The sequence below is a fragment of the Marmota monax genome, unplaced genomic scaffold (genome assembly GCF_021218885.2).
Source record: "Marmota monax isolate L192 unplaced genomic scaffold, Marmota_monax_Labrador192_F-V1.1 WCK01_AAM20220418_F8-fsc00003, whole genome shotgun sequence".
NCBI lineage: Eukaryota > Metazoa > Chordata > Mammalia > Rodentia > Sciuridae > Marmota > Marmota monax.
The window spans coordinates 30,275,238-30,418,528 of NW_026694084.1; the positions used below are offsets into that span (position 1 = coordinate 30,275,238).

General features: G+C 49.1%; 3 long non-coding RNA genes across 3 annotated transcripts; all 3 read left to right on the forward strand.

Annotated features, from left to right (window-relative positions):
- Positions 1-13,807: 13,807 nt before the first annotated feature.
- Positions 13,808-15,030, forward strand: LOC124106791 (uncharacterized). The gene is made up of 2 exons (XR_006856161.2): positions 13,808-13,990; positions 14,656-15,030. It is a non-coding gene; the product is annotated as an uncharacterized LOC124106791 (long non-coding RNA).
- A 9,355-nt stretch (positions 15,031-24,385) lies between these two features.
- LOC131424970 (uncharacterized) lies at positions 24,386-29,448 on the forward strand. The gene is made up of 3 exons (XR_009228684.1): positions 24,386-24,654; positions 25,980-26,336; positions 26,683-29,448. It is a non-coding gene; the product is annotated as an uncharacterized LOC131424970 (long non-coding RNA).
- Positions 29,449-37,215: 7,767 nt separating this feature from the next.
- On the forward strand, positions 37,216-94,878 carry LOC131424971 (uncharacterized). The gene is made up of 3 exons (XR_009228685.1): positions 37,216-37,705; positions 89,608-91,273; positions 91,405-94,878. It is a non-coding gene; the product is annotated as an uncharacterized LOC131424971 (long non-coding RNA).
- Positions 94,879-143,291: the final 48,413 nt, after the last annotated feature.

Consider the following 143,291-nt stretch of genomic DNA (forward strand, 5'->3'; position numbering starts at 1 on the left):
CATCTCCCATGCCTGCCGGGAACTTTCAAAGGCGAATCCCATGAGGATCCTCACACCTGCCAGGTGGAGACCTATTATCAAGGTCACTTGGGCATGTGAGGAAACAGGACGCAAGACTTGGAGGAACAGGCTCAGGTGTGGAGTGGAGATCCAAACATGGTTCCATCAGAACCCCGAGTCCATCTCACTCTCTTCTGCTTGGGGACCTGGGTTGGAGTCGTAGCTCAGTGGCTTGCAGGCTTTGTGAGCTGGTCAAGTTCTTCAACCCTTCTTTAAGAAGATGGCCCAGACTGTGTGGCCCAGACCTATCTTCTGTCTTCCTGGGCACAGATATCCCTGCCCAATGGGGAAGGGAGGAGAATGGGTGGTGGGTGGGATGAAGGGTGGGAAGTGAAATACGCTCTGATGGACCCCAAGGACATGGAAGTGGATTTGGACCCTAGGTACTGCCAGAATCTTTCTTCTCTGAGCTTGCCAAGTAGATGACTCTGTCCCCACAGTGTGGTGATATCCAGGTCAGGCTGCCTGTCACTTCCTACTCTGTTGGCAATGACAGCAGGATCAGGTTGTAGGAGGAGTGATATCTGAGAGTCCAGAGGTTCCAGGGGACTTGGGTGGTGAGAGAATACCTACCATGGCACCAGGCCCTTGATGGACACTGGAGATATCCAACCTCACCGACCCCTCCCCAGACTGTGAAGAGTGGGGTAGCATCCTCTACCTTCTCCTTTCAGACTGACCAAGCTGAGGTTGAGAGAGTGGAGGCAGGTCAGCACACCAGTGGTGGGCTGGATTCAATTCTATGTCCACCCACCAGATTCTTTTCTAGCTTTTGGCTTCCATGTGGACTGACAGGTGGGGAGGGCCAGCGCTTCCCCTCTTTGGAACTCAACTCCACCATCTGTAAAATGAGGATCTGGTGACCTTCAGGAAGCCTCCCCGCTCTGCCGTGCCCTGAGCTGCTATCCTGGATATTCTGGTCCCATGAGTGCTCGGAGGAGCTGTGGGCTTGCTTCTCTTTCCTGTGCTGTGGAGCTGGGACGGCCCGAATGGCAGCAGCTTGGGTCACTCTTGCTGGGATAAAGGTGTAGCTTCCTCGGTGGTCTCTGGATCTGAGAATGTCCCTCGGAATCTTCACTCCACCAAAGGACATAGAATCACAGCCCTCACCCTCGAGAGAGAGCTTGTGGCAGAGTTTTGTTTATTTTTGGTTCTCTCTCTCTCTCTCTCGATTGTACCATTTTAAACAAATTTTAAACATATAATAATTTAGTGGCCTTAAGTACGTTCACATCGTTGTGCACCCATCACCACCATCCATCTCTAGAACTTTAAAAAGATCATTCCAAACTCTTTCCCCATTAAAAAATGACAACCTGTTCCCCTCTCCCCAGAGCTCCAGGTTGTGGGGCTCTTACACCAAGACTGCGTGACACTGAAGATTCAATGCCACCCTTTCTTCTCTCCCAGTTTCATGCGAAGGAAAGGGTGACTTGACAATGGGACTGATTTCCAGAGTCAGGGACATTCCTAAGCCCAGGGTGAGGACGGCGAGCACTGGGTCCTTTGGCTCCAGGAGCACAGACAACCTCGTGGCCTCATGATACCTCTGCCCCAAAGTGTCTCAGTGACTACAATTGCACTGTTGGTCTTCATTTATTACCCTTTCTCTGGAGTGCTCTCTTTTAAAGTCTCTCCCTTCCGTTAGCTCTTGGGAGCAGATACGGAGCTGGTGTTATGGAACACTGGGTCACCCTGGGGCAGGAAATCCGCTTTCCAATTCTGGCACTGCCTCTGACTGCGTGATCTTAAGTAAGCACCATGACCTCTGTGATCCTCAGAAAGCCAAATGAGGCTCAGAACACACGCATCCGTCCAGCGCAGTGAGGACACCCGCTCTCAGGGTACCGAGCATCAAGTGAGCTGCTTCCAGAGACGGTGCCCGGTGGAGATGCCGGAGAAGGGAGAACACAGCCTCCTGCCGTGGCTGGTCCCTCCTCCTTCCTCATGTCAGGACGGTGCTCTGAGGGTTTGGATGTGGCCTGTGACCCCTGTGGCTATGGAAGGCTCCACAGCCACAGGTTCTGGAGATGACTCATGGGGTTTCCTAAAGGTCAGCCTCTTTCACTCACCTTTCCCAGGGGTTTATGAGTGTGCTAAAAAACGGTTTTCTTATCTCCTCTTGGGCCCTGATGCTTGGTGAGGGGTGCTGAGCTCCTATTACTTACAACATTCTGGACACAAAATGTGTGGGTTTTCTTTTCACACTAACCAATTCTCCAACTCTCTGAACACCAACAGGGTGTCTTACAAGGGAATTCAATTCAGAGGTCAGGGGCTTGTGGGCTCAGCCCACAAAACTGTACTTACCTCAGATGCCACTCACACCTTCCTGGCTTAGCTCCAAAATCTGGAGGATTCCTATAGCCTTTTCAGGTTTGACAATTTGTTAGAACAGCTCAAAAACTCCAGAAAATGCTTTATTTTTCCTTGCTGACTTATTATAAAGGATATGAATAAACAACAAGACCAAGAGGCACAGAGGCCAAAGTCAGGAAGGCTTCTGACTCCATGGAGCTGAGGTGGGCGGCCCTCAAGGCATGCGGGTGTGTCTGCCAACCTGGAGGATCTCCAAACCCAGCTGTTTAGGGTCCTAGTGGGAGTTCCATTATGTAGCCTTGATGAATGAAATCATGGGTCTGCACTCTCTCTCTTCCTTGGAGACTTGAGAGTTAGGCTGAACCTAAGCTTCTACTCTAGTGACTGCTCCCATCCTGAAACCATTTAGATGCCTAACAAGAGCCAAGTTGGCTTCATAAGAACAAAAGAGCTTCCTATCACCATTATCACTCAGGAAATCCCAAGGGATTTAGGAGCTCTGTGTCAGGAACTGGGGACAAAGATCAAATACCTCTACGGGACTACCTGGAGTGAGAAGAGCCCTCCTCTGCCCAACAAAAGGCTCAGCAGACTGGTTTGGGGTACTGTCTTCTGTAGTGCTTCTTAGTGAAACCACCATTTATCAAGGGTGCACACTGCAGGGAGGCAGTTATCATTCACCTTCCTCACATGTAAAGAAGGGGTGTATTAGTTATCTGCTGCTGCAGAACAAATATCCTCAAACTTAGAGTTGGACACACAAGGCACATTTACCATCTCACAGGTTCTGTGGGCCAGGGATCTAGCTGCAGTCAGCTGAGTCGGACTCTAGATCTCTCACGGCTGCAGTCAAGATGTCAGCTGCAGTCTTTATTTTGGGAAGGGATTTGCTTGTAAGCTCACTCTGAGGCTGTTGGAAGGATTCAGCTTCTTTCAGGTGGTGGATGGAGACCCTCTGTTCTGCACTGGTTCTTGGTCAGAGGCCTCCCTCAGTTCCTGCAGTATGGGCCCCTCCACAGGGTCGCTCACAATATGGCGGCTGGTTTTACTGGAGTTCGCAAGTTCAAGGGCAGGCAAAGAAGTGTGAGAAAGAAGAAAGTCATAATCATTTATAACCTAATTTCACAAGTGGCAGCCTACAATTTTGGCCATGTTCAACATGTTAGGGGTAAGTTACTAGAGCTGCCTTTAAGGGGAAGGAATTATACAAGGCCATGGACACTATGATGGGGGATCACTGGAGAACATCTAAGAGACAACAACAAGGAATGATAGTAATATCTACCCTGAGGATGGTTGTGGGGACAAAAAATGTGACAATATTTACAAAAATGATTGCTTTGGATATGCCAAAGCATTATGCAAATGTTAGTTATTTTTGTATTATGAATCATCTATTATGCCCAATAATAATGATACAAGTCAGTATTTCACTAATAACCATAGCTGTAGAGAAGAAAAATTATACACCATTAGAACTACGAAGAGCATCAGAAACCAACAATTACAACCCATTGTAATAGATTTAATATAGTATTACAATACCATTTTGCAAATGGTGAAAGAGTGCATTCAAAGCTATTCATAAAGAGCCTCCTTCAGCCCCTGGAGCTGAAGGAAGGAGTTCTTAAGATTCTCTCGATGCTGTACCTGTGTGGTGGGGTAGGTAGGTAGAGGCTGCCTGTTAAATCAGTGAATAGTGCCTGGGGCTGGGATGGTCCAAATTGGCGAGGGCAGGATAGTCTAGTGCTGTCCACCCTCACTGCGCGTCAGAACACCCTGGGAAGCCTCAGCGATGCCATTTGATTGGTGCAGGTTGCAGCCCGGGCACTGGGAGCTCTCGAAGTTCCTCAGGGAGCTCCAGTGTGCAGCTCATTGGAGGAGCCGAGGTAGCATCTCTACTCAGGTGAGGGGGCCCACTGAATGTGCAGTCAAGTCTGGATGCAGAGCAGAGCAGGTGAACCTGGTCCACGGCTTGTTTCTGTGAACCAAGGTTTGCTGTAACACCGATATGCACATTTGGAACTAATGTTCACGCTGCTTTTGTGCTACATGGCAGAGTAGAGCGGCTGTGACCGAGACCACACAGCCCACAAATCCTACAAATGTACCATTTGGTTCTTCACAGGAAAAAATGTTGCCCTGCTCTGAGGGCAACGAAGGGAGAGTGGGCCGTGTACGGGGTGCAGGGGAATGTCTCGGGAATCGTTTCCATGGAAGTGAGAGCAGGGGCCAAGCCAAGCCTTGAAAGGCGACTTGAAAGGAGTCACGGAGAGTGGGAGGGGGCACAGGCACATGCCAGCCTTTTGGGGCCGGATGCGAGGAAGGTCAGAGGAGAGGAACAGCGACGGTTAAGGTGAGTGTGGAGAAGGCGAGGTAGTGGAGGGACAGAGGTCAGAGAGGGGCAGACAAACCTAGAGAGGGTGGTGCCCTGCAGCCCAGGGAAGGGAGGACTGGGGAGGTTGTGGTGGGAGATGGGTGCTCCACAGGACCCGGGGTGGCAGAGGCCAAGGAGGCAGGAGCCTGGGCAGAGGCTGCTGGCTTGGCTATTGGCTGGTGCTCGTTGTACCTTAGGTATATGGTAAAAAATTAAGAAGAGAGAGTGAGAGAGCAGGAGGAAAACAATGATTAAAATATGAAAAAAAAAATAGAGGCGATCCTCTAACATTCCTACTGTATGTGTTTAGTAGGGATGGATATTTCTTTGTTGCTGTTGTCTGTTTTGAACTTTAGTTTTACTGGTGCGTTATAATCATACATGATGGTAGCTTCACTGTGCTGTATTCATACGTGTGCCTGGCAGTGCCGTCAACCTCGCTCCCCAGCCCCTCCCCCCTCTTCCTCCCTCAGATCAGCTTACCCTGCTGATCTGCTTTCCCTCCTCCCCCTCCTCCCCCTCCTCCTCCTCCTCCTCCCCCTCCTCCTCCTCCTCCTCCTCCTCCTCCCCCTCCTCCCCCCCCCCCCCCTCCTCCTCCCCCTCCTCCTTCTCCTCCTCCTCCTCCCCCCCCTCCTCCTCCTCCTCCCCCTCCTCCCCCTCCTCCTCCTCCCCCTATTACATATTTAAGTGGGATTCATATGCACATGGACATAGTATTTTTGGTAGATTTTGTCCCCCCCTCCCCCATCTCCTTTCTCTATTCTGTTGGTTTCCTTCTATTTTGGTGAAACAATTGACAGCTTCAAAAAGGAGAAAAATGTATCTATTTGACTACATAAAAGTTCGATGAGAGACAACTTAATTTTAGAATACTGCTCTGCCATTTTCATGGCATCATTTTGTGGGGAGGGGTATTGTATTCTATTTTCGGATGCCATCAACCACATCAAAATTCTGTTCTCTTCTTGTTCTTCCTTTCTTTTCTTTTTTTTTGGGGGGGAGGGTAGGGGGTACCAGGGATTGAACTCAGGGGCACTCGACCACTGAGCCACATCCCCAGGCCTATTTTATATTTTATTTAGAGACAGGGTCTCACCAAGATGCTTAGCACCTCCCTTTTGCTGAGGCTGGCTTTGAACTCGTGATCCTCCTGCCTCTCGAGCCGCTGGGATTACAGGTGTGCACCACCGTGTCCGGCTCTTGCTCTTCCTTCCTGTCTCCTGTCTACGTCTTCCTCTGGGGCCACAGATACACATATGCACCTAATTGTACCTATCAATCTGTAACTTTCAAAGAGTGATCTCACATCATCAGTTGTCTCTCCTGGAGACAGGTCTTGGTGTGACTAATCTATTTCTTCCGAAACACTTGCTATGGAGCCAACTGACGGCACACAGGTTGGTTCAGGTGCTGTCTCGCGATTGCCCTCATCTCCTCCTGTCCTTGCCCCATAACTTCAGCCCTTGTGCTCAGGCTGACTTGTGAGTGACCTTGGACACTTGTCTGCTGGACATGCAAACGTGGCAGAGGATGAGACGTGGTGGACTAAGCATTGCCTTTGGGGTCCAGCAGATCTGGCCCCCAACTTGCTCTTTGTACAACCACATCTGTAGGAAACATACCTACTCTCCTTCAGCCTGTTTCCTCAACTCTAAAATGAAGGAAAAGCATCCGATTTCAATGAATTGTTATCTGAACTAAAAAGATGTGGCACCTCGGAGTGAATAGGTTTCTCCCAAAGAACACAATCTAGGTGGGAAGACGCGTTTTACCTGTTACAACACAAATGCTTTGGGCTTATTATCCTCAGTACTGTTCTTAACATTCATGGAATGTCACTGCACATACAGTAGGGTGTCTCTGTCATTGTACCAGAAAGCTCCATATCTTTCCTGCCTCATTTTCCCCAGCTGACAAATAAGCATAACAGGAGCACCTGCCTCCCTTTGTGTTGAGGATGCTATGACCTAGTGCATGAAAAGTGTCCATGGTTTCACCTGCTGCGGGGTCACTGCTTAAAGCACTGCTGGATGCATGGAGCCAGGAGCATTTACATTTGCACATCTGACATGTGCACGGCAGGTTGTCTTCTTTCTTTCCTTACATCCTTCCCCTGCCACTGCAGCGTCTGTGAGGTCTGCATCTCATAACAGATGAAGAAACTGAGGCTCAGGGAGGATAAACAAGAGTTGGTCAGGGTTGTGCAGTAGGTGATGGAGCCCGCTTTCCAGGCAAGGCAGCTGGGATAGGAGGCAGGGGAGCTGCAGGGAGGGGGCTTCCTGTGGGGGAAAGGCCGAACTTGAGCAGACGTAGCGTCTGCTCTTCATTGTGAAGATGATGGCTTGCTGGGCCTATAATTCCCTTCATTCCATTCTAAGTCTTTATAAGGGTCTGTTTCTCGGGGAAGTCTTAGATTTGGTGTCCACTGTATCTCTTGAGTTAAAATAGTAGCAACACAGGTGGAAGAGCAAGAGGTCAACAAGAAAACTGCTCTGGGAGAGGGGGCTGACGGCAGAGTCCTCCTCACAGGGATGGCGCTACACTGGGGACAGCAGCTACCTTCCTGCAGCTGCTCAGGTGGTGACCAGAAGGCACAAAGACGCGGGATATTGGGCTCAATGAGAGCTAGGTGAGGCCAGAATGTGAACACCTGGGTAGGGAGAGCGTCTCCCCCCAGGCCGGGCTGCCCTGGGGGGCCATGACATAGCTTTTCCTCCTTTCCTTTTCATTGTCCTCAAGCAAGGAAGACCGTGATTGTTTGGGAAGCTGTGATGGGTAGAAAAATGCCTGGTTTCTGCAAGATGTCCATGTTCTAATCCCCCAAGTGTGTTTATCACCTGACCCAGCAAGAGCCCAGGAGACCATCCTGGATTGTCCAGGAGGCCCCATGTCACCACCGGGGCTTTATAAGAGGGAAGCACACGTTGGAGATGAAGGCGGAGTGGGGGGAGCATGGGCCAGGCAAGGCAGGCAGCCCTGGAACCCCAAAGGGCAGCTCATGGGTTTCCCCAAGACCCCAGCAGGAATGCAGCCTTGCCCAAACCTGGAGTTTAGACGTTTTGACCTCCAGAACTGGAAGATAGTTTGTAGTAGTATAAGCCACTATATTTGTGGTAACACTAGGAAAACAGTGTTACAGCAGCACTAGGAAAACAGTGTTACAGTAGCACTAGGAAAACAGTGTTACAGCAGCACTAGGAAAACAGTGCAGAAGTAGGAAAACAGTGCAGAAGTAGGAAAACAGTGCAGAAGTAGGAAAACAGTGCAGAAGTCGGTACCTGCCCGCCCTCTCCCTTCCTTCCTCTCTTCTTCCCTCCCTTCCTTCCTTCTCTCTTTCTTCTCTCAAAAGAAGGGAACAGACGGGGCTGGGGTTGTAGCTCAGTGGCTGAGTGCTTGCCTCACACACTTGAGGAACTGGGTTCGATCCTCATAAAATAAAATAAATAAATAAAACAGATTAAAAAAAAAAAAAAGAAAAGGGAACAGACAGGATTCAGCTTTGAAAATTTTCCCACTAGCCCTGACTTTGCTCTTTTCAATGAGAAATTCACCCTCAGGGGCTTTCCGACTCACCAAGTCCCATTTCTCTTTCTTCCTCATCTCTGGGCTGTGTCTTGGAAGCTTTGATCTCCAACCTCACAATGAGATCAGAAGAGCCCCCTCAATTACAGATCATGTGTTAGCCCACCCCCCTCTGTTTTCAGCCCCGGGCCCAGGGGTTCCTGCATTAGAATGTTCCCTCCAAGTTCTTGATGGATCCAGTTGCTCAATTCTAACTCAATTCTCTCCTTCTATCTTTTTCCAGGGCTCCACTTGTTGTCTTTCCCCTCTTTGCAGATTCAATGTGGTCATATCAATTTCCCTAACTCTACAGTGAGTTTTCTTGGCCCACTGGTGAAGCCCAGATGCCTCTCAAGTTGTGCAGGGACCTGCTGATGAGCCCTACAGTGCGTTTTGGGATCATGTTCTACGTGTCAATTTCTTTTCTGCTTCTTTTTTTTTTCTATTATCTTTTTTTTTAAATTGATTTTATTGTTTTTTTTTCTGCTTCTTGAAAATACCCGTGTTCTCAGGATTCACTGTCTTTTCAACTGCAGTGTGATGCTTTTTGCCCATTTACTACAAAACCTTGCTCCCTGTATGAAACTATGGAGCTGCTCCGTGTTGGAATGCCGTTGTTGTGTGTGGAAACTTTTTCTACCTTGTGAAGATGGTGGAAGACAGGGCCCTCTCCTACTGCGGCATCTGGAAAGGCCAGCAGTTCACAAAACCAGCCTCCTCTGCGAATGCTGGACACTAGACACATTTCCTACCGTTAGATGAATTTCCCCCGGGCTATGAACTTGAAGTTACTGCTACAAAGATGAAGTATCCTCTTTGGTCGTGGTGCCAAGATCCATTTCTTCCATGGTGACAGGGACAGTGGGACCCATAATGGTGGTTGGGGTCCAGGCTGGTATCTTCTCCCAAACCAAAGGGTTTAGGCTGCAGGTAATTGCATGGCTTGAGTTTGGCTTTGGTTCTGGCTACATGATCTGTGCGTTCCCTTCTCTTTTCTGTGCCCAGTTCTTTAGCTTTCTAAGCCATCGATTGGGCTTCCCAATATCCTTGTGAGGTACCTTTCTTCTTAAAGCGGAGTGAATTTAATTTGCTTGTCCCAAGTTTTTCAACTCATAGAGCAACACATTCAAATTCTACCCCATTTTTTCCTCTTTGGCTTTCCTTAGGACAAGTCCTCTGTTCCTGTCTTTGTGTCCCTGCGTGCATTATTTCTATATTCAGCTGTAGTTGAAGTTGAAGTTGAAGTATGAAGTTGCTGATGTTTTAAGTCAAAAGCAGCAGAATTGTTGCAACTTCCGAGAATTTACATGAGCATTTTCATCATTTCACTTCCTAGTAGAGTTGCTTTGACTTATGTCTGTTTTCTAAAAGACTTTGAGTTCATAAAGGGCAGGACCTCATAGGACGCTGGGGTTGGTAGACTTTGAATAAATAGGGGAGAGGATGCATTTGGGAGAGCAAGAAAGGAAACGGTTGTCCATCAAGGGCCTTCCCTGTGCTTGGTGCTGGCCGGGTGCTTTCACACAAAATCTTCAATCCCTCCTCAGCACTCTGAGGTAGGTATGAATGTCTTCACTGTGTAAGAGGAAAAAAAAACAAAACTGGAATTCCAGGAGTTCAAGTGACTCCACATCTTACAAAATTCGGATGTAAAACCAGACTGTCTAACTCAAAGAGTCTCCATTAAATGAAGATTTTGTATGACAAAACCATGTATGACAGTCGGGAGGATGTCTATTTATCCATCCATATGTTCAATCAACAATCACGGACTAGAATTCTTCCTGTATAGGGCACTGATCTGGGGTGGGGGGGTAGTTCACCTTCCTCGCCTTCCTCTAAGAAGTTGTGAATGGCATCACTTCATCCATCACCCATTACCCACCCAGTATCGGTCTGTTTGTCCTCCGTGTCCACAGACTCATTCAGTGGCCTCTCACAGCTAGCTATTCATTCTTTCCCCGTGGTCAGTCATGTAGTCAATTCATTGTCGTGTTACTTTTCTGTTTGCTTATTCATTCAGTCACTTAGATGTTTATTCTTGCCCGGCCTCATTTATTCATTCATTCTGATTCACTCCATTGATCCACTGAATCACAGGCTTGCATTTGGTCATTTTCTTCTATTATTTAGTCACCCTCTGCGAGCTGGTTCTATGTTCCAGGGGACCCAGGTGCGTTTACCCAGGAATTGCACAGGAAGAAGAGTCTCCCCGCGGTGGGAGCCCCTGAGGGGCTGTGCAGGTGAGGCAACCCATCTTCCCACAGGATGTCACCTGTTGCCACCTCCCAAGAAGCGAGCAGCTGGGGGAAGCTGCCAGCTTTCAGCTTTCTGTGTCTTTCCTCCCTCCCCCTCAGAGGAGACTCCCCTGAAGCTATTGGCGGGTGCTGGCTCTGAGCAGGGGCTGAGCCTGGCGCACTGGGTGGAGTCAGCACCCAGGGAGATATGGAGCCTGTTCCGTGGGACTTATCTCAGGCCTATGAGGCAACTGAAGCTTGGCGATCTCATCGGCAACTGTTGTTTTTGTACTTATCTGAGGATGGGGGTGGGGGTGGGGAGGTGGGAATGGGCTTGAGTTGCAGCTAAAGGAATTTAGATTTGACACCTGGAAGCACTTCCCCACATTCAATGCTAAACCGAAGGAAGGAAGCGGAGTTGCTTTTTATCCTGAATCTATGATAGAATGCTGGTTATGTGTAAGTGTTCAGTAAATGCACCAGGAGGGTGGATCAAAGGCCATTTTCTGTCATTCATTGACATCAGGGCCATTACTTTTCTTTATTTCAGAGACCTACAGAGTCTCAAGTCCTTATCAGACTTGTAGGTTAGTGATGAGGATTAAGTGAGATGATGTATCAGAGAGACTAGTCCAGTCCGTGCCTAGCCACAGTATGTGCTGGAGGAGTATCTGTGACATCTGGATTCTCCATGACAGTGCAATAGAAATATAGCCAATAAGTCATTAACATGATTGAATTGATAGAGGCACAGGATGTGTGTTCAGGTAGGTCAGGCAGCTGCAGGTGGGGTTGTTTTTTCTTTTTTTTTTTTTGGTTCTGGGGATTGAACCCAGGGGCACTTAACCACTGAGCCACATCCCAGCCATTTTTAATATTTTGTTTAGAGACAGGGTCTTGTCAAATTGCTTAGGGCCTCACTAAATTGCTAAGGCTGACTTTGAACTTGCTGTCCTCCTGTCACATAGGTTTTGGAGAGCGGCAGACCTGGGCCATTTTCAGAGCTGGGTGTCAGGAAGGGAGAATGGGCTGACAGAGCCTGGGAAGTCAGGAGGACCCCAGACTATCTCCCAGCCCAGTGGTAGGAGTGGTAGGAGGTGGGCAAAGTAGCCATGGCAGGATTTTAAGCAGGGGATCACGTGATCAGGTTTCACTCTTTGGAAAGAGCATGTGTCTGCTAAGGGAAAGTCAGAAGCAGGTGCACGGAGGTCAGCCTGGGGGCACTTGCAAAGGTCCAGGTAAGATGGCTGAAGGTGCGCTCAATGTGAGCCGGGTCTTGGTGGCTTCTGCTTTTTGTTGAAGGCAAGTAGAGGAGGTATTAGCAAGATCAGCAGAAATTGTCCTAGGCACTCACCTACAACGCTATAACCAGAATGAGCTCTGGACTCCTTTGGGGGAGAAGTTGAATCCTATCTATCCAAGGCCTTACCTGTCTCTACTCTCCTTGTTCTGGTAATTTCACTCAAAATGAGTTCAAGGAAATTGTCTAAGCTATGGAAAAGTGGTCAGTGAGGAATTCTTTACTGCGCCTTTCCCATGTGCTAGGACTTGAGGGTACATCGGGGAACATTAGAGGAGAGATTTTGAAGGGCTACTGAGGTCATCCATCCAATCATTCAATCAAAAAACATTTATTGAGCACACATTATGTATCTGGCATCCTTCAAAGTTCTGAGTTTCCAACAAGGACCAAGACAGGTGAGTTATCGTCCTTCTTGGGGCTCAGATGGTGGACACGTTGGGGTGAGTAGACCAGCAAAGATGCATGTTGGTGCTTGCATGACAGTCTCCCCTGAGCCCCCGTTCTGTTTGTTCTCTCATATGCTCTTCCCTGTCTCCAGACTTATGTGACTGGGGAGCTCAACTTCCCAAATTCCACTGAAAGTCACCCCACACGGACCTCATGGAGCAAACTCTCCTGAGGTTTAGGGAGATGGAGGAAGTAATAGAATGTAAATACATTGATTTTGAATTAACTAGTCCTAATCATTCTTCAGGCTTCTCTGGCTTCCTGAATCCCCTTCCTCAGCAGAGAAGAAGTTCCAGGCAGTTTTGTAAAAAGCCCTTGCCTTCCTGGTTATGATTAAAATCACCAGTATAGTCATTATCTCAGCTATATAGAAAGCTCTTTGAAGCACCAAGCTCAGAGCCTCACCCATAATGAACATTTTGAAAATAGTTATTCAGAAAACAGGCAAACAGATGAATGAGACCTTTGAGTCACTACCATGGCAAAGAAATCACATTACCTGCATCTTTGAGAGAGGGGTCGCACAAGTTAAGTTCATTTTTTTTAACCACATGCACCTCTGATAAAGCATTGATCTCTAAAATATATAAAGAACTAAAAAAACTTAATACAAAAAAATACCCCAATCAATAAATGGGCTATGGAACTGAACAGACACTTCACAAAAGAAGAAGTACAATTGATCAACAAATATATGAAAAAGTGCTCAACATCTCTAGCAATTAGAGAAATGCAAATCAAAACTACACTAAGATTTCATCTCACTCCTGTCAGAATGGCAATCATCAAGAATACAGGCAACAATAAATGTTTGTGAGGATGTGGTGAAAAAGGCACACTCCTACATTGCTGGTGGGACTGCAAATTGGTGCAACCAGTATGGAAAGCAGTATGGAGATTCCTCAGAAAACTGGGAATGGAACTACCATTTGACCCAGTTATCCCACTCCTTCGTTTATACCCAAAGAAATTAAAATTAACATACAAAGTGACGCAGCCACATCAATGTTTATAGCAGCTCAATTCACAATAGCTAGACTATGGAACCAACCTAGGTGTCCCTCAATAGACGAATGGATAAAGAAAATGTGGTATGTGGTATATATACTCAATGGAATATTACTCAGCTTTAAAGAAGAGTGAAATTATGGCATTTGCCAGTAAGTGGTTGCAGTTGGAGAATATCATGCCAAACAAAATAAGCCAATCCCACAAAACCAAAGGCCAAATGTTTTCTCTAACATGTGGATGCTAATTCACAATAAGGTGGGGGACACTAGGGAAGAATAGTGTTACCTTAGATTAGGAAGAAGGAAGTGATGGGAGGGGAGGGAAGGGGATGTGGGGGTAGAAAAGATGGTAGAATGCAACAGACACTATTACTGTATGTATATATGTGACTGCATGACCAATATGATTCTGCAGCATGTACACTCAGAAAAATGAAATTATATCCCATCTATGTATGATATATCCAAGTGCATAAATGCATTCTACTGTCATGTATAGCTAATTAAAACAAATAAAAAAATAAAAAAAGATATCTAAATATCTGGATTGACATTTGCCCATTTGTTTTTCCTGCACAGTTTGGCAAGACTGTGACCAACATGGGCTTTAGACGCAGATGCACAGCTTTCAACCTTGGCCCTTGCATTGGATCTTTGGGCAAGGCATCTATCTCTTGTAAGTTTTAATTCCCTTTTCTGTATAATGGGCTCATTACTAGCACTTACAGTCCAGTGGGTAAGTGTGGGTTCTAGAACTAGACTTCTGAATTCATTTTTTTTGGGGGGGGGTACTGGAGATTTAATCCAGGGATATTTTACCACTGAGCCTCATCCCCCATCTGTTTTTATTTTTTTATTTGAGATAGAATCTCACTAAGTTGCTGAGGCTGACCTTGAACTTGCAATTGAACTTGGAATCCTCCTGTCTCAGCCTCCAGAGGTGCTAGGATTATAGGCATGCACCAGCATGCCTGGCTTGGATTTCTGAATCCATGTATCAATTTTGCAATTCGCAGTGGTAATCTTGTGCTGGTAACTTATTATCATCATTCTGATCTACTAAGCAGGAATAACAATGTAATTTATCTTAGGGTCTGTTGGGAGAATTAAATGAGTTAGGGCATTTAAACAGTGTCTGGTGCACAGTAAGCATGATTTAAGTTTGGCTGATATTATTACTTACCTCAAGGGGAGATGGGATAAGGCAGCACAGTAAGGTATGTTTTAGCACAGTTCCTGGGATACTCAATACTTGCTGGTTATCATAATTATCCCATAATTTATTGAGTTTAATACAGATTCTTTTTCTTTTGTCATGTCTGAAAATGTGACTGCATCTAGCAGTCACTCGAAGGACTCATGATATGCATCATTCTGCACACCAGTCTTGCAGAATGATGCTAGCACCTTGGAAGAAGACCCCAAGACCCTGGGGGTATCTCTGAAGAAGAGCGACATCCTTCTAATGGTCATCTCTGGAGTCCAGATGGCTAAGAGTGGGGCACTGGGTGGGGACACTGTGCATGTAGGCAGTTCTGAGTGAAAAAGTGATTCAGAGGAGTTGGATTCTGAATATATCCAAGTTTCAAGAAATCCTTAAGCAATGCCTCACTTACATCTTCCTTTTTATGCACGCATGAGACTGATATTTGTAAAAGCCCCTCTCAACCAATCTGAAAAGCCTTCAGTAAATAGAAAACATGCATTCTAAAGTAATCAAGATCTATTGTGTCATAATTTAGTAGGTCACAGAAAATAATGGTGCATTTTACAATTGCTGGCATCTTAGATGGTTGGTTGTGGACTTGTATGTATCCATCTGTCTACTGGTGTCTAAGTGTATATCCACCGATCAGCTGGTGTCTGAGCTGGTGTCTATAAGATGGAGATTCCAGCCTGGAACTGTCACAGTCTTCCTGCAGAAGGGCCCTGGCCTGGGATGGTCAGGCCTCCCGGGTTCTCACCTCATTATCCTGGTACCGAAGTGACCTGCTTTGGGCTTCCCTGGCTTGCCTTCAGATTGCTTCACCTGAGCAAGTTGCAACTGTCTGGGACGAGCCTCGCCCTTGACTTACAAGGACAGGCCTGGATCAGGCAGGCAAGTAGGTCTGGTGATAAGGAGGATGGGGCAATTTCTGGCCAGCACCACCTGGTAGAGAATCTGGGTTTGCACTCCATGGCTCAGAGCATGGGCAGGGAGCAGAAGGGTGGGGACTTTTACTCAGTGAAAGTGATAGGTGACCATGATTATCACTGAGTCTCAAAACTAGACGTGCTTACCTGTTTCCTTGGGCCCAGGGTTTGTAAGAAATCAGCAGTGGCACCTGTCCCCCACTTCCTAACATAAGATTCTCTGAACAGCAGGTGATGTTCAGTTAGTGTGGTGACCTTGGGTACAGGTGGCGACATGTGGATGTCAGGGAGGGAAGGGCGCAGAATGGGGTAAGAAGAGGAAGGAGGTGGCTGACGGTAGCCAATGTTCACACTTCATGTGGGGACACTTAGGAACACCCACTCCTTTCTGGAAACTCCTCCCAAGGTGTGTATACCCAAGTCCAAGTTCTCTGGCTAAGAAATGAAAAGTTGAATGCATCACATGCTGTGAATTCACTCCTCAGAACAAAGATAGTTGATTTGCTCTGGCCATTTTTAGTTTGAAAAAAAATATATATATATATATATATATATATATATATGTATATATGAGAAAGAAATAAAATAATGAAAGAAAATCCTCAAAGGCAATTCCTTTCTGTCTTATCTCATTGCCATCATTTATATATTTTTTAATTGGTTTTGATTTATTGATGCATTGTGCAAACATGGGTTGAATGCTGCATCTAGAGCTATGCTAGGAATGAGGGGCATGTAGCAAGGGGACAGAGGGTTCCTGCTGCAGGAACCTCCGGGCTTCCTGCAGGAAGATGGGGCAATTTCTGGCCAGCACCAGCTGGTAGAGAATCTGGGTTTGCACTCCATGACTCAGAGCATGGGCAAGGAGCAGAAGGGTCAATTATCAGAAGGGTAAATTACTTCAAGGGAGTAAATTAGCAAATGCCTGTGATATGAAGCGAGGGCTTGAGTCACTTTTTCTTCTGAGCCTCCCTTTGAAGTGAGCTTTGTTATCTACTTTACAGATAATGAAACTAGTCTCCAAGAGGTGAAGGAACAAGGGCGGATCAGGGGCTGTGGAAGTTCAGGGTGGACAGCAATGATTTCCATCCTGGAGTCCAGAGCCTGGACATTCTTTGGAGGAGGTGGCCTTTGAGTATGGAGGCGATGGCAGGTGAACAGCAGGTTCAGCCAAGCTGGTCCATGGGACACGGCCGGTTGATGGTGAGGGGACGTTGAGCAGCTGGTGAGGCTGTTGGCTCAGAATGAGCCCCTGAGCCTTTCCAGTGGGCTCCGTACCATGAGAACCAGTCAACCCCCAAGGAGTAGTCCCTGCAAGGCTGCGCCATCTTGACTTGCCCATCCCCAGAGGGTTGAGCGGCAGCTAGTGGGGGGCCAGCTCAGCACAGGCATAGGAACGTCAGCATAGGAACGTCTCCTCTGCCTTGTGTTTATCTTTCCTGAGCAAATCAACTCAGCCACAGGGATTCAGGTTTATGTAACCTGAGTGACCGCTACAGGTGGCCAACTTATGGCAGGGAGCTCAACAGAGGCAGTGTCCTCTTTTGCTCACTCATTTGTTTCTCAGATATTTACTATTTACTATGTGTCACAGGCTGTGACCACAGATAGTTAAGTCACAAATGGTCGAGTGCAGGTTGGACCAGAAAGTCAGAGAACAGTCAATTCCTGTGAGCATAAAAATCAATACCTCATGTGCACTTGGCATTGTTCTGAGTGCCCTTCACCACTGCGATGAAGGTTGCCTACACTGTTACTCTTATTTTGCAGAGGGAGAGACAGGAGCACAGAGAGATTAAGCAACTTGCTCAAGGTCACAGAGCATGGGGAAAGCAGAGTCAATATTTAAACCTAGATTGGCTCTAGAGCCCAAGCTGCCCATCAGGGGGCACACAGCCCCTCACTCACACAACCAGATCATTTCTCTAACATGGCAGGACTGGGGAATGCTAAAGAGCACAAAAAGGGGTCCCCAATCCAGCTGGGGGGACAGTGGGCAGGAAGAACTCCTGAGGAACCAAGACCATGGGAGGCTTGAAGGGTGAGCGGCAGTCCCCTGTCTGAGCACGGAGTGGTGGGAGGAGGGCCGTGGGCAGTAGAACCAGAAAGAGCGATGGCGACAGAGGCCACAGATGTCTTTAGAAACGGCCAGGAACCCAGCCTGGTTGGAGGGGACGTGGAGGAAGAGTCCCGGGCAGAGGAGGAGGCAGGCAGGTGTCACGGTTGAGGAGGTGGCTCCCTCTGGAAACACAGCCTGGTGTTACCCAGGTTCCCCTCAACTCCAGGGCCTGTAAACAGGCCAGTCACGCCAGGGCCCACTCAGAGGCAGGTTGCCCTTGTGTAAACAAACAACCCTTGCACAAATCTGCACTGTGAGATACCTGCTAAGGCCGTTCCCTTAGGGCGACTTGGGAAACCCCAGGTGCAGAGAGAGCCTTCGCAAAGGTCAGTTCTGTCATCTGTGAAATGTCGTTCTGTAATCAGCCTTTGAGCATCGCGATGGTGGATCCTCATTAGTTGTGTTTGGGGACTCAGATGCCCGAGTCTCGTGACTGGCAGATTTCCATAACAGAGGACCTTGACTACGAAAGTGAGGAGCTTTGTGGGAGATTTTAAAGCATTAAGTTCAAATGAGGTTTTCAAAAGCCTTTGGCTATGCAGGAAAATATTAATACAAACATGACAATTTCTATCATGTCACCATCCTCTCCTAGGATTAGCAGCCAATTATCATCAGCGTGGCATGCCTGAGAATTTAGAGTTCAGGCCACAGCTTTGCAGCCATCTGAGCAGGTAATGCTAATGGAACACCGTCTTGCATGCTCAGCGTCTTCAGATTCCCCTGGCTCCTTCCATACTGAGCCATTTTTAATAGCCACCAAAGGCCAATGCACAGCACACTATGTCTAGAGACACTGTGGAGTAAGATCGAGCATTCCTGCTTGCTCCACCAACTGACGGATGGAAGCAGTGGGGAATGGCTGGAGGCCGCGGCAGCACCCTGGCAAAGACCTCAGGCACTCGCTCATGTGTTGGCTATGCAGGTGCAGAGGGAGGAAAATCACACTGCATCCTTCTTAAGAAAACGAATGGATAAAGAAAATGTGATGTATATATACACAACGGACACTTAGCCATAAAGAATGGATTTCTTGCATTTGCAGGTAAATGGATGAAACTGGAGACTACCATGCTAAGTGAAATAAGCCAGTCCCCGAAAGACAAAGGTCGAATGTTTTCTCTAATATGTGGAAGCTAATCCAAAATAAGTAGGGATTGGAGGGATGAAAAGAAAGGAATAGAAGAAAGTTCAGAGGAGTAGACAAAGGGGAATGAAGGGAAGAGAAGGGGGGTGGGGAAAGGAAAGACAGTGGAAGGAATCTGACCTAACTTTCTTGTGTACATATATAAATATTCCACAGTGAATCTCACCATCATTAGTGTCCAGACACTAAGTAAAAATAAACAAAATTATAAATAAATAGCAGAAAGATCAGTAGAGTAGAGGGAAGGAAATGGGAGGTGGAAGGAAGAGAGGGGAAGGGAAAATATTGGGGACTGAATTAAAAGAAATTATATTCCATGCTTCTATAATTATGCTGTAGAATACTCTATAGTCATGCATAACTAAAACGAACCAATTAAAAAATAAAAAAAGAAAATAATGTATGCCATATTCCTCCGTATTCCTGAAAATATTTGCCTGTTGCTTCATTAATGTCTTATTTCATGTATGTCCACAGCCATGTAGGTGTATGTATGTGTGTGTGTCTGTACACATATAGAAAATCTCAAAATTTGTATTTTTCTTAAAAAAATATTCATTTTTGAGTTTTAGGTGGACACAATATCTTTATTTCATTTTTATGTGGTGCTGAGGCTCGAACCCAGTGCCTCAGCAGGCTATGTGAGCACTCTACCACTGAGCCACAACCCCAGCCCTCAAAATTTGTATTTTTATGCCATGTTTTAACATGTCAGTTTAATTTTGTAACTAAGAGTCCAATCCTTAGTAGTAAGTGCTACTGCTGAATTATTTTCTGAAAGGAAAGGAAAAGGGCTAGCTACCCTTCCAAGATCTTTTTTTCTTCCACGACTTTTGGGGGGTACTCATTTGAAAGGATGATTTCTCAATGACAAAACCATCAGTGATCATTTTTTGGTGTGAGACTTCTACTTTGCCCTAAATAGTTTTGAAATGGTAATCATTTTTACTCAGATGATAAATAATGAAGAGAGAGAAAGTGGTGAATAGAGAAAATTTCTTTTTGAAGCCCTCTGAGAGAATTCCTGAGATACTTGTTATGTGATGCAGATGAGATCAATGCAAATTTGGAAATTAAACTCAGTATCCCGCTTGATTTACCAGATACTCGCTCTTTAAAGAATGATTTCATGCGGTTTCCTGGGTCTCATAACCTTAGCAGGGCATGACACCCAAATGGATGCGACACAGGCGGACAGCCAGAGAATGGTGTCAGCAAACAGCACGGCTTCCTGCATGCTGCATCTCTGCTCTGCACAGAAGTATTCTGAAAAAGTTGTCAGTCTTTTCTCCCATGTGTGAGTTGATAGTATTGAAAGTTGTTGGAGTCCTTTTATTTCTGTTTGCTCACAGACCCAAACTTACTACTAACTCCCAACCTGGAGACACCTGCGTGGATCTGGAAAGCTTAGCTCTCTTTAGTGCTGTGGCAATCCATTCGACTTCCGGCTTCTGTAAGCAATGCCAAGATAGGCCTGGGCAGCGATTTCATTAAAGTGGATTCCTTGCTGCAGATCTACGTTTGCAACCCTGGGCCAGCTGATCCCAGTGTTCCCTCAACCTTGATGAGACCTTTCGGCCTCTGTTTGTACGGGGCATTGAGGTCTTCCTGGATTTCTTCTGACAAATGTTCTTTCACTACACCCTCAGTTGGCTCGCCACAGATTATTGACTAAGCTGAGGAAACACTGATCTCATTCTCAATGCCCTGAAACATTTCATTCTTCATTGTTCTTTTAAAGATTTCACTTTCAAAATATGTCTACTTTCATCACAACCATGGGGAGAGGCCTCAGGCAGCGAAGGTTCTATGAGGGCAGGGAGGTTTTTTTTTTTAAACAATTCATCAGTCGATTAATTATTATTATTCTTATTTTTGCATGGCTAGAACAGTGCCTGGCATGCAGAAGTCCTCTTTAAATATTTGTAAAAGGAATAGTTTTCTTTTCTTTCATGCATCACTCTGATTTCAGAGCTACTCCTAAATACTGTTTAGCTTTCCAGAATCCGAAGATTCCTGGGTTAAGCCAGGGACTGGAAAAATTTTCTGGAAAGTGCCAGAGAGCAAGTATTTTAGGCTTTGTGGGCCGTGAAGTCCTTTCAGTGGGCACTCACCTCTGCACTGCCGTGCAAAAGCCCAGAGACACTGTGTAAAAGAATGAGCACAGCCGTGTGACAATAGAGCTTTATTGCCCCGAACAGGTACCTCGCCAGACCTGATCTGTGGGTTATAATTTGTTGACTCCGGTTTTATTTACTTTTTATTTTGTTCATATTTTTGGTGCATTATTTTTGTTCAAAATGTTATGATTCATTGTTGCCTATTTGTAAATGCACATAACATAACAATATGATGTGGCCAATTTCACCCCCCAGCCCTCCCCCCTTCCTCCCCAACTTTCTACCCCTGGGTCCCTTTCCTCTACTGATCTCTCTCTGATTTTCATGAGATCCCACCCCCACCTTACTTTTCTTCTCTAGCTTGCACATATGAGAGAAAACATGTGATCCTTCACCTCTGCGTTTGGCTTATTCTGCTTAACATAATGGTCTCAAGTTCCGTCCATTTTTCTGCAAATGACATATTTCATTTTTCTTTATGGCTGAACTCCATTGTGTATCTACACCACAGCTTCTTCATCTATTCATCCACTGGTGGGCACCTAGGCGGCTTCCATAGTTTGGCTATTGTGAATTGTGCTGCTATGGGTACATATAAGACGACTTTAATTCTTCAGGATAAATACTGAGAAGTGGGAGGGCTGGGTCATATGGTTCCATGCCTAGTGTTTTGAGGAAACTCATCCACAGTGGTTGTACTTAATCACAATCCCACCAACAGTGTAAAAGAGTTCATTTTTCTCTGCATTCTCGCCAGCATTTATTATTATTTGTATTCTCTACGACTGCATTCTGGCTCGAGTGAGATGAACTTTCAGGGTAGTTTTTTTATTTTATTTATTTTTTGGTTATTTTTAAAAATTTCATTTATTTTTTTTTCAGGGTAGTTTTGATTTACGTTTCACTAATTGCTAATGATGTTGAACATGTTTTTCACATATTTGTTGGCCATTTGTATTTATTTTGAGAAGTGTCTGTTTGGTCCATTTTCCCATTTATTTTTGTGTTCTTTATATATTCTGTATATTAATCCTCTGTCAGAAGAGTAGCTAGCAAAGATTCTCTGCCATTCTGTGGGTTTCCTCCTCACATTCTAATCATTTCCTTTGCTGTGCAGAAGCATTTTAATTCGATGCCATCCCATTTACTAACTTTTGGAATTATTTCCTGAGCTTTAGGGGTCCTATTGAGAAAGTCGTTGCCTGTGCCTATGTGCTGGAGTGCTGACCCTATGTTTTCTTCTAGGAGTTGCATAGTTTCTGTGGACTGTGGCTTTAATGTTCTAATGTGTAAAAACAAACAAAGAAAACTTAATTCTCTTTCTTTCAGAGTATTTTGGCTGAGCAGGTGATATTTTTCCCTTAATAGTCTCACTATGTCATTGGATATTTCATATTTTCTGAAGTTTTTCAGATTTTTTTTCCCTTCTCATAGAAATAGAAGGTCCTCTTTCCTATTGCTAAACTTTCCTGGCAGCATAATCAATCCGAGGAACAGAATGCTATTGAACTCGGGCCTTCAAAGCCTGTTATCCAGGATCTCTATCCTTGGTAATTTGCCTTGAACTTTCTGTACTTTGAAGGCACAGTTTGGCTGATACAGTACTGTAGCTATTTCTTATGTTACCACTTTGAAATCCTGTGCAGGATCTCAGCTGGAGATAGCATCTGTCCTGCCTCTGTATTGGTTCCAGATGTCCACTGAGGCATTACCTAGGGTGATGAAATTTCCGTCATTCAATGCCATCACTATCTGCCCTACTGTTTGGCTTGCCCTGTAGGCTCTTAGCAAGTTTTGTGAAGGATGATCACAAAGCCCTTGAAATAATTCCAGGGATCAAAAAAGAAACCATGATTGATGCTGGCATATCAATAGCCTAGAGGGAAGAAGTTATTTACTTTTAAAAAAATCTTACTGAAAGATGCAAATGCTGCTGACAAAAAAAATGTGATGGAGAGGTGGGCAGAGGAGCATCTGGGCCTGTAGAAATGTCACTGCTGGTTGATTTATGTCAATAGGAGCATAGTTTTTATGTGCTAGATTAATATTGTCCTGCATTAAACTGTGATGTGCACTTTACAGTTTGGAACGGGTCCTATACAATAACAATATGTTTGTATTTGCTGATGCTCCGCTGTGGGCCAGGAGCTGAACTAGACTCTCACGTGGGTCACCTCATGCAACCCTGACCACGTCCCTACCCAGGGCCCCTCTCCCGCTCCTCTGTGCTCTAGACACCTGGTAACTAGGCCAAGACCACAGAGTGGCCTGTGTGGAGCCGGCCACTGTGTGCAGTGTTGATGAACGTGCGCTTTTCTTTCCTTTGAAAAACATGATTGTGGGACGGAATTGGGTGGGAAAGAGCTGATTTAGAAAGTCAGGGAGCTGAGGACTCATCAGTCAAGCCCTCCTGGTGTTTAGGAGTGCCGTGCCCTGGGAGGCCCTAGCGAGGCCAGCGCTTCCCTAACAAAATTCAGTACTGAGCGGGAGAGACGGATGCACGTAAACACACGGTGATTTAAGAATTATTCCATTCATTTAGTCAGCGGTTGGCACTACCTAGCATGTGCCAGGCACTGTGCTGAGTCTCCAAGATACAGAAATGAGTCAAATACGGTGAAAAATACCAGAGTGGAGGCTGAGTGAGCTGCTGGGATTGGAATGTGGGCTTCACCACTTGCAAACGGTGTGACCTGAACAAGTTACTTAACCTCTCTGCATCTCAGGTTCCTCATCTATAAAATGGGGAATTCTGACAGTGCTGTCCTCAGAGGGTTGTTGAGAATGTAAGTGAGCAAATTGCACATATTTTTTCATCATTTTGTGCTGGTACATTCTAGTTGTGCACACTGATGGGTAGCCAATCTCAAATTAAACGAGCTGAGTTGAGAAGATGTTTAAAACAGTGTCACGTGCTTGTGTGTGTGTGTGTGTGTGTGTGTGTAGTTTGCTATGTAAGTTATTTCCTCAGAGGAAGTAAAAGTCTGCTAGCAGAGAAACACTCTCTCTCTCTCTCTCTCACACACACACACACACCCCACGTACCCATGAATTTATTTAACAGGTAGTTAATCACATCTAGCATGTCCCAGGCTGTGTGTGGCACCAGGGATACAGGAAGGTGAGGTGTCTGTTTGCTCCTCCCCGGAGCACACAGGGCTGTGGGTGTCTATGGGAGCCCAGAGGATCTTGTTAAGATAAAGCCATCATTTGAAAGTATGTCATTACTACTGCTCTGTATCATGCTCCAGATAATGAGGTGGGGGGAGCAGTTGGGAGCGGGGGGCGGTGACAAGGTCCTGGGAGAGCTGAAGCCAAGTGCCACCCCCTGGTCTGGGAGGGGGGGTGTGGAGGGGGGGAGAGTCGCCCCTTCTCCTCAGGGACCTTGCCGTTGTGAGGAGCAGACACAGCCCTTGGGCCTCTGGCAGCGCCAATGGCAAGATGGAGCAAACAGAGCCCCATATTTGGCCGGGAGAAGTTCACTCAGCGACACGCCCTCTGACTCACCCTCCCGCCTGGCAGCCAGGGGTTGAGCTCACAGGCTGTGACTCAGGCCTGCGCGGTGTCCTCACCGAGGGGGGAGGCTGTCCTGCAGCCACTCAGCTCCTCATGAGCTCCGGCTCCTGGCTGAGCTAGCTGGGCGCTGTCTTTGGTGCCTCCCCCACTGCCTCAGGGACCCTCTGCCACAGAGGACTGCCACTCACCCTCGTCTGACATTACCAAGTGGAGTGTCACCCTGGCCTCACCTCCCAAGGTGAGCCAGGAGGATGTGATCCTGATGGGTGGTGACATTGCCTGGCGGGGAAGAAACAGCAATTCAGGTGTTTGTTTTTGTTTTTTTGTGCCAGGGATTGAACCCAGGGGCAATTTACCACTGAGCCACATCCCCAGCCCTTTTTTATTTATATTTTTTATTTTGAGACAGGTTCTTGCTAAATTGCTGAGTCTGGCCTGGAATGTGGGATCCTCCTGCATCAGCCCCCTGAGCTGTTGGGATTACAGGCGTGCACCACGAGGTGTTCTTTTTGACTCCGTGTGACTCGCTGTCCCTCTCTGGGCCTGGGCTGCTCGATGTGTTGCTGTCTCTGAGGAGACAGGAGCTGCCCAGGCCAGCCCGCTGGCTGGGAAGAGCACATACTAATGAGCACTGTCTTATGGCCCTTTGCCTCTTCATGTGCTGTCCCTGGGAATGTGGCATCCCCCCAGAGCTGGCTAGAAATGCAGAACCTCGGGCCCCAACTTGACCCACGGACTCAGATCTGCCTTCTGAGCAGCTCTGACGACTCACGGCGTGCGGGGGTTTTGAGAAACCCCAAATCTTGGCTACACCTTGGAATCTGGGGACTTTTGCATCATTCTGATGTCTGAGACCCACTTGCAGAGATTCTGATCTCACTGGGCTGAGGCGCACTCCAGAGCCGTCCAAGTGCCCAGGTGACTCACGGGGCAGGAAAGGTGGGGAGCCTCCCTCTATTGAGCCAGGGGGATGCTGATAAGCCAGGCCACACGCTCCAGTGCACACAATGGTCAGGCACAGAATGAGTCAAACAGCTGGGGTCAGGCACAGGAGCCCCAGGGGGCGAGGGCTGCAGAGGACCCAGGATGATCATTGCCAGGACAGCAGGACCCAGCGGCTACTGGGCGAGCAGCGCTAGAGTGGACTGTTGCCTGGCCATCCCTGAGTGCCCGCACCCCAAGGGGGCAGGAGCGCCTGAATTTTTAAGAAATGCCAAAAATAGAGTTTTTTTTTTTTTTTTTTTTTTTTTTAATGCTGCCTCCTGATTTTTGAATGTTAGTGTGACCTTATTTCAAAGTATTGTGGTTCCAAACTGGATGTGGCCTGAGGCCTGCGGGTGTCCCCATGGAGGGTGACCTGGGGCTCCCGTTTGCTGAGACTCTCCTGGGTTTCGCACCTGGAGCCTCGCAGGCTGATAGCCTCATCGCGGGTCTTGCTAGTGTGTAGCTTTTTGGTCCAGAGGTGCTGATTGGGAGCCACCTCTCCTAGGTTGGCACTTGGCTTTGTCGCTTTTTTGCTGGGTGATCCTGGTTGCTTCACTCTCTATGCTTTACTTCCTTTACTGGTAAACGGGGGACGATGAGTGTACCCACTTCTCAGGCTTGTGGTGAGCAACAAATAAATTCACAGGCATCAAGAGCTCAGAAGAGCGTCCGGCCTGCAGCCTGCGCTCACTGAGTGAGCGTGAGCCGTTCTGCTGTACCATCAGCTGGAGGAGAGATGGAACGCTCCATGGAAATCCCTCTAATTCCACCCACATGCAGTGAAGAGACGAAGGTGAGTCTGGAGGCAGAAGACCAGGCCCCAGAGCACAGCTCTGATACCATGGCTGTGTGATCTTAGGCAGGCCTCTTAACTTCTCTGTGTTTCAGCGGCATCCATTGTAAGTTGGAGTAGGCACACCCACCTTCAGCACTGCTGCGAGGACAAATGAGATGACGTGCCTGAACGGGAGACCCCCTGGGAGGGCTGAGCCCCTGGTGGTAGGTGGGTGCTGCTTCTTCATGCCTTAGGAGGGTCCAAAAAGAAAGGTTCAGGCTGATTTTTAAGAAATGGCTTTGTTTTGAAGATATATAAATAACTTGGGAAGTTCAATCATTCCCTGTGCATGTGACATCACCTTGTGAGGAAATCACAGGGATTATGCCAGGGGGCGCTTTGGCTGCTCTTGGTATCATGGAGGGTCTGTTGTCTTCTCCAGAAGCCAGCCCTCAATGCCCATATACTTTCCTCTAAAAGGAAATAAGGCTTTTTGTAAGTAGTTGGTGACGATTTTGCTGCAGGATCTTTGCTTTTTTTTTTTTTAAATTTGAAAAATCCCAACTTTGTTTAGGAACCACATGGCTGATAAAGCTTGAAACCGTCACCTACCCTTGAACCAGTTATCTGCCCAGCGAATCCTTCAAAATCCTGCCATTCCAGAGACAATACCTGTGAAAGGTTTTGTAGATATCATTTCAGTTTCTTTTTAAATGCATATTATAGCAAAGGCTATATGTGATTTTCTTTTTGTAGGACTTAATTTATGCAATAGTTACTTAATGCACTGAGAGGTGCATACTGGTGAACTAAACAGCAAAGCCCTTGCTCACTAAAATGAGATTATGTGATAAATAGAAAAAGGACTTAGTGTAACTTAGACATCAGCCCCTGGGAGCATCAACATCATTACTGAATGCTTAGTTTGTGACACATACTTGGATAAGGACTTCGTGTACATTATTTTATTCTAGCACTGGGACCCTATGAGGAAGGTGCTATCCTTATTCTCATTTTTTAGGGTTTTATGCCCAAGAGTCAATTAAGCAGAGAAAAGTTGAGGAACAAGACAGAGATAAGAAGTGGTGGAGCCAGGATCTGGACCAGACCCAGTATTTGGCTCCAGAGCCCACACTCCTGTGCACTTTGCCAAACTGACTCTGGATTCAGATAGGCTCCCCTTTCCTTTATTATGGCTGTGTAGTATTTCATTATGCAGATGTTTTAAAAACATTTATTCAAGGTGTGTGATTGTTAATACAGCTGTCCACCTCTCCATATTGTCGCAATATGTCACTTAATGTCTTTTGTTTTTTATGTCTGAAAAACTCTTCCCGTGCCTCTTTTGAAATTAACTTCTATTCATCCCTGAGAACCTACTGCAGGTAGAACTTCCTCCAGAAAGCAAGCCTTCTTTGATCTATCGTCTAGGTTAGGTACCCTTGTCTGTAGTCCCAGTTTCCAGGGTTTCCCTCAATCATGGCCCTGGATTTTTCCTGTAGTAAACATTTGTTTGACTGATTATCCCATTTGGTAGGAACTTCTGGAAGGCAGGTATCTGACTTATTTTCCTTTGTGGATATATGTAATGTCAGCACCTCTTGGGCACAAAACCCTCATTCAGTGTCAACTGAATGATTAACAAGTGGACTTTGTATCCATGGTGCAGGCTCCATTAAAATTAATGAATGGAACAAATTTATAGGTGAATAAACCTGAGAATTATTATTATCATTGTTTTTTTGTACCAGAGATTGAGCCCAGGGATGCTTCACCACTGAGCCATATCATAAGCCTTTTAAATTTTTTTTTAAATGCTGAGACAGGGTCTTGCTAAGTTGCGTAGGACCTTGCTAAGTTGCTGAGGCTGACTTTGAACTTGCAATCTTCCTGCCAAGCTGCTGAGGTTATAGGCATGCACCACGGCACCGGACTGAAAATTAATTAAAAAAAATTTTTTTTTTTTAGTTACAGATGAACACCATACCTTTATTTTATTTGTTTATTTTGTATGTGGTGCCGGGATTGGACCCAGTGCCTCACGCATGTTAGGCAAGCACTCTACCACTGAGCCACAGCCCTGGCCCATGAAAATTAATTTTTCATTAAGGAAATAACACATGCACATGGTAAAAATTCAAAAGCAATGTTGTACCATGAAAAGTCACGTTTCCTGTTTGAGTCTCCTAATTCTACTTTCCAGAGGTAATTACCTTCTAAGGCACATGGATCACAACACCGACCCTCCCAGTTTTCTGCTGTGGCCTGGCCTCTGCCTGGAATGGTGGTCTTACCTTCTACTCCAGGGGAGATCCTGCCCATATTTCCAGCCTTACTGTCAGAAAATGTCACCTCTTGGGCTGGGGATATAGCTCAGTTGGTAGAGTGCTTGCCTCACATGCACAAGGCCCTGGGTTCAATCCCTAGCACCAAAAAAAAAAAAAAAAAAAAAGAAAAAGAAAAAGAAAAAAAATGTCGCCTCTTAAACTGTCACCTTCAAAAGCCTTCCTGTATTCTTGCTCAGAGTCCTTCATGCGTAACTTTGGGGCTGGCATGTGGCTTAGTGGTAGAATGCTTGCCTGGCAGGCATAAAACTCTGGGTTTGATCCTCGGCATAGCAAAACAAAGCAACAAGAATCATCATAATAATAAACAAAACAGAACAAAAACGCTCAAAAATCTCAAAATATGAGTTTGTCTTATTAACCCACCTCCCTGGTTACTACCGGAGACCCTCCTGCCACCGTGGACTTTGCCTGCATCCTGTGCTGTGGCCCTGTGGCACAGACTGTGGTTAAGACCCTGGACGCTGGGCTCCAGGACTGAGATCTCTCAGTTCAAAGCAGATCCCCTGGGCAGAGAGCACTAGGATGTGGGTCCCCACCCATGTGGCCGTGGCTTTTGAGGACTTCTGTGGATCTCTTGGGTCCTAAAAAGTAGTTTGCAGACAACTGACCAATTTTGACTCCTTTACTTATATATGGGAGAATTTGTGGCCTTTCGAGGGAGAATTTGTGGCCTTTCGAGGTTAGACGACCTCCCCAAGGTCACACAATGAGGGTCCCACTAGGACCGTACATCCTGGCTGTCCTCGTTCCCAGTGGGATATTAATTCCTGTGCTTCATAATCTACCCTGGAGCAAAGTGGGGAGCCACAGTGCTCTAAACTGTCCTCTGCTGGACAGAGCAGAGTGTGCTTGGTCAGCCGTCCATGCATTCACTAGCCAAACACACGGTGAACAGCTCCCGGGTCCCTGGCTCAGGGCTAGACACCGGGGACACACGGTGGCAATACAGAGATGGTCCCTGCTTACAGTCTAGTGCGGGGACAGAAAATGAATCATCCACAAATAACTGTTTACAGGTGGAAATAAGTCTTCCAAGGACGGAGGGCGAGGACCTCCTGTCATCCTACTGGCCTTCCTGCTTATGGGGGATGCCGTGTTCTGGATGGTCCTGGGGGTCACAGGGGACGGGAGGGCAGGGGAAGGTCCCTTAACGGCTGCCAGGACTCTGAGCAGCAGGCCTGAGAAGGGCAGGGAGAGGCCACCGGCTCCTGCGGCTCTCCTTCCAGGGTCTCAGTGGAACCAGACGTGACATACAAAACAGGTAAGGCCACCACACCAACGTGGGGCCCTATTGCCAGAAAGCTGTTTTTAAGGTCCAAATTAGGAATTTGATGAGCCCTGGAGTGACCGTGGTTTCATGACTGTAGTTCACTATCCCACGTGTGGGGCAGGAAGCCGGCCGGGGAGGGCGCGGGCACAGCCGGGGAGTGGGGCTGGAGAAGGAAGCTGACCCTGGAGAGGGGGCCCTGCTCATGAATTAAACACTGACTAAGGCTCAGCTAGGTACCAGGCTCTGGGTCAGCCGCTGTCTACACAAAGAGCAATGCAAGAGAGCGCCTGCCCTCCAGGACCCCCTCTGCAGTGGTCTATGCCGTGAAGACATCTGGCTGGGGAGTGGAAGACCCCAGATATGGGACCTACAGCTCCTTTCTGATCTCAGCCACTGCTGGGTTCAGAGACAGGCGCCCGTTTCCTTCTCTTCTGAGCGGCTAGCCTGACCTTAAAGCTGACAGTGAAGTTCATCCTGTTCATCCACGAGTCCATCAGTTTTGAGGCAGGGGAATACAGAGACATTGTCTTTGAGAAAGTTCCTACTAGGTGCGGGACCAAGCGCACCGACATTGTCTGTTGGGAAGTCGGCTGGGAAGAAGTGGCAAGTGCTGAGCACGGAGTGGCTTGGAGAGGCTGGTCTAGGACCCAGACTCTTGAGTTAGCCGCCCTGAAGGGTACCGTGGGTCTGGGAGTGCATCTCAGTAATGTCATTTAAAATTGTCAGTTCACCCCACAGTAGACAACTTAGGGTAACTAAATTCTTAGTTTTGTTTGTTGTGGTGGTTTGGCTGGAATTAAATCATCGATGCAGGAGTTCGATGCCTGTCAGAAGAGGGAATTGGTTGTTGGTAGCCTCACGAATGTGGCCGGCTTAGGGACAGCAGGTCAAAACCATGGTGGTTAAGGTGCCCAAAGTGAGCAGGTCTGTGTTTTGTCGTGTATAGGCACACAGGCGCGCCCACGCGTGCTCAACCTTGATGAATAAGACGTGGGGAAATGTATTTGTTATTGCTCAATAAGCGCAGTTTGTTTGTGACACACGATCTTTCAAAACATGAGGTCCAAAGGGAGAAATTATGAAAGGGCCTGGAAGGTGCAGTGTGGGAATCGCTGCTCCGGCCAGCCCCCTGGGGGGGCCTCGGTTCCCATCGCCTCTACCACGCTGTCAGTCCCTGCCCGCCCTCTTCCAGTGCCAGGTGCTCAGCTCCCTGATGCAGGGGGATGCCTCTCCTGGTTAGGGCCCTCTGGAGTTTACCCGCCCTTCCTTTCTCTTCTGTTTTGTTTCTGTGAGGCCCGATTCTCTTCCCTCTCTGTTACTAAATGACCCTGTGCTGGGGGCAACTAAGTTCCATGCTTTGATTCTCAAAATCATTGTCTTCCAGATGCAGGATTGGACCATGATGAGACCTTGCAGAGAATGCTAAAGTTCACCAACGTCCCACTGTCCTTTCCCCTCTGGGCACTGAATAATCCACATTTTCCAGTCTCCTTTGTACCTCAGTGGGGCCATGTGACTGGCCTTGCCCAGCAGCGTGGGTAGAAGAGATCTATGACATTTCCAGGCCTGGACATTCATACCATGAAATACTCTGCGGTGTGAACTTTTAGGCCTTCCACATCTCATGGCTGCACATTCCAGGCTGACTTTGAAGTCAGACAGTGGTGAAGACACAATATAAAGCAAACTGGGTCTTTGAGTTGCCCTTTTACAGCAGAACTTCGTGACCAGGAAAACCATCAGTAGATTTTATCAAATAGAAAATAAAACGGCTTATTGGTTTATTATGGTGCTGGGGATTGAACCCAGGGCCTTGCACATGCTGGGCAAGTTGTTCTACCCCTGAGCTACACTCCAAGCTCTCTAAAGCAAACCTTATGTAGAGTTAAGACATGGAGATTCGTTTTATTTTGTTTTATTTTATTGATACTGGGGATTGAACCTAGGGGTGCTCTACCACTGAGCTACATCCCCAGTCCTTTTTATTTTTGAATTTGAGACAAGGTCTTGCTAAGTTGCTGAGGCTCACCTCAGGCTTGGGATCCTCCTGTCCCAGCCTCCTGAGCAGCTGAGTTTATGGGTGTGTGCCACTGTGCCTGACCTAGCGGTGGTTTTAATAGCTGTCAGCAATAGTTATTCTGAGAGGCCCCAAATAACACTCATCGCTCTCTTCCTGCATTCAGAACCAACAGAGATATGGATTCTTTTTTCTACTGACAAAAGTTGGGTTGGATAATGTGGCAGAAATGTGAGACCATAACCAAGGGTTTAGCGAGCCTAGTCCCAATTTAGGCAAACTCCATCCATGGCAACTCGAGGCATCTCCAGAGTTCTCCCTCAGGGACATGATCCTGCTGACATATCCTAAGGCAGTGCCTAAAAAGAGGACCCAGAAGGGCTTGGCTGTTTCTTCTCCTGAACACACTGATGAGATAAGTGTCTACACCTCTCAATGAGGCAGGAGGTGTTACTTTTCATAAGATCCTTCCACATGGAAACATGAGTCCAGGAAACCAAGGTTCCCATCCCAAACTCCTCCCAGACATAAAAGTTGGGGAGTCCCTGTGTGAATAACTCTCTGGAGGACAGGAGCCACATCTTCTCCTTCCTGTGCTCCCCGCAGGGCCTAGCACACCACCAGACGCAGAGATGGTGGTGAGGCAAAGTGTGCCAACAGACTGGTGACACGTGGTGCGCGTGTCTGACATTTGCCCCACTGGGTCACTTCCAAAGGAGAAATTGCTATGTTTTGACCCCTCACACTGCTACCTTGCCTAACCCAAGTCCAGGCCGATGACCCAATCCTTCCTTGGGGAGATACCAGCGCTCTTCTTCTGCCCACCGAGACCAGACTGGGTAAGACACTTAACCCTGTTGACTTCCCGGCTGCCCATGGCTGCTCTCCACATTGGGAACCCCTGAACCCCACAGTTGGTTGTAAGTTTCTGGAATTAGGGACCAGATCTTATTGATGGTATCAATTGAGAAGTCCCTTCGGCAAGTGGTGGTTGAAAGAAGATAGGGGTTTCTTCTCTCTGCTAAAAGTTGTGTGGGCATTGCCTGGGAAGCAGGAAGCAGCTGCCCATCACTTAGCACGTGCACAGGTAAATCAGTGACTTCAGGGAATGCACCATCAGTGAAAGAATGGATCAACAAGACTTGCTACATCCACACAACAGAATATTATTCAGCTATTAAAAGGAAAAAATAATTCAGACACAGGCTACAGTACAGATGAGACCCGAGGGCACATTATGCTCAGTGAAATAAGGCAGATACAAAAGGGCAACACTGCATGATGTCACTTCTTGGAGGAACCTGTGCAGTTCAATTCTTAGAAATGGAAAGTCAGGGGTTGCCCGGCGCTAGGGGGAGAGGCATAGTTAGTGTTTAATGGGCTTAGAGCCTCCGTTTGGATGATGAAGTCCTGGAGCTGGATGGTGGGGACGTTACACAGCAGGTGATAGACCTGGTGCCCTGAATGGCTTCAAAGGGGGCAAAACAGTGAATAAATTCAACCAATAGAGCCAACATCATCATGATCCCAACTTTTAGTTTTGCTCACTAAAGGTATTGAATCAAACTGCAATCTGTTATAACTATTATGTAATCCAAAGAAATGACATTTCTTAGCCAGGTGTGGTGGCACAGGCCTGTAATCCCAGTGGCTCTGGAGGCTGAGGCAGGAGGATCGCAAATTCAAAGCCAGCCTCAGCAATGACGAGGCACTAAGCAACTCAGTGAGACCCTGTCTCTAAGTAAAATACAAAATTGGGCTGGGGATGTGGCTCAGTGGTTGAGTGCCCCTGAGTTCAATCCCCAGTCCCCCCAAAAGAAATGACATTTCTAACCTCAAGAAAGTTAGAAAGATGTGGTCTCAGGGCACGGGATAATCCCTTGAATGGAACATTTTCAGTTCCATAGAAAAGCTAAATAATTAAATACGTGACTAGTTTCTTTCACATGCCCTACTGGACTGGTGCGATCAGCGTCTGAGATGCCCAAGGATGGCTGGCTAACGACCTTTTCTTGGAAAGGGTGGAGAGGGACCTGGGGAGGATTACCTCCAAGCCTCTTCTGACAGATGTGCTGTTGGGGGCTGTGGGGGTGGGACACTGCCGCTGGCTGGGAAGTGCTGGACTACAGTGACCACAGGGGACCGTACTGTTTGTACTTGCTGCTCACCGTGATTACTGGGCGTGTCCCCCTGTCAGAGCCCTGCTTGTTTGGGCGCCGACTGTTGTGGCCACCCTGGCTGCCCTTTCTGGGCAGGAGAGGCAGCTGGGCTGGACATCTCTGCCAGGGCAGTTTGCTCAGTGAGGCTGCGTGATCCTCTTTTAAAAAGGGCCTTCCCAGGACTTGGCCAGTGGCAGATTCTTGATTTGTGGCAGTTATTTTTATCCAGGCTGTCTAGAAAAAGCATAAGCTTCCGAGTCCCCAGAGTTTGGATTGAATCCCTGTTTACTAGGGTTTTGACCTCCAGCGGGTTCCTTAAAAGCCTTGAGCCTCAGTTTCTAATTTGCAAAGTAGGGTCACTGAAATATCCCTCACAGCCTGGTTCAGAAGTGAAAAGAAACACAACAGTTTCCATCCTGCCCTCCCCCTCCCTCCCTCCTTCTCTCCCTCCCTCCCTCCCTCCCTTCCCTGTCTTCTAGATAGGTGGCCTCCTAATCCCAGCTGCGTAGGTGCCTCCCCAGCCCAGCCAGAAGGATCTTTCTTAGCTGGCAAGGTGACACTCTGCCTTTCCTGCTGTCAGTGGCTGGAGTCCTGCGCTAGGTCTATGGGTGTCATGGCCGAGAGGTTAGGTATGAGGCTGGGAGGGAGAGGGGTGGCTGCTGTTACAGAAAGGTCTGTGTTGAGGGCTTCCTTCCCTGTTGGAACATCTGCTCAATACTGAAATGGTCCTGGATTTTTTTCCACTGGCACTTTCTTGGAGGGCCAAAGCTCTCTTCCTTCACAATTGTCCTGTTGAGTAATTCTAGATTCTTCCTGAATTTTCTGGGGCCTTCTAAATGGGATCATCTTCCTCATGCCCAGCTGCTCACTGCTTGAGAAAAAAATTGCTTCAGGGAGCCTCATGCAAACTGTGGGGTGCTCTTGGGGCTCCCAGTGGCTCCTTAGGGTTCTGTAAATGTCTCTTGGTTGCTTCAGGAAAAGGATGAACTAAGTTCCTAGGTTAAGAGAGGATGTGGAATCAGGGGTCCGTTGAAAATGGTTCTTGCAGAGAATTGAACCGCAGGCCGGGGCTGGCGGGCGGGGTGGGAAGGACCTGCTGGGATCCCCCAAGCCCACTCTCTCCACCCAGGAGGCCCTCCACCATCGCCAGCTGATCAGGGCTCCCCGTTCAAGGCCAGGTTCATGATTCAGTCCTGCTGAACCCCCCTGGGTCGTCTAGACAGGCCTCTCCTTCCTCCCTCGGGCTCCCGGAGCGGCTGCACCTTGCAGCATCCACCCTATTGTACTGTGATTACTTGAGGGCCGCAGACAAGGTCCTCGAGGGCAGAGGCTGCCTCTTGCACCTCTTTCCTCAGCTTGAGTGGGATGCCTGAGTGCAGCAGGGACTCCCACACCCCGAGTGCATGGGAACACCAGTCAGCTCATCACTGCCAGTGGCTTTGGCAGTGGTCAGGGAGGTCCCCAGGAATCAGGGGCTGGCTGTATATCAGGGGCCACTGAATCTCAGGCTCCACAGCTGCAATCTGCTTGGCAAAAACTCCATTCCCCGTTTCCCAGAGATTGTTCTCGTAACACCCTGGCAGCGTGCCCAAGCCAGGCTCTGACTAGTTCCTAAAACAAGTTAAATCTTTCCCTTTGGGACCATTCCATCAGCAGGGGTAGATGAGCATGCTTCTCTGCTGACCTTGGCTGTCACAGTCCTGGCGGTTGGGCTGTTTCCCACTTGGTTCCTCAAGGCCCTGAGCAGAAGCCCTGTTTGGCTTGGCCGGCCTTCTGGCTGGTAAGGAGATGAGCTCTCTCTTCCCAGATCTCGGGGTGGAAGAGAGCTACATCCACACCCCCACCCACAGCTGCCTGAGCTTGGCTGTGGTGGAAACTGGCTTCTCATCCAACAGATCTCAGTTGGAGATTGGAAAGTGCTCGTCGGAGGAGGCAGTTGTGTCATTGTGGGGACGTGGCTGGAAGCCAGGCTGCAAATGAGCCTGCAATCTTCCCGTCGTCCTGGCTTTGCACTCGGATAGGAGAGTCATGCCAGCTGCGGAGAGCCCGGGCGCCATCTGCCATGAATGGAGTGTTCCATCAGATGCACACGGGATGGTGGACACTGGGGTGGCAAGGTGGGAAGGACTCACAGCCCCAGCTGCAGCACAAAGGCTTTGACGCTTCAGATCCTACTTAACACACCTGGGGTGTGAGCCTGGTTTCTGGCACATGCATTTGTAAGTTCACCTCAACCTGAGTCATCTCGGCAGTCTCCACCCTGCGTGTGATTCAGGGCAGCCTGACATTTGAACCTCAGGGATTCTTGCCTGCTGGATCCTAGGGGATGTGCAAGGGCCTTCTGTGACATACAGGTCCTGAGGGGAGCATGCAGGTGACTTAGCTCTCACTGGAAGCAGAAGGGCAGATTTCACTGAGAAGCAGGATAGAAAGGTGCGGAAAGAGCGCTGAATCCAACCTGACGGTGTCTCGTCCTCAGGTCCCGTTCCCCGTGGTCTCTCATCTCTGCCGTCTAGTCGGAGGTTTTCTGCAGTCTGACAGCTGGATTCCAAGAGGCAGGAAAAGAAAGCTTCCCAAACTCTTGGAGCCAGGCTCAGAAGTGCCAGGGCATTATCTCTACCACATTCATTTGGGCAAAGTAAATTACGAGGCCTGATCACATTTGAGGGGAGGGAAAACAGACTCTGCATGAGTGGAGGAGCGATGTGTAGAGGTGGGAGAAATTGTTGGTGGTGGTCATGTTGGAGACTGTACCACAAAGGTGGAAAAGGAGTGGTGGCAGGAACCCCAAATTGTCCTCATGCAAATGAGTGGCTGTTGAGGGTTAGGCTGTGGTTTCCCTGCCAAAGCTGTTAGCCTTCTTCTCAGGTGTTGGCCACCATGGTGTTAAAACTGCCCCTCTGTCCTGGGAGCTCCCACTAGGGCCCTGGAAACGTCCAGGTGGCACTTCCTCATTTTTTCAGGTGATGGCGCTCAGGCATGGGGCAAGTGGCCTGAGGACAGCCTTCTGTAAGTGGCTGGATGGGGTTGCCGTTGCCACCTGGTGAAGAGCCTGGATGTTGGGTTTCAAATGTTGGTTTTCCACCAAAAAGATGGGATGATTCCTGCCCTCTTGCTGGGCCTCCATCTCTTTGTTTCTCTAATGTGGACAGTGATGGCTACCTTAGAGGGAAAACGGGGCCAGACTGCTTGAGTTTATATGATACGTTTATCACCCGCGTTGCCTGGTGACAAGTACTTAATTGCTCCATGCCTCAGTTTTCCCTCTTGTCAAACGGATATAATAATAATAATAATAATAATAATAAATACTTATCATATAGAGTTGTATGGATCGGATGAATTTAAACATATAGAAGCATCTAGACCAATGCTTGACACATGAGTCCCAATTATTGTATGTGATCCTTAATTATTACAGTGTTTTGATGAAAATGAAAATGAGCTAATGTTGGCAAAAGCCTAGCCCCTGCCTTGACCGTGGTAAGTCTTGGCTAGTGTTGTTGGGGAAACAGGTCTTTGTCCTCGCCCCCACACCATGCTTATACTCGGACACTGGGGCCAGTAGTCTCAATGGTTCCTTTACTTGTGCTCCTGGAAGCAGGGAGGCCTCCCCCTCTTCCTCCCCTGCTGAGGTGGCTCCCTTCCTGCCTCCTCCTGGGACACCCACTTCCTCTCCCTGTTTGTCCCAGGCTCACCTCTGAGGAGGCAGATGAATTCAGATCCTCGTGGGATGGAATCTCTGCTTTGACGGTTACTGCTTTGCCTTGGCTCTGGCTTCGTGTCCTCACCTAGTGATGCAGGTAACGACACTGCCTGCCTGACAGAGTTATTAAATGAGGTGATATTTATGAGAAGGACCTAAAGGGTGCCTGGCACAGAACAAGCGGTCAGTCATTGTTGGTGCCTTCCGGTGGCTGTTATTGTTATGTGTGGCCAAAGTTCCCTCCTCCGGGGGGGGTCTGCCCAAGCTGTTGCCAGTGGAGGTCAGCGAACCTCTTCTGGGCCTTCTTCTCTCCCTCTTCCCACAGCATGCTTTTCTTCCAACACTGAGTCAGAGTACTGAGAGAGTGAGTCTTTTCCCTCGTGGTGAGCTCAGAGCTGGGTTTGTGCTGGAGTCAGTCCTCGTTCTTCACTGGTGTAGCTCGGGTCTGGGCACAGCAGGGAGAGTAGCCATTATTATATCATTTGCAACTGCCAATCCAGCCCCATGCCTAGAGGCACTCTTTTGTGACTCCTTTATCCCTGAAGGCTGGTTGGGTGTTTCTTTAGTTTGACTTGGCTGGCAGTCAGCTTTGGGGGTCGGAAAGCGAGCTGAGACTCTCTGGGGGCAGGAGAAAGACTTAGGCCAACAACCAACAACGTTTATCCCTGCAGCTTGCGGTCCTCAGTGTCCTGAGCTGTATTTCCTTAATGAAATGCAGGTTCCTCGCCCTCCTTGTGGTTGGGATTCATCAGGATCATTGGTGTCAAAATGCCCTGCCGACAGCAGGCCTTCCCAAATACAATGGCTATCCTCTGGCTATGCAGCCTTGTGGTCCTGAAATTTCCTACAAAGGTGGCAGGTGCTTAACAGGAGGTGCTGGAGATGCACCTGAGCTTTTGTCCTTTGGTGAGGAGGTTGCTGGGGACATCCAGGTCTAGGCAGGAGAAGGCCAGCTCCCCTGGGAAGGGCAGGTGCAGAGCAGGAAGCCCTCCTTCTCTCCAGGGAAGCATATTCAAAAGCATGTCCCTCTCTGGAGATTCAAAAGCAAGAATGTGTTCCTTACAGTGGCTACAGGGCAGGGAGAGAGGGATTTGTGAGTGTTGGAAAATAGGTCTCCCTTCGGTGTTGCTGATGTCCTCTTGTACCCTGGGAAATAGCCTGAGTAGGAGAAAAGGAATTAGGAGAATGCCACTCTCAGAGCTCAACATGGGGCGCCTGGCTGTGGGTCAGGAATGCGGTTTTGGAATTTGTATGAATCCAAGAAATTTTGTAGGTGTAAGCTTCAACAGTGACACTGTGTGGCAGTGGGAATCCATGACAGAGAGAATCATGGCAGGAGGATCTGTGGCAGCTGGAAACTCGAGAGATGCCAGTTCCTCTGAGCCTGGCCTCTGGAGAGAACTCATTCTTGTTTTGCACTTGGCCTTCCATGGGGCTTTGGGAAAATTTGTCGGGAAGGGAGGAAAATCCTTGAGGAGATGCTGAATGTCCTGCTTTAAGGCAGGCAGGTGCTAAGAGATTAGGTGGGAAAATAAGTGAAATGTGTCTGCTGCTGTGCTCCGAGTTTAGAGCACTCTTCATACCAGTGCACGGTCATCTCAAGGGCAGTGTGACACCCTGAGATTCTGTCCTCATTAGCCTTTGTCTGGAGGATTATGGGATGGATAGTTAGTTCTTTGTGGGGAGGGGGCGGGGTGCTTCCTGGGCACGGAGGTGGTGAGGACCAGGCCTGTCTGGAACCCAGCTGGCCTGGGCCCTCAGTCTGTCAAGGGGGCAGTGGGAAACCAGGACTGTGGGGCCTTTGGAGCAGTGTTAGCTGCCTCAGGAGAGTGGGTCTCTCTGGCTGTAACTGCAGGGGTGGGGGGCTGAAAACCCTTGTCTTCCAAGGGCTGGACGGTCTCCAAGGTGGCCACCCACCTTGGTGTCCCAGCGCTATCAGCCCTCAAACTCCTTATCCATAGTCCGTTCTCAAAAAACAGCCAACGCGGCAGCTCCGGGTGGCCAGGATTGCGACACCAAATGTGTTTGTTCCCCGTGTTTGTGAAATACCTCAGAGGCACCGTTCCAGTGCCACCTGACTAGTTTTCTGATTGCCACATGGCCCTGGCTCCATCTGCCAATACTCAACCGGGGCTGACTGGTCAGAGATTTTAAGATGTTTGTGGGTTTAGAACCAAGAGACCTCATTTTGCCTGCAGGGGCGAGCAGACTTCTACCCTTCCGTTCTGAATGTCTCTTGTTGGGCTTGGAGGCAGCTTTGGAGGCCTGGAGTGCACATTATGGCCCCAGGCCAGTTACCCGACCTCTCTGAGCTTCAATTCCTTTCACAGGATGATGAGGATAATAATTCCTACCTTGCAGGACTGTGATCACAAGTACACCACCCCTCCTATGACTTACCAGGCTTCCTGCCCCCCGGGTCACCAAAAGCAAAGCTGACCTCAGATTTTCAAGTCGTTAAAATTCAATCTTGCATTTAATTTTTGCAAATGAATGACTGCCAACCTTTGACTGAGAGAAGGAAGATGAAGCATGGCTAATGTATAACATAATGGGAATTCAGAAGCCCCTGGGAAGTGGCTCAAGAATCTGCCAAGGGTGCTGTCTTATTCAGTGGCACTTGTTCAGCCCCAGGGAAGGGGCTGCGGTGAGAGGCCTGTGTCTGTCCGCAGCATTTCCTTCTTCAGTTTCCTTCCTCCCTAGGGAAAAACCTGAAGTTGACAGCTACTGGGCTTCTCTCATGTGCATGCCCAGAGAGGGTAGTTCTGCATAGATTGTTCACTTTGTACCTTCTCAACCCCAAGTAGTCAGCAGCATTTTCCCCAAATAACAATTACTTAGCAAATACTTCTTGAGCAATTAGTATGTGCGAGGCACTCTTGTAGAAATTTGAACATGGGGGAAAAACTGAGGCCAGAGTGCTGACATCATTTGCTCACATAACAACGGGTACATGGTCCATCAGGAGGTGATTCCATCTCTCCTGAGACTTACTCCAGGGTTGTGTTTATTCCAGGATGCTGCACTGACACAGATGCACACACATGTACACACGTGAACATGCATAAACACAGCCGCACGCCCAAGCACCCAAACATGCACACTCACACAATGCTCCCACACTACGCTTGAACACAAATGCACACAGGTGCACACACGCCCTTCTAATACACCTGCACAATACGCCAGCACGGGCACACACTCATACACAGCCAGCCATTTATTGGAGAAGGAATGTCTGGACCCTTCAGACCAGCAGTCTTACAGACACCATCTCAAAAGTTTTCATTCTCTCCGTCTCTGCCTCACCTCCCCTTTCCCTCTTTGCCCCCCCTCTTCCTTCCTTCCTCGTCCTTTCCTCTGCCCTCTATTTGCTTCCTTTCTCCCTCCTTCTTTCCCTTTCCCTTCCTGTTGGGTGGCCAGATCATTCTGCATACCTTTTCCTAGCCATGGAGCTTTAGGACATTTTGGGGACAACTAGACTCAGGTTGGAACGTGGGACCAGACAGTGAGACTCTCTAGGACTCCAAGAGCTGAATTTGCGGGCCACCTTCTGCCTTGGGGGGGCTTCCCCCCCCCCATGCAGCTGTGCCAATGCCCAGGAGCCCCTCCCACCGGCCCTCTGCCCCTCTGCCCTCAGGCACGGTGTGCTCCTGTTCAAGTCAAGCCCCAGCACCCCCTCCCCTGCTGTCCTAAACGCATGCCAAGGGCCTGTGAAGGCTTCTTCCAAGTGTTTCGTCACGCCTCGGGTGGGGATGCTTCTATTCCTGCATTTCAACACTTTGCTTCCACCTGGCATTTCATGTGCCAGCCAAGAGATGAAGCAACTCGTGTCAGTGCTGGTGGCACCGAAGCCGTGCTTCAAGGGGACCCGTGCTGCGGGGGTATGGCAAGTCCACCCGTAGACCGTAGTGGCCGCAGGGAGGTAATCTGGGCGCTGGGCTTCAGCTCGGCTCGTCAGTGTAGGCAGCTCCCACTCTTCAGAAGTTTTCGTCACCCCAGCAGCTCCGGGTGGGGGTGGTGGAATTTGAGAAACTTCGGCAACTCCCGTGTCTCTGTTGCTGAGACACAAGAGTCACCTTTCCCAATGCACCTATTTTCCTATGGTATCAGGCCATCTCTCTCGGTACGCGTCGAAAACACCTTTGCCTTTACCATTAAAGACTCCTGAAAGTGGGCTTAGATGCTCATGGGGACTCTTGGACTCCAGGGTCCGGCATTTACTCGGCCGATTGGCCACATTGCCCAATCGGATGAGTTTGCTAGAGGCAGGCTGTGGAGCTGAAGCCTCGCCATCCATTCCCAGGCTGTGGGGACGGCATATTCTGCAGATAGCGCAGGATGGTTTCAGCAACATGTACTTTGTCTGGGGCGAGCTTACTGTAAAACACACACACACACACACACACACACACACACTCCTGGAGAAGATTCAATAAGAAGCTTCGGAGAGGATGGTGCTGTGGAAGAGAATGCTTCCCAGTGAGAGAAGGGAACTGAGCCCCACGCGCTTCATGGGGGTTGAATAAAAAGAAATGGAATTCTGGAGGTGGGGTTCTCTGGGGCACTTGGCTGGCTGCTAGGCTTCTATGGGGATGACTTATGATTCAGCTTTGTGGTGTAACTAAACCATAAACCTTAGCAGGTGGTGTTCAGGGTTTAGGTACCATTTCCCTTTCCTGAACCACCCAACTCGGGGCCTCCTGCATAGGTAGAGTTCAATAAAGACATAAAAGGACAGGAGCTCGGGCCACATTTGTATGACACTATGTCATGTTCCAAACCTTTCCCTGTGAGTCGATTCCTTTGGTTGCTGAGCTCACTTTCAGGCATGTGACCCCCTCCCTCCCCTATCTGTCACTCATTTCTATGTATGATAGCGTCACTGAGCTTTTTTTCTAGAGGGAGATGGGGTCTACAGTAGCAGAGCAGAGGGTTTAGTGATGTCCTTTGACATGTCCATCCTGCACTTCATGAAGAGGCGCATTCACTCTGTGTTATGGACACCCGGGGGTCCTTCTTGGAGCAAGCGGGACTAAGAGGGGCCTTGTCTGTGAGAAGGGAGCAGGCTGTCCAGGAAAGAGTGGTGGTGTGGCCAAGGTGCAGGACAGGGCCTATGCATGCGTCTGTCTGCTCTTTCTGTGTACTCACTCATCCATCCATTGCAGAGCCCTGCTCTGAGGCCTGGTTCCAGGCCTTGGGGACAGAACTGTGGGCAAGTCCAGTGGATGAAGTCATGTGGAAGCTGGGTAATGAACAAATGTCATCAGTGACAAAAGCAGGAACTGGAGAAGAACTGGGCATCTTGGAGCATTAGCAGGCCTGACCCCTCCAACACTGAAATGTAAGGCGGACAGGTCAGATGGGGAATGGCAAGAGGGTTCTAGGCATGGAGCTCCTGAGCAGTCCTGAAGTCCTGTGTGGTGGGGCCTGGGAAGTCCAGTGAGGAAGGTGGGGAGAAGGGAAAGTAAGTAGACAAGATGGTGTGGGGAGGCGATGAGCCGGGGTGGCCCAGGCCAGGCAAGGTCTCACAGAACCCTCTGGGCCATCTGTAGCAGTGTAAGAAGGAGTTGCGATTGACTTGGATTTGGGGGCAAGCAGTGTAGCAGGAGACTCAGCAAGAGGTGAAATATTTAGGACAGGAACCTCAAGGGTGGGAAGCAAAGAGAAGAGGCAACCCTGAGGGAGACTCCAGGCTTCTTGCTGAAGTGACTGGGAAGAGGGGGCTTCTACTGACGGAGGTTGGGAATGCAGGAGCAGGCAGGTCTGGGATCACAGGTAGGGGGATGTCCTAGTTTCACAAACGTGGGTCTGAGTGGTCCAAGCTCTGTATGTGGGGTGTTGGAGATTCCCCAGGCAGGGGCACAGCAAAGGTGTGGGCTCAGCTGGAGACCAGCCTCGGCCAGATCCCAGGGGCCTGAGCATCCCATGCAGCTGGTGCCTCCTGAGGCAAGGAGGCTGCATTTTCTTCCTCTGGTTATTCAGTCACTGAACAGGGGACAGTGACTCTGTGAGAGTGTTTCTGACTATTCACAGCGTAATTCCCTGGAGAGGGGTGCATCGTGAGCAGTCGGTACCCAATGCCCTCAGCAGCTAAGGAGGAACATGCTGGCTCGGTCCCCAAGTGGGTCTTGGGCGAGGTCCCAATACCTTGGTGCTAGCACATTCTTAACACTACCTAATTTCTTTTTAACAAAGGGAGGGCAAGTGTGAAGCAAGGGAATCTGGCCTTAATGGAATTAACATGGCAGGTGTTTTAATTGCTTATGTTTTCTGTGTCAATTAATATTGCATTTCCACTTGATAAGTGATACACAGTTGAATATGAACATATTTACATTAAAAACTGGGTTTATTTGAAAATGAATACTAAGCAAATAATGGTTCAGGTGGTCGGTGGGCAAGGCAAGTAACATGCAGGGCTCCCCTGAACACGGAGGTTTGAGGGAGATGACATTTGGTGTGGAAAAGGTCCAAGATGCTGGGTGGGAGCAGGGATCTCGTGTGTCTTCAGCAACCCTTGATGACTCGTGCACCAGAAGGGCACCATAGCAAGAGGACCTGCCATGTGTTCTCAGAAAATCACTCCTGTGCTGCGTTGTGATCAGCCCATGTGGGAATAAAGCATTTGGATCAAGATGAATCAGGACTGTTTTGGTTCCAAGTGTCAGAAACACAAATAAGCTTACTCATGAAAGGGAGCTTGTGACTGTGGAGTTCAGGGATGTGGTGGCTTCAGTTCTGACTGGATTCAGGGAATTCAAGTGTTCTCCTTCCCTAGTGTCCTCCCATGACCTCTCATCTCCATAGTATCTTTCTATGACTTCCTCCATTTTTAGACGGGTTTTCTCCACAGAGTGTCCCCAGAAGCCCTGGGCTTGTTAGCCTTTTAGCTCATAGATACAGGAAAAAGGACTTATTTTTCCTAAGAGTTTAGACTAGTGGAAGTTTCTGACTGGTCAGGCCTTAGTCATGTGGCCACAGGTAGATGGAAGGTTCTGTTGGCCAAGGCTTTGTCATGTGGCCAGAGGTGGATGGAAAGTTCTGATTGGCCAGGTCTTGGCCATGTGGCTATAGGTCGATGGAAAGTTCTCATTGGCCAGGCTTTGGTCATGTGGCCACAGGTGAATGGAAGGTTTTGATTGGCCAGGCCTTGGTCATGTGGCCACAGGTGTATGGAAGGTTCTGATTGGCCAGGCCTTGGTCATATGCCCCAAAGTAGCCATGGTGTGTGTGAGCTGAAGGATGGGAGAGCAGATGGGGTCATTCTCTCCAAATCCTGTGGATTGGAATTGTGTGGGAGGAGGGTGATGCTCCTCCATGGAGAACTACGCCCTTATCAGGAAAGGATGGGTGGTGAAGCAAGAGGTGTCCTACTCACCAGAAAAAAATTTTAAGGTGGTTTCCAGCTCTGCCCTTTGTGACTGCACCCTGGCGACCCCAGGTGCTTGTGGAGGAGGCCAAGGCTCTCTCTAGGAGCCCCCTGCTTCCTCCAGCTCTGCATTCTGCATTCTCCCTTTGCCTGCCTTAGCCTTCTCCAAGTGCCTCTGACCTCGTCCTGTCCCCCACCCCACCTCAGTTACTCCAACCATTTACCTGAGGAGCCCACTGCTCATCCCCTCTGCCTGAATCCTCACAGATAAAACCCTTCTTTTGGCACTAAGAGCCTGGCCCCTCTGAGCTCGCCTCCATCTTACCAGCTGGGCACCTGGGGCTCCAGCTCTTGGAGACTTTGCGTGTAATAAGAGGGTAAGGACAGTGCTGCCTCCTGGGGCTGTCTGGGGTCTGCCTGTTACTGCAAGGAACCACGAGGTATCTCTCGCTCTCCTCAGCCCTCATTTCTATCCCTCTTCTCAATGCCCCACCTCCCTGGCCATATTGGACCCCTTCTCAGGTCCATTTTACGTAATGAAACAACGTTGAAAATACAGCCCTGTGTGGGTGGCACACAGAGTCTCTCTTCCCTCCACATCTACTCCCTGTTGACCCTTCCTGCTCTAGGCACCCTATGGCTAGGTCACATCTTGCTCCCTCTGGAAGACCTTTCCCAGCCGACATAGTCTCCTGACTCTAATGCTGAGGAATGATCTCCTTCCTATGGAGTTGTCCCAGCATTGGGGGGGGGGTCCCTTTTATTATACACATTTGTGTATCTCTGTGGTTGTGGGGGGGCAATTTCCACTCATAGGTGTGGGTTCCTGAGGATGGCACATGTGTTATTCATCTCAAGGCTCTGCATTCTCATCACGTAGTAAAATGCTAGTTGGGTGAAGGACTGAATGCATGACCTGTGCACTTATCTGCTAACTATTCTTTGTTTTCTCCACGTCGGGTACCTATGGTATTGCATTACAGTCTTGTAGCATTTCATTGATGGGGAGACAAGGCAGATGGTGTCTAGGGAAGGCAGGAGGGACCAAGGAGAAGGGGAGTTTGGATAATGGAACTGGGGGGCCAAGATGTGGTTCCAAGCTCCATAGGAGGATTTGGAGCTGGGGAGTCGCTTAGCTGCCGTGTGGGAAGAAAGAGACTTCACCCAGCCTGAAGAGGAGTGTTAACAGCTTAGAAGGATTTGTACTGTACTTTGCAGTCTTATCTGTTATTAATAAAAATGAAATTACATTAAAAATACAACCCTGTGTGGGTTGCAGGATGAGCTAACGATTCCTCATGTAGTCAGAAGGGTGACCCTTTAATTGAGGCGAGTAATGACGCTGCTAATAACACCCTGGGTCTGTTTGTGGCTTCTTTCTTCTGAGGAGCTCAAAGCACTTTCTCTTCTTATCTCATCTCTCTCCCTGACTTCCCAGGGAAGTGGGTCTTATCACCCCATTTCTCAGGGGTCTATGTGCTGTGACTCACTTGGTGGCACTGGAGTGCACCCCCTTGTCCCCTGGCCTGGGTGGGGCCCACATGCCTCTCTCCTCCCAGAGCTCAGAATGGAACTGGTTGATGAAGAAAGCCTGCTGGGAAGGGTGTTCTGAAGAGCAGGGTGTTGGGAGCTGGTGCCACCTCAGGAAGCAGAGGAGCAGGGGAGGTGACCTGGGGGAAGGAGGAAGATGGCGGCCCAGGAGGGTCAGAACACTAGTGCATCTTGGGGGTGGGGCCGTGCCTTCTTTACCTTCCTACCCCTGGCACTGGGCACAGCTCATAGCACAGTGTGGGGACGCCAGCAAAATATATGGACGGCCAGGTGAGTGATGGAAATGTCAGGTTGTCATTCAAGACCCAGTTCAAAGGTCACCTCTCGTGAGATGCATTCCTTGGTCCTTCTCCAGTGCCCACCGTCTCTCACAGTGCCCGGAGCCTCAGTTTCCTCGTCTCCTCTGCAGTGTGTGCTGGTGCTAACTGCCCACTCGACAGCCCTCTCCTTCCAGCTGCAGGTGCACAGGACAGGCAGGGCTTTGACATCAGAAAGACTGGATTCGAGCCCGAGTTCTGCCTCCTTCCAGCTGGGTGGCTCAGGAAGCCCCTCCACCTCTGTGGGCACACCCCACCCCACTTCCTCTTCTCAAAATGGAGCTGAGAAAGCCCACTCTGCTGCTCGTGGCGTGGTTAACCACAGTGACGCTGCTTGGCACCTAGTAGGTGCTGGTGTATTCATTTCCTATGATTAATTTTAGATGTGGTGGTTCCCAGCCCTGGCTCCACACCAGAACCGCCCTTCTCAGGAATAGGCTTGCTCGGAACCCCCCTGGGAAATTCTGGCCTGTGGGTCTGGGGTGGAGCCACAGCACCTGCCAGTTACAAGGTCTCCTCTAGTTACTCTGATGTCAGACGCTCTTGATGTTTGTCAAATCACACAGGATTGAATATAAAGTGGTAAAAAGTCATTGTTGTCTCTGGTTTCCGGGCTCCAGTAAAGGGATAGTAAAGGGTGCTGGATAAATTACCAGTGGCATCTTGTGGAGGGCACTTGGGTCCACACTGCAGCCTGGTGACCCGTGGAGGCAGATGCAATGGAGGAAGGCCACCCGACATTCCTCACACCAGCCCTGTGACCTGAGTAAGCAGTCACTTCTGAATGCCACCTGGCTGCTTTCTTCGGCTTGGGGTCCTGAGGGCAGGTGTCTTCAGCAAGCATTCTCCGTGTTTTGTATTGGAAGCCCAGATCTTGTGGGTAGAAGAGCCGGGTAGACTCTATGGGCCTCACTCAAGGGGACCCTGAGGCTCTCCTTGTTCTTTATTATAATTTCTCTCAAGTTTATGAATAATTAAAAGTGGAAGTATAAGTTCACGATCACAGACAGCTGCAGCTAGCATCTGAGAGACCCTTGGGGAACTTTGTGTAGACTGGGTGCCGGCAAAGGCTTCTTTTCTGAGTCAGGGCTTGAAGTCCCCAGCCCTTGAAGGGGGTGCTCCACAGAGTCCTGGGGTTCAGCAATGCAGAGGATGCTCAGGCCGTGGGGGCTGGTCCCGGCGGGACCCTGCCAGACACCTGATTTATTTATCTATTTATTTACCTATTTTTATGTGATGCTGAGGATCTAACCCAGTGCCTCACGCGTGCGAGGCAAGTGCTCAACCCCTGAGCTACAGCCCCAGCCCAGACACTTGTTATGTGACTTCGTAGGGACTAGAGTCAGACATGAACCAACAGTGCGAGATTCTTTCTTTGTCGCTTATGATCCTGAAAAGGAATTTGGAGAAAGGAGTTTGTCCTGGGCACAAGAGCAGTAAGTGGCCAGGAGTGGAATCTGGAAAGACCCAGGACCACAGCGCTCAGGGCACTGTGGAGGCTGAGCCTGCGTGTGCGGCCTGTGCGGGGCTGTGGGACCCCACGTGTACCTGAGGTGGCCCCAGCAAGTGGGGAGGGGTGCTTTCTTTAGGTTCGCAGGATGCTGACAGACCTTGCAGGGTCAGGACTCAGCATTCGTAACACGTGGCTACTTACAGAGGAGACAGCGGGGCTCAGAGGGATGGAGGTCCCCACCTCACACAGCCACCTGGTGGTGACAGAACTGACCTCGCAGGCACCTGACTCCACCTGCCCCCTCCCGTTACACTGAACAGAAGTTGGGGTTTCTCACATTCTCTGATGTTTTCCCCAGAGGAGGCCAGGCAGTGGGGCATGTCACTCTCGGTGTTTGGGCAGGGAGGAGGAGTGACCAGAGGAGGGATAAAGACCATTGGGGAGCTGGTCGCTGTCTCTGCAGACATCCCCCCCCCCACACCGCTCAAGGGGGTGGCCCTAAACAGATGATGGTTACTGCTGTGAATCAGGCAGCGTGGATGGGTCTCCAAGTCTACATAAGGCACAGATTTCCAGACCTGGTATCACCCAGGAGATCCCAACCGCAAGATTGTGCAAGGGTGACCTTGACTTGGGTCCAGAAAACAAGAAAGCCAGCTTCTTTTCTGTGTACCCCGAGTGAATCGCTTTCCAAGGAGTCATGCAGTTCCCTGGTCGGCTTGGGAACGAAGCCAGGCTGCATGGAGCACCGACGTAGGACGGGGCAGCAGCGTGCTCCCACCTCTCCTTCTCCACAGGGCACACAGCTGAGCGCCTTAGGCTGGGGATGGCCCTTCACACCTGCCTGACCTCCCCATGTGGTCACGGCTGGGTGCTGAGTGTGGCCTGGGGAAGAGAGCCAAGTCTATGGTGTGTGCATGCATGTGCATGTGTGTGTGTGTGTGTGTGTGTGTGTGAAGGTCACAGAAACCGTGGTTCAGTGTGAGGGGCCGAGGGAGGCGTTCTGGTCCCCAATCCCATCTTTCCTGCCAGGTGCAGTTGGGGTTCAAAGTCAGAGGTCTGGTTTGGATCCCGGCTCTCTGCACATCGGCCCTCCCCGCCCCCCAGGCCCCGAATCTCACACTTACAAAGCAAAGCTGGCGGCTCACTCTCACTTGCCAAGTGTTAATCTTCTCTTCTACACAATGGGGACACGTGACCTGGCTCTCAGGCCTGTGACTTGTCAAAGAGATGCCTTAGAGGAGGACGAGGGCCTGTCACAGACCAGGCTCCATTGTTACTGCTCTGGGAACCCTGGCTCCTTGAAGCTTTGGGGTCTTCAGCCATAAAATACCGCTCCCGCGTGGAGATGTTCAAGAAGCAGATACACGAAGGCTCCTGGCACAAGTCAGGTGCTGAGCCTAAGGGCTGGTTGCCTTCTCCTTTCGGGCTCATTTCCTCCTGAGGTCAAATTACCCCAGCGACTGCCTGGCTCCTGGTTCATACTCTGTGACAGGAGGGCCCGGCCTCTCCAGGTGGTGTGGGGTCCAGCTGATCTGAGCGCCATGCTGGCGCAGCACCCGGACCCTGGGGAGTGTCCCACAGTCTCAGCCTCATGGTCGGCTAGAAGCACTCCTCCTTTCTGCTGGCTCTGTGGCCCGGGCTGATGTCTTGATCGAGTGGCCAAAGCCGAGCTGACCATCTGGAGGGACAGGCAGGAGTAGCTTGGGGCCTCGCCTGTGACAAAAGTTGCCTTTGACCTTGGCCAGACCCAGAGAAGGTGGGAGAGAGGGGTGTCCGTGACCACTAGGCCACAGGGAAATGGGATGCTGCCACATTTTGCCACGGTTAAGGACTCCGATGAGGACAGTGACAGGAAATGCTGTGGTCCTGGAGGGGATGCCAACTAGCTAGGAGGCCACAGCTGGGTGGCACCTGGAGAGACACCCCTCCTTCGTGTGGGGCAACAGGACTAGGAGGCTCCTGGCCAGTCGGACAAGATGGGCTCCTTCTCAGGAACTAGAGGCGTGGGCGAGGCTCCCGGCTTAGGGTCCTTTCCATAACACTGTGTCTGCCCGGCCATGGACCCCTGCCCGGGGAGCGTGCCCATCAGTGCTGGGCAGAGAGCCCACTGGGTGCTCGGGAGCACGGAGGAAGGGGAGAGGTCCAGAGAAAGTGTGTGGAGGAGGTGACATGTGAGCCGGGCTTTTAGGTGGAGACGAGGAGAAAGCGGTCGTCCACTTCCCCATCTGCCCTCACTTTCCACCCCCGACGGCAGAGTGGAACTGCTCCCGCTGAGGTCATGCTTGACCTTAGTGTGGCAAGTGCGGTGGGTGAGCGTGGGGGTCACACTCGACACCGCCACGCGCTTCTCCTTGGCTGCTGCTTCCCTTCCTGTCTCCCAGCCGCGCCTCCTCGGCTTCCCAGTGACTTCACCGTCTCTGTGACTTCATCTGTCCCTTTCTCTCTGCTAAGCGTCTGCCCGTCCATCCATCCATCCATCCTTCCATCCTCCCATTCTGCCCCCGACCCAGAGGACCCAGGTCCCAGAGGACCCTTCCCACTCCATCTAGGTGGGGGCACCTAGCTGGCTCTCTCTGCCCAGACTTCTCCTCTGAGCACCACCCACCCTCCTGTCTACTTACTGGACACCTCTGCTTGTCCCCCAGCTGTCCCCAACTCAGCCCTTCCCTGGTGGGATTCATGGCCTCCCTCAAACTGTCCGCCTCCTGCAGTTCCCACTGTGTGACTCACACCTCCCCTGACGGGGCATTCAGGTCAGGGCTGGGACTCCCTCCTGACTCTACCACTGAGCGCTGCCGAGCCTCAGCCTGAGATGTGACGGGCGCATCTCCCTCTCCCAGCCCCGCCCCATGCCTCGGTCTGTCCGTCTCGCCTCTCCCTGGATTACTACAGTTGCTTCCTAACTCACCTCCCAGTCCCATCTCGCATCCTCGCGGCAGGGACCATTACTTGTCTCTTCAAGTCCGATCTCTTTCCCTTCCTTAGTTACAGAATCCCAAGCTTTTGTCAGTTACATGGCCCAGGATCTAAAAACATTCGCCAGCTTCTCTGGTGGTGAGGAATGCCATATAATTGAGTTCTGTAAGAAGATAGGAGCAGAAGTCTTCTTAAGATGGAAAAGCTGCACTCAGCTTCCCCCTTACTCTATTTTGCTGACTGGAGGAGCGTAGATATGGGGGCTGGAGCTCTAGCAACTATCTTGGACTATGTGGGCAATGGTCTTTCACAACTGAAAGAATGGCCTCTAGGGAGTGTGTCAGTCCTACTACTGTGTATGGACCTCTTCAGTGCCAAAGGGAGATGAATGTCTAACTTTGAGCCATCACGTCTAAGTTATTTGTAGCAGGACATAATTCTAACCGAGTGTCTTATACTGAGGGACATTGCTGCCCATGTCTGCCGTGGGCGCCCACTATTTCAGCACAGCTGAGGCCAATCTCAACCGTGCTGGGGTTGTTTCAAGCAGGTAGGGCTTGTTCAAAGCCACAGAAGGCCTCTCAGGCCCTGCCCAGACACAGTCTGGAAGGGAAGTGGGTGTAGGAGAGTGAATGTCTCCTGGGAACAATTATCAAGCTGGGGGGATCGAAGTTGGTGACAACATGAGGCTCATTAGTGGTTCCTCAGAGGGTCCCAGCAGGCCCGGGTCCTCAGTGCCCATAAAGTTAGCTGGCTCAGCCGCACAACCTTACTCCTTCTGCCTTCCCTGGCTGGGCTGGTTCTTTCCACCATCGCGGCTGCTTCCAAGGTGACCCCTCGAATAAACCCCTTCCACCGACACTCTTGTCTCGGCAGTTGGTTGAACCCTCAGGGCGCTTCCTAAAACGTAGCTCCATTCCTGCCCTTCCCCACCCGGATGTCCTCCTCTGCAGTCCACTCACTCCTGGAGGGTGGTCCAGGTCCCCGGCCTGGCCACAGCTCCGGGCACCTCCTCCCCTGCTGCCCCTCCCTCCCCTCAGCCCTGTGCCCTGTGCCCTGTGCTCCAGCCAGGCCAAGCCCCGTGGGTGTCCCCTGAAGCCTGCAGGCTTGTCACGGGCTGGACTGTACTTTCTTTACTGCCCCCAAGGTAAAGGCTTCAGTGCCCTCCCTCAACTTGTTCCCTGACCCTCAGGAAAGCCCACCCACCCCGTGATCAGCGGGAGCTCACTTTTGTCTGGGGTCTCGTTCCTCTCTCACATCCTCATATTGTATGCTTAGCTCGCTCGCTCTCTCTCTCTCTCTCTCTCTCTCTCTCTCTCTCTCTCTCGCTTCTTTTTAGGACAAACACTACCTACACCTGACACAGCCGTGGTCCGGGGGTCCTCACATGAGCCACGACAGAGTGGAGCTCAGCGACGGCTGAGTGGGAAGGGGTGGGTGCAGGACCAGGATGAGTAGGGCCAGATGGGGGCACGAGCACAGTTGCCTGGTGCGTTCCCAGGTTGAGAAGTGGTCCACATGAACCCTCCCTCCGTCAGCATCCAGTCCAGCATCCCAGGTCCTTCGGGCTCAGTTCCCACAGCCTACCCCCGCCTCCGCTATCCACCCTCATCCTCCTGCCCCCAGTGGGCCCTGGGCTCTGAGGCCGCGTCTCGCTGCTCTGTTCTCCCTGTGTGGATTCCTCTTCCTCAACCTCCCCACCTCCCTGGGGGTTCTCCCCACCCTCAGGGCCTCGGTCAAACCTCTCAGAATCCACAGCTTTTCTTTGCTAGCACCTGTGCTTTGGGTTTCGCGGGCTCTTAGGAAAGCTCGTTGCCTTGTGTCTGTGTGTCGTAGGGTGGGGGCATGTATGTCACTTGTCTAACAAAATACGTTTGCATCCACAGCTTGATACGCTGCAGACAGTGTTCTACATGCTTCCACACATCGACTCGTTGCACACACCTAACCATCCTAAAAGGAAGGTGTTATTACCGTCCCTGAATTATAGATTGCAAAACTACGGCACAGGGAGGTTACACAGAGAGAAAGTTCTAGAGATAGGATTTGAGCCCAGGCAATGTGACCATGCTACTTATCGGGACCGCGTGCAAGTGCAGATGGGCTGCTCTCCCCAGGCCCCCAGGGAGGCTCTCAGCAGAGCGGGGGTGTATGTGGGAGGCTCCTTTGTCAATGCTGTGGGACAGAGAAAGTCAATTGCTGCAGGCTTGTCACGGGCTGGAGTGTACTTTCCTTACTGCTGGGCACATCTGGCCATGGAGGCGGTTCCAGAGGCCTGGCCTCTACCCTGACAGCCAACCCTGGGGCCGGCCACGTGACATCAGTGTTCTCACGTGCAACTGACAAGGGTGACACCTTTAAGGTTGCCCTGGGCATGTGGCAGGTGACTCTCTGGAGTGCCCTCAACAGTGCCTGGCGTGTGGTGGTCCTTGAGGAATAGCTGCGGCTCTGCCCAGAGCTCTTGCCCGCTCTCCTGGGCCTGAAACGATGTCGTCAGCCCTTTCCGTAGACGCAGTGGGGAGTGAGGTCAGGGCAGAGAATCCATCGTCACCAACTGGAACTGAAAACCGAGAGGTGCAGAACCTCCTGGAAATGGGAGGAGAACTTGCCCGAAAGCATTTGGCCCAGGGTTCTGGGAGGCCTGGCTCTGAGTAGGGCACCCTCTGAGGCCCCACTGGTTTGTGACGTGTGCCTCAGCAAAGGAACTGAAAAGGGGACCTGAAAGATGTGTCTTCGCAGTAGCAGGCCAGGGAGCTCCGGGGTGGAGGAGCGTCTCAGGCCCCAATCGCAGAACGGCGGCCTCTCAGGGATGGCGGCCTCTTGGGTGGACAGTCAGGCCCCAGTGGTGCTGTGGGCTGGGATCTGAATGGCAGATCCCCTCGGTTTAACTGTATGGTGTTCGATAAGATGAAAAGATGCCAACAATGACCATGTGTTTGCTACTGGAGATTTCTTTCCAAAAATTTCCAGATCTCCAGCCACTGGTGGGCACCGTGGTGGGCCTTCCTGCCCAGCGGCTCTCAGCAGGACAGAAGCGGCTGGTGCACGCGTGGTGGGTACACTCAGCTCCTTTCCGCTCCCACCCCAACCCCCCAGGCATTTGCAGGTGTGTTATGACAGGCAGGTGGGCCCAACACTCTGCTTTGACAGAAAGGGAGCCAAGGCCCTGCCTGGCACGGTGGGCCCCATGACTTTACACCAGCACGTGGTGGAGCTCCGAGGAGACCCCAGGTCACCTGGCAGGTACTGTCACACCTCTGGATCTCTTCCTTTGCCTTGGTGTCCTGGTGGGAAGGGCAGAAGAGCAAGGGGACATGGTCGTCTTTTAGCTTTAGTTGATAATGATGGAGAGAAATAGCCAAATATCTACAAATATCAGACTTCACTGTCCGGGGATTCCTTTGGACAAACATGCTTGGAGGGTAGCCAGGGCCCCCTGGGTTGGCCCTTCCTGTGGTGATGGTCATTCCTGTTATAATTGCTGTCCCTCTACTCCAGGTGCTGCATGATGGAAAACAGCCTCTTTAACCACAACCGGGCTAAAGATTTGCCCTCATGGTGGCCCAGGCTGTGCCCATACCTTTTCTGTAATGCTGTCCCTCTCACTTTCACCTGCTGACATCTTAAATGTGGCAATGTCGGGGGGGGGGTCAGGCTTTAAGAAGCCACCCAAACGGATAGCCCAACATGAGAACCTCGGCCCCCACCTGGACTGTCTTTGAGGACCAGAACTGGATATCTCCATCCTCCTGGCCCACGTCTGGCAGTGGCAAGCATTCCAAGTGAGTTTTGTGGAATGAAAAGTGTCGAGGTTCCAAGACGATGCTCTTGCTCACCTTTGCGACCCCGAGGCACTGACTTGCAGGGTGGAGGGAAGAGCAGCAGGGAGCAGCCTGTGTGGGCAGCCAGGAGTGACAGCCCTGAAAATGTGGGAGCATTTCCAGGGAGAGATGGCGCCCCCAGGGAAGGGACTGGAGGCCCCAGTGGGCCGTGGAGGGGAGGCGACTGAGTGTCACAGAAGGCAGGGGGAGGACGCTCTGGTGTGAGAGGCCCCACGCCCTCCTTCAATCTGAAAACAAGGGCTGGGCCTCGGCAAACTCCTGCCAAAGACACCCAGGTCTGTGTGGCATCCCCCGTCCTGTCCTGGGGGCCGGGGGAAGCGAAAGTTAACCAGAGACAAATAGCTGTTGGTCCTTAACTGCAAAGGTTTCAGTCTGACTCCCCTCGTCACTGGCGATGATCTCGGATGGGTGTGTTTTCTTGGCACAGTCTTGTCTTGTTTCAAGGAGAAGTGGCCGGGCACAGACAGCCGGGGTAGGCAGTGAGGTTTCACTTGACCTTGCCTCGGTCAGCTGTGGCTGCTGTGACGAATACCCAGACAGTGGGACTCAGCCAACAGACATTTATGACCCTGAAGTCCAAGATCAGGGTGCTGGCAGGCCTGGGTCCTGGTGAGGGCTCTCTTCCTGGCCCATAGGCGGCCGCCTTCTTGCATGTCCTCAGGTGGTAGAAAGAGAGGCCGCTCGTTTTTTCTCTTCTTTAGAGAAGGTAGCCTCCCACGGGTGGAGACTCAGGACCTCGTCTGAACCTAGGACTCCCCACAGGCCCCACCTGCTAGTTCCATTATGTTGGGGGTGGGCGTCAACCTGTGAGTGTGTAGGGGCCACGCATCAGCCCATAGCAAGGTCATTGGGCTCAGTCTCCCTTAAATCAATGCACAAATCCCGAGGTCCACTTAGGGGACAGTGTGCCCTGTGCTCCCTCCAGTCACAGAAAGCCCACTGCCTCTAGGCCCTGTCTCACTTGAGTCTCTACCTGGCCCCCCCCCGGCTTAAAAGTCCTGGGGTGGCCCCTCACCCCTTCTCCTTTGACCTCAGCGTGAATCCCAGCTCTGCCGGGGTGCACAGGAGCCTGCGGCACTCACCCCCTGCTGTGCATCTTCTAGCCCTCTTCCCACCTGCCCCCCAGCTGTCTCCTTTCCTGACAGGCTCTAAGCACCCCTGGGACTTGGCACCTGTGTCCCCCCTTCCCCTGCCTGGTCACTGGGCTGACTCTGACCTCTAGGCCACGCATGCCTCAGTTCAGGTGTCATTACCCTGATCCGGCCACCATCCCACCCTCTTCTGAATTAGATGCAGCTTTGTCCTCCCACAGTGAACGGGGCCTGCACCTGCCACCTGTCACCTGAGTGCTCTAGAAACTGCCCGCTGAGGCTCCAGCTGCTGTCCCAACGGTGAGCTCTAGCCAGGAAGGGCCATGCCTGCTTTGTTAATGATGGTGTGTTCAGTGTCTGGCTCCAGGCAGAGGGGGCACTTGGTGACACTTATGGGAACGAGTCAAAAGGTGAATTAAGAATGTCATCCAAATGCCGAATGTTTTCTCTGATATAAGGTGATTGACTCATAATGGGGTAGGGAGGGGGAGCATGGGACAAATAGAGGAACTCTAGATAGGGCAGAGGGGTGGGAGAGGAAGGGACGGGGCAGGGGGTTAGCAATGATGGTGGAATGTGATGGTCATCATTATCCAAAGTACAGGTGTGAAGACACAAATTGGTGTCAACCTACTTTATATACAACCAGAGATATGAAAAATTATTCTGTATGTGTAATAAGAATTGCAGTGCATTCCACTGTCATGTATTTAAAAAATAAAATCAATAATAAAAAAGAAAGTCATCCTCAGGTCCATAACCTGGTCTCGCTGGTTCTGACAGTCTTGATGATGCTTCCTAAGTGGAATATATATATTTTTTAAAGTTGAATGTTGAAAATGGCTAACTGCTCACAGGAAGATGTTCATCTACTGTTCTAAAAAGGGATCGAAATACACAAATGGCTTTGTATTCTTCTGTTGCTACAGTATAAATGGACTTTCCCACCATCTGGATGGATTTTCAGGTTCAGCACTCAGTGACAGAAGTGACTCTGGGAAAAATCACCTAATTTTTCTGTGTCTCAGTTTCCTCTTCTCTAAGATGGAGATACTAATAAAACTCATCTGGGTTGTTGTGACAATCAGTCTACATTTTTAAAAAAGTGCTTGGAGTAGCCCCACACAAATAGAAGCATGAAATACAAATTGTTAAATGAAGTAAATAAAATGCAGATTTCACCCACAGCATGGTGGTCTCCTAGAGGTTGACTCCCTCCTGGGGCAAAGCTTTGGCATTGTCCCAGCACAAGGCAAGTTCAAGACAGAGGTGTGTTCATTTTCAGTGTGTCCGTCCTCTGTTCTTTCCCTCTTTTCACCTTCTGTGGTGTTTTGTCCTTCAAAGTCTCACCTTTTTTCCTTCTTCACCATCTAGCAACAATTTCTTTCCTTTCTGTTGAAGGTCAGTTCATACTTGAGTGTAAATGACTGATAGGGTTCCACGTGACTCCAAAATCAATGCCTTAACATGAAGTGTCCTGAGTAGCCTGGAGTCCAGGAGGGTAGGGACCACACACTGTCCACGCTGATGTTCTCCTTGGCTCTGCTTAGCCCGCGCCGGCCTGATTCACCATGTTTATAGGAGAGGAGGCGGGGGAAGGGCCAGACCAACCAAGTCAAACATGGAGAAATCCTGGAGAATCACTGGGTGGAGAGGGGACGATGTGCCACCGGCATTGAAAAACAGTGATGAGTTTAGAATAAAAAAGTCAAGATCCTGGCCAGCTCACACTGCCACTCTAAGGCTATGGAGCCTCAGATGCCACATGATCCGACCTCAAAGGAGAACTGTGGTTTAAGAGTCCGGGTGGCAGTGGCCAAAGATTTAGACAGCAGAGCTCAGCGGGGGACCCTTGGCAGGAGGCCGCTTGGAGCCTGAAATGACACCACTGTTTGAAGTTACATGCAATCAAAGAAAAATGCAGAGCGAGGGGGAGAAAAACCACTTAAAATTCAGGGTTAGCATCCCTTGCCAAACTTTTTTTTTTTTTTTTTTTTAAGGAGGGAGGACCCAATCCAAAGCCCATGAAGCAAACAGGAAAGTGGCGTCTGAGCCGAGCTGCTCTGTGGGCAGATGGCGGCCTCTTGGGTTTCAGAATGAGTTGGTTGTTGCATAAACAAGGTGGCCTCTGGGCGGGCGCAGCCCACTCTTCAGAGCTACCCCATGCCTGGCGCTCGGGTCCCTTCCTGTCCACGTGCTTCAAGGTCATGCCCTGCCCTTCGGGCCCTTCAATCTGGGCACTGCCTGGTCACTTGCAACCTGCTGCTCAACAGTGTCTCAGTCAGAACTCATGATCCCAAGTGGTGCTACAGGTGGTCAGATGTCTTTTACAAAAGGTAAACCCGGAGTTTCATCTGGGTGGGCTTCCTGCACAAGGTCAGCTGGGTGGGTTGCCTGCACAAGGTCAGGTGCAGAGGAAACGGCCCAGGTAAGAGCAGGACACAGGGTCCGGTCCTGTTTGGTCATTTGGCAGGAGAGTCAGACAGCAGGAAAGAGGAAGGCATGGCTGACCTTTGAGGGGTGGTGTGAAAACCCTACCCGAAACGTCCCCTGTGGCTGCTGTGTGCCTCTGAGTGACAGCCAGCGCCATGCGCATGAACACAGCCGGCTCCACATCCTGCCAGCAGCAGGGCTTGGGGCCAGTCTCTGAGCATCACTGAGCTGCGGCTTCCTCGCCTGCAAAGTGCAGATGGTAGTCGGTCTGCCCCTCAGTGTGGGGGAGAGCTAACGCCTGTGAAGTGTTCTGAGCGGTTCCCAGTGACAAGAGTGTCACAGTGTCAGCACTTTCATAGTCACGTTGTGAGGGACTTATTTATTTTTATTCCCATTTTACAGATGATGAAGCAAGACACAGAGAGGCCATTTGTCCCAAATCCAGTGAAGAAGGAGAACTGGGGTTTGACCTGGGGCTTCTGATGCCTAATCTGTGTTACTCGAGGCCATGTGCATTTGTCCTTGTGCCACGGGGCTGGGACCTGCCTGCCTCTGCCGACACCGAGTGGTTATACATTGTGCCAGGACCAGCACTGGCAGGAACCCCGCCGGGTAGTCAGGGCCGCCGGGCTTCCTCTCGACGTTTCCCTACTGGTGGAGCCTCCAGCCTCCCCTCCACCTGCCCTGTTCGCTCTAACTGAACTGTTCCCAGCGCCTGGGGAATAGGGACCGCCCCTGAGCACAGCCACAGCCCGGCCACTGGAACCCCACCCAGGCCCCCGAGCATGGGAGAGATCAGTTTGTAGACCTCCTTTGGGTTCCCCAGGTCTTTCCTTTTGCTAGGTGGCTCTGAGGTCAACATCATGGTGAGTCCCAGCAGGTACACCCCCGAGTCCTAAGACTGGAGTCTGAGAGGGAAGATCGTGGTAACCAGAGTCATTGTGATGAATGCACGGTTACAAATGGAGGTAAGGTATCTGAGGGAATGAAAGAGTTTTGGGAGAGTGAGGAGTGAAGAAAACTTGACTTGGGAGTCAGGAAGCCTCCTCAAGAAGGTGATGCTTGAGCTGTGATCTGAGAGGCAGTGGGAGTCAGCTAGTGGCAGGAGGAAGACAGAGCTCCCAGGCACACTGAAGGGCAAGTGCAAAGGCCCTGGGGAAGAGACATTTTGGTTAGGTGAGAATACAGAGGGACAGGGACGTGTGAGTTGAGGCTAGGGACAGGCAGGCGCTGGTGTCAAGAGTCCCAATGTTACTTTAGTAAAGGCCCATTTAAAAGGAAATGGGGAGCCACTAGAAAGCTCTAATTTGGGAGGTGACAATGAGGAGTTCATACAATTGGGTTTATATTTTTAAAGGATTCCCAAGGCTGTTGACTGGATGGGAAGGGTCTTAGTTTCAAGAGATAAGTCAGAGGCTATGGACTTGGGAGAGGTGAGGGTGCACCATGCTTGAGACCAAGGTGGAGGGGGGGGTGATGGAGATGGATCTGTGAGCTCTTCCTAGGTAAACCCCGTCCCAGGTTTATGATAGACACTGGCAATACAGACGTGGGTACAGCGTGAAACCCTCTTCCAAGGGAAGAAAGAGGGAGCTACACCATGACAGAGGCGTGTGACAAACTCAGCTGGCTGTATTGGAGGAGGGGAAGTGGCCGCAGCTTTGGCCTGTACCATACCCACAGCCTGGCGATGGGACTTCCTGCTCTTCCCATCAAGAGACCAAGGCCACGTCCCTACCCTTCCCATCTGGGCTGGTCTCTTTTGTCAGTAAACCTGGAGAAGTGATGGCGCGTCAGTGTTGAGCCTGGGCCTTCTGTGCTTCCACCATTTCTAGGAGAACAAACCCAGGCCAACCTCCCTAACAACAAGACAGATGGCCCAATTACCTCTGTCACACTGGCTGATGGAAGGACAACTACCAGATATGCAACCAAACATCTTAGAACAGCGACCCCCAGGTATGTGGCCAGAGGAGCTCAGGAGCCCGAGCCAGTTCAACCAAGATCAGCCGAGCCTGCCCCAGAGGAGCAGAGCGGTTCATCCAGCAATAGCCAACACTTACTGCTTAAAGCAAGCATTGGCCAACAGCGGCCTGTTGGCCGCCTGTTTTTATTTTACCTAAAGTTTTATTAAAATGCAGCCGTAACATTGATTGGTGTATCATCTACAGCTTCTTCAGAGTTACCGAGTCAGAGCTTGTATTGCAACAGAGACCACATGATATGCAGAGCCTTGAATGTTACTATGTGGCCCTTGAAGAAAGTGCTTGCTGACCCCTGGGTTCCATCTATTGAGTCTGGGGTGGTTTGTTACACAGCGCTTGCTAACTGATATAAAGGGGCCCGGGAGGCACAAAGGAAGGGTGAGTTGGCTTTCCACGGACCACGACATGGAGTGGCGGAGACAGGCTGAGTGGAGGAAGTGACGCTCACTGTGTCTTGAGCTGTGAGTCAACCGGGCTCAGAGGGAAATGATGAGGAAATTGAGGGTCAGGAGTGATTGTGATCAGGCCCAGGTCATGTGGCAGGTTTCCTGGTTCCTGTTCAGTGACACTTTTCCCCTTTTTCTGGTAGGCAGTTTAACCTTTTGAGGAAGAGAGAGGGCCCTGGGACCAGAGAGAGCTAGCTGTGCATTCCAGCCTTACCACCCCTGAGCTGTGTCACGTGGGGCAAGTTGCTTAGTCTCTCTGTTCTCTAGTTTCCTCATCCAAAAAGTGTGGGAAATGACAGTCTCATGGAATTGTTATGAAGTGACGTAGTGGGCACAGGTTCTGGGTGTTGCTTTATAGCTATGAGCAAAGCTGTAGAGTTAAAGCAGCTCAGAGAAGCTAGGTAGGTTTATTTAACCAGGGTGGGTTCTCAGCTCAACGGAAGTTGCTCTACTGCTGGGATTTCTAGCAGGAGGGGTGGCGCGGGCATCAGACCACATCACCATGTGTGCCCCGGAGCCCTGCCTCATGTGCAGGCCACCAGTCTCACCTTGGGGACTCCCACCAGAGCAGTCTCCTGTGCTCTCTGTCTACTGCCTACTTGGCCACCTGTGAGTCCACCCAGTTCTGTGGCCGAGGGATTCAGTCCCTTGGTACTCACTTCCAAGTCCTGTTTCTCTGGGTTGGAACGGAGCACGTCCACCTGCCCATTTAGATGACGAGGACAACTGCAGGCTGGGGAGCCGGATCTGAGAAAGTTCTCCTCTTAAGCACCTACCACCTGCCAGGCCCTGCACTGGGCGGTGGGAGTGGGGGATGGACCAGTAATTTTCCCAGAATGGAGTCTCCTGTGGGAGGGGGGCTGGCACCCAGAGGCCTTCGACCTAAGAGTGTGGCTGAGGAGGCAGAGGGAGCAGGGGCTCTAGGGGGCACAGTGCTGCCTGGGCCCGGGAGACCCCCAGGCTGAGGGTGAGCTGAGCCTTCTATAATAAGCAGGAACTCGCAGACACAGGGGGAGAGGAGCAGCCTCTGGGGAGAGGATGAGTGTGAGAGAGGTGGGGGCGAGGCAGGTCAGCCTGAGTGGGGGACGAGGCGCTCAGTGCTGGGCAGGGGTCAGGGGCCGGGGCAGGCGACGTCAGGCCTCGTCGACAGGACGGAGTGCAGGGGGCCTGGTGAACGGTCGCTCTGCAGATGGAGGACGGAGGGATGGGTTTCTGCTTTCTCAGGCCCCAGGGAGGATGGGGTACGATGGGCCCATTCCGTCCCGAAGCCCACTGAGGTTTCATCATCTGGTCACCATCCATTTCTTACCAAACCCAACTGGAGATTTTATCATGTTGCTTCGTAACGTCTGGTGGGACAGGGAGCGGCTGATAAGCCACCCGGAGTGTGGGGTAGGGGGCGGGGAAGAGGAAGAGGAGGTGGAGAGGTCCCATCCATGGCTCCAAGACAGGAGAGTCGGGGTGCAGGGACGAGTCCAGTCCCAGGGCTCAGCGGCCATGTCTGGTGAGCATCTGGAAACCCGCTCTGTTCTTCCAGATGAATGAAGAAGTGAATCCAAACCTGGAAGTGGATATCAAAAAAAAAAAAATTCCCATCATCACTTTGGGAGCCGTAATGTCCAAGTGTCACAAAAGAGAATTTCTCAATGAGGAACTGGCCGGCGAGGGGGAAAAGTACCCTTCAAGAAGACTTCCTGCTAGAAGTCAAGTGGAAGGCCAGCAAAAGTTGCACCACGGAGGCTGAGATCTTTCTGGGTTCATTTTCCGAGTTTGGAGCAGTGGGTTTCTCCAGAGCCCACGCTCTGCAGCCCTCCCCAGGTCCCCACACTCGGGCTGTAGAGTTGAAGCCTCAGCCGGTCAGTCTGTGCAGGGGCCCTGCTGGGCTTGGTGGCTCCTGGGTGATGGGTCTGCAGGGAATGAGGGGGCTGAGGACCTCCCTAGGTGAGCACTCTGAGGTGCGCAGTGCTTGCCTCTGCTCTCCGCACACTCGTGGGAGCCATCTCCAAACTGTCATTTTGGACAGGGGACAGCTGACCTTCAGGTCTGAGCTCTTAATCTTCTCCCCACACAAGGACCTCAGGAGGGTTGGCTCTGGCCAGCAGTGGTCAGCTCTGGCCTCTCAGTGCCTGGCAGGCCCCGTGATGGGTGCATGGTGGTGGGGTGTGGCCTGGGGGGTAGGTGCCCCTGCGGGGACCCTGGCTCCCCACCTCCTGATTTTGTCACCTCAGGAAGCTCTTAACATTCCTCAGCCTGAGTTTTCTCATTTCTGAGGAAGGGGGACCCCGGTGCTCCCCTCACAGGGAGTGAGCCATCCACGGAGGTAAAGGGTACAGATGTGCTCAGCCACCGCGAGGGTCAAGGGGACGCTGCCATGCTGTGCTCACTACCCGCTGTGCACGCGGGACCGTGCCAGCCTGCTTCCATGCAGCTTTCTTGCAGTCTTGGGAGCGGGAGACCCGGCAAAGGTGTGGGGTCACATCTAAGAGGTTCCCAACTCCCTTCCAGGGGGTGGGGACGTGTCTGTGAGGCTGTGCCTGTGTGTGTGCGTGTGTGTGTGTGAAAATGTGAGGAAGAGTGTTGGTTGTGGGAGATGGGGTCCTGTGCATGTGTGAGGTGTGTGCTGGGTGTGAGCAGGTGAAGCAGAAGCGACAGGAGTGTGTGTGGGGTGGGGGCGTGCCTGGGGCCGGGTGCCTGGGAACACAAATGAGGATGTGCATGGCTTGCAGGGGACACCGGGTGTGGGGGTGGGGGACAGCAAGCAATCATCTTCAAGTCATTCAACAAACACGTGCCGTGGGTCTGGCCCAAGTGTGGAGTTTGGCCTGAGCAGCGGGGGACCCCCTGAGTGGTCACTAAACACTAGCCTTCACCTCTGGATCGTCCGCAGGGCCCACCAGGCTCTGAGCCTTGGAGGCAGGCCCTGCCAACAGCATGCCCAGTCCTTTGTCACTTGTTGTCTGGTGGAACAGGGAGGTCCCAGCAGACCAGAGGGCAGGAGAAAGAGCGACATCTTGGCTGGCAGCTGTGCCCTGCCCAAGCGTGGCTCCACAGGGTCCCCTTCCAAGTGTCCAGGGTGGCCACCTCCTCCTGCTCCCTCAGCCGACGGTGGGCACGGCCCCCACTGTGGTGGTCCTGGCAGCAGCCCGTCTCCCCCTGTGGTCTCGCCCTTCACTACCATTCCTCATGGGCACCATCTGGGGCTAATTCTGCTATTTGCCAGCACCTCCTGGGGTACCCGCAGGTTCTGGCTACCGTCAGCTGAGACTGAGGCTCCAACCCTGCAAACCCCAGGTCCGTCGTCCCCTCTCTTGCCAGCTCGGGTGGTGCCGGGTCCCTGACCCCCGCTGGCAGGGGAAGGGGATGGTGAGAATCTGCACCCAGCTGTGCCCTGCCAGGGCCCGCGGCTCCAGCGCCTGCAGTTCCTCCTCCAGCTTGGCCCTGCCTTCCCCTCAGCTGGCTGCTTCTGCATCCTCTCTCCTCGGCCAGGACACCCGGGGGGCCTCAGAGCTCATTCTGTGCAAATGTGCACAGAGCACCTACTGTGTGCTGGCCCTGCTCCAAGCAAGAAGAGCCCAGCAGTTAGACAATAGCCCTGCCACCTGGACCTGTGCCCCTCGGGCATAGAGAGATGATGCTCAGGGAAGCACCGTCCTGATCCCTCGAGGGCTGTGTGTGTTTTGATGAGAAAGGAAAGAGAATAAGGAGATAAAGAGCAGCGGGTGGTCATGGAGGGCATGTGGAGAAGGTGACATTTGCACAGGCTGGGAACAAGTGAGGGAGGGTCCCCCAGATGTACAGTAAGGATGTGAAGGGGGGATGGCAGCAGGTGCTAAGGCCCTGAGGTGGCAGCCTGTGGGCATGTTCCAGAAAACAAGAGGTCAGAGGATGGGGAGCGTGGGGCAGGTGTGAGACCAGGAAGGGGCAGACCAGTCTGGCAAGGTGGCCATGGGACGGCTTGGGAACTTATTCTCAGTGAAATGGGAGGCTTTGCCGAGGCCGAGAAGTGATAAAGGGTGAAGGGTCAATCACTCTGGCTGTCGTGGAGAACACGAGGGGTCAAGAGTGGAATGGAACAGAGAGGGGCCTGTCCAGGGACAGCGAGGGTCCCACTTTTGCTACCAGCAGCGCATCAGATGGAGTGCAGGGGCATGAGGCTCCCGGGGTTACCACCTGCAGCCATGTGAGGCTGTGCAAGGGGTTCATTTTTGCCTGAGCTTCAGTTTCTACAGCCATAAACTGGGGGTAATAATATCTACCTTGGGGTGCTGTGAGCATGCATGTCGCTCAGGTATTTTTTTTAATCTTCACAGAAAACGAGAGACAACTGTTGGTCCCACATTAGGGATGAGCACACTGAGGTCCGGTTTCTGAGGCGGTAATTTGCCGGCCTGACTCTAGACATTCGCAGACACACCTCAGCTCTCACGGTGTGTTCCCGGGGCGTGGACCCACCCCGAGTCCTGTTTCTCCCACAGGGCTTCCAGGCTCCGACCCCTGTGACCAATGGGAGCCCAGGTCCCTATTCCTTGACAACCTCAAGTTGATGATTCTTTCTCTTTGGCTCTGAAATCAGTCCCCATCCCATCAGGAGGGCCCTGCACACCTCCCCTGGGCCCCGTTCCTCTCTCGGCTGCAGGCGGATGGGAAGAGTCTTCAGCAGCGACACGGTCTGGTTCCCATTTCCCGGAGTTGGGCACTGTGCAGTGTTGTGTGCGTGTGTCTCATTTAAACCCACAGCAGCCCTGGGAGGCTCTTATTATCCCCATCTGCACGTTACAGATGAGGAAACGGAGGCTGAGAGAGGTGAGGCAGTGTGCCCCAGGTTGTATCGCTAAGAAGGTTAGGAGTAAGGGCTGGAACCGGGGACTCCATGACTAGTGTTCTCTGCTGACCATCCCGTGGAGCACCCAGCCTGGTCAGAATATTCATGCACGGGCTAACTGGTTGATTAATTTGTTCAACTGAATGAATAAATCGTACTGACTTGGAACCGCAGGCAGAGTGTAGCATAAGGCAGGGAAAAAGGGTTGATTGGTATCCAATAGGGTCTGGAGGAACCTGGGGCTGCCGGGCTTGCTGGCCACGTGGGCCCAGGCAAAGGACGAAGGCCCATTATGAATGTCCACTCTGGGACCCGTGAGTATGTTATGCAGCAAAAAATGACTTCACAGGTGAGGTTCATGTGATGGTGTTGAGACGAGGTTATCCTGACAGGTTACCCATCTGATCACATGATCCCTGAGAGCAGGGACCTTTCCTGGCTGTGGTCAGAGGGTGAGATGCCTCCAAGGAAGACGGGTCCGAGAGACGCCACGTGACTCATCTGCCCATTGCTGGCTTTGAAAATGGAGGGGGAGGTCTGGGGCCAGGGGACGCAGGTGACTTTGCACTCTGGACAGAGATTGGAAACAGATTCTGTCTGAGAGCCTCCAGAGAACCCGGCTCTGGGACACCGTGAACTTAGGCCAGACTTCCAATCCACAGCACTCTGAGGGGATAACTGCACAGTGTGGAGGCTGCTCCATGTGTGGTGATTTCTTTTGGTGACAATAGAAATCGAATGCAGCAAAGTGTTTCAGGCCCTGAGGCCTCTGCCCTCCCTCTCAGGCACAAAATGCAGACCATGAGCCCTGTGGCCTTGGATGGCTGTGGGAAATGCAGAGACTGGTGGCCCAAGTTACCCGAACCAGTGCCCGGCACATAGTAGGTGCACAGGGGCTGCTGGCTGAACTGGAGTTTGGTGATGAACTGTTGAGACAGTCTCTTCTAGAGTCAGGCTGTGATTGGCAGCTGTCCATCAGGGTGTAGAGAGCAAGCCTTAGAGGTGTTCAGAGGAGTGGACGAGGCTTTCACTGAGGCACTAGAGGTACCAGTTGCAGGGACGTCAGCAGAGAGTTGTCCTGTGGGCTGTATCTGCAATCCAGACATCGGAGTTGCCATCCACACACCAGGTGAATGGCCCCAGGTCAAGGTGGGGTTCGCTGGAGCAGGGGTTTGGAGTCAGGATCTCTGACTTGGGGTCCTTGCTGTACTGCTGCTGGACATTGCCATAGCTCTCTGTAGAGCTGCTGTCCCTGGGAGCCTGCACTCTGGGAAGGGTCCCCCATGTCCTCTGCATCAATGAGGGCAGGTGGCTCTTGCTCTTGACCTCTCACTTGCCACGTGACATGGAGGAATGGTGTTTCTTTCTGGGTCCTGTTTCCTTGTCCGCAAAATGAAGATGTTGCTCCAGGCAACCTTCAGGTGCCCTTTAGCTCTAAGATTCTGGGTATCTATGTTTCCAAGTGGGGAGGGGATCCCCAAAGGAAAAACCAAAGCAAAAGGTTTGGAAGAATAAAGGCTAACCTATGCTGGCTAGAAGTCAGACACCGTTCAGTTAATAGTTTATTCAATCCTCTAAAAGTAAGTACTGTTCTTAGTTCCAGGCACAGAGGAGGTAGGTTTCTGGCTTCAGGTCACACAGCATCAATGTGGCTTCACCCTCAGCAGTCATTCTGTGCTGGCCTTGCTAATTACCAAGAACTTTGGTCCCTTTTCATTTTCTGTCATCCATTGTTTGAGAGTTCTCTTGGGTACCCCTCAGCAGTTATCCACCACCATCTTCCCTTGGCTTCAGCTGTATTTTGCTGATGTCAACAGGCTATATTTTAATGTTTCCCAAAATTGGGGGCTGAGCTGCAGAATGTTCTGGGATGTTCGTGCCCACATCTCCATGTTTTGGAGGATGTGAGTCCTAGGTCCTAAAGATTGCAGTCGTGGTGCCTCTGTGGTGCCCTCACTGTACAAAGGCTCCATTCCAGGAACGTGAAGCCTGCTAACCTTCTGTCCTCACCCACCCTGCTTGATGAGGCAGGTCTTCTTGTGGCCCACACTTGGCAGACAAGGAAATGGAAACACATGACATGGCTAGGGTAACATGCCCATCTGGCACAGGCTGTGAGGCATTGCTGGGATTCAAACCCAGGCCCTTTGCCCACCATCTTCACTTTAGGGGCTTTCTCAAGATGATACCCTCCACTGGGAAATAATTCTGTGGAATGCTCTTAGAAATTGGGTAACCAAAGTGTCCTATGGTCAAATATGCTTGAGACAGTGGGTTTAAATAACACCAAACAGGTTGCTTTATGTCTGGGTCTTTGAATAAACCAAATAGATCTTCAAAAGCAGGACACAGCAGGCACATTTGTTAAACTCATTTGACCGTGAGGGCTCTTTACTTTTGGTGAATCATCTTGAGGTACACACTGTGACAATCAGCTCTAGAAGCATCACAGATGGGAAGGATGTTTTGGGGAAGAACTATAACTCCAGATTCTCTCTAGTCCTCCCTCCTCCATTCCAATTTCCTCCCAAACATCCCTCAAATAACCCACACCACTGATCCTGCTGTATACCCAGTGTGAGTTCAGGGAAAAACGAGCTTATGTACTGAGCTTCTAGAAAGTAAACTGCACTTTCCAAATTGGTAATTTGCCCTTGAGAGAATCTTTTCTGAAGTAGGATTTCTGGTAAAGCAAATCGCTATGAGCAGATTGGAGAATCCACAATTTTGTTAAGTAGGCTTTAAAGAGAGACATATTTGGACTTTTCCTTTAAGGGTGGGAGGAGAAAGTTGGATGGGAGGGAAGGGGAGACAGACCAGGGCATGGAAGCCATTAGATAGAAGCCATTAGATAGAACTCCCCAGAGTTGCATAAAATAATAATATGACTTCTGCTTTTCATCTCCTCTGGGGGGCAATCCAGGAGCTTGTCTGAGAGGACAGAGCCGGGCCTGTGGCAGGCGGTGCCGTCCAGTGTTGAATTGTAGGGTGTCTAGGCCATCCGCCCTGCTGGCCTGCTCCGCTCACGGTGCCTGCAGACATCTTGCATCCTTTAACTCTGGTTGGCGAGATTTTTCCTTGCTGGGTGTCATTTGGTCTATTCATGTTTAGTCCCACTCTATGGGATCACCAGGCAGCTATGTTGGACCTGCTACGAGCTGGGCACTGTGGCTTCAGTGATAATCCACACATACATGTGTGAAGTCACTCATTGCTCGTGCATTCATTCATTCCCAGGGCCCAGAGGCACAGAGATGCCTGACGTGGGTTCTCTGCTGGGGAGGAGAGCTCCCTGGCTCAGCAAGGAATAGGCCACATTCGCAGCTGATCAGAGCTTCTGGCAGAAGTTAGGGGTCAACAGGGACAGGCAAGGGCAAGACGTTCAGAAATCCTAACGGAAGCTGGGACAGGGTCGTTGCAGGTGTTTTTGGTAGAAGGGCCAAATGAGCTGGGCTTTGAGGGATGTGGGCTGTGGCCCCACAGAAAAGACCTTCTGGGACACGGAGCTGCCCCAGCAAGGAGATGAGCCCGAGAAAGTCCAGAGGGTGTGACTGGCTTGTCAGCAGAAGTGACACTAGATTTAAGTTTTTGCCATTTCTGTGACTACTGTGACTCTTCTTATGCTAGATGTGTCCCTAACATCTGTCACTGATGGAAATCTTTCTAGGTGGAGAGTTTCTAAAAAGCCCACTTGAATTATTTAACTTGATAGCTCATTTTATTTTATTTACCAGCAGAATGGGAACAAATATCTACCTAAGTTACGGACGATGAGTGAATGAGGTATGTAAAGTCTGGCGCTCTGGGGATACCTAATAAATACTCAGGAAATGTAGTCATCACCATCATCATCACCAAATGCTGGAAGAAACCAGCATTCGTCAGATAGCTTGGCCATGAGATCTCAAAGGCAGACACTCTGAACTATCTCGAATCTTCGGCACCTGACAATTTCTGGGCTGGTCTCTCTCAGTAAATGACTTGCAGGTGATTTCAATGGTTGAAAAAGCAAATATCCCTTCTCTCTAGAAAGCCTGATTCCCCGATTTCCTCTTTTCCTTGAGAATGCAGTCAGCAGCCCTGGGCTGGGTGGGAAGACCCTGCACCTCGGGACCCACACTGCATCTTCTTGTGCATCCTCTGAGAGTCCCTTTTGGATGAGGAACATTTGACCCCTGTTTAGAAAGATCGCCTTTCACAATCCGCCAGTTCCCTAGATGCAACTTGCTGAGCTCACAGAATGTGCGGAGAAGAACTAACTATTTTTAGCACGAACTGGAAGAATTAGAACTTTGCTCTCTTCTCAAATATCAACCCTGCAGTGTGTAGGAAGGCACAAGGCCATCATCGCTGGACAGCGGGGTGTAGGGAGACGGTTGTCACACTCGTGTGGCTGCAGTCCCACCTGAAACAGCGGGGACCCCCCAGGATGGAGCTCCTGCTCGGGTCGGATGTGATGGCAGGTGCTTGACCCCACAGTGTCATTTCAGTCTTCAGTCACTTCAGGCTGTTGGTTTAATCCTCCCTAATTTGCAGATAGGAAAAGTGAGGCCGAGAGGAGAGAAACTCGACCAAAGCCACCGGAGAGATGAGAGTGGAGCTGGATTCCAACCCTGGTCTGTCTGCTTCACGACTCAAGGCGTCTCTGAGGATAAAAGTCATGTGACAGTCAGAACAGAAAGGACTGGACAGCCCAGCCTCCTGGCTGGAGGGTGGAATCGTCACATGGCTCATGGGGCACTTTGTTTTGCTGGTGGGCACAGTGGTGGCTTCGTGGATGGGACCTCGGGGATTCTGTCCTGAGGAGCCCCTGGGGGAGGCTGAGGACCTTTTTATTTTGCATCTGCCCATGGCCTCCACTGTCCTCTTGAAATACCTTCCTCCCCACAGCGGGACTCTAGGAGGCGTGCCCTGGGCAGGGCTGGGCACTTGCCCCATCTTGGAAATCAGACCCTGGGAGAGTAAATCATGACCAAGACCTGAACACAGCCAGAGCCCACTGGTCCACAGTTGCTGACACCTGGCTCCACGCGTAGCTGTCCCTTCTTTCCAAGAACTCCCCAGGGCAGGTACTGTGGGTCGGTTCACTCAGTGCACATTCCAACTCCCTCCAAGCCGTGCTTTCTCTCCTCCAGGAAGCGGAAGGCTCAAAGCCCACTAGCAGACTTCCTTGCAGCCAGGGTGGCATGTGACTTAGCTGTTAAGGGACAAGTGCGAGTCTGTTGGACTATTTGTTTCCTCTTCCTTCTTCCTCCAGGAAGGTGAGCATGATGGCTGGAGCTATGGCAGATACCTTATGAGCATGAGGGAAAGCTTAGGAGAACTGCAGAGACAAACCAGACACTGCTCAGTAACATCAGGCAAGACTACTTGATGAAGAGCTCCCTCCTGCTACTGTTTGGGGGTTTCTCTTACTTCCAGCTAAACACTCCTCTTAGGTGGTGTGTAACCTGTGTATTTCCTTTGCACTTTCCAAAATGGGGAGTGTGCTTGGACTAGTTTCGTTCACAATCAAAAGCCCTTAATTAGTTTAAGGAAAAGGGTACAGTGCAAAGGGGAGTCACAGAGGGTAGTGGCAGGACAGCGGAGGTGTGGTGGGATTTACATTTTCAGATGAACCGGGAGCAGATACTGGTTCTGCTGCCATCGTCCAGAGAAGTCTGGGGGAGCGGGGGCAGGGAAGCAAAGCCCAAGTGAAGAGCTTGCGGAGCTGGTGGGAGGAGGCTCGGACCGCAGGACGGTGCACAGAGCACCTCACCCACCTGCCCGCCCCGGGTGGTGCCGAGACGACAGAGCTCTAGGGGACACGCCAGACTCCGACCTGCCGACTCCCTGTTCCAAAGTTGGACACAGGGTCCCTTGGTCACTGCAGTTCTTCTGTGCAGGAGGCTCCCACTGAGGGGGCAGCCCGCCGTGTGACACTGGACACACTCCAAACACCTTCTCAGATGGTCTCAGCCCTCCTTCTCCTGCCTTCTCTCCTTTCTTCCCTCCAGCGGGGATTCTTTTCCTTCCTCATAAACAGACAAGTCCTCCTGGATCCCCTCCTCCCCCTCCTCCTTATCCCTCACACAGTCATGTGCGCACACACAGGCACACGCACACTCTCCAAGAAGAGCATCTACCCAGCCTAGGCCTCAGGAAGGGGCAAGGGGATGTGCAGACTCAGGAGGTGTGGGAGCTCTCCAGAAACCCCTGATGGGATTTCCCACCCAAGCCCCTCCTTGGCTCCGCTGAGACAGGGGACACCCCAGGCCTGCCAGGGATGAGGCTGGACCTGAGGAGCTGAGGGCCACAGGCCACGGAATCAGAACTCGTTCGCCATGGAGAGGTTTCCTGAGATGCTCTTATGAGAGGAAACGATTCCTGTGGGATGAGGGGAGATTCCTGAAGCCAGGGATGGCAGGGTCCTGGGGCTCAGGCAGGTGATATTTAGCTGACTGTGCCTGAGTCGGGAGGTTCCAGGCCCCAGGTCGTCCATCCAGGGGCCCAAACCTTGACAGCAGCCTGGAGTCACGTCTCTCCAGCCGGGAGATCTGAATACACAGCTCAGCTCCACTTCACGCCTCCTCCTCCTTCGGTACCTATCTACTGGGTGACTGCTAGGACCCAGGCAGCGAGAACACTGGGTAGAAAGACAATGGCCCTGCCCAGGGAGCTGCAGGTGTAGGTGGTAAGAGAGATGCGTTTTGTCCTCATGTGTCATAAGTAATAATCATAGAAATGGGAGCTGGGGAGTACGTGGGCCACATAGGTCACTGCATTCCATCTCACCAAAGACCCCAGGAGAAACCGCCAGCGACCCAATTTGCAGGTGGGAAATTGAGATCTCGAAAGGTCAAGATCACAAAGATATCAAGTGGCAGAGCTGGGATTTATGTCCTCACTTGTAAATACATCCCGCTTTACTCCTCCACACTCACTCAGAAAACATGTGCACACACACAGTCATGTGCGCACACAGAGGCACACGCACACTCTCCAAGAAGAGCATCTACCCAGCCTAGGCCTCAGGAAGGGGCAAGGGGATGTGCAGCCTCAGGAAGGGGCAAGGGGATGTGCAGCCTCAGGAAGGGGCAAGGGGATGTGCAGCCTCAGGAGGTGTGGGAGCTCCCCAGATGGAGGAGGCAAGGGCTGACCAGGCAGGGGGAGGGCAGGAGCCATGTGGTGGCGAGACGGGTGGTGGCCTGGGAATCTGTCAGTTCAACCTGGTCGATGTGTGGCTTTACTGGAGGGGAGGGTGCGAGGTGGACAAAGTCAGACGAGGTGGGCTCCAGGTGCCACACTAGGAGGTCCTGGCATTTGTATTTCAGAAGGTCATTCTGCTAGCTTATCTGGAAGTTGGTAGGGTGGGGACAGAGGGGTGCAGTCACCATGAACATTATAAATGGCTGGAGGAGGTGGCCTGACTAATGTTCATGCTCTGAAAGGCCACATTGTCTCTGACCACCCTCTGTGTGGGATGAGGGGAGATTCCTGAAGCTGGGGATGGCAGGGTTCTGGGGCTCATGCAGGTGATATTTACCCCAAAATCTGGAGTAAATGAGGAAATGTCTCCTAAGCCCTGTCAAAAGGACAGAGATCCTGAAGGAACAGAAGGTGTGAGCTCACTCCAGCTTTAACTTGTCATCTGAGGAAAGTTTGGGCTGAATTTTTTTGTCTCTGAATCTCTTCTATACAGTGGAAGCATTAGTAGCAACTTCACCACAAACATAATAGAAAATAAATCAGACAAGATGAAAATAAATACGTGGGGCCGGGGATGTGGCTCAAGCGGTAGCGCGATCGCCTGGCATGCCTGCGGCCCGGGTTCAATCCACAGCACCACATCAAACAAAGATGTTGTGTCCATCGAAAACTAAAGAATAAACATTTTTAAAAAACCAATTCTCTCTCTTAAAAAAAAAATAACCACGCTATAGCTATTTTATGCTTTACTCTTTGCTCTGTACACCTAGTGATGAATAATAAAGGCTTAAAACAATATTTATTTTTCTTCTAAGTCTGTGATTGGGTCAGGGGGCCACTCATCTCAGTTGTTTGTGGCCACTGAAAGGCATAGGCTGGAATCATCTGAAGACTTGTCTGGTATTTCCTGCTGGATATAGGCTGGGACCTCAGCAGAACCTCACATAGTCTCCTCATGGAGCCTGGGCTTCCTTACAACATGGTGGCTAGGTTCCCAGGAGAAGTGGCTAGGTTCCCAGGAGAAGCACCAAGAGAAGGTGGGGGAAAGACAGACAGAAGGGTGAAGTGGGGGAGGGAGGGAGGGAGAGGGAGAGAGGGAGAGAGAGAGGGAGGGAGGGGGAGAGAGAGGGAGGGAGGGAGGGAGAGAGAGAGAGAGAGAGAAAGAGAGAGAGAGAGAGACTGACTATGAGTGTATGTACCAAGTAGAAGCAGCTTGGGAGGATGAGGTAGGAGGATCTGAGTTCAAAGCCAGCCTCAGCAAAAGAGAGGCCCTAAGCAACTCAGTGAGTCCCTGTCTCTATATAAATACAAAATGGGGCTGGGGATGTGCTCAGTGGTTGAGTACCCTGAGTTCAATCCCTGGTACTGCATCCCCACCAAAACAAAACAAAACCTCTTGTCACAAAATGATTTGAAGTGGCAATTTTTCTGGTGGGAGTGTGTGTGGTTTAGATTCGAGGAGTCCCACCAAAACTCCTGAGTTAATGCAGGGTTCCTCAGGGGTGAAGTGACTGCACCTACTCAGTCCATCCTAGTTTGAATGAACTGACTGGGTGGTAACTGAAGTCAGGTGGGATGTGGCCGGAGGAGGTGGGTCATCAGGGAAATGTCCTGGAAGGCTTTATCTTCCTGCAGCCCTCTCCCCCTCCCTGTTTCATGGCAACATGAGTGGATAGCTTTCTTCTGCCTCACTCTTCAGCCATGATGGTCTGCCTCACCTTGGGCCCAGAGCAATGGAATCGGCCAACCACAGACGGAATCTCTGAGATCAAGAGCCGAAATAAACTTTTCCTGCTCTAGGTTGTTCTTGTCGGGTATTTTGGTCACAGTGATGTGAAGCTGATTAACACAGAGTGGGCCTTAATGAGGTTAACAACATTTACCTGAATGATATCTTAGCTGAGACACTGCATATGAAGCTGCTTCTTTACCAGAGACAGCTAAAACCATTGTATCATGTTCCACATATTCTTGGGATGGTATCAGGAATAGACAGTATCACATGGTTGAAAGCTCAATCTAACCTTTCTAATGAATATAATTTATTAGCTTAAGTAAATAATCCTTAGAGTGTGTGCTTCAGGCAATGCTTGCTCCAGTAACACAAAGATGACTCCAGTGACCTGGTTTTGTGTTTCTTCACTTTACCCGAAGTAAAGGTTGCAAGATGGTGGCCAGAAGCTCCTTGGTCATGTGCTTCTCATTCCTCATCAGGTATAGAAGATAATTTTTCTCCTTTATTTGTAAGAAACATTCTGATTGGGCCCATTTAGGTCACACATCTACCCTATTTGCAGGCAGGTAGAACTCAGTGACTGGCTTAGCCAGGGTCACACCTGGAACTGGGGTTGGGTGGAGTCCACTTTCCTTGAATCCCGTAGGGAAATCAGCAGGAATGGAGAAGAGGGGACTGTGTCCCGGATGCTTTGCAGGGTGCTTTTCCACTTCTTCCCTCATCATTTTATCTCCTCTGCCCTCTAATTTTTTTTTTTTTGGTACCAGTGATTAAACTCAGGGGCACTTAACTACTGAGCCACATCCCCCCCGCCCTTTTTTGTATTTTATTTAGAAACAGGGTCTCACTGAGTTGCTTAAGGCCTCGTTAAATTGCTGAGGCTGGTTTTGAACTCGGGATCCTCCTGTCTGGGATTACAGGTGTGTGCCATCATGCCTGGCTCTGTGTTGATTTTAATAATGGGGAATCTCAGGTTGGGTTGGGGCTGGGGGTGTGAGACCTTGGTTTCTGTTCTGTTGAAGCAGGACCCTGCAGAATTGCACCTTCAGGGCTCTGCCTTCCCTTTGGAGCCTCTGTCTGACATGAGGGAGACCGAGACTGGAGTTACACCTCACAGAAGCAGATGGCTGGCAGGAAGGGACCTATGCTATGGCCCTGGTGTGGAAACTGAGGACACTCCCTGGGTCACAGCATCACAGACCATCCACTTCAAGTGCATGTGCACACATGCCAACATCCCTGGCAACATTTCTCCCGTGTGGGACTTAAGTGTCTTCTCTATAGAATGGGTAGCTCTGGGCTCTGTGCTCACAGAGCAAGTGGCCGTGAGCTGAGAGCCACTTCAAAGTGCACGTGCTCAGCTGGCCAGAAATGAGGTGCCTGGAGGGAAGTGTGGGCATGTGTGTCTTTCAAGCAAGCTCCTGGGTGATGCTGAACCCCAGCCTCCTACCACTTCAAACTCTGCCCCCACTTAGGACCTTCCAGCCTGTCATGGAGACTGCTGAACTTGGCTCAGTCTGTGGGCACCAGAGAGAAAGGGAAAGGTGAGGGATGCTCAGGGGAGCTGCCTTCCAGGGCTCCACAGAAGGGAGGGGCTTGGGTGTATCCACTAAGGCCAAAGCTCCAGGCCAAGAGCATGTAGGTACTCCTGAGCAGGCCTGGCGGTTCTGACGCCCCGGGAGATGCTGCAGGCACGGAGGCCACACACCTGCCAGAAGCCTGTGAGGCAAGGATCCCTCCCCTCCGCCTCCTCTCTTTACAGGCATCAGGTCACTATGTGTTTCTAGAAGGACAGGGCTTTAGGAGGGGGAGTGGACTTGGCGTCAAGACTCCTAGGTTTCAATCCCAGTGCTCTCTGGGGACCGGGGTCCCCAGCAGCATGCGTGTTTCCTCATAGCTTCCATAATGGGCAGGATTTAGACGACGCTGGGGTTCTTATTGCTGATAAAAACATAAGACAGGGCTCTGCAGCTGGAACCTGAAGCCTCACTCAGATCCAGGTGCTGCCAGCTGCTGCCTTCAGAGGGGGTGAAGGTCTTCGAGGCAGAGAGGAAAGGCTGCAGCCCACGCCTCCTCCCCGACACAGTTTTGTCTCTCTCCTTAGAGGTCTGGGGGATCTGGGAGGTCACCAGCTTATGCAGTGCTTCCTACCTGAGAGGATAACATGTGCACCTGTCATCCCCTCCAGACAGCCCTGCTGGAGGGAGAAGCAAGCCGCTCACAGAGCCCGCCTATCACCGGGTTGCTCCTTGCCCTTTCGCTTGGATTTTTTTTTGGGGGGGTGAGGTACCAGACATTGAACCCAGGGGTGCTTAACCACTGAGACACATCCCAGTCCTTTTTTTTTTAAAAAAAATTTGTGACAGGGTCTTGCTAAATTGCTTAGGGCCTTGCTAAGTTGTTAAGGCTGGCTTTGAATTTGCAATCCTCCTGTCTCAGCCTCCCAAGACTCTGGGATTATAGGCATGCACTACCATGCTTGGCCATCCCTTAGATTTTTCTGGTTTACTGAACTCCCAGCTTCATTAGGTTTCCTTGGAATGCTGGTCACACCCACCTCCCACCTGCAGCAGTGCTGCCTTGATATTTGAAGTCAAGCCCCTTCTTCATTCTTAAATGTCTTTTACAGAAACATCGCCATTGTGTATATATACGCAACTCATTTGCAAGACATAGCAAGTCCCCACAGTAATTATGAAAATTAAAAATGGTGTATATCCTGACCCAAGTGACCTCATGTCCTTCCAGTGGTCCGTGTGTCACTGCAGAAGCCCTGGAAGGGCAATGCACTCAGCGCCTCTGGCGTGTCTCCTGGCGAGGAGATCTAGGCCTGGCATGTTCCCGTGTGTGAGCCGGGGACGCTGGTTCCTCCCAACTCTTGGGGCCATTTTGCACGTGAGGCAGACAAGGCAGTAAGGACAGTGGGCTGCTGCAGCTGAAGGGGCAACGCTGGTGCTCCTGAATGTCCATTTGGCTGAGTGGCCCTCTGGGACGGTCAGGGTGCGCCTGTGGCTAGCTGCTGGAACACTGCCCTCCTTCCCAGGGCAGGTGAGGGGTGGCTTGAGGAGTGTTGAGTGTTTCTATTTTGCCTTTATCCAAAAAAAAAAAAATAGGTGGAGGCTGAGGCTGTGGTTCACTAGCACGTGCGAGGCCTGGCTTCCGTCCTCTGCACCACCTACATACATAGCTAAAGGGATGGTGCCTGTCTACAACCATACAAAGGTTAAAAAAAGCCCCATCCTACTTTTTTAGGTTGTGACTTCAACAAGATGTCATCAGGGGAAGGAAGGACAAGTTTCCCTTGCTAAGAACAGGTTGAGACAGTGCTTTAGGTGGCCTTCAGGTCTCCCCCAAATCTCAGGGTCTCTGTGTCACCTTTTGGTTGCCATCACCTAAATCCTGATATAAGCAACTTAAAGGAGAAAGGCGTTATTTTGGATCATGGTTCAGAGGTTTCAGGTTTCAGAGGTTTCATGGTCTGCTGGCTCCAAGGTGGCGCAGGGCGTCATGGCGGCGCACTGTTCAGTTGACTGCCGTCAGGAAATAGATAGCGTAAGAGAATGGGGCCGACAGAGCCCCTGCCCCAGTGACCTACTTCCTCCAACCATGTCCCACCAGCTACAGTGTCCACTTCCTTCCAGTAGCTCACTCAGTTATCAATGGACTATCCACTGAGGAAGTTGGATAGTGACCCAATCACCTTCCCAAACTCCACCTCTATACATAGCTGCATTGGGTCCCCATCTTCCAACATACCATTCTCTGGAGGACATTCCAGATCCGAACCAGGACACTGATTTTACAGTCCCAGTGTGGGCACTCACTGCCCTTCACGGGTGTGTGGTACGGAGAAGCCGGTCAGCATTCTGTCTCAGCTGCACATCTTTAAATGGGCCCAAGGAGAGAAACAACTTCCTTCTCTGGGTTATTCATTGTGGAGGAGGTACCGGAACATGACCTGAGAAGGGCACAGGATTCCGCGAGAGTGCAGGGTTCTGGAACTCATGCCACCACCCAGCGTCTCTGGAGCCCCTGCTCCAAGCTGCCGTCCTTCTGCTAAGTGCTGGAGATGCAGAGAACCACAGGTGTGGAGTCTTGTAGAAAATGAATCCATAGACACAGGCTGCACATCCCCTGGGAGACAGATCCCTGAGCACCAGAGCCAGTGTGAAATCCACGGGTGTCCAAGGCAAGCATGGAGGAGCCATTGGCCCAGGTTGGGTGGGGTGGCAACAAGGCACGGGGCAGGAGGGATGGATGCCTGACCGGGGTCTTCAAGGAGTAACAAAAACATTAATGACAGGAGTGTATGTGTGTAGGTCTGGTTCACGCCTGAGTTTATTCCTCCAGAACACAGAGTCTTGCTTCCCCTTTTGTGGAAGGATCTCGTGGAGACAAAAGTGAAGGTGAAGAGCAGCCCTTGGGCCATACACGATTGCAAACTCTGTGTATGTGTTTGGTTCCACCGTTTCATCAACAAATATTATTCAATCATCAAAAGTTCTGGGATCCGGTTTCTTGAGAAAAGCTCAACACACTTCCAGAGCTGTCAGCTGGGAGAGCCCAGAGGACTCTGAGCATCTCCATCCATTGATGCGTTTGCACAGCAGGAAGCTGGGACTCTGAGAGAGAGAGGGGTCTTTATCAGGGTTAGGGAGTGTGGGAGTCAGGTTGAGACTTGGGGGTCCTTGGGGACCACAGGCTCCAAGGGCCTGAGAGTGGGAGTGGCAGGGGCCAGGCCCAGGTCTGCAGTTGAGGGCTCAAGTTGAGTCTACCCCGGATGTCATCTGACAGTGGTTGCATGTGTATTTGTCAATTGCTAAGCTACGTGCTGAGGGTGCAGAGATAAAGAAACCACTCTCCTTGCTTTGAGGGGCTCTTAGAGGGTGCAGATTCATAACGTGTTGGTTAAAATCCCTGGTGCTAAGTGCCAATGGTGTGATGTTCAAAATGTTTTGAGAGCAGTATTTGCATGCCATGCTTTGGAAAAAGACAGAGGCTTTGAGGTGACACACACTTGGGTTTTGATTCTAGCTCTTTCATTCACTGTGCGACCCTGGGCAACTTACTTAACTTCTCTGAACTTTGATTTTCCTATCAAGAAAAGGGAGAATAATACCTACCTGCTGGTGCTCTTGAATAAGGGAAAAGGAGATGCCACTGGTAAAAGGCTGGACTGTCATCATTCTTCACCATAAGGGCTCCTGCAGGGGAGGCTTTCAACTTCCCCAGGCGTCTGGGAGCCCTCACCCTACAATGAAGTGATGGAGGTGAAATGGACAGACAGGCTGGGCAGATTCAGTCCCCGCTCCTAGGATGGTTCTCTGGTCCTAACTGGACAGGGAAGCCTAGGAGCAGCAGGGCTTGCCCAAGTCCAGCAGGATCCGGTGAGTGCGAGCCAGAGGCCAGGCCAGCCACTCTTGTCGCCCCCACTGCACCTCCAGCCTCCGGGGCACCCTCCACCCCCATCTGCAGCCTCACCACACTCTGCACCAGAACCTGCAGATCCTGGGCCTGGTTTCTTTGTCAGCAAAGTCCTTCCACTGGGAGGGGGACTCACCAGGGGCCTGAGAGAGGAGCCAGCGGGCTTGGAATGCGTTGCAAAAGCGGTTACGAGAGCCCAGCAGGGTGCTGAAATCAGTGATGTCGAGAGGGTTTGTTATTTTAGAAAAAATGACTCATTCTGAGAACCCTTAACTGCCTCCCAGAACATGCACCTCCCTGCCTGTGTGGGGAACCTAGAACCCCCCACAGGGAAGGAAGGCTGCCCCTGTGCTCCAGCTGAGGGGGTCAGGGTGGCTGGTGGCCAGGAAGGGAACCAGCCTGACAGAGGAAGTTGGAAAATGACCCTGAGAGCCCTCTGCTCCTGAGTCCTCCCCTCTGCATTCCTGCAGCCGGCCCTCCCAAAACGCATCCCCTGGAGAGCAAAGGTGTCCACTGACTTAAACAGACCAGTTGGGGTGAGTGTGGTTGTGTGTGAGAGTGTGTGCGTGTGATTGTGTGCGTGACTGTGTTGTGTAATTGTGTGTGGGATTGTGTGTGGGATTGTGTGTGTGTGGGATTATTCCCACTTGATGATACAAAGGCAGTGGCCTCTCAGAGGGGACCAGCTATGTCCCCAAGATAAAATGGGGTGCGGGAGACAGAGGGAGACCGAGGTACAGAGAGACGCACTCAAAGAGGCCGGGGCAGAAGGAAAAGAGGAGGAAGAGATAGGAGGGAAGGGAGGAAAAGAAGGAGGAGGAAGCAGGAGGGAGTGGGAACAAGGGCGGGTGGTCCGTGGGACACACAGGAGGGGAAGCGCTTAGCCAGGGACCTGTTGGCCTCCTGGTTGAGGGGGTCCAGGAGTTAGAGGTGGACTCCAGCTCCACCTCTGCCCTTGGGCTCGCATGTGAGTTTGGGGAAACACACACCTGTGCCACGGGCCCCTTTCCTGTTTCCATGCGTGGGGAGCAGAACAGGGTCAGAGGGTCTAAACTTGAGCGGGCAGAAGAATACTTGGGAAAACGTCGACCGTAGGTGACAGGGCCTCACTGTAGGGATTCTGATTCCGAAGGCCTGGGAAGGACCCCAAAGCTGCATTTCCAACAAACTCTGACTGGTCCACGGATGTTCCTTTGAGTGGCCGGGGCTGATGGTCTTTACTCTTCCTGCTGTCCTTCAGAGATTCAGAATACCCCAGGGCTGCCGGGCACTGAGTGCTGTCCCCATACTGAGGATAGAAAAGTAAGAGGGAGCTTCTACCATTTGGGCCTAGCAGTGTCATCGTGGGGACAGAGGAGAAAACAGTGGCATTGTCATGTGGACACAGGGATGTGCTAAGCCAGGAGCCGTCAGCTACCTGTGTGGGTCCCAGAAGCAGGGTGCTGGGGCCGGTGCTATCACTCATCAGGAAGACACAGTGGCGTATGATACACTGGTGTATGATGCAGTGGCATATGATGGACTGTGTATGTCTGTCCATCTGTGTGTGTTTGTGTGTTTGTGTGTATGTTTACACATACACAAAGGTTCATCTTCTCATTAAGCCACTCTTGACTATTGCTGTCACTTGGTATTACGAGTTAGTCTATTTAATAAGACAATTCACCGTTGCAGCAAGAATTGAGTGAAAGTCAAACACCTGGTGGGCTTTGGGAGCTTCCTTGTGGTCTAGCTGGTGGTGATCCTTGTCCGCCTTAGCCACCCCCTCCCCACCCAGATTTGAGCCATAGTCTTCCTTGGCTCTCTTTAGCTGCCGTACCCCCGCGAGCTTACATCTCACCGACTTGAATTTGATATGACTTACGTCTCACAGAGCTGAGTGTCACGGCCTAGCTGGATGTGACTTGGTGTGGGTCACAGATGATTTTCAATTGGCTCCTACCTTGGTTTTGCCGTATTTGTACTGATGATTTCTTGCACTTGGTGGATGGGTTTAATTTTTGCTGTAGAGGGAAAGATGCTACACAGGCCTGAGGAGGTCCCCTTCAGGACCCCTCTATGTGGGCTGGGACACTGAGGTGCAGGCTAAGTCTGGAGGCCCTGCTTCTTCTTTAGGACTGTGCCCCACCTTGTCCTTGATCCCTAGGCCACGTCACCTGTCCGGCATGTTTAGGGGAAACTGAAAGTTCCTTGCAGGCTTCCGAGGCTGAGGCGGGAGTGATTTCCGAGGAGGAGACCTCCATGGCCTTCATGGTCCGTAAATTCCCTGCCTCCTTCAGGGACAGTTGGTGCTGGAGGGTGTCTGGGTGCTCCAGGACCTCTGTCACTTGGACAGATTCCTTCTGGGACCTTGGTGGCCAGTGGAGCGAGAGGAAGCACCGAGGCTGAAGAAGTGTGGCACTGGCAGCCGTCCCATGTAAACACGCTCTGTCATTGTGAATTATTTATGCACCGTGTGGAGGCTGGACGGGTCCTTGGCCTGCTTGTTCGTAAGCAGGCTGCGGGTCTTGCTTGGCCCTGCTTCCTGGGGGTAGGAGTGTGTAGAGAAGAGAGGAGGGGCTATTGCCTTTTGCTAAGTGTCCCCTGGGCAGGAGCCTGGGGTGACTCCCTGCCTTCTCCAGGTGCAAGTCTGAGCTCCACAGCTCTCCTTGGTAAGAGGCGCTCCAGGCCTCCTTTTGGGGTAGACTTCTTATCCTCGCCTCTTTTCAGTTGGATCACTACCTCACTCTCCTCTGCCAGTGACCACGTCATCCCTGCTTCCAGACACTCATCACAGGCTCTTCCCTCTGCCTGGAACCCCTTCTCTGTCAGCACCATTGAAGACAGCTCAGCTATAACTCCTCCATGTATTCTCCCCACTCACCCCCTGGAAGACTGGGTCCCTCACTCCTTGGGCTCACTGGCTCTGTGCATCCTACATAGCAGCATGACCTCTGTCAGGCACCCCAGCTGCACCCCTTGCTGAGGGACCTGTGTTTTCTCAGATAAACCACAGGGATAAAGGACGAGAGTCTCCCTTAAAGCTGTGTGTAGTGTGTGCCAAATATACAGCCAGCCTTAGGAGGTGCCTGGCACCCACGAATCACATGGCAGACACTGGCTCTTCTTTATGATGCTGATTGCTGTAAATGTGGCTCTTAGTTCAGTCTGATATGATTCTGTTCTAAGCCTTACTCCCAGTGACCCTGATCCACTGGAATACAGGGGTCATGCTCTCACCCATGCATAAGTCTTTGGCTTCCAGCCCAGCATCGGGCACTTAGTGTTCATCCGAGTGCACATTCAGCAGCAGCACACATCAAATAACATGTATTGAGCCCTTGCTGTTTATCAGACTGTGTTCTAAGCCCAGTAGGAATCAGCTCATTTAATATAGTAGTTGTGTGATGGCGATCACCAGTAGTTCCATTTTACAAGTGAGGAAACCGAGGCACAGAAGAGTGAAATAATTTGTGCCAAGTTATATAACTAGTGAGAAGCAGAAGTGAGATTCAAACCCAGAAAAAGTCAAACTCCAATTTGTCCTGCTGCCTCTCGTGTGACAATTGTGGCACGTGGAGTGCTTAGTGAATTTTGAAATAGTGCTTTGGTTTTTGTGTGATTTGATCACCAAGACTAGAGGCAGGTGAATTGCATAGATCAGCTATTAAGAGGATACGTGTTTCTATGTGATAAATGCATCTTTAAAAAACTTTTCCAGGTGTGTCTCCAATGCTCTGTGTCTTCTACTCAGCTGGCCTGATCTAGACCCGGCTCTTGGGCTTCCAGGCTGGGAAGCAGCCCGTGTCTGCAGCCTCTGGGCAGCCAGCATGCCAGTCAGTGGCTAGAACTCATCCGTCCACCTAGGATGCTCCTTCCCCTCTCTCTATGCCAGGATCCTTTCTGGGAAACTCCTCTTGACCTTGAGACCTTTGAGACCAATTCATACTGACCCTCCTTTGGCAACTCCTTCCCAATTGCACCCCCATTCCCTGCTCTCCCAAGTGGAAAACACCATCTCCATACACACACATACTCAGGACAAAGTGGTGAGTGGCAGGGATTCAGTGACAGATGCATGGCAGGCAGTCTATCTCTGACACCCTGTGCAAGTGTCCATGTGAACTTCAGGTTCCCCATCTGCAAAATGGTGCTGATCCAAGTCCCTACCCCAGGGGATTTTTGTGAGGATCAAGTGGAGGAGTGCAGAGAGGCACCTGAGGCATGAACACAGCAACGGCTGCCTGCCACTCTGGCTACTTTTATTTTTCCAGAAGGTCCCACATCCCCTTATCATCTTTGTGTCTCCAGTGCTTACTGGAGTGGCTCGCATAGGGTTAAATGAAATTTAAATGGCAGTTCAACAATGCAATCGTTTGGGAGCATTTACATTTAGTAGGTGCTGGGTATGCAAACACAGAGGGCAGCTGAAAGGTTGGATGCATTTACGTAAAGGTGATCCACCAGGAAGGACAGCACAAAGCAGCCAGTGTCATTCATTCATTATGTACGCACTGCACAGGGCTCTGAAGAGACAGGTCAACAAAATGCACTTCTGGTTCTTGAAGAAAAATGACCAGGTGTGTTAAACATACGACGTAAACAGATGCCTGCTGTTCCAGACGGATGAATGGAGTGGAGCTGGAGCTTGCAGGAGAGCTAGGGGTGGCAGATCAGGGTATCAGGAGCAGGGGCAGGAAGCTGTGTGAGGGGGGTCCTGCCTGCCTTCTGCTTGGGAGTCCGCTCCTTTGTCCTTCCAGCCTCAGAGGACATATTCCCTCCTCCATGAGCCCTTCTTCGAAAGCCCACCTCCTCATCACTCTAGCAAGTCACTCCACTCATTTCTTTTCCGGTACTAGCTACAATCTACAGGGAAAGAAAGGCAGGCATCCTTTCCTGGATACCCACCAGGCGCCACGCACTGTAACCCTCAATCAGTGTGGTGTGCAGGTGTACATTCTTTCATGAATCTTCCCAGCACTCCTGCAGCAGCATTATTATCCGCCTTTTGCAGACCATAAAAGAGGTTCCAAGCGGACAATGCCTTTGCCCAAGGTCATCAGCTGGGAACAGGAACTGGACTTGGATTCCAGGGCCAGCTGCCGCCCACACCCATGGCACTTTCATGGTGCCAGGAGCAGACAGGTAGGCAAGGAAGGAAATGGAATGACTAGTCTACTGCCCCAGGCATCTTCATCCAGGAGTGATTTCCCTAGTTGGGTCTGCTGTTGCTGCGGAGACTTGGCGCGGATGAAGAGGGCTTCTTCCTGACTCAGCAGCACCACCTGCAGGGCATTAGGGGAACTGCAGACATGGCCAGGACTTGCCACTGATCTCTGCTGGAGCTGCAGGTGGGAGGGAACCCCAGGAAAGGCAGCATCCAAGGACCCAGAAAGGAACTTAAAGTCACAAAGTTAGAGATGGCAGGTCGGAAGATGTACTCCTGACTCCCAGTTCAGTACCTCTCCCCCCCACTTTCCCTTTCATCTTTCTCCTTCCCTTCCTCTTCCCTGGACTCCTCTTCCTCTCCCTCCCCCTCCCTCTTTTCTTCTGCTGCGTCTTGTTCTTCCTCCTTCTCCTAATCCTCCCTCCCTGTTTACTCATTCAACAATCTTTCCTTGTGTAGGGGAGTAGATCGCGGGCATCCTTTGTGGGATATAAATACTGGTAGCTAAAGTTTGCTTTCTGGGATTCTTGTTGCACGATTGTCACTGACAGGGTCCTTCATAATCGCCACCGAGATGCACTGACTTTACCACATGTTGGCACCACCTAAATGCTGCACTGCACTTGCTCCTCACAGATGAGGACCCGAGGCGTAGGGAGTTTTAGGACCCTGTGGGCATGGTGCAGTGAGCTATGGAGCTGGGATTCGAACTCAGATCCTTCTGACCCCAGAGCTAGAGCGTTTAATCACCATGTTATATTTATTCCTTAAAAGATGACTCAAGAACTATCCATCCTCTAATTGAATTTTGCTCCTATTTTAAGTACTTCTATCTCTTGTCTGAGAGTGGTATGGACTCTCACATGTATTACTTCTTAAATCCTCAGAGTTTCTGTTGAGGTTCTACTATATACCAGGTACTGTGCTAGGTGCCAGGGACAGAGAAGCAAATGTAACTCTGACAGGAGCCCACAGTTTTGTAGGTGTGAGTGTGACATATGGCAAGCAGCGAGGCCCATTCTAACAGAAGCTCTGCACGACTCCAGTGAGCTGTCACAGTGCTACTGACGGGGATGACACCTCCGGAGGTCTGCTGTGAGATGACACTTCCTGAGGTGACTGCACGTGGTGTCCCTGACTGAGTGGGATGGAGACATGGATCAGGGAAAAGAGAACAATTTCTTCTTTCTCTGCGGGGGAGGGGGTGGGGCATCACAGAAAGGGCACAGGGGCTGCTAATGTTGTCAAGGCTTTGATTTCCTCTTCTCTTCAAGGCTTTTGCAAATTTTAAGGAAATGTGTTTTTGTGTTTTGACCTGAAGGGCAGGAAATCGACTTCAGTTTCCATTTCTGCATTAGCTACCAAGTTGCATTTCTTTTAAGTTCCCAGGAATCTTGCCCTTGTTCTCCATTTTGGGGGGGTCGATGGGTAGTTTCTCTTTTTTGGGGTAGTTTGTTCCTGAAACTAGAGTGCAGCAACTGCAGGTGGCATGTCCCAAACCAGAGGATCAAGTGTGGACAGCCTGCGGTTGCATAAGGAATTTCTCTGCTAAAACCAGAGAGAAGTCCTCAGAGGGTGGAGCCCCATCACACAGATGCCTAACGTGGAAGATGGCAAGTGCCACATGCAGGCATTCACACAGCACCCACAGGACTCTCACCTTTCCCCTAGATATCCTCCCCAGTCAAGAACACTTGTGTATGTGTGTGTGTGTGTGTGCATTTTAATTTAAAACTTATAGTAGAAAACAAGAGTTTTTTTTTTCAATTCCCAAATATAATATGGTTGTACAACAAGGATGGTTGTGCCCTCCCTCACAGCACACCTTGAGGACACTAATTCAGGCCTGTGTAGGGAGGGCGTGGCCCTGAGTGACAATCTTAGCCCTGGATGTGCCGGTTACTAGAAGTGTGAGCAGGATGTGCAGATGTGAGGGAAAGAAGGCAACAGGCCAACCTAAGTCCTGCTCCCAGCCCCCCAGGGGGTCTACACCTGGAGCCTCCCCTTGTGGGACAAGCCGTAGGGGAGAAGGGTGGTCATAGAGGTGGAAAGCAAAGTGCATGTTGTTCCCCTCCACATCCCAGCGAGGGGAACCCCAGCCGTGTGTGGAGGCGGGAGGATTGAAGGTGAGAATCCTCTGCCCCTGTCTGCCCTGGGGAAGATGCTCTCCAGCCCCTTGATTTCTCATGAATTTGAAGTATTATATTTATTTTCTTTGCCAAGTTCTGGGCTTAATAATATAACCTTGTTTCTGTGGAAAAACGAGTTCTAAGACCCAAGTAATGACCCTAGAAATCAACTTGCAGGTCGACCATCTTGGTTACTCTGGGGGAGCTCTGCTGTTTGTCATTGTAGAGTTAACGTGATGTAAAGAGCCTTATATAAACTGGGGATCTTGATGTCTCTGTGCCAGGCTGCCCCGGCCAGCTGCAATAGGGTCCCAGGGAAGCCACATCCCCTTCCCTGTGGGGGCCTCATCTGTAGAACGCAGGGTGGGACTAGATGTGCGCCCCTTCCAGCTCTGAGTCTTTGGGGCTTCGGGTTTCTTCACTGTTACTTTCACCCACAGCATGGTATTGAACTTCCAGCTAAGTAGAGGACTTCTTTGACACAGGGTGTGCTGGTTCCAGGTCCATCTGTCATGCTGTGTCAACTCCTTTCTGGCTGTGTCAGCCCCCCCCTGCTCAAAGGGCATCAGGAAGGAGAGACCTGGGTGCTTCTCCTTCCTTCTACCTTGGCAGGTGTCTCTGGCAGAGATACATCTCTGCCTCATTTCTAGTGCCTGCCATGGCTCCAGCTGTCCAAGGGTAACCCTGGGTCTTGGATGGCCACCATCTGCCCCCATCTTTTGTTTCGCCAGCTCAGCAGGGACAGCAGCTTCCTGCTCCCTTTTGCCTCTGGGTTGCCTGGCCATTTTCTGGGTGTCTTTTCAGGCTGCCTGTCCTTCCCATTCTCCACATTAATTTCCTCTTGTCTCAGATACTTGGAGTGGTTTCTGTTTACTTGGCTGGACTTTGGCTGATGCACTTAAACTTTTATTGGTTTTACCTTATAACAGCCAGCAGTAAAGATGCCGATGATAAGGTTGGTGGTTATAGACCCTTATTTGGTGTATAACCTCGCACATTACAAAAGCTTTCACTTGGGTTCTGTAATTTGAGTTTCACAATAACGATATGATGTAAGAAAGGCATTTATCATTAATTCCATTTTATAGAAGAGGAAATGACTTCACTCAACTCCCACAGCTGGTGGGTTTTGATAGAGTAGAACCCGAAACACTGGTCAGGGGAGTATTAGTTACCTACTGCTGTGTAACAAATGACCCTAATACTTAGTGGTGTAAAATAGCATCCTTGGCTATTGGGAAATGGTCCCCAATTCACTGATGTTTCTCCGCTCACACATGTTGAGAGATGATTGCTCACCCAGAGCTTGAGGCATGGGTCAACCAGGGAGGGCTTTGAGGTTATACTTTAGAACAGTCTGAGCTGGGGTCAGACTGTGGTGATGAGGAGGAAGGTGGCTGACTGGCATTTGCTAGTGTAACACTGAACACGCAGTCTCCAGGTACTTGGGTGCAGCCCAAGCTTATTGATACTAACATCCATAATAGGAAAGACCTGTGTGTCTATCTGTCCATCTACATTCTCCACTGAATGTCCAGTGTGCAGCCCTGCTGGAGGGCAGGGAGGATCCCTGTCTTGGATGGGCTTTCATACTATTAGAAACAAGTACATTTTAAATTCTCAAGTCAGCCTTTGAAGAAGATCAGGGTCACGATATCCGTGATATCCTCCACTTCATCAGTCACTGATCACTATTTCCATGCATTTTGTGCTTACCTTGTGCCAGTCTCTTACCCCACCATCACAGACGCCTAGCCAAGGATCTCCCCCGAGTTATTTCTGGAAGTCCTGGAGGATGGCTCATGTGTAGAAGTGGACTTCATCCTTCCTTCTTCCATGTAGTGTTTACTCCTTCCCAGCCCAGCCTTACGCTTTAATGTCTATAATCAAGCCCTGGGGAAGATGCTGTCCAGCCCCTTGATGTCCGTAATCCAGGAGGCTCCTGCCAGTGCAGATGTGGCTGGTATCTGGGTTGGGCTGGGGTCTCCATCCAGTGTGAATCATGCTCCATAGGGACCCAAGGAGAACGCTTCTCTCTCTTTGTATCTTGTCAGCTTATATTTGCTCCAAATCAGGCTCACCTTGCTTTCCAGTAACTCATGGAGATTTTAATAAATAAATATGTTTTTGTTTTATTCTGTTTCAGGTTCTACTCCCACAGGTTCTGGTGCAAGCTCCAAGCCAGATGTAAAGAAGTCCATCAAGAAACTTTCTGAGCCCTTTGCTCAAGTGTTCCCCATGCTTTCTGTCATCGTCCACCCTGCCCCAGTGGACAGTGACCCACTGGAGCACCATCCTTTTGGATGATGCCTTCTGAAGTGTGGGGAACAGACCATTGGTGGAGACTGCATTAGTTATCTGTTGCTGTGTAACAAATAACCCGAACACTCAGGTGGCTTCAAAGAGCATACTTCAGTATCTCACAGCCTTTCTGGAGCAGCAACCCAGGAGGGACTTAGAAGGTCCCTGGACTCTGTTCCAGGTCCTTTGTCTCTCATGAAGCTGCAGTCATCTTAAGGTTCCCTCATGTTACTGCTGGTAGGTTTCAGTTCTTCCTGGTTGATATGCTGGGGGCTGGAAGGTTCCCTCAGTTCCTTCACATGGGCCTCTCCACAGAGTGTTTTGCAGCATGGTGCTGGTGAGAGGACAGGGAGAATGCAAAGGAGCCACAAGTCATGGTCTCACAGCCTAATATTGGTAGGGATGTCCTGTCACTTTTGCCAAATTGTTTTTTAATTAATGCATTTTGGCAAAAGTGATTAGATTCCCTCTTTAATGTTTCATGAAAACATTTGTGGTGAGTCTTCTCTAACACCCAAGGGATTGGAAAATTAGGATGAATACAGTTTAAATTGACTCTCTCAAAAAGAGGTATATACTTCCCTATGAGAAAACATGGCAACCTTCCTGAGTGCTGGTTTCACTTAAAGATGTTGGGTTGAAAAGTTAAAATATCTGACCAGCAAATATTTTAAAAAATTCTTATACAAAAATGAATGTAGATATATGTCCCCCTTGCTCCTTTGAGCCATACGCCTCATCTCCACCAAGTAGAGTGTCCTTGACTTAGCTCCGCAGGTGTTGTGTGTTTCATATCCTGGTTAAGAATTAAGTGCAAATGTCCCCAGAATTTTTAAAATAAAAAATATACGACTGCAGAAAAGCCGTCTATATCCCTCATCCTCCCTGTGGTGCCCAGGAAGGGTATGAGGCCATCACTAGCTGCTGGTGAGGGATTCTGATAGAAAAATGTGAGGAGGCGCAGTTGCTAGAGTTTAAGCGCAGACTCCTACCTGTGCCTGTGTGGTGGACCTCCTTTAGGCCCCTGTCATCCCTACCCCTGGTGTTCACGCCATTGTAGAAGCCTCTCCCTTTGATGGCCTGCAGGAGCTGTGCCTTGCTCCACATGAACAGAATATAGCAAAGGCAGTGGGATGTCACTCACATGATTAGACAATGCTGTATCAGACCCGGTCTCATCAGATCTTTCCTCATGGGCTTGATGAAGCAAGAATCTAGACTGGGGGAGAAAGCCCACGTGGTGAGGAACTGCAGGTGGTACCTAAGATGTGAAGACAGCCTCTAACTGGCAAAACCCAGGACCCTCTGTGAGACAGCCCCAGGAACTGAGCTCTGTCAACAACCTGAATGAGGCTAGAAGCCAGTTCATTCCCAGGTGAATGTGCAGCCTGCCTGACACTTGGATTGTAGCTGGTGAGATCCTAAGCAGAGACTCCAGTGGAGCCATGCCTCTACTTCTGACCTGCAGAAACCGAGGAATACCTGTGTGTTGCGTTCAGCCTCAGTTTGCGGTAGGTGTTACACAGCAATAGAAGAAAATGAATATACCTACCAGAAGGCCCGTGTGAAAATCTAAAAAATGTTTCAAGGTACAACAAATTTGACTATATAATTTTGTTTTCACTAATTGTCTTTTTTTTAGGCTCCAAATATTTATAAAATGTCCCCAAGGATGAAGCTCTCAAGACCAAATTGAACGCGTCTTGGTGGAAACCAAGGTCTGCCAGAGCCATCTTAGCCAGGATGAAACACACAACACCTGAAGGACTAAGTCAAGGACACTCTGCTGGGTGAGACAAGGTGTCTGGCTCGAAGGAGCAGGGGGCATGTGGAACAAGTCACTCAGAGGGTGCTTTGCCTCAACTCTGGGTTTATGAAGATTGTGTAGGAAGAGTGTGGTGGAATGCTCAGATTTCCTTTTTGCCTTTAAGTTGGTGAGTCAGAAGGAAAAGGTTAGTGGGCAGTTGATACTGAGTAGACACAGGAACAGCTTCCTCTTGCTCCCGGAGTTGAATGACTTTGTCCCTGAGATGTTAGCATGGTGGACCGTAGAGTCTTTAGGACCCCTATCCTCCTCTAGGCTGGGACTAGTATGTTAAATTGTGGAGGGCACTAGCCTTGGATGCTGAATTTAAAGGGTGCCCTCAACCTGGAAATCAAGATAAATAAAATTTTAATGAAATATTTAAAGATTAAACAATTATGCCAAACAACAATGAACAAGTTATCAACATTTTAAAGAGGGACAGGATCCCGCCTTGGTCCTAATCCTGACCCTGACTGTCCACACACGGAGATGTTTGAGTGGTTAGGACCCAGTCTATAAATAACGGTCAGGCAGCCAGTGGCAACCCTGGGGACATGGTGCAGGTCTTGCTGCCTGGAACTTTACAGGTAAATGGAAGTTTTAGCTGTGACCACAAAACATAATAAAAGACTTACCTGGTAGTTGGTCTATTGAGAGAAAGATCTGCCTTGTATTCAGGGTTTTATTCTTTTCAGCCTTGTTTTATATTTTATTGGTCTTCAGTTGGGTTTTTCCAAAAGCAGACCCCAGTCAGGGACTAGGTGCCAGCAGTTAATTTGGAGGTGACCCCCGAAAGCTTCAGTAGGGAGTACAAAAAGGAGCCAAGTGAAGGGAGGGAGCCACCTGTAAGGGCGAATGACAGAGTCGGTTGATACCATGGGCACCTGGGACTTAATTGTTCTGAGGATCCTTGGAGAAACAATATGAGCCCATCTCAGAATTGCCTCACGTGGGGGGTGAAGCAACTTGGGCATATATATGGTATTTCAGGTCATTCATTAGTTGAGGTTTACCCTTAAAAGCCTGATGTCCCTTCCTGCCCAGGGAGAGAGTCAAGTACTTCCTATGGTGGACAAAGATCTCAGAACAAGAGGTGCAGGGGCTTGGAGTAAGAAGGTAGAGGAGAGTGTGGGAGCTGTCACCAAACTGCAGGTGAGCTGTGAGGCGGGCTGATGGGACAAGGGCAGGACGTTGACAAGCATGAAGTGCAGCTAATACCCACAGGGAATAATAACTAGAATAGGACAAGCTCTTCTAAGCACGTGGAGTGACCAGGTCTGGATGCGCCACAAGACTCAAAGACACTGGATTCAGGAGCCGACTTGGGTATGTCTCCCTGCATGGATTCCAGCCTTTGGCCTCTCTGTGTTGGCTGCCTTTACCCAGTGGGACCCTGGACCCACAGATGACCAGGCAACAGTGACAAGGAGGGACATGCAAGGAGGACCCACAAGGTGCATGGTGATTCCTGCAGTAACTATATCCTTTGTCTGAGAGGAAACCATCACCTCTGGTGTCAAAACTGGCAGGTGGTGGAGATTGTGGAGTGAAAAAGTGCTTGCGTGGCCTGGAACGGGGGGACCTGGTCCGACACTAAGACCGGGACTTCACTACTTTGTAGCCAGACTGTGAGCAGAGAGAAAATGCAGACTGATTTTTCTAACTCAGATCATGTGTGTAATGAATCCTATTAATGGCTGCTGATTTGTTTAGCAGTTACGACATGCTGGGCACTGTGGTGTGCTTTATAAGCCTGAACTCACTGGATGCTCACAACACGCCCCCGAGAGAGGTATCGGACTTGGAGAGGTTAAGTAACTTGCCCAGGTCCCAGGAACAGTACGAGCAGAACTACAGTTGGTAGCTGGGCACACCCTAAGAACTCGGGGTGACGTTCTATAAAATGACTGCTAAGAATGCATATGTTGCATAAAGAAGGACAAGAAGTGAACTGGTTGAAGCCTTGCTCATAAAATAAAATAGAATGCTCATGTGAAGAGTTCATCACTACATTTCAGGATGTGGTGGGCAGACACCACGTGTCTGTGTGTGTGGGAAAGAGTCTGTGCTTGCTACGTGGTTGGAGAAGCGCCCGTGGGCTACCCCCATGCCCTGATATTCCAAAGGTGGGCCCAGACTTTCCCAGGGACAGTCATCTGTGCTGAGAAGGAGGCTCTGGATCTGTGGTGTCCAGGGGACTCCGGCAACTGCTCGGCTTTTTTTGGGTCCCACCCTTTGCTGGCTGTTTGACTGCAGGCAAGGGACTTAGTCACCAGGGAACCTACTTTTCTCATCTGTAAATGAGGATAATGAGCCCTGACTCTTGCCTTCCTCTCAGGTAGGGCAGGAAAGCTTCCTGAGAGCACCCCATGGGGCCTTTTGATGTGCTTAAAAGAATCCTCCTTAATTGCCTGGCCAGGCACTGAGCAGCTGGGCGAAAGTTTTATGACCCAAGATTCCCACAGCGCATCATCTACCGGCTCCAGAAGCCCTCAGAGGGTCTCAGCGATGGATTCCGCGGGCAAAGCTTCTGCCAGTCCATCAGCAGAGATCTCTCAGAGCCTGAGTCACCTAATAGGTGGCTTCCTGGGGGTGCTTTGGCCAGGGCCACATGTATTTATGTGGTATTTTCTGAGAGTTCCTATGAGCACATGGCAATTTCTCCCTCCTCCTGGAACCCGTCCATAGCAGTCATTTCTAGAGCTGTGAACTACTGCTGACCTTTGTCACTTCTGTGACAAGCTGGATGTGCCTTGTCCCTCTGGGTCCGGTGTTTGGAAGGATGAAGTGAGCATTGGGCTTGGTACCAGCATGAAGCTTTCTGAAGAGTCTCTGCCTCCGGCCTGCCTGGCTGTCCATGCTCACCACACTGCGGTCTGGCCAACAGAACACACTGCTTCCTCCTGGGAACCACCAGAGTCCCTGCATGGTCCACAGGAGGAAAGTTGAACAAGTAACTCGGCCTCCCAACCTTGGCCCCCAACTCAAAGTCTGGTTGCAAGTTTGCTTCTCTTCCTTTCCCATCTTCTGTAATGTAGACAATCCTTTCACTTAAGTTTGTTGTCACCTCCTGTGTGCCAAGTACTATGGTAAGCTGTGTTCAGCTCTGGGCAATGAGATATCGTTCCTGCTCCCAGACAGGCATGGCTTCTGATAAGGGCCATGCTGTGCGAGAGGGTGGGTCTGCAGGGGTCCGCCTGGGGAGAGAGTAGGAAGCCCAGCAACCAAGGATGATTAGGATGCAGCGTGACAAAGAGCCAGCGGTGGGAGTGGGAGTGGAAATCACGGCCGGAATGTTCCAGCAAGAAGGGCGTAGATATGAGAGGGGCCTGGGAAGTGGGGATTGGTGGCACCTTATGGCTTGGGAAGAGGCTCGGGTCCTGAGCACCCTGGTGAGCCATGCTAAGAGGCCTGGACTTTATTCTGAAGGAAAACCAATCCTGAGCTGGGACTCGACGTGGCTACCATGTCCTGGATTGGCTCCTGGCCAGGAGCTCTGGAACGCCTAGGCCTCTGCCAGAGAGAGCCTTTCTTTCTGAACACTCCAGAGTCTATTTGTTGTAGGTTACCTTTTATCACATTCTGCCTCTACTTTCTATTTGCCACATTTGTCTGTCTCCTTAGGACACTTTCCTCTGGTTCCCACAGCACTTAGCACGCAGTGCTTTGAGCCCCACCCCCTTCCGGCTCCATTCCCACTGCTCATTAGTTGTGTGATCTTGACAAGTCACTTTATCTCTGAGACCTTGAGTTGTCTCATCTATAAAATGGGAGCAATGATATTTATTGCATAGGATAATTGTGCGGATTAAGTCAAGTACCCAGTTAACACCCAATAAACGTTCCTTGCTTTCCTCCTTCCTTTGGTCTCTGGCTCAGAGAGATTGCTGCAACACGGGGCAGAGCATCTCTGAGGGAGGGATACTCACTTTTCCCATGGGCCCAGGGAAGTGTTGGATGCATGAACAAGATCCCATCTGCACTGGCTTGCTGAGTACCAGGCAGAAGGCGGAAGACAAACACCATTGCACGGAGTCTTGGCTAACACCGGCAGCTGTTGCCACCCATTCTAATCTGATCAGTTCTTTGACATCTTCTGTGCAATCCTCATGTTAATGTAAACAAAGAGAAAATGTTGAAAGTAATTTGCAAAACACAAAATTACAGGATGTGAGTCTTCTTGTATAGGATTATGCCTTCAACAAAGTTGTGCTCCCAGGGAGAAGAGAAACTGTCATCTGCCAATGAGTGTTCCCCCTTTTCTACCTGGCTGCTGCTTGGCCTGTGCACAGAATACAGACCATGAGTACAAGTCTTTGTCACAGTGACGACCACCCTTATCATCACCATCGTCACCCACAGTGCCTTCTCCTGCTCCCTGGCCTCCTCTTCCTTATTGTTGACATTTGGATGGGGTGCAGGACAGATCCCCACCTCCTTGTCCCTCAGGCCATTCTGTATAATCTGCATGCATCTGACAGACCGCTGCACAGCACTCCTAGATACCCCACTCTTACGGAAACTTCAGGAGGCAGCAGAGCAATCATCTTCATCCTAACTGACGAGGAATCAGAGGTACAGAGAAGGTGGGCAACCTGAAGGAGGGCCAAGGACTTGAGTGGAGCATTTGCAGGCTGGGGCAGAGACTCACGTTGTCTGCAACCTGAAAAGAGTTTCAGGTTGTTTGAAGCAAGAGGGCAGCCTTGTTTCTGGGCACCCAGCCCCAGTTTCCTGTTGATATAGGGTCACCATGAAGTTGAAAGAATCTTTTCAGCACCTGTGGAAGTCAGTTTCTTTTTCTACCTTCCTTCTATTCTTGGAACTCCCACTGTGTGCCTGGAACATAAAAGTGTTTGTTGCATGAATAAAGATTGAAGGAGAACATGAAGAATAATGAGAAGAGAGTTTGCCCTTGGGGTGATAGGACCGGTATGACTTCTAGAATATTCCACAGATGCCCCCGCCATCCTGCCTTGGCTCACAGAGCTGTGAAATTGCATCTGCGTATTTGTCCTCTACTGAAGTGCTAGGGACAAGGCTTCCCTCCCTCATTGTCTGCTTTCCTCATGTTTCCTCATGGTAGAGCAGAGGTGCGGCCACAGTTGAGGACCCCAGGGAGGCCTGACGCTCGCTGGGTTGCGTTTAGCTGTTGAGCAAGGTTGATACTGCAGGCCTTTGTGGCCGTTCCTTCCTCTAGAGCTGCCTGAGTTCTGACTGGTTTTCTGCACTTTTACGTTTCATGCTTTAATTGCCTCCACTCTCTGCAGGTGTCCTAGGAAAATTCTTGGCCAAAGAACAGAGGTGATTTTTTTTTGGCCAGCATTTTAATTAATTAAAACACACACACACACACACACACACACACACCATAAAACTAACGAGGCAGAGTGTGAAGTTGAGAAGTCCAAGGGAATCTATCAGCAAGTGCAATTTCAACAAGCCCCTTTCATCTGCCACTCATGGAGACACCGAGATCCAATCAGCTCTCTGCTGGAGAGATTGGCTCAGGTGATTCTGAACAGTGAGTTTCCTTCCCCTTCTCTGACCCCTCTCCATTCTCATCCACCCCTCCTGTAGGAGAAAGAGACAGAGCGGCTTCTCCAAGGTTCAGTTCCTGGGACAAGCCAGGTCATTGCTTGCCTGGAGACAAGGTGACCTGCCCCTCTCTTTTATGCTTTAGGTAATTGACAACGGTGATGTTCAATTACTATTTCTTCTTTCGCATTTGAGGCCCCAGGTGCTCAGTTTTCTCTGGTTTCTAATAGGCTTACTCTATAGCAGCCAGCACGGAAAGGCTTGGAATTCACATCGAGATATAAAGAGGGACGACACATCTTCTTTCATTCCCTGCTTTTCATTGTAACAGCCATAAATTATGTTTTGGCAAAGTGGAAGCCCCAGCCTCGGGGAACTGTGTCTCCTAGAAAGTTCTGCAACCCAGACTCAAGGGTCCCTTTCTCTTGACCCAAAGACCATCCAATATTCTTCAAATTCCCCCAATGTTAGCATCCAAATCAATCCCCCAGTTGACTCCTTGCACAAATGGCATACATTTAAAAGTCTGATCCATATTATGATTTTCAGCTTGGAAAATCAGTCACCATAATTATAGCTCCCACCGAGTCCTCCTTTCTCAGAATTCCCCCAAGGACCTGAGACCATCAGTGTTCAGAAACACTGAACTGTGGTTGCTTTACCGCTTTCTTACTGTTCCTCTCAGTTTGTCCAGTTCTCTTCAGTTGGGTGATAGCCTAAGAGGAAAAGTAACAGGGCCTCTCGGTCTCAAGTATACAAAGACCGTTTGAGAAGATGTGTTTGGAAGAGGCACTCAGGATACACGCGAGGGTTTAAACAGGAGAAATTCTGGATGTGTCAATATGATCTGACCTCCCTTTGTCATGTGACCCTAGGTGATATTCTTGTGAGTGGGTCTAGGAGGCGTCCCTTCTGTTGCAAGTCAGACTCATCAGGGGAAATCATGGTTGATTCTGGGCATTGACTTAAGAGAACACAGAGATTGGAAGGAAGGTATTTAGAAGACATCAGCTGACATAGTGAGGGAATTTGATGATGCATATGAAGACCTCCAAAATAAAATACACACAGAAAAAACAAACTGAAAAAAGTTGCATAACTTGGAATGGATATGGGAAAGAGAGATAACTTTATTCTTTATGATCCCAAATGTCACTAATAATGTATTAGTTAAGCTCTGATGCAATAACAAAATGAACCACAAACATTTCAGTGGTTTCACACAATAACAGTTGATCTCTTACTCTGCCAAAATACAATGAATATTGTGTGTTCTCTTTAAATTTTAGTGACACCATGTGGAACACAGCATCTGAGGTCACTAGAACCTCACATGGAGAGATAGAAGAGGCATATCAGTTTCAAGTTGCCTCAGCTTGGATGTGACTCATGTCACTTCCACTCATAATCCATCAGAACCAGTCAGATGTAAGATTGGGAAGTGTGAGTATCAGATGAATTCTTGATGAGTGTAGCTCATTCACGAACTGGGATCTTTTCCTTATTTAACATTACTTCTGTAGCACCATATGCCAAGCACTGTTCTACATTTGACAAATGTGAAGTCATCGAGACCTTGTAATGGCCCCACTGGGTGGTTATATTTATCCCTATTTTTCAAATCAGGAAATTGAGGTCCTGAGATGTTAAATGAGTTGTCCAAGGTTTCCTAGGGATGTGTGGAAGACTCACATTCATATCAAGGTATTGGGATCCAGAGTCTCTGCCTTAACCACAGTTCTATGCACACACACCCCAGCCTGCTCATGAGCACTGGGTTGGGGTGGTAAGAGGCTGGAATTGATACGATCATCAGCTCATAGGGAGGCAGATAGCACTGCCTCCAGAGAGCACTGGAGCCAATACCCTCTTTACTCAGAGATGGCCAGACTTCTGGGGAAACTGAGGTCCATGAAGAAGAGTGAGGTGTTCCGACTCTCCCAGCAAGGACTGGGTGTTCTAAAAGGTAAAATGGGTCCGAAATCTTAACGCTGGCATCAACAAAGTTTTGTTTTTTCCTTTTGTGGTGCTAGGAATGGAACTCAGGGTCTCATGCCAGGCACATGGTCTACCGTTGAGCACACCCCCAATGACAAAGGGCTACCATTATAGAAATTTAAAAGCACAAAAGTAGAAAGAATGCTTGAATGAACCCCAAATGCCCAGCTTCAACAAGTGTCAACATCTGGCCCTTTTAACTTCACCTGTCACCTCCCAAGAATTTTAGGGTGAGAATAGAGTTTTTAAAATGAATCCCAGACATCCTGATTCTCTCTCTCTCTCTCTCTCTCTCTCTCTCTCTCTCACACACACACACACACACACACACACACACACACCAAGGTCCAAGTCATTTTGAAGGAGGATTCAGGGAGAAAATGAGACTCAGCCCAGTCCTCTGGAGGAGAATGGCTGCTGTGCCTGGGGAGGGCGCCATGTTTTCTGGAGAAGGTGGACACTGGTCTGTCCACCACTGGTCCTTCTTTCAGCCCAGGCTTCCCTCCCTTGAGGAATTCCAGAGTCTGCCAGACTTCCGCAGCTTCAGTGGAAAAACACCTTGTGAAATGCTGTCTGCAACAGGATGGGAGAGAACAAAACAGAGCATCTCTGTGGATCCCTTATTCACAGCCAGTGCCTTCTCCAAGGACAGCCTCTTGCCTGCTGTGGGGCCTCCGAGCCCTGCCAGGGGTGCTGATGTCTGTGGAGTCACTTGTCTCTTTCTGCTCAACGTTTTCCAGAAGGGTGTCTCACCCCAGCTGGCCAGGAGGGAAACACTCGGTGAGAGGAGCCTTACCAAGTGCCACAGTGTAGCCCTCAGAATGCTCCTCATCTGGGCACCCAAACAAGGGGCACCAAGGTGGAGGTGCCTTGGGTCTTTCAGAAGGGCTGGCTGGGAAGTGCCCAGCTCTGGTGCACCATAGAATTCAGGAAAATGTCTGTTGCTCCCCCTGGAGGGGCTAGGCCTTCTCCACTGGGCCCAATGGCCCCCAGCAGCCTGGGAGAGGAAGCTGTCTACCTAGGACCAACGCCTGCTTCCTCCTCTCGAGGCCACGGAGGCAGAGGCAGTGCCCACTCTCAGGCTTGGCAAGGCAACCCCCTCTCCTGTAAGTTGCTGGCCTTTGTGCCGAGTGCCAGGCCTGGATTCCCATCTGTGCCGCTGCTTGGAAGCAAGTCTAGGAGCCTTTTCTGTGGTCTGTGGGCCACGACAGGTATGGCGCCTCCCTGTGGCCCTCCCTGCTCTTCAGGGAGCAGCCAGAGGATTCTTCTGTGCAGCATCCCCCTGTTTAAAACTCTCCAGGCACTTTCTTGACACTTAAAATCCACATCATCGTCATGCCCTTCAGTCTTGATGTTCCAAGTGTGGTCCACAGCCTGGGGGGGCTGAGGGAGCGGGGGGGGGTGGTGAGGAAGCAGGCTTAATGCATGATGGTGCACACCTGTAATCCCAACCATTTGGGAGGCTGAGGGAGGAGGATCTCACATTTGAGGCCAGCCTTGGCAACTTAATGAGATTCTGTCTCAAAATAAAAAATGAAAAAAGCACCATTGGAGCTGTAGCTTGGTGGTACGGTACAATCCTACCTTGGGTTCAATCACCTGTACCGCAAGGAACAAATAGGGAAAAAAAAAAAGGAATGTAAGATCTCAGCCCTCACCCTCTGACTTGCTGCCCAGAAGCTGTGCTTTAACAGTTCCCAGTGTGAGAAGCCTGAAGACCTATCAGGGCTGTGTGTTAGTCAGATTTCTGTTGCTGTGACAAAATACCTGAGGTAGTCAAGTTACAAGGAAGAATGATTTGTTTGGGCCCATGGTCTCAGAGGTGTCATTCCATGGTTAGTTGGCTCCTTTGCTTTTCTGCCTGCGATGAGGCAGAATGTGCTGGCAGGGAGTGTGATGCCAAAGCTGCTCCCACATGGCGACCAGGAAGCAAAGAGAAGAAAGGCCTGGAGCCCCCCTGTCCCCCCAAGGCCACACCTCCAGTAACAAGGAAGAGTGATTTGTTTTTTTCTTCCACTAGGCCCCGCCTCCTACAGGTGCCACCTCCTTCTAATTGTGCCATGGGCTGGGCACCCAGCCTTTAACATCGGGCCTGGGGACATTTAAGATCCAAACAAAGGAGCAAACAAAAAGTACAAGATCTACACCACAGCAGGCCTCATAGTTAGACTATTTACTAGAATCACTTGGGGGGATTTTTCAACTCTGATGCCCAGTCCCTGGGCCCCGGGGATCCTGATCCAATCACTCTGTGCGGCCAGCCCAGAGGGTGGATGCTATTGGTTCTTGCTGTGGTTTGGATGTGGTTTGATTTTGAGTCTGTCTCCCCACCCCAGTAGGCTTGCTCCCCAGTTTGGTGACGTGAGTGGTGGTGGGCCCCTTAAGAGGTGGGGCCTAAAGTAACGTAATTAGGGGCCTGGGGACACTGCCCTCCAGCAAGATTAATTCTGGTTTCTCAAAGTGAGTTGGCTGGTTCTTAGGAAAGTGGATCTTTGTAAAAAGAGCAGCCTGGCCCCTGAATCCCTCCAGCTTCCGGTCTCTCCGTATGATTTCTTGCTCTGGCATGCACCGGAGCAAGATGTCAGGATGTCATTCCCCATGTTTTGACACAGCCAAGGGGGCCCTCACCAAAGGCCAAATTGATGGTGCTCCTGATATTGGACCTTTAACTCCCCAAACCGTGAGCTAAGTAAAACTCTTTTCTTCGTAAAGTGCCCAGCCTTAGGTATTTTGTTATTGCAACAGAGCTCTGACTAATACAGTCCCACATTTGCTGTTGAGAAAGTCAAGATTTCAGAGAGGTTATGAATGTTCAAGAGTACCTGACTATGTGGAGCCTGGAATTGTTTGGATGCTTCAGTTCTGGCTGCAAGGGCAAGAGCAGTTGAGAATATGGGCTCTGTGTTCCAACTTGCTTGGATTTGAATTCCTGCTGGATTTGAATTGGAAAAATTATTTATCATTTGAGCTTCATTTTTCTTTATGGAAAATCAGGATAAAGAATGACCTACGTCATATCGGCGTTAAGAGGATTAAGATTAAATGAGATAACATGTTCGGCGTGGTTTTGCCAAGAGTTTAGTAAACATTATCCGCCACTATTGTTGCTATTATTTCTCACTTTTGGCTCCTGTATGCAATTCAAACTCTAAATGATCTGGCTCCTAGTGATTCCACAGCCAATGCACAACAGAAAAGGCATGAGTTCTCACATCTGTTGTGTGATTCCATCGGACCATGGCCCCCTCTCCAATCCTCTGCTTTCTTTGTCTGTGAAGTGAGGACTTAACTCTCAGAGTTGGGGTGAACAGGGACATGCTGTCAGATGCAAGGCTTGTTCATTTAGGGCCTCACTAGGCCAAATTCAACTGCAACTGATCTGTTAGAATATGATCCATGTCCACATCATCAAAGCCTGTCCCTTGCAACTTCATTTGACTTTGAGCAATTAATTACCTTGAGTGACAGGTCTCTCAGAGGGCAGACAAGTGCCCCTCTTCTGAAGGGAATATGGCATTGGTATTCTAGGTAGAACTCACTCTTTTCTAGAGTTAAAGGAACTAGGAACCCAAAGCAGGTGTGATACCTCTGTCCCATCTGATGGCAGAGACCATGGGTTCCAGAGTCCCCCTGCCTGGATGCACATTGATTCCACCTCTTGCTAGCTGTGTGGCTATAGGGTAGTTACTGAATCTCTCTGTTCTTCATTTTCCTCCTTGGGGCTCTGTCTATCATCTACCTTTCAGAGTGGTCGTAAGGGTTGAAGGTGTTCATGAGAGGAAACACACGGGGCTGTGCTGAGCACACACTATGGCTCCCTAATTGTTCTAGACTCACCTTCCTGCCCCTGGTTGAGCTGTGCTGTCTCCTTTGTGCTCCCACCTAACGAGATTCATGATGTTCTATGTGTTCATCTCCCTTCCCCGTGAGCTCATCTCGGTGTTCCTGGTGCCTAGCAGCAGAGAGCCTGACACACGCTTACTGCTCATTATTATTATCACTATTTTTTTGTCAGGAGGAATGAAAGAACTCGGAGATGAGCTGATGTAAGCTAGAGACCTGCAGATTAGTGTTACAGGAATTAGATATGAGTCAGCCAGGCACATGGCCATCGCCTGGGGATGGCTGGTCCCAGGCCTGGAATAATCCTTATCCTTTCAGAGGGAGGCACCGGAAACAGGAAGGGGTTGCTCAATACCTGTCCTGTGCCAGGGGCTTGACGTGTTTGCACGCCCCTCGCTCAGGCCCATGATGTCAGGGCAATTCTTCACCAGAAAGAAAACACTGTTGGCCAATCAGGGAAGCCCTTGGGGTCTCACTTTCCTCATCGAACTTTCTGGCCACACAGCTTCGGGCAGGGGAGGAGAGGTTCAGTCTTTCAGAATCCCCAGAATGGAGCACTGCTCAGGAAAACAAAGCATTTCTTGTTGAAACTGACTTCGGTGCATTATGATGCAATCACCTTCTTCTTTTTTTTTTTTTTTAAAGCTAAATTCTATGCAAGTCCTTTCCTGTGAGGAGGCTAGAGAAATCCTCCTCTTCTGCAGGTATGTTTTCCAATGCCCATATTGCACTTTTCTGCCAGCCTCTGTTCTAGCAGGAGAGCGTTGCTGTTGTGTCTTCAGAACACCAAGGCTCCCAGAAGGTAGGCTTCCTCCAGGTCACACAGATGGAAGTGACAGGACCACAGCTGGAATTTGCTTCTGTCTGACTCCAAAGCAACACTAGGCTGAGCCACCGGCTTGGTCCACAGAGCAAGAAGTTCTACCTCTGCAGGTGCAGGAGCTGGGAGTGCTCTCCCAAAGCCTCCTCTGAATCCCCGAATCCACCCCACCCAACACACTTGAATTCTCCTTCCATTTTCTTTCTCCACTTCCTTCCCTGGTCTTAGCTTACCCCCGTGCTGGGCCTGGTAGAGTGTCGGGTGGTGCTCGTCACAAGGGCCTCTTTGTCTTGTCTTTGACTACAGTGGGAATGTGGCTGGGCCTTTCCTCTCCTTTCCTAGGACAGTTACTTACTGGAGGCTGCTTGGTGTCTAGTGAGCCCCGAACCAGCAGTAGGAAGATGGGGTGCAGATTGGGGCGCTGCTTCTTGCCCACTGGAGAACTCAGGCAAGCTGTGCGACTGCTCTGATATTCAGGGTTTGCCTTTAGAATTGGCTGTGATTTAGGATTAATTCTTTAATTTAGTTCTTTAAACTGCAAAATATATTTCAAGAAACCTTAGAAGTAGCTACCATACCTGTTACTATATCATGGGGAACATGTGACTCTGTAGAGTTTAAATAGGGAAATCATGAATCAGGTAATACTGGACTTTGTATGATCATGTGTAGCCAACAGGATCAGTGTACTAGTTTCCTATGGCTGCTGTGACAAATTGCCACAAATTTGGGGCTTAAAATATCAGAGATTTATTCTCTCATAGTTCTGGAGAGCAGAAGTTCAATCAAAAACTCAGCAGGGCCATGATCTTTCCAGATATCTCAGGGGAAATTCTTTCCCTGCTTCTTCTCAGGAGTCTCTTGGCTCCAGCAATCCTTGACCCAACCTCGCTCGACTGAGAGAGAACTCCAGTTCCCCTGGTTGTTCACATGACCATGCCCCGGTGTCTCCATGTCTTCTCCTCTTCTGTCTCTTACAAGGACATTTGTCATTGGATGAAGGTCTACCTGGATAATCCAAGATTCTTAATTATATCTGCAAAGACCCTTTTCCCAAATTAGTCATATTCTATTCACAGATTCCGAGGATTTGGATGGGGAGGCATATCTTTTAGGGGGTGTTATTCTATCCACTTATAACCAGTCATAACTCCTGAACATCTAGTATGGGCCCGGCACTGGGTTAAGCATGGCAGGGGTGCAGAGATGGTTCATACAGAGATGCTACCTGGGAGACTCCAGGCTCATTTGGAAATCTCCACTTAGTTTCAGCCTTGGCATTGAAGTTTCCTCCTTCCCTCCATTACTCCCTGCCTTCCTGAGGCTGGTTTATTGAGTGATAATTGTGATCTAGTACCATTTAACCCATATAGGTGTATCCATGGAGATAGGCCGAGAGAGGTAAAATGACCTGCTTGAGTGCACACAGGGGGGAAGTGGCAAGGCCTAGATCTGAACCTGCATTGTCCATGGCTAGAGCTTGCATGCTAAGCCACCAGCCCACAAGGCCTCTACCCTTTCTCTGAGGGCTTCTGATTCCTCATCTATCAAACAAGGAGTTGAGAGGATGCTTTCTGGAAACTCTTGAGCGCAGACATTCGAGACTCCTTTGGTAAGGAGTCACAGGAACCCTTGGGTGGAGGAGAATATTCTGAAATGGAAATTGGTATGTTTCCTATACCCATGTGGCCTATATGTGATACACTGCACATCCATTTGTGAGATGCTGCATGTCTATTTGTGATACATTGCCTGTCTATATTCCTGGATAAGTGGATTTACCGTTCATAGCATCACATTGTGATTTAACCAATCCTCAAACAATGGATGATCAATTTGAGTGATTCCTCTAAGAGGCTGCCAGCCGAAGATCCTCTTAATGAAGCAAGCTCAAGGGAAGCAGAGAATGCTGATTGACACTTCTGCAACTCCTGGGGCTACAGCTTTCCAGCTGATTGCAGGGGGAATTGAATGGCAGTCTAATTACATCAGTCATACAATTGATCAAAAGACCCCAAAAATTATTATGGTGTTTTATTCATGGTCACAATGAGACTTCTTGAGTGAATATTATTTCTTAAAACAGCTGTTGGGACTGTAAAGCCCTTGCAGTTGGCAAGACATTAAAAAAAAAACTAAGCTTTTGTGATTGTGTCAAGTAGTAAGGTATTTATCCAGCCCCTTACAAAATCTGATTAAATTTGAGAATTTGGTATTTATTATTTTATAGCAAAAATAAAAGGCTACAATTGATTGGTCAAACACTTGCTCCTTGCTATGGTGAAAGTGGCTAAAGAAATATCTGGAAATGGCAGGGCAACACATTAAAATAGATGCCTTTAACTACTATTGGAGAATGCATAGAACTTATTGCCAAAGAGTTGAAGGAACAATTATTAAAACAAACAACCTAGTAGGAGAGCTTTAAAATAACGCATTTCAGCTAATTCTATTGCCAGTTATTTTTTTTCACTTCAATAATGATGAATGTTTGAAGGCCCTTTCTTGTGACCCTAAGAGGAAAAATGTAGCAGAAGCAATATATTCTCAATAGTCAATGAACTCCTTAATAAAAAGCAGTGCTTTTGGTATTTATGTTCCCTAGAATGGAAAAATAGATAAATTTCTTGAGCTAGCACTTCATGTGGAATTGATCTGCTGCACTGTCTGTGGCCAGCTATTGAAGCAAAGAAAATTAAAGTCACAAGAACACAGAGCACAATGGGATGTCATTGAGGCAAATCATTGCACAGAGGCAAAGTCTTTAAAATATAGCAGGACTTTATAATCCTCGTGGTTAGGCAGACAGCGAATCCGAAAATCTTTTGTGCAATCAGAGATTTCCTCTTTGTATTTTGGAAAAGCATTTGAAACAGCAAGGGACCATAAAATTAAGGGTTCCAAATAATCCAATATTTTTAAGGATGACAAGTGACTATTGAGAGTAAGCCTTAGAAGATGCATTTGAACATTCATAAACACAGCCTTAACTTGTCTCTTAGGGTAGTAGTCTCTCAATGTCATGATTTAATAATGAGTAAGAGAGTAACTGATTCACTGAATTTGTAAAGGAAATTGTAGGGCTGACCTTCAACAGATAAATGGTTTAAGAAATGATGAAATTATGGCATTTGCAGGTAAATGGATGGAACTAGAGACTATCATGCTAAGCGAAATAAGCCAATCCCCCAAAGTCAGTTCTCTCTGATATGCAGACACTAACACACAAAGTAGGGGTGGGGAATAGAAGTCCATGGATTAGACAAAAGGGGAATGAGGGGAAGGGAGGGGAGATGGGAATGCGAAAGACAGTGGAATGAATCAGATATAACCTTCCTGTGTTCATATTTGAATACACGACCAGTGAAACTTCACATCATGTACAACCACAAGTACAACCACTATGTCAAAATATACTCTAGTGTCATCATATCTAAAAAGAACAAATAAAAAATTTTAAAAAAGAGCATGAAGGTTTAAAAAAAAAAAAAGGAAACTCTGGCACCAAAAACAAAACAAAACAAAACAACAACAAAACCAAACAAGCAACAAACAAAAACAAAGAAAATTTTAAAAAGTTAAAAAGAAAACTCTGATGAAATTATGATAGTGGCTACCCTTGAAGTTTGGGGCAGTAATTGCCAAGAGCACAACGACGCCTATGGATGAAGGCTGAGAATGTGGCTTAGTGGTAGAGAGCTTGCCTAATATGCACAAGGGCCTAGGTTCAAGCCCCAGCAGTGCAAAGAAAAAAAAAGAAAGAAAAAAGGGAAATTGTAAACCATAATGAGATACCATTCTGTTGCACCCAAATGGCTAACATGAAAAATGCAGACAATGTAATTGTTGGAGAGAATCCAGAGTAATCATAAATCACACAGCTTGGAAGCTTCTAGGAAAGTTTACATCAGTAAATCTAATGACCCAGCAATTTCCACTCTAGACATAGACCCAATAGAAATGCATACAATGTGTTCACCAGAAGACAGACACCGAAATGTTCACAGCAGTGCTTTTTCTAATACTTTGATACTGGAAATTAGTCAAATGCTCACCAAAATGTATTATTGTGCATTCACACAAGAGAATACTGGGCAAATGATCTATGACCACACTCAATGATCTGGGAAAATTTTACAAATGAAATTTTGAGCCAAAGAAGTTACACACACAAAAAATAGTGCTTCTTATGTGATTCTATCTTTAAAAAGTTAAAGCCAGGCATGGTGGTGCATACCTGTAATCCCAGTGGTTCTGGAGGCTGAGGAAGGAGGATCATAAGTTCAAAGCCAGCATTGAAATTTAGCGAAGCCTTAAGCAATTTAGGAAGATGCTGTCTCAAAATTAAAAATAAAAAGTTTTGGGGATGCAGCTCAGTGGGTAAGCACCTCTTAGTTCAATCTCTGGCACCAAAAAACAAAAACAAAAACAAAACAAAATCCAAACAGACAAAAAAAAAAAAAAAAGAAAAAGAAAAAAAGTTAAAAAGAAAACTCTGATGAAATTATGATAGTGGCTACCCTTGAAGTTTGGGGCAATAATTGGCAAAGGCACAACGACTCCTATGGATGAAGGTCATGTTCTGCTTCTTGAACAGTGTGTGTTTATATCATGAAATTACATGGATCTGTTCTCTTGTAATATGTGTGTTTTTCTGTGTGCATATTATTCTTGAGTAAAAAGTCACTTGTTCTATGAACACTGTTTGAGCACTAAAGATTTAAAACATTTTCTGTGTTAACATTGTTGAAAGTAGTGAGTGCAACCTATATCTCTTTTTCTGAAAATATTGAAATAGAACATTCTAGTCTGTTTGAACCAAATGAAATGTCTCAGTGCATATGTATATGGAATATATTTGTTCAAGAAAAAATGACTTTTAATAAGTCGTGGGAAAAACAGAATGTTGTCAGGGAAGTTAGAAATTCACTAGCCAAATTTTACCAAAGCCTTTGCATAATTGGAACTAAAAAATGAGTATTTTGAATGAATAAGCAACAGTGCTACATTTCTTTCATTTAGATCTGCATTTGTTTGAGGCATCTCTTGCAGAAAAAATTTCAGAAAAAAACAAACCAACCACTGAATTTGGAATCAAACCATCAATTATTAAGTGAGAAAGATTAAACCACATGGAAAAAAATTAGGAAACCGTGTTCAAAATCATATTGCTGTCACTATAGTAATTTTTATTATTATCATTTTTTAGGAAAGCAATATGTAGTAAGATGTAACCCAATATAATAAAACTTAATTCCTCTTGATTTTAACTTATAAAAATAGTTATTTTAATTTATCTAATATCTATGTTGGAATAATGGCATATATCTATAAATTAACAGCACATAGGCCGATATAGGTGGTGCATGATGTGAACAGTTACTGATATGGGACCAGATCCCCAAAAGCTCAGAGACTGCTAGTCTACCCTCACCTAGACTTCAGGAACATGCTGTCTTAGCTGATGTGAATAAGGAGCAAGGAGAGGAGGATTTGAGTCCTGGCTCTGTTAAGTACTAAATATACAATTCTGAGCAATGAGTCAATGGATGTGGGTTTTTCTTTCTTTCATTAGTGTATCAGTGCCTATCTGCAATAGCTGGGTGAGATCACCCAGTGGGTCAATCTGTGTAAGTATCTTAACACCTTGACTTCTAGGAGAAGTTGAATCAGAGACCACTACTGTAGTCAGGCAGTCATTTTCCAGTGTTTCCAAACTTGCCTCATACTATGGATCTCCTGGGTGCTTGTTGAAAATGTTTAGGTGTCATCTCGGATCCTCTTGGGTGGGGACTTAGAATTTGTGTCTTTAGAAGGTCTCAGGATTCTTATGATCAAGTGAGCTTGAGAAAATCTGATCCAGGAATTACTGTAGCCCTTTTTCCTCTAAGGATTGTTCTTTGAGGACAAGTCTCATCTCCTAAGCTCCATGAACTCTTGTAGGATGTGCTTGTCCCCCACAGGCTCTGTAGGAAACTCTACAAGCCACTGGGTGGTGATGGGAAGCAGAATGGCAGAGGTGAAACCTCTGTTGCAGGTAATAGAAGCAAAAGGTCCCAGTAGGCAGGGTACCACAGCGGGGAGCTGGGAGAGGTGGGAAGGGACAGGGCAAGAACTTGGAAGTGGAAGAATAGTACGAGAAGAATGAACTGCCCCCTCAGTCGGGACTCAGAAGTCCCTGGGGAGTGGGAAAGGCATGCTGGAGGCAAAGCATGGTGCTAGGCACACGGGGCAGTCTGTGCACCATTGTGACATAGGTCCCAGATGAGAACTGTGACATAAGATCAGATAGGTCCAGGGGAAGGGTGGACTTGGTGCTTTGTGATTAATCCTGATGAGACTGTCTATTCCATTCCCAATGGAGAGAATTGGTCCTCGAATTGCAAGCAGGCTAAATGTTTGGAAGGTGCCTGGTCCTGCAGGTTTACCCAGGCCCAATGCTAAATAAATGAGTGCATATTCAGCATGCAATCAGGCAACCATGCTAAATCTTCCTGTGTCATTCTGTCTCTGGACATCCTCTTCTTTCTCTCATTCCTCACCTTGCATCTCCAAGGACAACCCACGTGGTCCAGCCTGGGCTCTTCTCCAGCCTGATGCTCTGCTGTGTCCTGACAGCCCGAGCTGCCCTCAATTGAAGGTGTGGATAATTAAGGTAATGAACACTTTTCCACTAGCTGCTGAAAGCCTCATTAATCTACTCACATGTTACCACAGGCAAATTATGGCGTCAAGGGTGGGAGGATCAACAAAAATAACTTCAGAAATTCATTAATCAGACTTAGTCAAGCACACTGTTCAGAACTGAGAGTTCCTTCCTGAAGTGGTCAGAGGATTAGATTTTTTTTTTCAAAGACATGAAAGGACTTCTTAAGCAATATTTGGGAACATCTGGGTTATGGGACTGGCATTTATTATTAAACTGGTTGATGGTGTTGGAAATGGTCCAGATTTCAGTGTGGAGGATTCTATAAAGGCTAAATATGCTAAGGTGGATGATGAAGGTTTCTAAACACAGAGGAGGGAAAAATGGTCACTAGACCGCACAGAGGAACACCCAGCTATGGCAGAGATGGTTAGTGCCACCAATTCTTCATTTTCTCCTTGATATTTCACAGGAGCTCTTGGGGTCAGGGCAGAGCCATGTGACTATATACTGGTAACCTCCTCTGGCATTCTCTTTTTCTGCCATGACAGCTTTGAAGGACACTATTTCAGGGACAAAATACTAGAGTAGGATGGTTTGTCCCATGCCCGACTTCATATGCATGAGAACAAAGTTGTCTTCTGTTAAGCCTCAGAGATTTCCTGACTTGTCACTGCACCGAAGCTACCCATCCCTTTTAAACACGGTGGGTGGAAGAGTTATCCTGTGTTATCCTCAAGAGTGGAGCGTCTGCTGTGCTGGCCCCCCTCATCTCTGCCCCCAGAGGTGCTGCAGGGTGCCAGCCCCTGTGCCCAAGAAGCTGCTGCTATGGCTGGTATTGACGACTGCCACACTTCTGCCAGGGACTGTACTGTCACCTTGAGCAATTTTGTCAAGGCCACCTTTGATGCCACCTCCAGCTACCTGACACCGATCTCTGGAAAGAGACTGTGTTCACCATGCATCCCTGTTAGGAAGCCACTGTCATCTTGTGAAAACTCACAGCAGAGTCTCTGGGCAGGACCCAGGCTCCAGCTGTGGCTACCATACAGGGTTTTAATACAAGAAAAATAAAGTGAATGAAACTTGTTAAAAGAAAAAAAAAAGAGTGGAACATGTGGCTTTCAGTACAATCTTCTGCAGGATACATCATGAACAACTTGGAGTCTTTTTCTGGATAAGTTGGGGTCAAGGGTTATGAATGATAAAATAGTTATGTGGATGCTAAGCTGCTTGAATAAGCATTTGCCCTGAAAGAGCTGATCAGCAGATCAGTTGAGGCTCTGGGGACACAATCTCTGCTCTTTGACAGTCCGTACTTCTACAATGGCTCAGGTGAACGTAGAGAGCCCCTGCCTTTCATGTCTGAGGGTGCCAGAGAGAAAGGAGAGACCGAGTATCATGAGTGACAGATTCGGAAGTCCAACCTGCTAGAACAAAGGCCTGATATGACAAGCTGGGATGAGGCCCCACAGGACTATGTGGATCTGTAGACCAGAACTTCAGAATCACAGGGGCATGAGGTTCAAGGGCATTTTGGAAATAGCCATGAGTGGGTATTATCAGAGAGTAGAATAAGAGGATGGGGTCCTGGTGGTGGGACACAGACTGCAAGGTGGCCTGGGCTTGAAGGGGGAGAGTCTTGGATTCTACCCTTAGGACTTTAGGCACTGGGGACCCACAGATAATATTTGAGAGAGGAAGTGACATAGTTTGATGTAGTTTTTTTTTTTTTTTTGGTCATTGTTGTGTTGCTCTTTTTTCAAGTGCCAATGTCCAGTCTCTCCTTTCTTTCCAGCTATGGAAACCTGTGGGACATGAATTGGCACATTTATTTCCACAACAGCTATGTGAGGGAGGGTTAACTATACTCATTTACAGGTGAAAAAACTGGGGCTCAGGGGTCCCGCTGCAGCCGGGACCCTCCTGTCCTCTTTTCTGTCTCCTGGGAGTGGTACTCGCCTCTAAGGGACACCGTTGAAGCCTGATCTGAGCCCCCTGTTCCTTTCACACTGCCGTCCTGATCGCCTCTCTTTTCCATTCGGCCTTGACTGCCCTCCTTTCCTTCCTCCCCACGGCCACTCCTGTGGTCCAGGTCCAGCACTGATTTCTGCATTGTCCCAACAGCATCCTGACAGTCTCTTTGATTCCAGTCATGACCCTCCATTTTTTTCTCAGTACTATGCCCAAACCCTAAATCCTTGTGTTCCTCCCTTGCTTTGTATTCTTCCAAGACTCTCCACTGTCACCAAGGAAATCCAGACCTCTGCCTGGCCCAGAAGGTCCCTGTATCAGTGCCTGTGCAACCCTGCCTCCTCTTTAGCACCAGTTTTCCTATTCCCAGGTAGCCATTAAGTTTTTTTTTTTTTTTTTTTTAATGGTACCAGGGACTGAACTCAGGGGCACTCGGCCACTGAGTCACATCCCCAGCCCTATTTTGTATTTTATTTAGAGACAGGGTCTCACTGAGTTGCTTAGAACTTCACCATTGCTGAGGCTGGCTTTGTACTCCTGATCCTCCTGTCTCAGCCTTCTGAGTCTGGGATGATAGGTGTGTGCCACTGTCCTCTACTGCCATTAGGTTTTGACGGTGATAAACCTTGACAATTCCCTGAAGGGAACCTGTTGTCTCTCTTTGCATGTGCTGTTCTTTCTGTTCCTCTAGTTCAGCTGTCTTCCCCACCAGATGCTTCCCTGGCCCATCCTGCTTGGGTCACATTCTTACCTTTATCCTCATGACAGGTTCCTGTTAATTGATGACACTCCTGTCTTTTCTACTCAACTGCTAGGTCCTTGAGAGAAGGTACTAGATCTTAGTCTTTGGTGTTCCTGTGCCTAAAACGTGGTGGGTATTAACTAAATACACCCAGAAGCAATAAAATGGGTGCCTAATGATGTATGCTAGACCCAGACCACTGGGTTCAAGTCCTAGGTCTAATATTTCCTGCTCTCATGACATTGGACACTTCATTAACTTCTCCGTGCCTTCGTTTTGTGATCTGTGGGTAAAAGAGCAAATGCATCCCGAGTCTCCTGGGAATGAAGTGACTTAATATATGTAAAGTCCTTAGGACTGTGTCCAGAATACAGTCAGCACTTAACAATGGTTAGCTTTGCCACACCTGGCAATCCCAATGACCAGGGAGGCTGAGGCAGGATGATCATAAATTCTAGCAATTTAGCAAGAACCTATCTCAAAATGAAAACAAAAAGAGTTGGGCATGTGGCCTAGTGGTAAAGTGCCCCAGGGGTCAATCCCCAGAACCGCAAACAGACACCACTACAAGCTACCAAAAGAACAAACATGCAGAAAACAATTGCTAGCTTTTATTTTTTCTTAAGTGATTACAGAATAATCCAGGCAAGGTGCTAGTGTTTTACATGCAGGTTTTATCTTTAATAATCCCATAGGTAGGTGTTAGTTTCTTATGTTATTAACGAAGGCCAGAGAGCCCCTCTACACTCTTATCTGATAACTAGCCAGAGTTAGAGCCTGGACTCAGCCCAGATCAGCCTGGCCCACGGCTCCTTTTTCTTTAATAAACTCATCTCAGAAGTCTTCCAGAACGCTAATAATTTCTTATTCCCCCCAAATCCACCTCCTTAAAGATCCACTGAGGATGCTGGGGAGGAGGGGACGGGAGAGAAAAGGGAAAGGGTGGGCAGTCTGGGCTTTAGTTGAAAAGTCCCCCAGTTCCTTGCTGAAGTTGAACCCAGACTCTTCAGTGTTTTCAGTGAAAGGAAAATCTTCATGAAAACAGAGATACTGGCTCTTTTCAACCCCCGCTTCGGCTCTCAGAGACCTTCCTCCCATACTTGACCTTGGAGGACTCAGGTTTCACTTGTTAAGAAGTCAGGCTGGGCCTCTCCTTCCACTGCTTGGGTAACTGCAGACCATGAGTCCACAAGCACCTTTCGGGTACCAGAGGACCATCACTGTACATAAAGGTCATGCCAACACACAGATGCTGCAAACATGCAGTGGATCTGAATTTGTTGGCGCTCCAGACCCTGGCTGAGGTTTCTGGTGGCTTTCCTACAACCTGGACACTTAATGAAACTCTGTCTTGCAAAACAACATCACCAACAAGGCAACGAGGGATCCAGGATTTTTCAATTAAAATGACCACATCTCCCTTCTCCATCCTCTTTTGGGGCTCAATGCCCCACTCAGAAGAAATCACACCCTTAGAAGTGGTGTGAAGAGTCGGGAGCCAACGGACAGCTCCCAGCCGTGGTTTGGGTGTGTCTGTCTCCCTGGGCTCCATAGCTGGGGCCAGAGACTGACTAAGGGTAAACATGGGTTGAAGCAGTGAGCTCAGAGGTGGAGTGCGCAATTCTAGAACACAAATAGACCAACTCGTAACACAATCAGACAACCCTCCAAAAAGTCAGCAGGAAAACAAAGCTTTAAATTGGAGGTAGAGTGACAGGTAATTTTCCTAACTGATTGACAGTAAGATTTGGGATCACAGATATTGAGTTCCGGTATAAAGGCAATGCATTGGCTTAGGGCACATTGGAGGGTCGTTGGATGCCCTTCTGGGCTAAATGATGGACACTGATAGGAAGAGATGTTTACCCTTTTAATGCAGACCCTTGGGAAAGTCCTCAAATGAGTAAGCCTGAGATCCCTGGAAGGCTGAGATCCCCTTCTTGAGGGGTCTCAGATAAGATGAAAGATTAGGGCATTGTTATTAAGCCAGGTAAGCTGTCCATAGCTCCATTTCCTCAAGGTCATTCACGCAACCACAAGGGCAGCCAGGGAACAACTCCTTGCTGAAGGCACCCTCCACAGGAATCCTGCTTGCTGACTCCTCTTGATATGCATGTTTCCATCAGCAGATCACAGGAAAAGTGTCCCTTTGTTTTCCAATTGAGACAAAAGAAGACTGTGATTGGAGTTTCCACAAGCTCACAATTTTGTGCTTCAGGAAAGTGACTAAATGGTAATCATACGTGTCCGCTCCATCTTTCTAATCTCTACCAATGGCGCATGCTCAGTCATTCCTGAGTGTCCTCCTCTATATGCTGCAGGCCACCCCTTGTCTTCCTCCTAGGGCTGAGCCGAGAACCAGGGCTGGGTTCAGAGCCCAGGCCCTGAAGGCATCAGAGATTCCTGTCTTTAGCAAGAGAGCTGGAAGCAGTGTGGGAGATGTCGACCGTTGCATTCTGGAGGGAGAGGCAGCAAAGATCCTTGGAATGTGTGACTGGTGTCTTCCTCTCAGAGTTCTGATATTTTAATCTCAATAAGATAAGCTCCCCAAGTGTGGGGACCTTACCAAGATCCTTAAACAGGAGGGTAAAGAGAGCAGACAAAATGCTGTGTCTACAGGCTGAGCAGACACTACTGTCTGGACCACAGAGATGGGCTGGTGATTGTGCCTACGGCCTCTGGACTCTAGTGTACACAGCATGATGTCATTGCTGAATCTGAGTCCTCATCTTAGTTTTTCCTCTTCTCAGTTTTGTAATTTAGACAAACCTTTGTGTTCAGCCTCAGTTTCTGGACTGGCAAAGTGGGAATCTGACATCATGAAGAACATTCAGGTTCCTTGGAGTTGGGACTATGCCGCACCTGTTGTGGTCCTGCATATGGGGACAACCCTTTCCTTTGCTTTTAGCCATGAGGATTTTTTTTTTACCCTGCTCAGTGAAAATGGAGAAAGTTGAGGAAAGTTAAGGAAGTCCCACCTCCTTCTATTATAAATGAACAATCTGAGGGCAGCCATTTTTCCTGTGTGCTGAGGTCTTGATTTTTTTTTTAACCTATGATTGCTTCATTATTTGATGCTTTTGTTGAGCTTTTATAAGCCTCAAATATGTAGGCTTCTGTGAGCATAAGAAAGCTGTACAAAGTAGAAAAAAACAAAAAAACAAAACAGGCATTCTTTCCCACGAATGAGTGCAGCTGTGTGCATGTGGGGTGGAGGCTCGGACTGTCAGGGATGCCCGAGAATCATGGCTTCTTGGGTGAAAGGTGGATAAAGAAGTCCCTGGCATCCCCAGGGCTTTACCATGACTGTGTTTAATGCAGAGTATGTTGCAAAGACATTTCCTTGAAGAATATGTACCAGATAGCTAAAAGTTAAATGGGAGCCATCAGAAGACAAGGCCAGCTTGAGCTATCAGACACGACAGGACCTCAAAGCAGTGTTCACCAAAATTTTCCCCGGCCATTAGTCCCACGTGATGGGGCATGAAAAGACTTTCCGTGGTTACCATGGTAACTTTAGGAGATTTATTGTGTATTTTCTATTGAAGCTTTATTTCCCCAATTGATTTGAAGGGATGATTTTTCTTGTAATCACCGTTCTTTGTAGCTAATGTTCTGCTGTTCGTGTTTTAAGGTACTTTAGCTTAGAGATGAATTAGCATGTAGTCTACAAAGTCAGAAATGCACTGCCTACTTCATGAGAAGAAATTGCACAACATAAAAAGATAAATCTAGTGCAACTCCTCGATGAAGGGCTTCACAGGAAGGTGCAGTTCCTCATAATATAAATGTGTGTTAATAGTTGGATATGGATAATGTTATTCAAAGTAGCCAATATGGTTCCTACCTGCGACCAATGGTTCTCTTATTATTCTAGTAGTATGCAGGAATGGGATGATACAGCTAATTAAAATATCCTGACTCAGTGAGAACCACCATGGAGAACATTTTCAATAATTCCACTCCAGATTAAGTCTTTCTTGGATGATTCTGAAGGTCTTCCAGGAGCTGGATGTGTCTCCAACACACAATGGTGAATTTTGTTCTTGGTGGGTGGCCCCATAGTGAGAGAGGGTGCACATGGATGGATGGACAGATCCTACCAAAGATGGACTTGGATGTAATGTTTGGGTCAAGTTGAGGATGCTGTTCATCTGATCCCCTTTGGAATGACCCCTCCTTTTTGAGCATGCTTTTAATAACCTATGCCACTGTGGGGCTGTCAGGGTAGGCATTGTTCTTGCCATTTTGGTTGAAGAATCTGAGACGAAGTACTTTGTCAAGGTTGCAGAGTAGAGGCCCATTTAACTTTTAGCTATCTGGGAAAAGCTAAACAAAACAAACAAGACCCTTCCCAAAACAAAAACAAAAATAACCCAAACCAAACAAATAAAACCCCCAAACTGTGATACTCTATTATAGCACCATAAAACACACAGAAAACCCAACCCATAATTTTGAATATTTGTATTATTTATTATTTTTGTTAATATAAATTACACTTTAAAAGTCATGTATTCACAGTTATTCTTTGCGATTTTATAGAAACACATAATTTTCCTGTTTGCTTTGGGCAGATTCCTAAACTCTGCTGAATCGAAAGACGTGATCATCCTGAGAATTGTCACACGTGTTGTGTTTCTGCTCCGTTGAGATCTTCTCTGTTGCTCCTGGGCTGCTGTCCTGTTTTCTGGTTCTGTCCTCCACCTTGCTCCTTGGATCTGATGCTCCATTTTCTTGGCCTTCTCTCTTGCTTCTCCCTCATTCCTCTTTGCTACTCTGGGCCACAAATCTCCCAGCCAGATCTGGCCTGCGCTGAAGGCCTGCTGCGCTCCCTCTGCGCCTTGGTGGGAGCTGGATTTGAAGGAGAAGCTGGCCTTCTGGAAACTTCCTCTGCCTTGTCCTCCAATAGAGTCTTAGGAAGTGCACGCTGCAGGCCTGGCAGACTTCTGAAGTTCTCTCCCGAGTCCCTGTCGGTTTCCGCCCCGGCTTGGGAACGGCAAGGGAACAGTGGGGCCTTCTGCCGTGTGTGGGTCTAAGCTGGACAGGAGCCTGACCCTGGGGGCGGCCCGGCAGGCCTGGACCTTCAGGAGTCATCACTTGCCTTCTTGCCACACTCCTTACTTGCTCAACAGTCACTTAATGGCTCAGTCGCCTAATAGCCCTTTCTATCCATTTTCCCATCTGCCGAATGGGGACCGTGACTCTGGCTGACAGGGCGCTGGGAGTATTAATGAGTGTTTTGAGGCACGTTGAGATCTGCAGATAACGAACCTCAAGAAGAACTCAGTGCTAATGAGCCTGTGGTTGAGCAACTGCCTCGGAGAGGCGGCTCTCTTTCCCACAGAGGAGGAATCCATGCCTAACCTCTGGCAGATGGTGGCTTCCAGCTGCTTCCAGATGAACCCAAACAGTGGATTCTGAGGGGACTCTTCCCTAGACCTCGGCAGCTCTCAGGTTCATGTTTAAAATGGCATCAAGTAACTCCAAAGTAGCCTGTCCAGTGAGAGCACCCTTGACATGGTTACTTAGAACTTTCTGGAACCATGTTTGCCTAAGTGTGGAATGTACCCTATGAATGACATGCAGATTGTTTTAGATGGTCCATGGATGAACTTTTAATAAATTTTCATCATTCTGCCCACATTTTTGTGGTTATTTTCTATCTGTAGCAAGTGATGCTATTTTTTTTTCCCATTCATAACAAGAACAACTGCCATTGATGGAGTGCTTACTATGTGCTGGGCCCTGTTTTAAGGGCTTCCCAGGACAGCATTTAATCATCCCAGCAGCCCTGTGATTAGATATCCTTATTACCTCCTTTGCATGCAGGATCTGTTGAGATGCAGAGACTTTGAGGAGCCTTGCAAACTTTCCAACCCACACAGGTGGTAAGCAGCAGAGGCAGGATTTCTATCAATCAATCTTGTGTTGGAACTGAAGCCCCGGTTCTTGTTAACCACCTGTCCTGTTTTCTTTGAAATATTTGCATTTATGGTAGTGATACAAAGCTTTCCCTCAGTACCTGCGGAGAATTGGTTTTAGTGTGTCCTGTAGATACCAAAATTTGTGGCTGCTCAAACCCCTCATAAAGCATGGCATATTATTCGCACATTAGCTTGGAATATACTCCCCATATTTTAAATCATCTCTAGATTACTTACAATACCTAATAAATACAATGTGAGTGCTGTCAATAGCTGCTATGCGGCCTTGTTTATGGGATAATGATAGGGAACAGACACATTTTTTTCCTGAATATTTTCTATTGTGGATAGTTAAATCCATGGCTGTGGAACCCACACATCTGGAGGGCCAACTGTATTCTTATAAAAATGGATCCATTTAAAGTTATGAAAACACATGGGTCGGAATAAACATTGGGTATCAAAGTGAAGTTTAACATGTTGGGATGACAGGAGGACATGACAGGCAGTGTGGGATGGAGTCAAGTGTCAGAGGGCTCGGGAACCCCCCGTCAGCGCTCCCTGGAAGCTGGCTAAGGATCCAGAGCTGTTGAATAAGACGTCTCTGGGTGGAGTCCAGGCATCTGCATTTATAGCAAACTCCTCAGGGCATTCCTGCATGTCATGAAGCTGTGACACACCTCTCTCCCACACCCCCGTCCCTATCCAGGCCCAGGACAAACAACATCAACAACAACAACAACAACTACAACAGCTGCCAGTTGGCTGGTGTAACACTGGGTTGTCACTCTTTTGGCTTCATGTCAGGGAAGGACATAAGAGAAGGGACAGAACCACCACTCAGGGAGCCTCCCTGTGCCTAGGCCTGTGCTGTGTTCGATACTCGATCCTGACTGTGAGGCAGGTCTTATCATGCCCATTTTACAGATACATGACTTGGCAAATGGTGGTGGCACAGACCTGGGCATGTGAGGACTTTGGCTGTGTCCTTCAAGGCCAGGTGCTCGTGATGTGCAGATATTATCCTTGAAGATAAAAGACCTTAGTGAAGTTCTCTGGATTTGGTGAAATCAAACCCTATTGGTTACAGAGGAGTAGAGGAAGGAAGCAGAGTGAAGAAACTGAGGTTCGAGTCCAGGTCAGTCTTAGTCTGGAGACCGTGGGCTTTTCCACGGTGCCCTGCTGTGAACTAAGGCTAACGCCCTGCTTTTCACTCACCCTAGGCATGTGCAGGGCGGTACACAGACCCACCCCTGGGCTCCTTTTACACTCCCCATCACAGTTTCTCTCACGTTCCGTGGAAATGGGGTTCCCCTTGGTGGAATGAGCTAGCTGCGAAATAAAAGCTAAGAAAAATATAACAACGGAAAAACCCCAGGAGACAGGAAATATTTTCAAAAAAGTGAGGGTGAGACTGGCTAGCCAATCATACGGATCAAGCTTCTATATTAGAAAGGCAAAATGGAACCCGCACTTGCTTTATTTATATGGGGGAATATCAAAGGCCTTCCATAGAGTGTTCTTCACCAAAAAAGGTTATAGGTGGGCTGTCCAATTCCCAACAGGTTACGCCCATCTCTGCAGCTACTATGAGGGATCTTCCTAGTAGGGCAGAGCTAGAGTCATGTGCTTTGGGCAATCTGTTGCGTGGAAGCGCCAAGGATAGTTCTCAAGGTTAAACTTAAAATCTCCCTGGCTGCCATACCCAGAGAAGACCCTCAAGTAATTCATGAGTGGCTCCCCCAATAGTCCTTGGGCTTCACATGTAGGTGGCTTCCAGACCCACGAGTTCTGCACCTATGGGTTCTACGTCCTCAGATCAACCAATAATCAAAAATATCTGGAAAAAAAAACTGTCTGTAGTGAATATATACAGACTTAGCCAAGAGAGAATAACAGCCATTCTGGTAACCTTTACACTGTATCAGGTATAGTGAGTCATCTGGACATGATTTAAAGTATTTCAGAGGATGTGCATGGGTTATATGCAGATGCTGCATCATTTTACATGAGGGAATTGAGCATCTGCAGGTTTTCGTATCCACAGTGGATCCTGGAGCCGATGCCTCACGGGCACTGATGGATGGCAGTGCCTAGTGTAGGTACCTCATAGGAAGTGGTTATTGATGACCTAAATAGGGAACAATTTCCCAGCAATGAAGTACTTATTGAATTGCTACGATCAATAGCTGTGCTAATGATAGTGTCCCCAAGGATAGTGACCCCAGTGATTGAATTAGTCAGGGTCACCACTGGTGGGTTAGCCCAGGTGATGACTTGTAGGTCCTGTCATCGACACTGCTTGAACCTCAGTGACCTAACAGTAAAGTATTTATTTTGTGGTTGGATCCTGGCCGGGTGACTGTTTGAGGTATATTTTTATCCAAGTGGTCATTTGGGGATCTGGCTCCTTCCATTTTGTGACACTGTTTTCCTAACCAAGTGGCTTCTGAAGTCATTGTGGAAGGGGAACAGAAAGTGTGGTAATAGCTCCGTGGGTTTTGTGACCGTCCCATTGGCCAAAATCCCACTGACCCGACTGCAAGGGACAGCAAGAAATGCAGTCTGGCATCCCTAGGAAAAAAGAGGAAACGGGACTGGGGCGCATCTGACCAGGACCTTGGCAAGCTGCAGAGGAGGCTCTGCTAAGCCTCAAGCCCACTGGAGGCCTGCGGGCGGCTCACAGAGTGGTGGGAGGCTGAAAACCAGGGTGGGACCCGGCAGGGCTGGACAGTGCATCGGCACCAGCAGCATCCCTAACAGCGCGGACTCCAGCTGTGGGTGGGCTCCCGACACCCCCCGGGCTTTGGAAGACGTCCAGCACCTCCTGCATCTCTGTGCCGCATCAGAGGCCACAAGAGAATGACGACTCCTAGGTCTCCACCAGGGCCCTAGACTCAGTACTGGGATAGATCAAGTGTCCGCCTCCATGGGCCTCCAGACTGACCCGGACAGCCTAGGACTAGTGGAATTCTCCTCAGACTATCAGGAAGGACAGCGGGAGGGGGCGGGGGGCAGGGAGAGGGAGACCAGAGCCTTTCACATCCTGTTAAAATAAAAAAAGGACCTGTTTCCATCTTCTCGTCATTCCCTTTCTCCTCGCCCCTCCTCCTCTCCTTCTCCCTCTCCCTCTCCCTCTCCTTCCCCATCTCCTTCTCCTTCTCCCTCGTCCTCTCCTTCTCTCTTCCTCGCCCTCTCCTTCTTCCTCTCCTCCTCCTCCCTCTCTCTCTCCATCTCCTTCTCCCTCTCCCTCTCCCCCTCCCCCCTCCCCCTCCCTCTCTCTCTCCCTCCCTCTCCTCCTCCTCCTCTTCCTGCAGTGCCCGGTGTCCAGCTCAGGGATACACTTTACCACTGAGCCACACTCCCAGTCCCCAAAAGGACTTTTTCTGTTGTCCAAACTTGCATAATGGAATTGCATGCAGCAGATTGGTGGAAAGTCAAGCCAGATCGGTGGATGCCCACGGGGCTGTATGTGTCAACTTTTTTCTTTGCTTATTGGACCATTTATTCGTCAAGCATGACTTGTGTTCACTCTGTACTGGGCTTTAGGCTCCAGGACCAGATAGTGAGTTTGACGAGATTCCTGTCCTAAAGGAGGGTTAACACAAGTGTTTTCAAATATGGACTCTAAAGAGGCAGAAGCAGGACTGAAAACAGTCAGGGAGCTGGACAGGGCAGGAGTTGACAGGTAATGTACTTGACCTGAATCTCAGGGAGGTGAGATGACAGGCTGTAGTCTCACAACTAGTCAGCCACTGACTGGGGAATCTGACTGTCTCTTCAAGTTCGTGTTCAGAGGCCTCCCTTCACTCAGAGAAGCTGTGTGCAAAGTGGACAGGGACACAGTTGCTGAGGACCACGAGGAACGCATAGGATTTAGGGTCCTGCATTCTCTACTGGCTAAGTAGAGGCCTGGTCTAGAGCCACCTTCATCTTCTTTCTGTTTATGAAAACTGGATAATAACACTCAGTGTCACTGAGAGACTAAGAGGCAGAGAAGCCAAAGGATTAAAGTGCCCTCTGTCAGGCAAGACTCAGCAGGTGCTCAGGGGACAGACTGGAAGCCATCCTGTGTGCAAGAGAGAAGCGGGTTAAATCCCTAGGCACTTGGCTACAGATGTGCTCAGAATACAGAGAAGAGAGTGCACAAGACTTGTGGGCAGGAGTCAAGGGCTTTGTGAGGACCAGTGGTGACCAGGCCGGAAACTGACTTTATTACGAGAGTTCATGGGTCCATGTCAAAATACATGTCAGCTCTATATTTTGGGGCAAGGTTAAGTTGTTTAACTTTATTAAACCTCAGTTTCTTCTGCTGTAAAATGGGGGTAATACTTTTGGGGTCCTTCTGAGAATTACCTGAACTAATGCTTAGCCTAGTGCCTGACACTTGGTTGCAGTACCATGAGTATTATTCCTAATGAACTGAGCCTTAAACAGTGATCATACAAATCCTGCCTCATTGTAGTTGTTGTAAGGATTAGATAAGTGGTTCTATGTTAGTGTCCAGCATAGTGTGAGCACACAGAGGATGTTCATTTCCTAGCTGCCCTTGCCGGCCAGGGCAGGGCCTGTGCATGGTCCCACTATAGTTTGGGGCTTGGGTTAGTTTGATTAGGAAAAAGCCATCTGGGAAGTTGACAACAGATTGATGGGTTGAAGTGGGGCCATTCTTAGAAGGGGGATAGCACTGGTGAAAACAGGGCAAGGTAAAGTAGTGCCAATCAAGGAATTCCAACCTGTTCAAACTTCCTAATCAAATAAGCTCCATTTGTCTCCCCCTGGTGGCCGCCAGAAGCAAACACAGCTCTCTCCTTGGGGAGACGCAACAGCTCCCACACCAGCGGTCACCTCTCTCATCTGCGGGTCCCAGGGGTGTGCTGTGGCTGTGATTCAGCCCTGCAGAATGATTCATGACCTCTCTCCACAGCAGTGACTTGCTCTTGTGACATTTCCTGAGGAACGACACACAGCGGCTCAAGAACCAGCCTGGAAACAGGAGAGAGCTGGTTATTTAATCTCTTTTCTCTGGATCCACCCAAACCCGCCCTTTGGCCTCTCCTTCAGGGATACTTCCAAGTATTCTCCCCCTTTCGGTGTCATTTTTGGCAATAATCATATATCAGAGATGACACCACCATTTTGGTCACGGTTCCGGACTCCCCACAATTTAACTCATTTGATCCCTCAATTATACAGGTCTGTACGGAAAAACGGACACCGACATTTCAGATGAGGAAACCGAGGCACCGTGAGGCTGCGTGACTTGCCCGCAGGACTGCTGCTGGTACATGGCAGAGCCACTTCCAAACCCAAGCCCCCTGGCTCCAGACACCAAGCTCCTGGCCCCTGGCTGCCAGCCACCTGGTCACACTGCTCTTGCACCGTTGCCCATGTGACTGGACTTGAGCATGTAAGACACTGTCCTCACACTTTGCCCGTGGGAAAATCCCCGCGGGGAGCCAAGGCTTTCTAAAGGCCTGTTGGCGATCCAGACCCGCACTGCTCGCCATGGGGACCCCAGGTGTGGGAAGAGGGCACAGGTTTTGAGACTGGATCTTCTACTTCCTGGTTCCTGAGTCTCCTATGAGACCTTTCAGCTTCCCCAAGTCGCCTTGTCTGTACAATAGGTCTAATGATCCCGACTCATCATGGTCGTGGTGAGGATGAGGTGACATGGCTGATGTTAGCGCCTGGGCTCAGCAGCTGTTCCTCCAAGGACTGGCCCAGGTTAAGGACAAGGCCTCAGGTGTGTTCTAATCTCCTGTGGCCGCAGCATGGGGTGACCCTAAGGGAGCAACCAGAGGTTGATGGCACTGTCCTTAGTCATAGGTGCCGGGTGAAAATGAGATGTGGGGGGTCAGGAAAGGATACCACTGAGTGAGCAGGAGCCCCATGATTACATCGCCTTGGACACACACTCCTTCCACGGGTTGGGGACGAGCCCCCAGGGGAGATTGCTGGGATGCTGAGTTCTTCCAAGCATCAGCCTTCTTATCACCTTGACCATTTCTACAGGTGCTCGGCTGGGTTCCAGCCAGGCCAGGGGCTGTGTGTGAGCAGGTCCCAGGTGACATTGTTGTGTCCTGGGCTTCCGGAAGGCAGACTCTGGGGGCAGCAGGGTGAGGCAGGAAATAGCTCTCAGAGCCTGTAGAGCCTGGTCCAAGTACTCTGTAGAGGGGACGCTTTCCTTCTGACGTGGAAGAAAGGACAGGGATGTTCAGGGAGGCTTTGTGACAATTCTACTAGGCCCCCCGGGGTTCTTACTGCTGCGGGAATAAGATGGTGTTCATCGACGGGCAGGCCAAAAGGTGGCAGGCCCGGCTCTAGTGTTTTCTCCAAAAATGAAATTGATGATGCTTGCTTAACCCAAATCTCTCTCTTCCTGCTTTGAGCACTTTGATGTTGTCTCACTTTCCATCCGTAGAGCCCATCTGTCTCATTACTCACCACCGGTGACCTGAAATGCAGAAGCTGTCCCTGTTAAAAACCACCTGGGAGCCCAGAGCATTTCCACATCATCCTCTGAGTCACCCGGCAAGTGAAACCCGGAGAGGTCAGCAGGGCTCACCTGGGCTGCCCCCGCCCCCAGGTGCTGCTGTGGTCTACAGCAGAGCGGCCTCTGCTGGGCTCTGCACTCTGTGCCCTGCCTGGAATGTTCCCTCCCTGTTCCTTCCCTTTCAGGATAACCCATTAACCCATGAAGACTGAGCTCAGGTGTCTGCTCTGAGAAACCTTTCCTGCCTCTCCCTGAGGTCCTTACCAGTAAGCCTGCCTCTCCACCCTCTGGTGCCTGCAGCACTTCAAGTTCCTCTATAGTATAGTCCCCAGGGTTGGTCACCATCTGTGAGCCACTTAAGGGCAGGGACCATATCTTAGCTCCCATATAGTCTGAACATCTGGCACATGGTCAGTGCTTTGAACCTGCATTTTGCATGCATGATTCGTGATATGGCTTGATTTCTGTGATGGTCGCATGCCCACTCAATTGCTGGTCCTTGGAATCTAGATGATGGAAGATTCTACTCTATAATAACAGAAGTTTACACAGTCTCTCCTTGAGTGATATTTGTGGTTAGAGGTGACTTTCTATTCATCCATCCTATTCTGCTATTGTGCCTTTGTTAGAAAAGCCATAACAGTAATGATAACAAATTATATATCAGTTAGAACTAAGCTCAGATGTGGATGGTAGAAATCTCAAAATGGCAGTGGCCAAATATTGATTTCTCTCTTATGTCAATGTCCTTAGACAATCCAATCCAGGACTGCTATAATGCTTCTGCTCCACAGTTCTCAGGACCTGGGCCATTTTAACCTTCCTCTTTACTCCGTCTCATTTAGCCAGTGTGCTCCTGGCCCAAGTTGTACTTTGAGTAGTCACATATACTTCTAAAAACAGCATGGAGGAAGGTGAAGGAGGGGCCTGACAAGTGTTTCTAAAGGAAGTTCCCAGAACCTACCATATGATACTTTATACATCTACCATTGGTGGGATTTAGTCATGTGACCATACCTACCTGCCAGGAAGTCTGGGAAATGTAGTCTATATTGTGAACAGCCATGATTCCAGCTATGGAAGGGGAGGAAATGAAACTGAGGAATAGTAATAGAATTTGCTACAGCATTGGTTAGTACTTTACCTATCACTTTCATGCCCATTGTCAGGGCTGATACTCATATGGTTGACCTTGATCAAGGACACTCAGGGCATGTAGCTGAGTCAGACCTGGGAGCTGTTCTGATGCCACACTCTCACTTCTGTACTGGCCACCTTCCCACTCTGAGGTGAAGTTGCCTTCTTGGTAGCCACCCACTGGTCCTGGTGTGTCAGCTTGGTGGAAAGATAGGGGAACAGCCTTTCTTCTGGGTAGTCATTGCCTCACGCCCTGGGCCATGATGCGTTATGAGCACTCTGCCATTTGATGCCCCCAGCATGGTGCTGGGAGCACAGAAGTAATCAATCAATGGTGGAAATGAGAAGTCACTGTGGAACTCTCCTTCTTCTTGTCTAATTGTAGGGAGGTGTATATTCAGGCAGCAAGTTAGTCTTTACATCTCTGTAGCTCCCAACCAGCTCCACGGTTATGGAGGAGTTGACAGTTCACAAAGCCGTGCTGTTTAGGAAGGCCTCTCTATAGCACACACAAAGGTTTTTAATACCCCATGGGCACTTTCCAAGGGGGTATCCCTTAGATACCATTGACCTTTTCAAAGCTTGGGAGTGTTGTCCTCATTTTAGAGATGAAAACTGACGTTCACAAAGATTTAATAACTTTCAGAAAAGATTAGAATTGTGCCTGAACTTACTTGCCTGGCTTCCAGTGGCTGTGGACTTGGGATTTCTCCCTTCTTAATTGTTCCTTGGACATCAATGAATAATGGGTGCACAGGGCTGCTTAGCGGGGGCACCAGGAAGGGTCAGGTGATGATACCCAAAGTTTCCTTGGAAATTCAGGAAACACTGCAGAATCGTCCAGGGCTGGGCAGTGTGTGGGCATGTGAGGAGATGGACTGGCTGAGGCTGGGAGTCCCCACTGAGGACTGGGGAGACCAGAGGCATGGGAGATGCAGAAGGGAGTGGGGATAGACTGTCTCTGGCTCCTTTTGCTTAGCTTTTTATCCAATGCAGGTGCAGAATAGGAGGAGTTCAAACCTTGGTTGTTCCATCTATTTCCTCTCTGAGGTGAAGTTGACTTCTTGGTAGCTACCCACTGGTCCTGATGTAGTCCTCTCTGTGTCACCAAATTTTTTAAAATGCAGGGACCAACAGAAGCCTCACCATGAGGATTTAACGAGATAATCCATGTGTAACACATTCTTGCCAAGTGTTAGCTATGATATTCATCATGAATATTTTAGAACAATTAATTATACGATAGGGGTTATTCCACTTAGTAGGAGAATGGGGTGGGTGCCTAGATGGTATTTTAAAATATTATTTAAAAATACATCATTACCTACTTTGATTACCATTCGTTTTATTATTAGTGGAAATACTCAAGGTGGAAGCTGTAGACATCAATGTGGGCATTTCTCATTGTGTCCAGCAGGTGGCACTCACGTTGTGTTTAAATTCTGAAAAAGGTTTAAGCTCTCAATACATATTCATATTTTCTATTTTTACCAGGCAGAGTAAGAAAAAAAATCTTAGGAAAGGCCATTGTCTGTGCCATGGGGAGATAATTAGGGTATGTAAAACAGCTGATACAGTAATTAATACGAGCAGGGGCTGGTGAGTCTGGAAAAGCTTTATGCAGAGCTCAGGAGAGTAACTGACCTTACAGGCACAGGAGGAAAGCCAGGAGCTCCCACACAGCGGCAAAGGTGTGTTCTTACTCAGCTGGATTTAGAACCAAACCGGGGAGCCCTGGAGCTGTGTTTCTGAGCTGCACCTTTGGAGAGGTCAGTTCTGCAAGGGCCAATCACCAGTGCCTGTTCTATTCCTATTTCCATGGCTGAAGGCGATGGCTGGCACACAGTAGTGGTGCAATAAGCGTGTGTGGAGTGAGCATGACACATGGGAGGTCTTGAGTGGAGGCCTGCCTCCTCATTATCCTGGACAGGCTTGGAGAGTCTGGGGTTTTGTCGACATTCGGTCCTGTGGGCCTGGGCATCACCCTCCTCTTGGGTGTCATTGACTATCTGTGTGAAATGGAGAGCTGGGTGTGGATACTGTGACCCTGGAAGTATTCTATATGCACACATCCTCCAAGTCAGGAGGAACCGAGTGAGCATGGGCAGGTGCGGTCACTTGGTGCCATTTGGGTAGAGAATCAGCACGAGTCTCCTGAGAAGAACTCTGAGGCTGTCTAGGGATTACATGATCAGAGCCTAATTGCTGGGCCTGCCTGGACCTGCTGCATCATCGTGAAGAGGTGACTGAACTTCACTGTTATTCTTTCAAAGGGGTGTCTTTCATATTTATTTGAATGGGTAATGGGACGGCGTGGTCCTCAGGAACTTTGTATTCCAGGTGTTGAGTCTATTCCTTGTGTTAGAGGTGGCAAGTAAAGGGACATCGGGGGACATGTCATTTTGATTTTATCTCTAATATATCTCTCATCTGACCTACTTTCCAGATCAATTTGGACCCCACTGAGGGGCTTTTCTTTTAAAGCACAATCTTTCTCTTCTCACTCTTGATGGTGTGGCACTCACAGAGCTGGGCTGCTCAGGTCTCTCAAGAGATCATGCTACAGGAAGCTCAGGGGACTGACAGTCCCCAGCTGTGGCCCTGCGAGTTCGGAAGCTGTGCCTTCCTAGGCTGCTTCTAGCTACTGACTGGGCTTGGCAGGTGTCCTGCTCAACTCTAGATTTTCCCAAGGAGTAGCTCTGCTTTTGCGATTTTTTATTTTGGTTGAAACGTTCTCAGAACTTCCTCCCTACCTCCTCCTTCTCTCCCTCCTGTCACTCTGCAATCAACCTGAGTGCCTGTCTGAATGCCCTCCATCTCCTCTGCTCCTTCCCTCTATCCTGCACTGGTAGGGAATCTCTAATACTGTCTTAGCCATGCTTCTTGGAAGACCAGAACTGGCATCCCAAGCTACTGTGGGATCAAGTCCTGCCTGGGTTTGACCATTGTCTGTTTTCTTGACCACACAGACTGACTTTCCTCTTTATTGGTTTGCAGAAAGCAAATAGTAAAGTTCCAAATGTCAGCTGTTTAAACAAGAGGGGATTTGTTACTCAGTCCGCAGGATACAGGTGACTACAAGAGTGTCTAATTATACTGCATCCATATTAGTCAGCTTTGGCTTGATGATGCGGCAGTTCAAACCTCAAAGGCCCAGTGGCTGACAAGCCCAGAGGTGCCTTGCTCTTACTTTACATGCCAGATGTGATCCACATTTCTTCCTCATCCCAGGATCTTGCTCTTGTGGTGGAGAAAAAGGACCAAAACAACAACAACAAAAGCATGGAACAGTGCTTAGCAATTCTCCTGGGGGTGGTGCATATCACTGTTATTTGCATTTCATTGTCTGAATCAAGTCCTAGAACCAAACCTGATGACAGTGGACAGAGGTATAGTTGTCCCCCAGGGAGGCAGTGTAAGTGACATAGCAGTGGTGGGGTGTATAATCCCCTTACCTCAAGGATGGTTAGTATTATGGCTTAGATATGATGTGTCCCCCCAAAGCTCCTTGTGAGACAAGGCAAGAATGTTCAGAGTGGAAATGATCAGATTATGAGAACTTTACCATAATCAGTGGATTGATCCACTGATATGGTGAACTGGGTGGTAATTGTTGCAGGTGGAGTGTGGCTGAGGGCTCGCTCATGGGGGGCCTGCCTTTGGGAAGTGTACTTTGTTGCTGGAGCCCAGAGCTTTCTTTGCTCCCTGATTGCCATCTCCTGAGCTGCTTTCCTTCTCCATGCCCTTCCACCACCATGTTCTACCTCACCTTCGGTCCAGAGCTACGAATTGGTTGTCTATGAACTGAACCTCCAGAACCATGGGTCAAAATAATTTTTGTTCCTCTAAGTTGTTCTTGTCATGTCTTTTGTTCACCAGCAAATGACAAAGCTGACAAAAAGGAAAAAAGAGAAATTGGTACAGAGAGAGGCCTTTTTTTTTTTTCTGTGACTAACTTGACCATGTGTTCCAGAAATCTTTGAAGATTTTTTGGTTTGTGGAAGGAATTTTGGAAAGTTGAGAGATACAAGCTAAAAAATACTTTTGAATATTGTGGAGCTGAATGGATGATTCTGGTAGGAACTCAAAAGACCAAAAAGCAGAGAGGAAAGAGGAGGAGGGCGCTACTGGAACTCAGACTAGAGGCCATTCTTGTTGCTTTCTGGCAAAGAAGGTGTCTACATTTTGCCCTTGTCCTGAGACTTTCTGTGAGGCAGAATTTAAAGATGATGCACTAAATCAATCTAAAATTCAAGGCAGCACAACATTCAGGGTGGCATGGCATTGCTGGCAACTTTTAACCAGGTTTACTCTGATAATCAGGAGCAGAAAGACTTGAAAAATTTGAAATTTGCTCAGAAAAGTGCAAGGCAGGTGTGGTTATTAAAGAGATGACAGCCACTAAAGAAAGGCTAAGCACTTTTCCCAGAAACAGTGGGAAAGATGGCTTAAGAGCATTGCAGAGATTGGCTCAAGGGTGTAAAAGTAAAAGTTCCTTTGAGAACAGACTAGGGGGGCACCCTGCTTGCACAGTGGGGTCTAGGAAGTTTTTTTCACCATACTCAGACACCCAGGCACTCAGAGGTTGCTGCAGCCATGGTCCCTGGAGGCTTGGCCACTGATCAAGATGATGGTAGACCTTGGTATTAGCCATGTGGTGCTGGTCATGCAGGACTGCAGGATTCTGGAGTCAGGGAGTCATGGAGGATTCCTCTGAGATCTCAAAGGAACACCTGGGAGGCTGGGCAAAGTGTAGCAGGGTAAAGTCCCTGCAGAGTGTACAGAAGGGGTGATGCATAACGATGTGAGAAGAAGTCTACAGCTGCAGTTAAGACCCTGAGATTAAGTGATGCCAGTAACATGGAATGTCTCCAAAGAAAGCTGCAGTAATGGTTCAAAAAACAGCCAAGAGAGAGGCCACATGGGCTGAAACCAGCCAGGCCATAGGGGCAAAACTGCACAATGGCTTTAGAGAGCACTTCATGTGCCCTGTGCCCCAGATGCTGGGTGTGGAGCTCCAGGACTTATTTGCCCAGTGGGATTTCAATCTTGCTTTGGTCTCATCTTTTCTTTCTATGCATGCTTTTCCCTTTTGGAAAGGAAAAGTTTACTCTACGCCATTACATACTGGATGTATGCAATTTTCTTTTGATCTTTACAGGGGAGAAATGAGCTGAGAGTTTGCCTTGTGTCTCAGAAGAGACTTTGGACTTGGACTTTTGGATAATGCTGAAACTGTTAAGACCATGGCGACTCTTGAGAATGGACCAAGTGTATTTTGCATTGTGAGATAGCCATGAGCTTTTGAGGGCCAGGGGTCAAATGTTATGGTTTACATATGAGATATCCCTTAAAAACTCATAGGTGAGACAATGCAAGAAGGTTCAGAGGTGAATGATTAGATTATAAGAGTCTTGATGTAATCAGAGGATTAATCCATTGTATGGATTAACTGGGTGGTAACTCTTTATAGGTAGGGCGTGGCTGGAGGAAATAGGTCACTGGGATCATGTTTTTGGGATTTATATTTTGTCCCTGGTGAGGGGAGCTTTTTCTGCTTTCTGATTGTCACATGCTGCTTTTCTCCTCCATGCCCTTCTACCATGAAGCTCTGTCTTACCTTGGGTCAAAAGCTATGGAGTCAGCTGTGAAAGAAAAGTGACCACAACACTCAGAGCAACCAAGACATCTTTATTGCAGCAGTGCAACAACGAGAAAAGAAAGAAGGAAAGAAGTGGCGGGGGGGGGGGGGGCAGCTGGGGAAGGCTTTTATAGCCCTTCTGCTGTGCTGCCTAAATCTAACAGGGTCTCTGGGTTTGCAAGCTGCCTTGTTGGCACACAAGGGGGTTAAGTGTTCGGCCTTGAGCGGCGGGCTACTGTTCAGCCTTGAGCAGGGGGGCGAAGCACTCAGCCTTGAGCAGGGCTTGGGCGTTTGGGCTTGAAGCAAACAGGTGATAAAGAATCAGACAGAGGGTTTGAGCGGCCAGGTCATCCTGCAGCTAACTTTGTTTGGCATGACCTGCAGACAGCTTACTCAGCCTGTCCTGCACCTAACAAGCTGACCATGAGCGAATCCTCGGAAACCATGAGCAAAAGTAAACTTTTTCTCTTCTGTTTTTTCTTGTCAGATGTTTTGGTCATAGCAATGAAAAACTGACGGAAAGAGTGAACTATTAGGAGCAATAACATAACATGTTGTTGATCCTCATTATTCACAGACTTTGTACTTATGAATCTTTCTACCTGCTAAAATTTGTCTGTAATCCTCAAATCAATCTTATTTGCATACATGCACAGAATAGTGAAACAATGGGGTTTTCCGGTGTGCACATTCCAAGCTGAGGCATAATAAAGAGATGCTCTGCCTCCTTTCACTCTTCTACAGAAGAGAGTGAAGGACGGGCACTGCAGGGGGTGGTGTAGTTCAGGGCAAGGAACTCTGACACGGGACCCGTTGAACTGGGTTCATAGCACAACTATGGCACCTGTCTGTGTGATAGCCACAGGAAAGTTATTTAACACTTCTGGACCTTATTTATTTTTTGCAGAATAGAAAGAAACTAGAATCTAACAGGATGAAATTGTTTTTATGATTTAAGATTATAATCTATGTGAGATATGTGTGAGCATGTGTTTATTGTATTATTCAGGTTTGTATTCCTGTAACAAAATCTGAGGCAATTTGCTTATAAAAAGCAAAGGTTTACCCCTAGGAGTGATAAATAAAAATGTCTCTAGACATTGCCAAATAGTTTCTGGGGATATTGTCCCTGGTTGAGATCCCTGGGTCCAAGACAAAAGTCTTCCCCATGTGAAACAAAGTCTACTGTGTTTTTTTTTTTTTTGTGTGTGTGTGTGTGTGTGAGATTAGTTGAGTAGCTATGTCTAATTCTGGGGTTTGGTTAGTGTAATGGGTTGAATGGTAAGCATGCTCCCCCTGCCAACAAAAAAAGTTGTGTCCATGTCTTAACGCCTGAAAATTATGAAAGTGAACTTATTTGAAAAAGGGTCTTTGCAGATCTAGTTAAGGACCTTGAATTAAGGACATTCTGGATTATCCCAGTGAATCCCAAGCTCATTGACAACTGTTCTGGTAGGAGATGGAAGAGAAGACAGACATCCAGAGAAGGCCAGGTGGAGACAAGTACAGAGAACACAGCCACAGGCTGAGGTGCTTGGAGCCAACGCCGTGAAAGGCAAGGAAGGTCGCTCTCCTAGAGACTTGAAGGGAACATGGATCCATCAACACTTTGATTTGGACTTCTGGCTTCTGCAACTGTGACAGAATATGCTTCCTTTGCTGTAAGCCATGTAGGGTAATTTATTACTGCAGCCCTAAGAAGTCAATAAAGTTACAAACCCATCTGGACTTTCATACTTAGCCACATTAGGCATCATTAATAATAAAGGTGATAATTTATGTTAAAAAAAAGACTAAAGTTTTGCTGTGCTCAGTGGCACCCGCCTGTAATCCCAGCGGCTTGGGAGGCTGAGGCAGGAGGATCATGAGTTCCAAGCCAGGCAGCGTTAAGCAACTCAGTGAGGCCCTGTCTCTAAATAAAACACAAAATAAGGATGGGGATGTAGCTCAGTGGTCGAGTGCCCCTGAGTTCAATCACCGGTACCAAAAAAAAAAAAAAAGACTAAATTTGCATTTCACTCATGATTCTGGAGGTTCTAGTATAAGACTAGGTGGCCCCTCTGCCTTGGGTCTCTGGCGAGGTCTCTGGGAGCAGGAAGTGTGCACTATAGCAAACTGATCAGTTTATGAGCCAAGGACTAGAGAGAGACAGAGACTGGGTTCTACAATGTCCTTCGAAGGTATGCCCCCTTGACCTAAGTACCTCCCACTGGGTCCCCACTTCTTAAGGTTCACCCTGGGACCAAGCCTTTAACTCATGGACACTTGGGGAATCTCATCCAAACCACGGCACCTTTTCCTCTCTCCGCATGGATATGGAAATGTGTAACACAGCGCACATTTCCCCTGGGATCGAGGAGTCAGAATCGGCTGATTCAGTTTTGCAATGACCTTACACAAGACAACTACTGTGAATAGCGAGAGTCAGCTGTATCTCAGGGTCACTGGAGGGCCCAAGAAAGAGCACCTCTATTTACCAGATTATGAGCCAATTGAGAAATAACACAAATGACTAGGATATGGAGAACAGATGCTGCCTATGATACTGATGAGATGGTGGAGGCTGCAGCCGAGGCCCCAGGTGGGCTGGCTTATCTCTGCCCACAGTCTAGCCTCACGGGAGGTTTTGTTCTGCAAAGCACACGCACTTTCTCAAGTCACTGCTGCCCTTCCGTCTGGGAGGAGAGGGAAAGGAAAAGGGACCAATGACCCTGATTTAAAGCCTTTGATGGAAATACGAACCAGTGACTATAGGACAGGGATCAGGAGCCTCATCTTGTCTCTGCAGAGAGGATTAAGTGGCAAGGGGCCTGAGTGTTTGGGGAAGGAAGGAGCATTCCCACCCAACACCGGCAGTAGAAGGTCCAGTCCCAGACCCAGGGGATGAGCGGGGGCTTCTTTCCTGTCCCTGCTAAGTGCCCATTGCTGCTCTGGTGTCTGATGTCTAACATGCACTTAAGAAAAGGCAATCCCAGTCTGGTGGCCCTCTCTGGCTAGTTTCCCCTTACAGGTTGTGTGTTTAGAATCACAGGCCTATGGCTGCAAATAAAAATCATTTCTGGCTACTTATCCCCAGTGAATTTGAATCTGTGGTGGAGTTGATCCCTAAGTGGTTTGCAGGAAGAAGGAGGGGACACCAGCTGTTGATCAGGACCTCGGGCCACAGGGAGAACTGTCGTTGGCTGCTGCCACTGTCACCTACTCAGGCACTCTATGCAAGCAGGGAACTGGGGCATGAAGATTGACAAGTGTCGTCCAAGGATCAGGGAGAGAACAATTCTTCTTTGTTCTTTATCTTTTGCTGAAGATTTGCTTGGTAGCTTTTAAAGGCTAAGAACTAGAGATGTTTCCTTGGTGACAAAGTCTCACTTACTAGGGCAAAGGTGGGTTGCCAGTGTCACCTGGAGGTGTTCAAAATGGCGGATTCCAAGTGTGTGTGCGTGAGTGCTTTAGGCCACCAGGGTGAAGTTGCACAGCAGAGGGGCTTTCAGCCCAGACATTTGCTACTTTATACTTTTGAAGTCTAAAAATCCAAAATCAAGATGCTGGCAGGGCCATGACCCCTCTGGAGGTAACAGAGGTTGTGACCCCTCTAAAGACTCTCGTGGTGGTGGCTGGTCTCTGGGCTCCTGTGGACAAGGCCCCATGGCCTCTCCTTGTCTTCTGGCTGCTAACAATCATTGGTGTCTTTGTCTTGTAGATTCATTCCTCCAATTCCGCTTCAATCTTTACATGGCCTTCTCCCCTCTATCTCTGTGTTCAAAATTCTCTCTTATAAACATGTCAGTTAGTGGGCTAGGGTCCATCCTAATCCTTTCTGACCTCATCTTTCAATTATATCAGCGAAGATCCTATTTCTAAGTAAGGTTCCACTTACATGTTCTAGGTGTTTGTGGATTATAGGGGAATATTATTCAACCCAGAACAGCAAGTGAACATCTGTGTGGAATGCGTCCCCAACAGGCTCTCCACACTTATAGGACCCTGTGCCTCCCCTGTTACTGCTCAGACTCCACAAATGTCTAGGGCTCTAAGAGTTTTTACAGACTTTTTTGTCCCTTATTTATTCTAATTCTATCAACAACTAAAAATTGTATTAATTTACCCATGGATAAGATGAAACTAAGGCTCAGGGGGTAAAGTCTCTTTCTGAAGGTCACAGAGCTTGTGTGTAGCAACAGCAGGTCTGTCCAGTTCTGTGTTCAGCACACACAGTCCACATAACTTTTAGCTATAAAAAAGCAGCACGATTCTCCCAACCCTTTTTCGTAAATGAAGGAAACAGCCCTTCTAGTTTTTAAACTAAAGTTGTTTGGCACTGTTGCCTTTTCAATCAATCGAGCAATCAAACCTTCAATCTGTCAACTAATATTGACTACCTACTAAGTGTGAGGCTCTGCTGGAAGGCCCTGAGGGTGGAGTGTGAGTGAAGCTGTTTCTGATCTCACGGGGTCCGTGGTCCAGCAACGAGGAGACAGACGTGCAAACAAATGAGCACATCAGCAGATCCTTGCAAACAGCGGCGATGACGGCAGTGGGGACAACAGGCCAGGAATCTAGTGCAGACTGGAGAGGGGGTCTGCAAGGATTCTAGGGAGGTGACATCAGAAAGGAACAAGAAGAAGAGGGGGTGTGGAATGTGACTATGATGTTTGAAGAAACTGTTTTCAGGACAACCTGCCTTGAGCCAGGAGCTTGGTGGTTTGCGGATGAGAAGAAATCAGGGAGATGGAAGGGGAGGCAGCTGAGAGAAGCTGGGGCTTAGGTCTTGGCCCGGGAGGTGGGAAGAAGGGGGGTTGTAGAGAGACCTTAGAGAGGGAACTGAGAGGCCTGGCACAGACACGAGGGCTTCTGAGCCACCGCAGGGGATTGCCTTCCTACCACGGTTCACTTGCTCATGCTCACGTCTCGCAGGTGATAAGTGGCAAGTGGCATCAGGAAGGAGTACCCTGCACCTGGTCACCATCATGCGATGAGTCAGCCAGCCTAGTGTTGCTGTGACCACCTGAGAAGAAGGACTTGGGGAGCAGAAGTTTATTTTGGTTCAGTTTCAGGGGGTTAGTCCAAGGTGGGCTGACTATTGCTCCAGGACAAGGCGGGGGGTCATCATGGCAGAAGGGCACAGCCGAGGAGAGCAAGGGGGAGGGGCCTCGGGGAAGACGCGCCGTTCCAGGGTACAGTCCAATGACCACCTCCTCCAACCACACCCACCTGCCTACAGTTACCACCCCGTTAGTCCCTCTGCCTCCGATGGGACTCTGGTAGCCCTTTGTGTTGCTGTCTGGGCGCTGAATTGCAAAGGACCTCAGTGTGACTTCTGACCGGGAGCAGGGCAGGACATTGCAGATGGGAGCCTGGGAATTTTTAGAAATAAGAGAGGAAATGGCCGAGAACACCTTTGAAGTTCAGTATGAATTTTCTTCTGATGGCTTCATTCAGGAAGTGGTGAATAGCAGTGTGTCCGTGTGCGTGTGGATGTGTGTCGAGTGTGTGCGTGAACCTGTGTGGATGGGGAAGGGCGCAGAGTGTCAGGCCACTATCTTGGAGTACCCCTGGAATATCTATGCTGAGAATAGAATTCAGAGTCAAGTAATGTTGCTGAGCACTTTCCGAGCTCCAGACTCTCTGTGGGGCTTGTCCATCTACCGCACACCTGGGATTCTACCTGGATGCTTCTATGGATCACTGAAGGTGGAACTGTGCTCCCATTTCACCGATGATAAAACCGAGGCTCTGCATTCACTCTGCTCATTGCTTAATCCCTGTGTTGAGATGCTGTTCACAGTTTCCCATTTGTATCCTGCACAGGACTCCCAGGCCTTGAGGGACCCACTGTCTGTGTTCCCAGTGCCTCTAATCCCGAGTCTGGCATTCAGGGGGTGCTCACTGCAGTTTTTTTTTTCTGCAGACCTTTTGTTTAAGTTTAACACAAAAAAGTGCACGTCATAAAGTTATACTTTGATGAATTTTTACACATGGACACACCCTTGTTGCCAGCACCCTGAACCAAAGCAGAACTATTGGTGGCACAGAAGACTCTTCAGTGCCCTGTTCTGGTCCCAAGTTGCTCCTGATTTCCCACCAATGGTTACTATGATCCTGACCTCCAACCCCAAAGCTTCTTTTTAAACTTTGTATGCATGCAATTATATATTCACTCTATATATGGATGCTGGTTTATTCTCAGTGCCACAGGGCATTTCTAAACATATTCCACATTTACTTGTCCATTCTATTTATTTGGGTTATTTTTAGTTTTTGGTTATTATCTATCTACCTGCCTATCAGAATTGATAAGCTCTAACAAAAGTCTTTGGGTGAAAATACTCCATAAATATGAAAGAATAATGACTTCCTACTTGCAGAAATCACTCTTAAGTGTTTTGCAAGTGAAGCCCCTAAATCCTTTATCCTGGGTGAAATCACAGAGTTTGGGAGAACAATTGGGTAAGTAGGAGGACCCCAGGAGTGAGTCCTGGTAGGGAAAGGGGAGGAGAGTGCAGCGAGGAGCTGGTCCTGGAAGGGCAGGAGTGGGATGGGAGCCAGGGGCCGAGTGGGAAGCTAAAAGGTTGAATGGCCAACGCCAGCCTGGGTCTTCATCTGACAGGTGGTGGGAGTCGTGGTTGGTTTTAGAGCTTGAAATCTTGATTAGTTTTTTTAAGCTAATTTTTTAAAGGGAAATTAAATCGTCTACGGTTGCCTTGGTGATCAGGGGAGAGTGACAGGGATGGGGAGTTGGGGTGAGAGGTGCTTGTGCTAGCTCCCTTGCGAGTTAATGCGGGTGTTGGTGGAGGGAGCTCTGGAGCTCTGGAGGAGATGAGAAGGCAGGCCAGGAAAAGCCACCATAAATATGGCCCTAGGGGTTGGAACTTGCAGGAAAATGGGTGCAGGGCAGGTGGGTGAATGGGTTCAGGGACGGGAGTCGAGGAAGGGCAGCCACCTAGGGATTTCTATCTCCTCCATGACACTGAGGTCAGGTTATCAATCAGCTGAGAGGGAGGGGAGAAGTTCAGAGGAAAAGAACCAAAGAGGCAGGATCAGGTGTAAACTGGCGGATTCTGAATAAAACACACACACACACACACAAACTATAAAAAAAACCTATAGGTATCTGGGTACTTATACCCAGGTAAAAGGTTGGGGACTCCCAGAATAAACCCTAATGTTGGCAGTCCTTAGTTAACAAAACATTAGCCTCCTTTCTAGTCTGCTATTTACAGCATTTTGGGGAGGGAGATGCTGGGGATTGAACCAAGGACATTTTACCAGCAGGCAAAGTTGTCCAGGCTGGCCTTGAACTTGCTATCCTCCTGCTCAGCTCCTGAGTCACTGGGATCGATCACAGGCCTGTGATGCCATGCTGGGCTGTGTTGCAGCTTTGTGAATGTGAATGTCCCAGTTCCCTTCCTTCTGTCTGTCTGCAAGGGTGGGTGCAGCTGGGTTCCTGCTGGGTCGATTTCATTGTTCTTTTCAAATAATCAGCTTTCGGCTCTCTTTTCCCTGTTTTGTGTTTTGGTTTCCAATTTACTAACTTTTCTATTATATATTCTCTTCTACTTTATTTGGATTTATTCTGTTGTTCTTTCCCCGCTTGCAAGCTTAGCTCATTAATTTTCCATCTTTTTTCTTTTCTAATGTAATATTAAAGGCTATAATTTCCCTCTAAGTACCACTTTAGATGAATTCTCCAAGTTTGATACACAATGTTTTGGTTATCATTTAGTTCTAAGTATTTTCTAATTTCCATTTTGATTTATGCTTTAATCTTTAGAAATATATTCAAAAATTTCCAAAGATGATTTTCTTCTGCTTTGTTTTTTTTTTTTGTTGTTGTTGTTGATTTTTAAATGAGTGTCATTGTGCTGCAGAGTGCTTGGTTATTGCGGTCGCCTCTCTTCTTATGACATTAGCAAACCGCTGATGATCATCATCGGGGTCAGCAAACTGTAGAGGCTGCTGAACCGAATCTTGGCCTGCTTTTGTACATCAAATTTTATTGAAATGTAGCCACAGCCACTCATTTTGAGCTACAATAGCAGGAGTGAGAAGTAGCCACAGAGACCACGGGCCGAGAAACCTAAAATATTAAAAATTTGCCAGTTAAAATTGCTATTATGACATATTTTCTGTTTCACTTCATTGCATCAAATGTTGCTATATTTGTAAACAGATTATATATATTTTGATATTGTGAATATCTATTTTTTACGTTCCTCTCCTTTGTAGTTATCCTCAATGATGCTCAGATTGTCCCAACTTTGGCCAGTGGGCGCCTCTCTGAGTTGGCTCCAGTCCTTTAGGGAGTCCTCTCCAGTCTTTGTAAACTTCCTTGGTTGCTGGTATGATAACAGGTTCCAGGCTCAGCCCAAGTGCGTATTCCCTGAGGCCTGATAACCAATTTGTCTTTTTCCTGGAGGGTTTGGTTTACATTTATTGTGGATACTGATATGTTCGAGCTCGTTCCTATCCCCTAAGTTTGTACTTTGGGTGTGGTTTTAATGCTTTTTTCTTGAACAGTCATTCCTCTTCATCTGAAGTTTTGCCATCTGCAGTTTCAGTCACTTATGGTAAAATGTGGTCCAAGATATTAAGTGGAAAACTCCAGAAATATACGACTCACAAGTTTTAAATTGCACACCTTCTGGAAAATGTGACGAAACCTTGCACCACCCCCGTACATCCCTTGGGATGTGGTTCATTCCTTTATGCAGGGTATGCATGTACTCTGCCTGCCCGTCAGCCACTTGACAGCTGTCAATGATCAGAGCCACTGCTGTGGAATCACGGTGCTTCTGATAAGTAACAGTTTATCTAATAATTGTCCCAGAGTGCAATAGTAGTGGTGCTGACAATTTTATTCCAATGTATTATTATAATTGTTCTCTCTTATTAGTTATTTATAACCTCTTACTGTGTCTAATTTGTACATTAAGCTTCTTCAGAGGTATATATGTATAGGAAAAAACAGTCTTAGAATGTGACCCCGTTGGACAAGGAATATGTATCTCTTTTTCTGCCTTACTTTGATGACATTTTCTTTAATCTCTGTTTCCCCCTCTCTAATCATTTGAAAGTTATTATATATCTCTAATTGCTTAGGATTTGTGTTTAATTTTAACTTACATCTTAACTAGACCAAGGCTGAAGTTGGGTGGTATGTCTAAGCCAGGCCGAGACTGAAATGTCTTGGTTGCCACAACCAGGTGATCAGCCCTCCTGAGGCTTGAGTGTGGGAATGAGACCACCAGAACAGCACGGTGGGGCATGATGGAGAAGGGACCCTTCCAGGGGGTCCTGGGTACACCACCCCTTCCCACAGTGAAGCCCACTCAGACATGGCCCACACCACTGGGCAGCATATTGATACATGTGTCCTTCCTGAAAGCAAATGACTAGTTTAGTGTTCAGTTTAGGGTGTGTGAAGCAGCCTGGGAGGGTGACAGTTTGTCCCTTCAGGAGAGTCTTTTGTGAGATGTGGGGTCGGCTGGGCTGGGGCCCTTGGGGTCCACCGCTGTGCTGGAGCAGTCCAGGGCTCTGTGGCCACTCCTTCCTCCACAGGCTTCTCTCTGCAGCGTCCCACGGGGCTGGCTGTGCCCTCCTCAGAGCTGTGCTGCTGTCCGAGGCTCTTCCTCCCTGATCTTGGGTCTCCCCCGTCCCTGCTGGGACATCAGCTCTGTGCATGAAGCCTCTCCCTGCCTGCTCCTCCCTCTTCCCTTGAACTCAGACAGGCCTTCCCTCCAAGAAGTCTCCCAGGTGGCGGACCCTCCTGGTGTTGGCTTCCTCGAGGACCCCGAATGACCCAGAGCTGTTCTTGGCAGCCAGCCACTTTCTCCTTCCTTTCTTTAGAAAACTTTCCCCCTTTCCTCCCATTTTCTTACTCCCTATCCTTCCTCTTCTACTTCTGAACTTCACAGATCTTTGTAAATCCCCACATCAGCCCTGCTCCGATTCACCATTTCTGAAAAGCCTTCCTGACTCCTGAGCATCCCCACAGGCCTTTCTTGATGTAGGCTCAGACCTGCATCTTTCTCCTCTCTCTTTCCTTTTCCAGCTCTCGAGGAGTCACCCTTTCTTCCCATGGGTCACAGCTGTCACACACCCCAGTGGCCCTTAGATTTTTTCCCCATAATGATGGATGGAGGGGGATTCAAGGAACAGATCTGTCCCAGGCCTACAGAGTGTGGAGAGAACACCTAGGCCCACCTTGACAAGGCCCTTGATGCTGGGCTTGAGGAGGTCTCTGCAGGGAACCTGCTGGCAGCTGGAAGTTTGCTGCCAGCAGGAACCAGCAGAAGAAGCGAGACCTATGGGGCTTTCTTGTTTGCTAGGGTTGTAAGACTTCTGGGACGCTCTTGTGGCTGCAAAGGAGAGTCCTTGGAGGAGGGTTCTACTGGGGATTGGATTGAATTTTCTGCCACCCAGTGGGTTGACTTAAAGCAGATTAAAATTCAACATTCTTTTTATATCCCATGGTTACAGTGTCCGTAATTTACTTTTAAATACTTCAGCATCACAGTGTGATTTCACGTGTGCACCAATTAGCTCCAACCACACCCTAGGTGCAGTCAGTTACCATAAATCAGGAAGCTGCCTCCCAGGAATGGACAGCAAGTAATATAATCAGAGAGCTCACATTCTGGAAATGGCTGTGACAATCCCTTTTGTTACCTCTTCTTTTATTAATACCAAGGACTTTGCCAATTAGGACAGTGAATTAAGGAATGGGTTTCGCTGGTGATATTCGTGGGTTATTAATTAGCATAATGGGTGTTCAAAAGGGACTCTTACTGGCACAATTAGTGCTTCACACAATATGTGCATTGAACTAAGTATTTTAGAGAAAGTGCCCACACTTGCAAGGATGAAACCTAAGAATCTAGCAAGGCCTGGAGCCTGTGTATTTAGGGCTGGCCCCCATGCTTGATCTCCAAAGGGTCCTCCAACAGCTGGGCTTTTGATTCAG